Here is a 120,512-nt window from a genome sequence, read left to right as displayed (position 1 = left end):
CTTGACAAGGTTATTTGTTTTTGATCTCATATTTTATACTAGATTTATTAAGATATTCTCTATGTAAAGTTATATCATGTACTGACATATGTAATTGTATTAACTTCTTTTTCAATATGCATGTTTCTTATTTTCTGTCATTGTCTAATTGCCTTAGCTTAAATATGCAATGGAATATTGTCCTGAAATGATAAATAGATCTCTTCATCTTGTTTTTTATCTTAGGTAGTATTTCACTGATACACATAATAATAGTTTTAGACTTTTCATAGTTGTCTTTTATCAGTTTCATGACATTTAACATCATTCTGGTTTTATTGAATATTTTTATCATGAAGGTTGTTGAATATTGTGAAATTATTTTTCTGCATTTGTTGGAATAATCATGTAATTTTGTTTCCTATTTTAATAATATAGTATTTCGTATTAGTTGAATACATATAATTTATATATAATAATTCTCATGTAAAAGCAACATTGCCTTTCTGGGATAAGTTTTTCTTGTTTATGATTTGTAATCTCTTCGTGTTCCTGAATTTGGCTTCTTTGTCTTCTATTTATTTTTGTGTCTATATTCATATGAGACATCATTCTATAGTTTTATTTCCTTGTGATGTCTTTGTGTGGTTTTAGTATTAGGGACTTAAAAATATGTTGGTAAGTTTGTCTCCTTTCCTCCTTATTGGAGGATTATAAATTATAAATTTTATTAATTATGCTTTAATTGTTTTGCGATAATTTGTAAATCAAGCAATATGAGCCTTGGCTTTACTGTGTGGTTGTTTTGACTACTATTTCAATCTCTTTTTTTATTATAAGTCTATTTCTATTTTCAGTTTCTGTCGATTGCATATCATAGTTAGTGTCTTTTGAGAGATTTGCTCATTTTATTGAGTTATATGATTTGTTGGTATGCATTTGCTCATAGCAATGTACTGTAATATTTTGTATTTCTGTATAGTGTGTAGTAATGTGTAGTCTTTCATATCTGATTTTAATAATGGGAGTCTTCTCTTTTATGAGAGGTAAGTCTACATAAATACTCTTTGTTTTATTTAATTTTGTTAATCTTTTGAATGTACCAAATTTTGGTTTTATTTCCTTTGTTGTTTTTATTCTTTCATTTGCTTATTTTAGCAATAATCACTATTTCTTTTCTTCTGCTTTGGGGGGTTTGTTCATTTTTTCTAGTTCCTTAAAGTATAAAATTGCATATTAATTAAAAATTTTTGTCTTATTAATGTAGGCATTTTAAGGTCATAAATTGTCCTCTAAATATTGCTTTTTAATAAATTTTGGTGTATTTGTTTTTAATATTCTTAAACTTTGTTCTGTTTTCTTTTGATTTTATCTTTGTTATTTTGAATTATATTTTAATGTGTAATCATTTGTGAATTTCTCAATTTTTTAAAACTGCTGACATTGAAGGTTATTCCTTTGTATTTTCAGAAAATAACACACACTATTTCAATCCTCTTAAACTTATTGAGGCTTTTCCGGTCAAGTGATGATTTGTTTTGGAAATATTAATATGCACTTGATAATATTAAATATGTAGCTGCTTTTTGGAGTGTGTTATAGATGTGTGTTAGAGCTAGAAGATTTATAGTGTTCTTCTAGTATTCTATTTCCTTGTTGATCTTTTTTTAAATTTTTGTGTATTTTTAAGAGTGAAATAGAGGGGGTGGGCCAAGATGGCTGATTAGAAGCAGCAGTGTTCCATGGCTCTCATGGAGAAGAATGAAAACAGTGAATAAATTCTGCAACTTCAACTGAGGAATTAAGATTCTCAAACTGGGACTGACTTAGCAGTTGGCACAACTCAGAGAGTGACAAAAAGCAGAGTGGGGTGACAGCCCACCCCAGAGTGGCACAAGCCAGGGGAGTCCCAACCCCCAGCCAAAGGAGGTATCTTTACTGGTGATACCTCCAGGTGTGTGAGAGACCGAGGCTGTTGCTGTCAGTTGCTAGGGGATTGGGTGAAGGGAGATGAATGGAGAAATGAAGACAAAGACAAAAAGATCTGTTTTAAAAGAAGGTGTCAGGGGCTCCTTGCTCCTAGTGAACAAAGGCTTTGAGCTTCTACAACCCTTCATATTTATTAGGTAAAAAGAGCAGGGAGGGAGAGGTAATGGTTGGTCAGCTGCTTGATTTATCACAGGTACACATAATTTCTTTCTTTGTACAACAGGCTTCAGATATTCCTACAGATAATCACAAGGAACACTGTGCTTGGGGTGTGATTGCCCTCAGCACTCCTTCTGGGGGCAGACATAGTCATCAGTTTTCCAACATCCTGCTTTCATAAGAACAGTTTTCTGTTTGCTCGTATAGCCTCCAGTGGTATGCTGAGTTGGTCACGACCCTCATTCTTTTGGCCTGTAACATCTCCCTCTTTTTGCTTTTTCATTAATTGAATAAAGGTAATTGCAGGTTTTGCAGCTCTCAATTGCCATTTGGTGGTCCACCTGATTTTGAAGACTATGAACAAAAAAACAGAAACATAATAACATTAATCCAATAGTAACAACAAAGACATTGAGTTGCTGTTTGCAGTAGGTCCAAGGGTTAAGGCTCTCTAAACCTTGTTGGAATTCTGCCCAAGCTTTTAAACAGGGCTGAAACACTTGGGTTTGCTTATCGAAGTTAAGGATTTTACTTTGTAAATCATAAATATCAAAAGTAACATTGGATGTGAAAGCTCACTGTAAATGGGCCTTTACAAGGCTCCAGGAATATTCACTTTGGTTATATTCCAAATTGGTCACACAAATATGAGTATGATTAAAATGACAATGCAATTGCTGATGCAACTGCAAACTTTGTATTTGTTCTCCTAGCCGAAGAACAGTAGCCTTTAACATTGCCACCTCTGTTTATATTTCAGCGTTAATTTTATTTTGAAGCATCCATGCCTGGCCAGCTGTGCGTGTCCAATTTTCTACATATTGAGCTGTTTGAATAGAGCGATGCATTGCTACTGAGGACATCACAACAGAGGTTATCAATGTAACTAAGGAGACTATAGCAACAATTATCATGCCTAAGGCTCTATGAGCACGATGAGTAAGCTGAGTAAAAAAGAGTTTTATAAGATGTAAAATGGGAGTGCCACCCAAGGTTCAGACAGATTTACAGGAATCCATAATCTGAGAATGCAACCTAGAATTATTAGGGTGGATATATCATGTGTCTGTATTGTGCTGTGATTAAGGCAATGATAAATTTGACAGGAATCACAAGTCGACTGGGCATCGTCCACCTGGAGTTGGTCCTTTTTTGCTACTAAGAAAACATAAGGATTAAAGCACAAATTATAAATTGAGTGGTAATATTTTCTACCATGATAATATTAAAACTGCATTTAGCACTGTTATTATTATTGAATAATGTCCCAACTCAAATGCTGCCATTAATAAATGGGAGTGCTGTTTTGCATATCGAATTCTGGATTGGACCTCTCTTTCCTTGAGAATGCCATTGAGGCAAAGGTGGGCTAAGGCCTGCGCCATGCCAAGTAATTTGCGCAGCAGATTGGGATTGAATCCCAATGTGATGTGGCAAAGAGATGTTAAAGTTTTGCCACCAGTGGCAGTGAAGTTCATGCCATGAGGTCTGATGCTCATCTCTCGCAACCAAGTGACCATGGGGACCCCAGTCAATAATGTCTCCCATCAGCATGGACTGTTGTCTAGCTAGGGAGCCAAGACACTGGGTCCAAGGAGGGGAGTTAGAATTATCAAAGGGAACCCATTCTGTATAATTAATACAATTTGGGCGATGAGACCAGGAGTGATTAGTAACTGCACCAGAAATATTAATAGAGCTGAGGCCCAATAGGCACAAATATTTTCTTTTTTTTATTATTATACTTTACGTTCTAGGGTACATTTGCACAATGTGCAGGTTTGTTACATATGTATACATGTGCCATGTTGGTGAGCTGCACCCATTAACTCGTCATTTACATTAGGTATATCTCCTAATGCTTTCCCTCCCCCCTCCCCCCACCCCATGACAGGCCCCAGTGTGTGATGTTCCCCTTCCTGTGTCCAAGTGTTCTCATTGTTCAATTCCCACCTATGAGTGAGAACATGAGGTGTCTGGTTTTTTGTCCTTGCGACAGTTTGCTGAGAATGATGGTTTCCAGCCTCATCCATGTCCTTATAAAAGACATGAACTCATCCTTTTTTATGGCTGCATAGTATTCCATGGTGTATATGTGCCACATTTTCTTAATCCAGTCTATCATTGATGGACATTTGGGGTGGTTCCAAGTCTTTGCTATTGTTAATAGTTCCGCAATAAATATACATGTGCATGTGAGGAAAGACAATTTTGGAACCAAAGTTTGATTTTGGAAAGCCTTTTTAGTATATTTAAAGCATTTGATATTGTAAAACAGAATTCCAAATTACTATAAGTCATTTATTTTGCCAAAACGATGACTCAGAAACGTTAAAGAAGCAAAAACGTTTTATAACTCTTTTGAATTTAGTTAATATATTCACATAGATAACCTATTCTGCAAGATTAATTTTCAGAATTTTTCTACCACTTGTTTGAAACTTCAGCTTTTTCCTCATTTGAAAAGCCAGGTGTCAGGAAAGACAATTTTTCTTATTATACTTTAAATTCTAGGGTACATGTGCACAACGTGCAGGTTTGTTACATTTGTATACATGGCTGCATGGCACATATATTTTCTATGGTAACTCAATCATGCCTGGGATTAAATTGCAAGGAAACTGCAGTTGAGTGATGTATCCTGGGTGATGCATAAAGGAAGTCCCTCCAATGGAGCAGTATAATTGATACCATTGTCCTGAGAGTCTAATTGCTCTGTGTCAGGTGGAGTTAAGGGTCCTGGTGCCCATACTCCTTGATCATGATATATATCAGGAGGATTGCCAGTCCAGAGTACAGGTCGTACTACTGGGAGGTTAAGAATATATGCCCAATATGTTTTTGCCTCTGCACAGGGAAAACATACTGCACAGGATATTACAGCTGACATGGCCATAAACTTGGAGTTAGGGGTTTTTGCCTCACCCTGATGCTCTAGCAGTTTCTCAGCTTTTTGTGTGGTTTTCTTGATCTGTCGCCATGTCTTTGCATTCAGATTCAACTGGCTCATGGCTCATATTGGAGGAGCTGGGCCCATGGTTGGGATCCATGGATCCCTCCAGTCTCCCATTCCATGGTCACATACATGGTGGGGGAACCCACAGAGTTTGTCTATGTCCTGTAAAAACATAAGCATACCCTCATCCCCACGTTAGTAAATCTACTGGGCCTTTCCATTGCCCTTCTTCTGGGGACTTCTATAATACCTTTAGGTAAACTTTCTTTTTTCCCTGTAACATTTGCCACTGTCGTTCTGCCAGAGTCTTATTATCTGTAATAGGTGTTAAAAAATTTAAAGTAAATAAGGCTAAATGTAATTTTGTTTGAGGTGGTAGCTGGTCTCCCACTCCCCCTTTTTGTTTTTTTCAACATACACTGTATGTTACATTAATTACATTAATAAATGTAATGTATGTTTGATGTGCCAGCTCTATAATGCCTTGTCCTCAGGGATTGTAAGGAATTCCTGTCTTATGAGTAATTGCCCATAACTATAAAAATTTTTGAAAAGCATGACTAACATAAGCAAGTCCATTGTCAGATTTTATTGGTTTAGGGACACCCATATGGGCGAATGACAATAAACAATGCCACTGTACATGGCCAGCTGTTTCTGTTTGACACGTAGCATGTAACATATGAGAGTAAGTGTCTAGTCACATGAACACAGCTAAGCTTGCCAAAGGCTGCTATATGTGTAATACCCATTTGCCAGATTTCATTTGGAGCTAAGCCTCGCGGGTTACATCCTTTTATGGGTATATCACCAGGGACATACTGGCAAGTGGGACAGGCTTGCACAATAGCTCGAGCCTGGCTACGAGGCAGATGAAACATACAAGTAAGGGTGAGGTGTTTTGATGCAATAATGTATGAAAGGCTTGAGCTTGCTGAAACACAGAGTCAATCAATTTATCTGCTTTGTCATTGCCTACAGATAGTGGTCCAGGAAGTTGTGTGTGAGAGTGAATATGAGAAATATGTAAAGGAGCAGCATGAGAACAAATAACTTGCTGAAGTCTTAGAAACAAGTTAAACAGCTCTGGTTCTATGGTGCTTTTAATAGTGGCAGTCTCAATGTGACTGGCTACATTTACAACATAGGCTGAATCACAGACAATGTTAATAGGAGTTGAAGCAGTGAGCTGTAAAACCTCAATAACTGCCATTAATTCTGAGTGTTGAGCTGAAACTCCAGAGGTTTTTATTGTTTGAGTATGCTTAGGTCCATAAATAGTTGCTCAGCCTTTGGAAGAGCCATCAGTGAAATAAGTCTGGCCACCTGGAATAGGCTTGTGATGAGTAATCACAGGGAGGATAAAAGGGTGAACTTTACAAAATTGCAAAACTTACCTGATGGATAGTGGTTGTCTATTATTACTAGAAAATCCACAAGAGCAATTTGCCAAGCAGTCAACATTTCCCATGCTGCAGCCTGTTGTTAGAAATCCAAGGGAACAATAATTTTGTCTGGGTCATATCCTGTAAACATTTTTGATCTGTGCCTATCCATAGTTATAAGTTGAGTAATTAAAGAAAGATAAACTTGTAAAGATTTTACTGTTTGATTGGATAGAAAAAGCCATTCTATTACTGTTACAAACTTGTCTATAAATGGGCCCAAAAGTCCTATTGGAGAGTAGGGGGTTGGAAGAATAAACAGAAGCAAAGGCTTTTGTGGCTGTAGCCAGGAGGCATGTCTTCACTGAAGCATTTGTTCTACAAGCTGTAATTCACCTTCTGCCTCCTTAGTAAGTTGCCAAGGAGAGTCTAATGAAGAATCTCCTTGGAGGGTCTGATAAAGGTGTTTGAGTCGATAAGTAGCAATACCTATCATCAGGTGCAGCCAATTAATATCCCCTAACAATTGTTGGAAATCTTTCAGTGTTTGTAATCTGTCCCTACAGAGAGTTACTTTCTGAAGTCGAACACTTCTTTCAGTAACAATAGTGCTTAAGTACCGATGTGGGGAGGTTGTTTGCACCTTTTCTGGAGCTATTTTGAGATTCCATTTAATCAAAGCCCGTTTTGTTTCTCTGAATAACTGATGTAAAATTTGATCTGTAGGAGTGGCCAAAAGAATATCCTCCATATAATGAACGATGTAAGCAGTAGGAAACATATTCCGAGGCTCCTTTAATGCCTGTCCTACAAAATGCTGACATAGCACAGGACTGTTAAGCATGCCTTGTGGTAAAACTTTCCATTAATAATGAGAACCAGGTTGTCTTTGATGGATAGAAAGCACAGAGAAGGCAAATCGAGGCTTATCCTTCTCGTGGAAGGGTATAGTAAAGAAATAATCTTTAAGATCTATTACTAAGAGAGGCCAGTCCCTTAAAATGGCTGGCGCGGATGCCAGACCTTGCTGTAATGCACCCATTGGTTTAATTTGTGCATTAATGACTCTTTTGGAATTGCAAATACTGGTGAATTCCAGGGACTAACTGACTCTTCAATATGTCCTGCATCCAATTGCTCTTTTACTAGCTGATAGAGTTGAGTTAGTTTCTCCTGTGATAGGGGCCATTGATTCATAGAGGCATGGGTGGGACAACAGATTCTTTTAAATTTTTAGACTCAGAACATGACTCCTGCTGTCCAGCAGAATAAGGAGTTAATGGCAGACAGACAGTAAGAAACAAACTCCAAGTGGAGAAATCAGAAGGGTCAACTTTAAGACCTTTTTGATGAGCCCATTTTAATCCTTCTCCTATTCTGTTCCAAATTTCCACATTGAGAGTGCCCATCTGTGGAAACCATGGGTTATGTACAGTGACCTTCTTCAGCATCTTAGTTAATGTTTGAGAACTAACCTGAGCACCAGATTGTTTAAGTAAAACTTCAAGCAACTGCACATAATGTTGCTCCTGAATAGATAGATTCTGCCCCATGTTACCCTGATTCAGAAAACTTCCCATTCCCAGTACCTCTTTAGGGCACTGACTTATATTAGCTGCCAGAAGACTTGTCCCAAGGTTTCTTGCTCATCTGGTCAGTTTCACTTTCTCTGCTCCAGCAGACCTTCTTTGCTCATGTCCCTGTCCTGGGCACCACTTGTCACTGCCGGTTGCTACAGGATTGAACGAAGGGGGATGAATAGAGAAATGAAGACAGAGACAGAAAGATCTGTTTTAAACGAAGGTGACAGGGGGCTCCTTGTTTCTAGTGAACAAGGGATCTAAGCTTCTACAGCCCTTCGTATTTATAAGGGAGAAATAGGAGGGATGGAGAGGTAATGGTTGGTTAGCTGCTTGATTTATCACAGGTACACTTAATTGCTTTCTTTGTACAACAGGCTTCAGATACTTCTATAGGTAATCACAAAGAACACTGTGCTTGGGGTGTGACTGCCCTCAGCACTCTTTCTGGGGGCAGACACAGTCATCAGTTTTCCAAATCCTGCTTTCATGAGAACAGTTTTCTGTTTGCTCCAGTGGTATACTGAGTTGGTCAGGACCCTCATTCTTTCAGCCTGTAACAGAGGGTATTAGAGTCTGGATTGAACCGTAGCAAACAGCAGTAGCCCTATAGAAGAAGGGCTTGACTGTTAAAAGAAAAACAAACAAATAGAAAGCTACAGCAACAACATGAACAAAAAAAAAACACCCATAAAAACCCGTTCAAAGGTCAGCAACCTCAACAAAGTTGAGAAAGAATCAATGCAAAAACATTGAAAATTTAAAAAGCCAGAGTGCCTCTTCTTGAAATGATTGAAACAGCTCTCCAGCAAGGGCACCTAACTTAGCCAAGTCTGAGATGGCTGAATTTACAAAAGTCAGCTTCAGAAGGTTGGTAATAACAAACCACACTGAGCTAAAGGAGCATGTTCTAAAACAAGACAAAGAAGCTAAGAATCATAATAAAACAATACAGGGCCGGACACAGTGGCTAACACCTGCAATCCAAGCACTTTGGGAGGCTGAGGCAGCCAGATCCTGAGGTCAGGAGATTGAGATGATCCTGGCCAACATGGTGAAAGGCTGTCTCTACTAAAACACAAAAAATTAACCAGGTGTGGTGGTGCACACCTGTAGTCTCAGCTACTCAGAAGGCTGAAGCAGGGGAATCACTTGAACCCATGAGGTGGACATTGCAGTGAGCTGAGATCATGCCACTACACTCCAGCCTGGTGACAGAGCAAGACTCCATCTCAAGAAAAATTTACAGGAGCTCATACCCAGAATTGCTCATTTAAAGAGGAACATAAATGACCCAATGAAGCTGAGAAACACAACATGAGAACTTCACGACACAATAACAAGTATTGATAGCCAAATAAACCAAGCAGAAGAATGAATCTCAGAGTGTGCAGACTATTTTTCTGAAATAAGACAGGCAGACAAAAATAGAGGAGAAAAGAATGAAAAGGAATCAACAAAACCTCCGAGAACTATGGCTCTATATAAAAATACCTATGATTGATTGGGGTACCCGAAAGAGATAGGGATAGTGGAACCAAGTTTGAAAGCATACTTTGAGATATAATCCAGGAGAATGCCCCCAACTTAGCAATACAGGGAAACATTTGAATTCAGAAAATCCAGAGAACCCCAGCAAGATGCTCCATGAGAAAATCAACCTCAAGACACATAATCATCAGATTCTCCAAAGTCACAATGAAAGAAAAGTGTTAAGAGCAGCCAGAGAGAAAGGCCAGGTCACCTACAAAGGAAAGCCCATCAGACTAACAACCTGTCATTGGAAACCCTACAAACCACAAGATATTTGGGACTAATATTCAACATTGTTAAAGAAAAGAATTTGTAACCCAGAATTTCATAACCAGACACACTAAGCTGTATAAGTGAAAGGGAAATCATATTCCTTTCAGACAAGCAAATGCTGAGGAAATTCATCACCACCAAGCTTGCCTTTCAAGAACTCCTGAGGGAACTACTAACTATTGAAAGGAAATACCGTTACCAGTGACTACAAAAAACACACCAAGGTACACAGACTAGTGACACTATAAAACAACCATGTAAACAAGTCTGCAAAATAGCCATCATGATGACAGGATGAAATTGACACAATATTAACCATAAATGTAAATGGACTTAACGCCTCAATTAAAAACACAGAATGGCAAGCTGGATAAAGAGTCAAGCTCCGTCAGTATGTTGTCTTCAAGAGACCTATTTCACATGAAAAGACACACATAGGCTCAAAATAAAGGGATGGAGGAAAATTTACCAAGCAGAGGAAAACAGAAAAAAAGCAGTAGTTACAATTTTTGTTCCTGACAAAACAGATTTTAAACCAACAAATATTTTTTAAAAAGGCATTACATGATGATGAGTTTTCAATTCAACAAAAAAGCTAATTATTCTAAATATATGTGTACCCAATACAGAAGCATCCAGATTCATAAAGCCAGTTCTTAGAGACCTTCAAAATGACTTAGACTCCCACACAATAATAGTGGAAGATTTTAACACTCCACTGACAATATTAGACAGATCATTGAGACAGAAAATTAACAAAGATTTTCAGGACCTGAACTCAGCTCTGAATCAAGTAGACCTAATAGATATCTAGAGAACTCTCCAATTGAAAACAACAGAATATACATTCTTCTCATGGCTCCATGGCACTTACTCTAAAATTGATCACATTATTGGAAATAAAACACTCCTCATCAAATGCAAAAGAACTGAAATCATAACAAACAGTCTCCCAGACCACAATGCAAATAAATTATAACTCAACATTAAGAAACTCAATCAAAATCACAAGACTATATGGAACTTGTACAACATGCTCCTGAATGACTCCTGGGTAAATACTAAAATTAGGGCAGAAATTAGGAAGTTCTTTGAAACTAATGAGAACAACGAGACAACATACCAGAATCTCTCAGATGCAGCTTAAGCAGTGGTAAGAGGAAAAGTTAGAGCACTAAATGCCCCATATCAAAAAGCTACAAATATCTCTAGTCAATGACCTAACATCACAAGTAAAAGAACTAGAGGACCAAGAGGAAAACTTCCCAAAGCTAGCAGAAGACAAGAAATAACCAAGATCAGAGCAGAACTGAATGAGATAGAGACACACAAAATCCTTCAAAAAACTCAAGGGATTCAGGAGCTGTATTTTTTTTTTTTTTTGAATAAAAGTTAAAAAATAGACCACATCTACACTAATAAAGAAGAAAACTAAAAAGAATTAAATAGACATAGTCAGAAATGATAAGGGGGATATCACCACTGACCCCACAAACATACAAACAACCATCAGAGAATACTTTAAAAATCTTTAGCACATAAACTAGAAAATCTAGAAGAAATGGATACATTCCTGGATGCACACACCCTCCCAAGTCTGAACCAGGAAAACATTAAATCCCTGAATAAACCAATAATGAGTTCAAAAATTGAGGCAGTAATAAATAGCCTACCACCACCACCAACAACAAAAATCCCAGGATCAGATAGACTTACAGCTGAATTCTAACAGAGATACTATTTCTTCTGAAACTATTCCAAATAATCATAAAGGAGGGACTCCAACATCAACAACAACAACAACGACAAAACTTGAGGCCAATATCCCTGATGAATATCAAAGCAAAAATCCTCTAAAATACTGACAAACCAAATCCAGCAACACATCAATAAGTTTATCTACCACAATCAAGATGACTTCATCCTCAGAATACAAGTTTGGTTCAATGTACAAAAATCAATAAATGTTATTCATCACATAAACAGATCTAAAGACAAAAAACACATGATTATCTCAATAGATGCAGAAAAGGCCTTTCATAAAATTCAGCATTTCTTCACATTAAAAACTCTAAATTAACTAGGCATTAAAGGAACATACCTCAAAATAATAAGAGCCATTTATGATAAATGCACAACCAATATCATACTGAATGGGCAAAAGCCGGAAGCATTTCCCTTGAAAAACAGCCCAAGACCACAATGTCATCTCTCACCACTCCTATTCGACATTTTACTGAAAGTTTTGGTCAGGTCAATCAGTTGTGAGAAATAAATAAAAGTTATTCAATCAGAAGAGTGGAAATAAAATTATCTTTGTTTGCAGATAACATGATTCTATATCTAGAAAACCCATTGTTTCAGTCCAAAAGCTTCTTAAACTGATAAGCAACTTCATTAATCTCAGAATATAAAATCAATGTTCAAAAATTGGTAGCTTTCCTGTACACCAACAACAGGCAAGCAAAGAGCCAAATAGTAAATGAACTTCCATTCACAATAGCTACCATGAAAATAAAATATCTAAGAATTCTACTAGCAAGGGAAGTGAAGGACTTCTTCAAGAACTACAAACCACTGCTCAAGGAAATCAGAGAGGACACCAACAAATGGAAAAACATTCCTTGATCATGGGTAGGAAGAATCAATAACATAAAAATGGTCATACTGCCCAAAGTAATTTATAGATTCAATGCTGTTCTCATTGAACTACCATTGACATTCTTTACAGAATTAGAAAAAAAAACTATTTTAAAATGTATAAGGAACTAAAAAGTCAGTAGAGCCAAGACAATCCTAAGCAAATAGAATAAAGCTGGAGGTATCATGCTACCTGACTTCAAACTATACTACAAAGCTATAGTAACCAAAACAGCATAATACTTGTACAAAAACAGACATGTAGCCCAATGGAGTAGAACAGAGACCTCAGAAATTACACCACACATCTACAACCATCTGATCTTTGACAAACCTTGTAAAAACAATCAGAAAAGGGTTTACTATTTAATACATGGTTCTGGGAGAACTGGCTAGTTGTATGCAGAAAATTAAAACTGCACCCCTTCCTAATACTTTATATGAAAACTAACTCAAGGTGGATTAAAGAATTAAATGTAACAACAAAAACTTTAAAAACCCTAAAAGAAAATCTAGGTAATACCATTCAAGGCTTAGGAACAGGCAAAGATTTTATGATGAAAACACCAAAAGCAATTACAACAAAAGAAAAATGGACAAATTGGATCTAATTAAAGGTCTCCTGCACAGCAAAATAAACTATCATCAGAGTGAACAGACAACATATAGAAGGAGAGAATATTTTTCCCAGTTATGCATCTGACAAAGTACAATTTCAGTTACTTTGCTTTATTTGAAAATATTTTCCCTAAATCAAAATCTTATCCCTTCCTGAATATTTGCAGCATTCCTTATGTTTCTCACTTTTAGAAAGTATTTATCTTCTAAGTGCCTACTCCTGAACTTGTTTCGCAGATTGCCTTGTAATTCAGGCAAGTTTTATTTTGAAAAAAATCTCACCAGAAATTTCCATCAAATTAGAATTAAGAAGGAAAAGATGCATGTGACAAAATAGACAAACATGTTTTTATTCTATTAATGGTCTGTTAACCTGCAATGAGGTAAATCTTTCTTAAAAGGATATTCAAACCTAGTTTCTGAGAAAATATTGCCTGCAGAGTGTCAATATTGTTCAATGTTTTTATTGTCCTTGAGTGCATGCATTATGTGTCACCCAGATTCCCCTTTTGGGAATATAGAAATTACTTTCCAGCTGATGAAGTGATGTACAACTGACATACCTCACCTATAAGCTCTCTCTCTCAGTACAACCCTGCTGAAAGCTATCTAGCATATAGTGACCTTTCCAAGACAGCCCATATCCAATGCCTGGTCACATGTAGGACTCTAAAGGCCCATTCTCCCCTTTTCAATTTGGACCAACTCTGAAGGCCTAACAGCTTCAGAGCTCCCAGTGGGTGAGACAAAACCTATGCTGAGACTGTGTGTCTTAGCATGCTCAGGGTGCTATATAGAAAAATACCATACATTGGCTAGCCTACAGACAACAAACATTTATTTGTCACAGTTCTTGAGGCTGAAAGATTCACCATCAAGATGCTGGTATTGGGCATTCCTCCAAGATGGCAACTGATCACCATGTCTTAATGGGGAAAAGAGATGAATGAGTTATTGTGAGCATATTTTTCAAAAGAATTAATTCCATTAATGAGGACTCTGCCTTCATGACCTAAACACCTCCTAAATGGTTCTATCTGCTAATACAGTAATTTTGGTTATTAGAATTTTAACTTATGAATTTTGGGGGCACCCAGACATTCAGACCATTGCACTGAATTATGTCCTAATTTGTTCCACTGTCCAATCCTGCTTCCTACTTTTTCACAGATGTTATTTCCAGGAAAACTCCCTAATTATCTCCCTTAAAAAATATTCAGCTTAGAATCTACTTCTTCAAGGCACTGAGCATTTGATAATATGTACCAAGAGAGGTCAGAAAAAAAGAACAGACAAGAAAATGAGATTGTAGAGTTGGATTATTCACTACCAAGTGTAATGAGAACCCTATCACTATTGGTACAGAGAATACAAATAGCCCCTGGAATGTGGCAATTTAAATTTTTCATACATTCAGTAATGGCAAATTATGATGGCAATCTTTTGAGGGGGAAACATTAGTTATTAGGGTATATCACGTATTTATCAGTATGGGAACAGTAGAAATTATGACCACAATAGAGGCAAATGTTTTTTTCCACAGAGTTAAGGCTTGGGAGAAAATAATAGAAGAGTGAGGACTAATAACCATCAAATTAAGGCAAACGGTGAAAGCCAGAAATGTCTCCTTGGAAGTGTTACCGGAAAAAGGGGTCTTGATACAGACATGAAGTAAAGGTTCTTGGATTCCACACAGGAAGGAATTCAAGGTGAGTCACAGACTACAGTGAGAAAAGATAGTTTATTAAAAGCTATGACATTACACAGTAGGGCATCCTCAGAAGGCAAGGAGTTGAATGCAACACCTTTGTTTTAAGTTTTTCTTATATAGAAGTCTTGTATCTGTAAAGATTAATTAAGCTGTGTCTAGTCGTGGGTGGTCAGACAACAGGACAAAATTTATTATTCTATTTATTCCAAGAAAACTATCCTTGACACTTTCCTGTGTGAAAATATCAAAACATGACTGTTATTATCTTGAAAGCATATATCGTTATGAGTATTGGGACATCTGGACTCTTCATTGTAGGTGTGTGTGTTTATAGGGAGCTGAACTTAAAATCACATTACTCTGACTCTCCTACACTCCTGATTCCCTAACTGCAGCATATACAGAGACTCTCACTTCATGCAGAAGCACCTGGTCCCCATCACCAAATGAATCTGAATCTTAAGTCCAGGACTGAATTTTAAAAATAAGACCAGTTCAGTTCTAGCTGAATTCCCAGCCTAGTCTGATCACTAACCAGGTTTAGGGTCTCAGTTTTGATAGAGTGAAATTATAAGACATTTGAGAAATAATTCATTGTAGTTAAAATCTTCAGTATCTACACTCCCCTGAACTCTGAATCTGCAAAAGTAGTCCATTCCTTTCTGTTAAGGGATAACATTTTTTCATTGTTTGAAGATGATATAGTGTCCTCTCCCTTGCAGGACAGTTTATGTCCCACCTATGATTTGCGCTTGGTATGATTTCAATTATTTTAAGTCATTCAGGCTTGCTTCATGACAAAGTTTGTTGTTGATCTTACAATATGTTCCATGTAAAAATGAGTGGAATGTATATTACGTGGTTGTAGGGTGGAGTGTTCTGAAGAGCTTTAGGTCCAATTGGTCAAGCATCAAGTTTAAGTCCAGAGTTTCTTTGTTAGGTTTTTGCCTCAATAATCTGTCTAATGCTGTCAATGTGGTGTCAACTCCTGCCACTATTACTGTATGATTGGGTAAGTCTTTTCATAGGCCAAGAAGTACTTGTTTTATAAATCTGTCTGCACCAATGTTGGATGAGAACATATTTTGGACAATAAAAACTGCTTGTTGGATTGTATCTTTTATTATTAGGTAAGGCCATTCATTGTCCTTTTAAATTTTTATTCACTTAAAGCCTGTTTTATATAAGAATAGTAACTCCTTCTCTTTTTCATTTTCTGTTTGCAGGATAGTTTTTACTGTACCCTTTCATTTCGAACCTATGGTATAATTACAGGTAAGATGGGTCTATTGAATACAACATACTCTTATGTCTGGCATATCAGACACTCTATGTCTTTTAAGTGGTACGTTTAGCCTGTGTACATTCAGTGAGAGTCTGTATATGCTGCAAGGTTAGTATTAATATTTGTGATTTTGACCCTTTCCTGGTGTGTTTAGCTGGTTATTATACAGACATGACTGCATAGTTTCTTTATAGTGCCTGTGGACTATGTGTTTAAGTGTGTGTGCTTTTGTGGTAGAAGGGGTAATTCTTTTGAATCTATATGTAGCATGCCCTTAAAAACTTCTTACACTGCCGGTCTACTAGAAATATATTCTGTCGGCATTTGCTTGCCAGAGAAGAATTTTTTTTTCTCTTTCCGTTAGTAAGTTTAGTTCAGGAGGATATAAAATTGTTGGTTGGAATTTCTTTTCTTTAAGGACACCGAAAACAGGCCCCAAGTCTCTCCTGGATTATAAACTTCCTTGAGAGGTCTGCTGCTAGCTTGATGGGATTAACTCTGTAGGTGACCTGCTCCTTCTTGAAGATTGGTTCTTCAAATCAACCAGTCATACAAAAATAATGAAAAAAAAATTAAGAAAAATAAACAAAACCTCTGAGAAAATACAATTATCTAAAAAGACCAAATCTCTGACTCATTGTCTTTCCTGAGAGAGAAGTAGAGAGAATTAGCAACTTGGAGAATATATTTGAGGATATAGTCAGGTCTATTGGGGCTCACTTGGGGAGAAGTCTGGTAGGAAAATAGGCCACACCTTCACTGAAACAACCCTGTGGAGGAACCTACACAAGCCCGTGCATTTGTGTGCCCCAGCTCTCCAAGACTGCAGAGAGTGTAGTCTCCTTCCTTGTTCAAGTGATGAGCATAGTCACCAGCAGTGCACTCCTAAGCTGCAGGCTACAGCCCTGGGGCACTGGGACCCTGTTTGTAGCTCACTGCTGTGGTCACTTGGGGTTGGATTTTGGGTGCAGTGTAAAATCTGAAGGGCTTCCAAAGTGCCAGAATGCATTCAGATGGAGCAAAGCACTCAAACTGGCAAACAGAGGCTGTACTGTGTACAAGCTTCTATGGGGCAGCCAGAGAGGGGCCATGGGGTTGAGGGTTCTGGTGGGCCGGTATTCCTGCAGAACATATGTGTCACAGTTCCATTTGAAAGTAGGTCCTCCTGTCTCCCCATTGGTTAGCTAAGGCCAGAACCTATTAGAAATAGATGTGCATGGTATGTGGGCACTTATGGTTGGGCTCCACCAGAGGTGACCTATGCACAAAGGTCCCTGGCTTTTTGTCTGCAGCTTCATCTCTGTGTAATCTCTGGGAGACCCCTCTGCCAGTCCACATGTCCCTGAAGGTATGGAGCCCCATCTAGCCAGGATTCCAGATGTCTACAGTGAGAGGGAGCTATCTACTAGTCCTTTCACTCAGGTCTTCCCTAGAAACTGTTCAGGGCAGAGAATCAGCTGTATTAAGCCACCCCATTCAGTGTTCTCAGCCTTCTTCCGCTTCAGCCTCAGTGACTATTCCTTTTCTCCATCCACATTCACCATTTTCTCTCCAAAGATCTGTTCAAATTATGATGGTATGATAAAAAACCTGGTGTTCCCTTGGTGGCATTTGCACATCCTGACTGCATCTAGTTGACCATCTTGAACACATCCCTGTGTATATATTCTTTTGAGAATTCTCTCTTGATGTCCCTTGCCCATTTTTTAATGGAGTTGCTTGTGTATGGTTTGTTAATTTGTTTAAGTTCCTTACAGATTTTTGATATTAGAGCTTTATCAGATGAATAGCTTGCAATTATATTCTCCCATTCTGTAAGTCATCTGTTTATTCTGTTGATAGTTACTTTTGTTGCACAGAAGCTCTTTAGTTCAATTATGTTCTATTCTCTTGATTTATTCTAGGATTTTATAGTTTTAGGATACTGTACTAGCCTGTTCTCATGCTGTTAATAAAGACATACCTGAGACTGGATAATTTATAAAGGAAAGAGGTTTAATAGATTCACAGTTACACATGGCTGGGGTGGCCTCAAAATCATGACGAAAGGCAAATGAGAAGTAAAGTCATGTATTACATGGAAGCAGGCAAGGGAGCCTGTGTGGGGAAACTCTCCTTTATAAAACTATAAGATCTCAAGAGACTTATTCACTGTCATGAGAATAGCATGGGAAAGATGTGCTACCATGATTCAATTACCACTCACCAAGTTCTTCCCACAACATGTGGGAATTATGGGAGCTACAATTCAAGATGAAATTTGGGTGAGGACACAGCCAAGTCATATCATTCTTCCCTTGGCCCCTTCCAAATATCAGGTCCTCACATTTCAAAACAAATCATGCACTCCCATCAGTTCCCCAAAGTCTTAGTTGATTTCAGCATTAACTCAAAAGTCCACAGTCCAAAGTCTCATCTGACATAAGGCAAGTATTTTCTGCCTATGAGTTTAAAAATCAAAAGCAAGTTAGTTACTTTCTAGATACAATGAGGATACAGGCATTGGGTAAATAACACTCCTAAATGGCAGAAACTGGCCGAAACATAGGGGCTACTGGTCCCATGCAAGTCCAAAATCCAGGTAAGGCAGTAACATCCAAGGGGCAGTCACCTCCAAAATGATATTCTCTGACTCCATGTCTCACATACAGGTCACACTGATGTAAGAGGTGGGCTCCCATGGCCTTGGGCAGATCAACCCCTGTGGCTTTGCAGGGTACAGCCCTCCTCTTGGGTGCTTTCATGGGCTGGCATTAAGTGTCTGTGGCTTTTCCAGTTGGGTGGTCCAAACTGTTCGTGGATGTATCATTCTGGGGTCTGGAGGATGGTGGCCATCTTCTCCCAGCTCCACTAGGCAGTGCTCTGGTGGGACTCTGTTTGTATGTGTGTTGGGGTGGGGGGCCGCAGGGGGTTGCTCACACCACACATTTTCCTTTCATACTGCCCTAGCAGAGTTTCTCTGTGATGGTCTCGTCCCTACTGCAAACTTCTACCTGAACATCCAGGCATTTCCATACATCTTCCGAAATCTAGACAGAGGTTCCCAAGCCTCAATTATTGACTTCTGTGTACCCACAGGCTCAATCCCACATCAAAGCTGATAATCTGCCAAGGCTTGGGGGTTGCCCCACTGAAACCATGGCTTGAGGTCTACCTTGGCCCCTTTTAGCCACAGCTGGGACGCAGGGGACCGAGTTCTGAGACTGCACAAAGCAGCAAGGTGCTGGGCCTGGCCTACAAAACTATTTTTTCCTTCTAGGCCTCCTAGCCTGTAATGGGAAAGGCTGCAGCCAGTAACACCTCTGACATGCCATAGAGACATTTTCTCCATTGTCTTGGTTATTGACAATTGGTTTCTAATTACTTATGAAAGTTTCTGCAGCTTGAATTTCTCCTCAGAAAATGGGGTTTTCCTTTTATATCATATCATCAAGGTATGAATTTTCCAAACTTTTATGCTCTGCCTCCCTTTTCAACATAAGTTCCAATTCCAAACCTTATCTTTGTGAATATGTAAAATGGAATGCTTTTGACTGTACCCAAGTCACCTCTTGAATACTTTGCTGCTTAGAAATTTCTTCCACCAGATGCTCTAAATCAGCTCTCTCATGTTAAAAGTTTCACAAATCTCTAGGGCAGGAGGAAAATGCCACCAGTCTTTGCTAAAACATAACACAGTCACCTTTGCCCCAGTTACCAACAAGTTAGTTATCTCCATCTGAGACCACCTCTGCCTGGACTTTATTGTCCATATCACTATCAGCATTTTGGTCAAAGCACTCAACAAGTCCCTAGAAAGTTTCAAACTTTCACACATCTTTCTGTTTTTTCTTCTGAGTCCTCTAAACTGTTCCAACCTCTGCCTGTTACCTAGTTCCAAAGTTGCTTCCACATTTTCTGATATCTTTACAGCAGTACCCCACTACCTAGTACCAATTTACTGTGTTAGTCTATTCTTGTGCTGTTAATAAAGACATACCCAAGGCTAGTTAATTTATAAAGGAAAGAGGTTTAATGGGCTCACAGTTTCACATAACCAGGGAGGCCTCATAATTATGGCAGAAAGTGAATGAGGAGCAAAGTCACATCTTACATGGTGGCAGGTAAGAGAGGTTCTGTAGGGAAACTCCCCTTTATAGAACAATTAGATCTCATGAGACTTATTTACTATCACCAGAACAACATGTAAAAGACCCACCCCTATGATTAAATTACCTCCCACTGGATCCCTCCCACAACACATGTAAATTATAGGTGCTACAATTCAAGATGAGATTTGGGTGGGGACACAGCCCAAGCATATTAGTTAAACATTTACATCTTTAACCCATCTTCAGTTGGTTTTTGCATATGGTAAAAAGAAGATATCTAGATTCAGTCTTCTGCATATGGCCAGCCAGTTATTTCAGCACCTTTTGTTGAATAGTGAATTGTTTCTCCATTGCTTGTTCTTATTGACTTTGTTTAAATCAGATGACTGTAGGTGTATGGCTTTATGTCTGAGTTCTTTAACTGGTTCCATTGGTCTATGTGTCTATTTTTGTACCAGAACCATGCTGTTTCAGTTACTGTAGCCTTGTATTATAGTTTGACGTTGGGTATTGTAAGCCTCTGGTTTGGTTGTTTGTTCTTAGAACTGTTTTAACTTTTGGGCTACTTTTGTTTTCACAGGAATTTTAGAAAATTTTTTTTCTAATTTAATTGAAAATGTTCATGGTAGTTTGATAGAAATAGCACTGAATCAGTAAATTACTTTGGGCAGTATGGTCTTTTTAACAATATTAATTTTTCTACAATTGAGCATGAAACATATTTCTTTTTGTTGGTTTTGTTTCTAATTTTATCAACAGCATTTTGTAATGTTTGGGTAGAGATTTCTCACTTCCCTGGTTAGCTGTATTTCTAGGTATTTTATCTGTGGCTGTTGTAAATGGTAGTGCATTCTTGATTTGGCTGTCAGATTGGATGTTGTTGGTATAAAAAAAGTTACTGATATTTGTACATACATTTTTGTCTCCCAAAACTTTGCTGAAGTTGTTTTTCAGAAGTGGGAGCTTTTGGACAGGGGCTTTAGGGTTTTCACCGTATAAAATTATAACTCTGTGAAGAGAGATAGTTTGTCTTTTCTCTTTCTATTTGGATGCCTTTTTTTTTCTCTTTTACTCTGGCTAGGACTTCCAATACTATACTGAATAGCAGTAGTTAGAGTGGCCATCACTGCCTTGTTCCAGTTCTCAAGAGGAATCCTTTGAGCTTTTGCTTATTCAGTATGATGTTTACTGTGGGTTTTCACAGATGGCTCTCACTATTTTTGAGTATTTTTATTTAACTCATAATTTGTTCAGGGATTTTTAGAATGAAATTGAGATCAAACAATCATTAAAAAACATCAACAAAACTGAAAGTTTGTTATTTGAAAGAATAAATAAGATGGATAAATCACTAGATAGACTAAAAAAGAATAAAAGAGGGATGATCCAAATAAACACAACCAGAAATGACAAAGAGAAGATCATCATTGACTCCAGGAAAAACAAACTACCTGCAAAGACTATTATGAATATCTCTGTGCACACAAACTTAAAAACCTAGAAGAAGCAGATATATTTCTGGACACTTACATCCTCTCAAAGTTGTACCAGGTAGAAACAGAAATCCTGAACTGACCCAAAATGAGTTTCAAAATTGAATCAGTAATATAAAGTCCAGCAAACATAAAAGGCCTGAATCAGAGAGATTCACAGCCAAATTCTTTTATACATATAAAAAGAAATTCTAGCCATCCTACTGAAACTATTTCAAAAAATTGGAGAGGAGGGCCTCCTACTTAACTCATTCTATGAGGCCAAGATTGCTCTGATACCAAAACCTGGCAGAGACACAGGAAGATAAGAAAATATCATGCCAATATCCGTCATGAACATGGACACAAAAATCCTCAACAAAGTACTAACTAATAGAATTCAGCAGCACATCAAAACCTAACCACCACAATCAAGTAGGCATTAATCCTAGGATGCAAGATTGGTTAAACATATGCAAATAAATAAATGTGATTCTCCACATACATAGGACTAAAGAGAAATACACCACGATCATTTCAATAGATGCAGCAAAGGTTTTCAAAAAATTCAACATCACTTTCCTTTTTTATTTTGAAGCACTCTCAAAGGAAACAATTTAATACTTCTGCTCAAACTTCAGGAGATAGTGGTAACAGACTACTACTAAGATATCTCCATAATCTTGGGAAAAACTGTGGCTACTACAAAATGAAGCTTGTGTTCTGGAACTGCCTTGACAGTGAATGAAAGAGGGAATCAGAAGGCTTATGACAGTGGATATATTAACATAGACATCCTATACAGTGTTGGAAATCTATCAAATGTTTGCTGAAGTTATAATGAATGTTCAATACGTCTACCCTCCGAGGGCTAGGTCCTTTTGGACTTACCAGACCAATCTCACTGATATGATTTATGATCAGATATTCAAATAATAAGAGACCTTCAGAAGGCAGATGGTCAAAATAAACAAGAGCACTAAGACTGGGGTGTTATCCAGAAAGACCTAATTTATGACAGCTGTGTATATAGTAACAGAGAAGATAGCACTAGGGGCAAAATAGATAGGTGAGCAAGGGAATTTCTAATCTATAATACCAGAAGAGTTCAAGAATGGATACTAAAAAGTTGAGGGCAGCTGTCCTCACTAGAAATCACAGTAAATTGTCAAGGGTCTGGACCTAAGTGTGTTTTCAGACCTGAAATTTATCAACTGAAGAAGACACCAGGGGCTCCAGGGGGAAAAAAAACAGTAAACTGTAAAACCAAGTAAACTTACATGCTACTGATTTCATAATTTTTTTTTCCTGAAATGGACAGTGGCATCCCTAGGATAACTGATGATTTCCTCAGTCTCCAAAACGCATAATTTTTTAGAACCACTTTGTCTTTAGAAAACCGTGAAATTGTATCATTGGTGTCTGGATACAAGTCATTTTAGTGGAAAAGGCCAAGTAGATTCCCTTTGCATTAGTTTCCTGGCTTCTTAAAACAGAAGTTATTCTCTGTTATTCTTATATCTCTAAGCCAGAAGGTCAAAATCTGTGTTCTCAGGGTTCATTTGTTCTGGAGGCTCTAGGAGGGAAACAACCAATGCCTGTCTCTTGGCCTTTATTGGTTACTGACAATTCTTGGAGTCCCATGGCTTGTGGCTTCTCTCCAACTTCTGTTTCCTCAGCATCATCTTTTCTTTTCTTTCTTACTAGTTTTATCCCGCCTTTATTCTTTTCAAAAGAAACTGTGTCTTGCTATATTGACTTGGCTGATCTTGAACTCCTGGCCTCAAGGGATCCTCCTGCCTTTCTCCTTATAAGAATATCTGTCATTGGATTTAAAGCACATCGTAAATCCAGAATAAACTTGTCTTGATTTTCTTACTTTACTTACATCTGCAAAGATCTTTTCTCCATTAAAGTCACTTTAATAGATTCTGGAGGTTACTCACTGCACACATTTTTGGCGAAGACATCTATTCAATTCACTACATGCATGCAACTTCTTCATTCCTCCATTACCACAGATGTCAGGTGACCAAGAAAATGGAAAATAATATTGCATTACATGCCTGGGGATTGTGAAAATTAAAGACCTTAAAGGTTTCAAGGATGCAGGATGATGGGCTCCATTACATCTTTGATTAAAAGTCTGACCATTGCAAAATCCAACAGATCCTAGAGTCTGGTAGTGGACTCCTGCAATTTCCACCAAGTAGTTGCTCCACTGGCATCCCCTGTTCCAGATGGAGTACCTTTGCTAGACCAGACGAAAATTCATATTATTAAAATGTCTGTACTTCTGACAGTGATTAATAGATTTACTGCAATCTCTATTAAATTCCTATGGTATTTCTTATAGAATTGAAAAAACTTAAAATTTATATGAAAACACAAAAGACTGTTAATATGCAAACATGATTTTTAAAAAAATGCACAGAATGATCTTATATATTGCTTTTAAGAAAGCAACTATAAGACTTTATAGAAAAAATTCTTTTATAGGTTAGAACTGAATCTATTCAGTTTTATTCAAGATTAAATCTGTCCACTTCTTCTTCACCTCAGAATGTTAAAGTTTTTATAGGATTACTCAAAAGTACCTTAATTATGCCCTGTTCTGCATGCACAATCCAGGAGACAGTAAATTCAGAGAATTATAGTCCAACTTGTTTGGACTGACTTTTGTTCCAATTTTGGGGATTGGCTTTTGGTCGTTCATTTCTTCTACGGTCAAAATGTAAGTGGACTCATTTTGATCCATGTCGTCTCTCTCGAAAGAAATATGCTGTTTCCAAATTTTAAACTGAACTTAGCTTGGAAAAGAAGGCCTAGTAGCAGAGATAGGAGTTGTCATTATATCTCTAGCTATCATTATATAATGGAAGCCAGACTTTGTCAACTCACTCTTTTACCAGAATTTTAAACTCCCTAATAGAAGATTGAAGTGATAACATGATTTCCTTTAATGCTGCCCACAGACTTCCCACTTTATTTAGAAAATTCATTATTATAGAGCCTGGGTGATGGATAAAGTAAGGCATTCACTTGTTTTTCTTATGTGATAGACAGAAGCTGGGTTTCGGTCCATAATATCAAAATGTCATCTGTTATTTATATTGACATAACTTTCTGAAAACAGTGCAAGTCAAGATTTGCAGTGTTTAATGAAACCTGAATTTTGAAATTTTACCTCCTTTTGTGGGAAATAATTTTAAGAATCAGATATAGAGTTTAAAATTTAAAGTTCTGTCGGATCTAGGAAAGATTATTTTGCTATATTTGTGTTTCTCTCTGTGAAATTTTTGATCATCAATTCCAATAAAAACCACAATAGCATTTTCTCCAGAGATTTCAATGAATTATTTGATTTCCTGTAAAGAAATAATTTGTACATCAATAAAAGAAGTGCATCATATAAATTTCAAAAATAGATGCATATAATTTTAATAGCTTTACTGAAGGAAGAAAAATTGATATACAAAAAGCCTGCAAGTATTTTTACTTATATATTTATATTATTTATATACATATAAATTGATGAGTTTTGACATATACATGCACCTATGATGCTATCATTACAACAATGAAGGTAAAAAACATATCCATCACCTACAAAAGCTCTCTTTGTCACTCTTTGTTTTTGATAGTAATAATGCTTAACATCAGATTGACCCTCTTAACACATTATTAAGTGTACAATACCGTGTTGTTAACTATAGGCGTTATATTGTAGAGCAAATTTCTATGCTTATTCATAAACATAAGTGAAACTTTATACCCACTGAACAACAGCTCCCCATTTCTCTCTCTCCCAAACCCCTGGAAATCACTATTTTATTTCTGCTTCAATTAGTTTGCCTATTTTACTTAACTAATATAAGTGGAATCATAAAATATTTGTCCTTTTTTATTATTATACTTTAAGTTCTAGGGTACATGTGCACAACGTGCAGGTTTGTTACATATGTATACATGTGCCATGTTGGTGTGCTGCACTCATTAACTCATCTTTTACATTAGGTATATCTCCTAATGCTATCCCTCCCCCTTCCCCCCACCCCACGACAGGCCCCGGTGTGTGATGTTCCCCTTCCTGTGTCCATGTGTTCCCATTGTTCAATTCCCACCTATGAGTGAGAACATGCATTGTTTGTTTTTTTGCCCTTGTGATAGTTTGCTGAGAATGATGGTTTCCAGCTTCATCCATGTCCCTACAAAGGACATGAATTCATCCTTTTTTATTGCTGCATAGTATTCCGTGGTGTATATGTGCCACATTTTCTTAATCCAGTCTATCATTGTTGGACATTTGGGTTGGTTCCAAGCCTTTGCTATTGTGAATACTGCTGCAATAAACATAAGTGTGCATGTGTCTTTATAGTAGCATGATTTATAATCCTTTGGGCATATACCCAGTAATGTGATGGCTGGGTCAAATGGTATTTCTAGTTCTAGATCCTTGAGGAATCACCACACTGTCTTCCACAATGGTTGAACTAGTTTACGGTCCTACAAAGAGTGTGAAACTGTTCCTATTTCTCCACATTCTCTCCCGCACCTGTTGTTTCCTGACTTTATAATGATCACCATTCTAAATGGTGTGAGATGGTATCTCATTGTGGTTTTGATTTGCATTTCTCTGATGGCCAGTGATGGTGAGCACTTTTTCATGTGTCTGTTGGCTGCATAGGTGTCTTCTTTTGAGAAGAGTCTGTTCATATACTTTGCCCACTTTTTGATGGGTTTGTTTCTTTTTTTCTTGTAAATTTGTTTGAGTTCACTGTAGATTCTGGATATTAGCCCTTTGTCAGATGAGTAGATTGTAAAAATCTTCTGCCATTCTGTAGGTTTCCTGTTCACTCTGATGGTAATTTCTTTTGCTGTGCAGAAGATCTTCAGTTTAATTAGATCCCATTTGTCAATTTTGGCTTTTGTTGCCATTGCTTTTAGTCTTTTAGACATGAAATCTTTGCCCATGCCTATGTCCTGAATGGTATTGCCTAGGTTTTCTTCTATGGTTTTTACAGTTTTAGGTCTAACATGTAAGTCTTTAACCCATCTTGAATTAATTTTTGTGTAACATGTAAGGAAGGGATCCAGTCTCAGCTTTCTACATATGGCTAGCCAGTTTTCCCAGCACCGTTTATTAAATAGGGAATCCTTTCTCCATTTCTTGTTTTTGTCAGGTTTGTCCAAGATCAGATGGTTGTAGATGTGTGGTATTATTTCTGAGGGCTCTGTTCTGTTCCATTGGTCTATATCTCTGTTTTGGTATCAGTACCATGCTGTTTTGGTTACTGTAGCCTTGTAGTATAGTTTGAAGTCAGGTAGCATGACGCCTCCAGCTTTGTTCTATTGGCTTAGGATTGAATTGGCTATGAGGGCTCTTTTTGGTTCCACATGAACTTTAAAGTAGTTTTTTCCAATTCTGTGAAGAAAGTCATTGGTAGCTTGATGGGGATGGCATTTAATCTATAAATTACCTTGGGCAGTGAAGGCATTTTCACAATATTGATTCTTCCTATCCATGAGCATGGAATATTCTTCCACTTGTTTGTGTCCTCTTTTATTTCGTTGAGCATTGGTTTGTAGTTCTCCTTGAAGAGGTCCTTCACAACCCTTGTAAGTTGGATTCCTAGGTATTTTATTCTCTTTGAAGCAATTGTGAATGGGAGTTCACTCATGATTTGACTCTCTGTTTGTCTGTTATTTGTGTATAAGAATGCCTTTGATTTTTGTACATTGATTTTGTATTCTGAGACTTTGCTGATGTTGCTTATCACCTTAAGGAGATTTTGGACTGAAATGTTGGGGTTTTCTAAATATACAATCATGTCATCTGCAAACAGGGACAAATTGACTTCCTCTTTTCCTAATTGAATACCCTTTATTTCTTTCTCCTGCCTCATTGCCCTGGCCAGAACTTCCAACACTATGTTGAATAGGAGTGGTGAGAGAGGGCATCCCTGTCTTGTGCCAGTTTTCAAAGGGAATGCTTCCAGTTTTTGCCCATTCAGTATGATATTGGCTGTGGGTTTGTCATGAATAGCTCTTATTATTTTGAAATACGTCCCATCAATACCTAATTTATTGAGAGTTTTTAGCATGAAGGGTTGTTGAATTTTGTCAAAGGCCTTTTCTGCATCTATTGAGATAAACATGTGGTTTTTGTCTTTGTTTCTATTCATATGCTGGATTACGTTTATTGATTTGTGTATGTTGAACCAGCCTTGCATGCCAGGGATGAAGCCCACTTGATCACGGTGGATAAGCTTTTTGATGTGCTGCTGTATTCAGTTTGTCAGTATTTTATTGAGGATTTTTCCATCAATGTTCATCAGGGATATTGGTCTAAAATTCTTTTTTGTTGTTGTGTCTCTGCCCGGCTTTGGTATCAGGATGATGCTGGCCTCATAAAATGAGTTAGGGAGGATTCCCTCTTTTTCCATTGATTGGAATAGTTTCAGAAGGAATGGTACCAGCTCCTTCTTGTACCTCTGGTAGAATTCAGCTGTGAATCCATCTGGTCCTAGACCTTTTTTGGTTGGTAGGCTATTAATTATTGCCTCAGTTTCAGAGCCTGTTATTTGTCCATTCAGGGATTCAGTTTCTCCCTGGTTCAGTCTTGAGAGTGTGTATGTGTCCAGGAATTTATCCATTTCTTCCAGATTTTCTAGTTTATTTGCATAGAGGTGTTTATAGTATTCTCTGATGGTAGTTTGCATTTCTGTGGGAACAGTGGTGATATCCCCTTTATCATTTTTTATTGCATCCATTTGATTCTTATCTCTTTTCTTCTTTATTAGTCTTGCTAGCGGTCTCCCAATTTTGTTGATCTTTTCAAAAAACCAGCTCCTGGATTCGTTGATTTTTTGAAGGCTTTCTTGTGTCTCTATCTCCTTCGGTTCTGCTCTGATATTAGTTATTTCTTGCCCTCTGCTAGCTTTTGAATGTGTTTGCTCTTCCTTCCCTAGTTCTTTTAATTGTGATATTTGGGTGTCAATTTTAGATCTTTCCTGCTTTCTCTTGTAGGCATTTAGTGCTATAAATTTCCCTCTACACACTGCTTTGAATGTGTCCCAGAGATTCTGTTATGTTGTTTCATAGTTCTCATTGGTTTCAACAAACATCTTTATTTCTGCCTTCATTTCTTATTTACGCAGTAGTCATTCAGGAGCAGGTTGTTCAGTTTCCATGTAGTTGAGTGGTTTTGAGTGAGTTTCTTAATTCTGAGTTCTAGTTTGATTGCATTGTGGTCTGAGATATAGCTTGTTATAATTTCTGTTCTTTTACATTTGCTGAGGAGTGCTTTACTTCCAACTATGTGGTCAATTTTGGAATAACTGCGATGTGGTGCTGAGAAGAATGTATATTCTGTTGATATGGGGTGGAGAGTTCTGTAGATGTCTATTAGGTCCGCTTGGTGCAGAGCTAAGTTCAATTCCTGGATATCCTTGTTAACTTTCTGTCTTGTTGATCTGTCTAATGTTGACAGTGGGGTGTTAAAGTCTCCCATTCTTATTGTGTGGGAGTCTAAGTCTCTTTTTAGGTTACTCAGGACTTGCTTTATGAATCTGGGTGCTCCTGTATTGGGTGCATATATATTTAGGATAGTTAGATCTTCTTGTTGAATTGATCCCTTTACCATTATGTAACAGCCTTCTTTGTCTCCTTTGATCTTTGTTGGTTTAAAGTCTGTTTTATCAGAGACTAGGATTCCAACCCCTGCCTTTTTTTGTTTTCCATTTGCTTAGTAGATCTTTCTCCATTCCTTTATTTTGAGCCCATGTGTGTTTCTGCACATGATATGGGTCTCCTAAATACAGCACACTGATGGGTCTTGACTCTTTATCCAACTAGCAATTTGGATAAAATATCTTCTAATTGGAGCATTTAGCACATTGACATTTAAGGTTAATATTGTTATGTGTGAATTTGATCCTGTGGTTATGATGTTAGCTGGTTATTTTGCTCGTTAGTTGATGCAGTTCCTTTCTGGCATCGATGGTCTTTAAAATTTGTCATGTTTTTGCACTGGCTGGTACCAGTTGTTCCTTTCCATGTTTAGTGCTTCTTTCAGGAGCTCTTGTAAGACAGGACTGGTGGCCACAAAATCTCTCAGCATTTGCTTGTCTACAAAGTGTTTTACTTCTCCTTGACTTATGAAGCTTAGTTTGGCTGGATATGACATTCTGGGTTGAAAATTCTTTTCTTTAAGAATGTTGAATATTGGCCCCCACTCTCTTCCGGCTTGTGGAGTTTCTGCTGAGAGATCCACTGTTAATCTGATGGGCTTCCCTTTGTGGGTAACCCGACCTTTCTCTCTGGCTGCCCATAATATTTTTTCCTTCATTTCAACTTTGGTGAATCTGACAATTATGTGTATTTGAGTTACTCTTCTTGAGGAGTATCTTTGTGGCATTCTCTGTATTTCGTGAATTTGAATGTTGGCCTGCCTTGCTAGGTTGGGGAAGTTCTCCTGGATAATATCCTGCAGAGTGGTTTCCAACTTGGTTCCATTCTCCCTATCACTTTCACGTACACCAGTCAGACATAGATTTGGTCTTTTCACATAGTCCCATATTTCTTGGAGGCTTTGTTCATTTCATTTTACTCTTTTTTCTCTAAACTTCTCTTCTCGCTTCATTTCAGTCATTTGATCTTCAATCACTGATACCCTGTCTTCCAGTTGATCGAATCAGCTACTGAAGCTTATGCATGTGTCACATAGTTCTCCTGCCATGGTTTTCAGCTCCATCAGGTCCTTTAAGGACTTCTCTACACTGGTTATTCTAGTTAGCCATTTGTCTAATCTTTTTTCAAGGGTTTTAGCTTCTTTGTGATGGATTCAAACTTTCTCCTTTAGCTTGGAGAAGATTGATCATCTGAAGCCTTCTTCTCTCAACTCTTCAAAGTCATTCTCCATCCAGCTTTGTTCCATTGCTGATGAGGAGCTGTGTTCCTTTGGAGGGGGAGAGGCACTGTGATTTTTATAATTTTTAACTTTTCTGCTCTGTTTTTTCCCCATCTTTGTGGTTTTATCTACCTTTGGTCTTTGTTTATGGTGACGTACAGATGGGGTTTTGGTGTGAATGTCTTTTCTGTTTGTTAGTTTTCCTTCTAACATTCAGGACCCTCAGCTTCAGGTCTGTTGGAGTTTGCTGGAGGTCCACTCCAGACGCTGTTTGCCTGGGTATCAGCATCAGAGGCTGCAGAACAGCTAATATTGCTGAACAGCAAATGTTGCTGCCTGATCGTTCCTGTGGAAGCTTTGTCTCAGAGGGGTACCTGGCCGTGTGAGGTGTCAGTCTGCCCCTACTGGGGGGGTGCCTCCCAGTTAGGCTACTCAGGGGTCAGGGACCCACTTGAGGAGGCAGTCTGTCTGTTCTCAGATCTCAAACTCTTTGATGGGGAAACCACTACTCTCTTCAAAGCTGTCAGTCAGGGACAGTTAAGTCTGCAGAGGCTTCTGCTTCCTTTTGTTCAGCTATGCCCTGCCCCCCAGAGGTGGAGTCTACAGAGGCAGGCAGCCCTCCTGAGCTGTGGTAGGCTCCACCTTGTTCCACCTTCCTGGCCACTTTGTTTACCTACTCAAGCCTCAGCAATGGTGGGCACCCCTCCCACAGCCTCACAGCTGCCTTGCAGTTCGATCTCAGAATGCTGTGCTAGCAATGAGTGAGGCTCCGTGGGCATGTGACCCTCCGAACCAGGCATGGAATATAATCTCCTGGTGTTCCATTTGCTAAGACTGTTGGAAAAGTGCAGTGTTAGTGTGGGAGTGACCTGATTTTCCAGGTGCCATCTGTTACAGCTTCCCTTGGCTAGGAAAGGGAATTCCCTGATCCCTTGTGCTTCCCGGGTGAGGAGATTCCTGGCCTTGCTTTGGCTCACACTCCATGGGTTGGTTGCACTCACTGTCCTGCACCCACTGTCTGACAAGCCCCAGTGAGATGAACCCAGTACCTCAGTTGGAAATGCAGAAATCACCCATCTTCTGTGTCGCTCATGCTGGGAGCCGTAGACTGGAGCTGTTCCTATTGGGCCATCTTGGAACTGCCCCCCATATTTGTCCTTCTTGAACTTGCTTAATTCACTTAGCATAATACCCTCTAGGTTCATCCACATTGTCACAAATGGTACCTTTTGTCAAACCTTGGCAACTGAATTGACATTTCTACTGCTTCCATATACAGAGAAATTATACTAACTGAACTTGTGAAAATAATTTATTGATATTAAATTAAAATGCTCATGAATAGTTTTTAAATTCTTGTAAGATCAGATATGGAGAAAAATCTCAAATTTGTCTTTATTTTAATGAATGAAAAATATTTATGATCTTGAAATAGTTAGCAATGGGAAACTAATTAGGAAAATTGAGATTTTTAGATTGTTCTACTGTTTTGATTATTATTGACATAACATAATATATCTTATATTTCTATATTTACTTTAAAATACATGTTTATATATACATATATATAGACAGAGCCATCGTGAGTAAATTAGTGTGTATGTGTAGTGGGGGTGTTTGTGTTTTCTTTAATGGATACTCTAGCAGCAGTTATCTAGTGTATGTCATGTACTAATTAATATTGCATCCCAGAAACAACTCCTAAAACTACTTTAAATTTGTATCTTTTCTCTCTCTTCTTTCTAATAAAGAAATGTATGTATGGAACAATACTGTCTGAATTTGTTTCATTTTAGTATACCACATGATAGTGTGGTGAAGGAGTGTGAGGACAGGCAGACAGAGATGGGAGAAATGGAGAGACAGAGAGAGAAAGAAAGAAAGAAAGAGACAGAGAACTTATTATAGTGAAGCCTTATTTATCTTTGTATCATGAGGGGCTAGCTCAGGACCTGGCATGAATGGAGCTTATAAAGTGTATATTAAAATAAATAGGCCACTTATGACATGAGTTAAGTCATTCATATTCCAAATTTAGTGTAAGAGGTTCGTTCTAGCATAAATATATATCTTAGGCTTTACAATAAAGTAAAATATTGTTACTTTTATACATATGATATAGGTTTAATTTTGAGAGCATGCACAATATTTATTTTAAAATGCTCCTTAAATAAATTTAAAAATATATTTCTACATGAATATAATGTAACATTACCAATTTTATTGAGTCTCTGTTTTTTTCTTATAAAAAGAACTTACAATGATAATACATAAGTAAAACTGTAATAATTATACCTACTAGACACATAAAAGCTTTGAATTGAAGAAAAATTTTACAATAATCTGTGTCAGGTTATGATTTAAATTTAGAATTACTGTATTCTAAATTCTCAAACAGATATCATCAATATTTTTTAGTTATGGTACTGAATTCAATAGAACTTTAAATGTACATCATGTATGTGAGCTGACATAGAGGAATCATGATTAAGTAAATCAAAATAGTATTAATGTTCAATGACATGTGGTAGAGAGAAATATTTAATTTTTAAGTTAGAATTTAGGCATTCAAAAGGACATAACTCTGAACTATGCACACCAGATAAGCATAAAATTTATTTTGCAAAAGATTTTGCAGTTTAGTCCTTTGCATCAGTTTATATTGTGGGAAAGTAAGGGAGCAAGAATAGCTGAAATGATATAACACATAAAAATATCAGATAATTTTTACCATAAACAGATATAAGCTGAATTTGAAAACAAAATTGATAAGAAATTAAAGGGGAATATATTTCCCACTTGTTCCTTTTGTATATAATCCAAAGCCTAAAATTATGATTCTTTATAGAAATATCTTCCTGCTTTTCTGTCATTTGTCAAAAGAAGAATAAAATCAATATTTATTTTTAGGGCTACATTACTGCATCATGAACCTAAACTTAATTCTGACTCTAGAAACCAAGTCAAACCATCAAGAAATGTAAACCATGAGCAAATGAGAATAAATGCAATAAAATCACATCCAATATAAAAGGCACGGAGATACTACAAAGAGTAAGAAACATCAGAAAGGGTTTAGGTGAAAATATAATAAATATTCCTTTTCTAAAATGTTGTTGTAGTAATAGTTTATTACTTAATCTACAAAAAATATTGTCAGTATTTCCATACTTACCGAAATGAGTATGATACCTCAGGCTCACTCCTTCAGTATCTTTTTAAATCTATTACCGTACTACAGTATCATTTCAACAATGTTAAATATTTAATCACAATTTAAATATTAAATATTAATGATTAGGATAATAATCCTTTACTATGACCTATACTATTCATACCGTTCTGGAAATATAACATATAATACCAGCAGATCGCAAGTTAGATAGACCAAAACCCTCTCAAAACCAAGAACAAACAAAAAAAAAATACAAAGCAAAACATTTAGCCTCTGCATTTAAGGCATGTTTTTCATCAATCCTCATGTGCTGCCGGGAATATACAAAGAAGAGGTAAGACATCTGGGATTCCCATGGGAAACCAGAAACGAATATATAAATGAAATGTTGAGAAGCCCAGCCATCAATTCTCCATAGTAAGCTAAAGGGTCAGCAAAACAAATAAACTTGGCTGCCTACAGCCTGCTGAGTAACTCCTCATTTTTATTTGCCTGCCACACCATGAAAGACTCTGCAGTTCTAAAGAAGCTTTGTAGAGAAAAGCAAAGATATCTTCTGTGAGGGTTTCTTAGTTTACTGAAAGTAGGAGAACCTTCACATTAAAAGGAATCTTAGCATGATCAAGCAGAAGGCTTGGTGGAGGTGCTAACATGGTTATCTCATATCCATCAAGTTGGAGTTTTTCTAGAATAACTTTTAAATTGAGTGACTAAAATTCATGGGCCAGACAAGTACTTTCCCAAACTTTCCAGAGTCAAAGAAACACAGATTCAGCAGGAAAAAAAAAAACAAAACCAAACACACACACACACACAGAAGACATTCACAGTTTTCATGACCAACTCTTCCTTTAATTTACCCTTGGTTTAAAATAAGTACAGCAAGCTCATAAGCCAAATTCATCCTAAATGTGTTTCATGCTTTAATTTCTCAGTCAATTGATGGTGAATGAGTCTGGACTTTGGACAGCCTACTTATTCCAATAGTCAAAGTGGAGCCAAGCACCTGCAATCAGCTGCCAACGACCTCACCTGGTTCCAGCACTACTCTATAGACATGATTGGGTTCCTACGTGCCTGGGTGGCAACTGCTATATTCTTGGTCTCATGATGTTGTTTATTTTCCTCTCAAAAATTTAATAAAACTAGAAAGATAGAAAAGAGGGAACAGATCTTTCCAAACTTAGGGAAGACCTGATGGGGTAATCCTGTTAATTCCAGCCACAAAGAATTTAGTGAAAACATGTTCCCTTCCTATTTTCATACTATCTATTCTGATATTTTATCTTAGCTAAGTAGCCTAGAATTCCACGATCATGAAGTTGTGAGTATATCTTATTGTTGCATTGTATTTTCCTAGGTGTCCTTACTCTCTTCTGTCACTTTTTAACACAAGGACATTAATACATCTACATTTTCCTATTTCTGATATCATGGTTTCCATGATGTCATCACTTCTATAACTTTAAGTGATAGGGTGACCTTCAGTATGCTGATTCCTGGTGTTTGCACAAACACATGGATGTAAAGAAGTCAAAAATGTAAAATTCACGAAATTCAGTAAACCACACAAATCAGTTAAGCATTCTATGACTTAGCTTGTTATGAGAAACATAATGATTTTTATTTTTCAATTTAAATAAGCCCTTCTACATACCCAGCATTACTGATCTCAGACAATGAATTGCTAAAAATGACAATAGATCATTACACTCAGAATAGTTTGCTATATTTCCACATACCTCATCTAGATGTCATGGCCTACATTTCTGCCATCACTCAACCAACATTTTTTGTGTGCTCTTGATGATAAATAGACAGTCCTCAAATAATAAAAGAAATGAATAATTTCTTACATAGAGAAAATGTCAATAAGATATTCAAGGTAACCAGATTATTTTGAGATAAGTAACCATTAGAAATATGTGGTTTTAATTGCTGATTTTATAAAATTTTAGTTAATAGTACACTTAATAAAGAAGATTTAAATGTCTATTCTTTAAAAATGATGAATACTCATAATTCTTATATCCATAATCAAAAATCTAATTAATGTAGAAAAATAAAGAGATGCTTGCTCTGAAAGTAAGATCAGTATACTGTTTTTCAGTCTCAATCTTCGAGAACTGCATATTCATCAAGTAATGGCTTACATGGTAAAAATTTAAGGTATTAGAATACCTGCTTCACAAATAATAGTATGTATTAAATATTTAGAGATGTAAAGCTGTATACTAAACTAAATATAGTTTAATTAATAATCTTTACACAAATTAAGCAAATATGTTACACTTTTTATTTTGTTTACTGTTGTATAACCTTAGTGACATGCCTATTTATATTTTAATTTAAGGACTTGATTTAGTAAATAAATAAATTCCCTCAACTGGCTTTTTGAAAATTTTGAAATTGTTACACATGTTGATAAGGTATATATATAAATTAATTCCAGTTTTAAAATGACTATATAAAAAGAAATATAAGTATTGTTCTTCTGTATGTACATAATTAAATGTAAATAAAAATATTTACTATGTTTTTAACACTTCTTAAGTTTTTACACTGATATGTTTTTTGACTTTTACAATATTATTATAATCTAGAAAAAGCTGATTATATCTCTTTTAAGTCTCATCTTTTCTCTGTAATTAAATACAGTAATTGATTAACATGCTCTGACAGGTGAGAAGCCATTTCTGGAGTTGAGCCTGCTGACACTCTGGGACTTTTTAGGTTGGACACTCATTGTACATGGGACTCCCTTCCTTTCAAGAGCTGTTGCTCATAAGACTCCTTCATCAGTCTGGCATTGCCTTTTAATATCAGTTGCAGTCAGAATCCAACTGGCCTTGTAGTTGTAATATGTTCTATCTTAACCACCACTTTCTTACCAGGAGTCTGCCCAGGTTTGTTCTCTCATTCCCGTAGGAAGCTCCCAGCATAGATATTCTAAATTTCAGATCATTAAGTTATTAACAAATCTTTGGACCATGTTCACTTTAGGTTGAGCATAGTGTGAGGAGATGTAAATTAAATTATAATACTATATTTGTGTGTTATAAATATTAAAGTGTATAAATTAAATAACACATTCTAAGTATCCAACAAGGGTCAAATAAATGATACAAAGTCACCATATCAATGCTATTTGATCTCATCTTATTTCAGAAATTTTCTTGTAATATCCTCTTTGGTTTTTTATATTATATCAATTGTTGCAAACAAAGAAAAATCTCAAAGGAATTTTTAATAATTACCTAGAGCCTCACTTCTAGACCTAACAACTAAGAGCAAATTGCCATATTTTCATCATATAGTCTTTAAAATTTGCACATGGTGTGGTGGCAAAACGGATGTTTTAAAGATGGCAGAGTAGGAATGCCCTGTCCCTGTTCCCCATGCAGAAAGAGACTTAACCACATCATATAGACCAAATTGCCATGGTGATAATCTCAGAAACCAGTGAAAAGGTTGCAGCACCTCAGAAAAGAGCAAAGCCAAAAAGAATTTTATTTTAATATCTAAGAAATGTTGTACCATATACTCTCAATAGATCCTTCTCTAGCCAGTACAGCATTACACAATCAGGAAAAAAATCTTTAGTCATCACTTTTCCCACAGGAGTGGAAGAAAAGAGAAATGTGGTCTAATGTTCTGGCTCCTTAGGGGACTTCCCAAGGGTCTGATTCCTGTCACCGAACTTAAATCATTTATAGAAATCCCAGCATTTGAATGCCTGGGAATAAAGGCAGTGTGGCTGTTTAGGGCAGTACAAGAAGAGCTGCATTATTACTAAAGAATGACAAGAGGTGAAGCAAAATATTACAAAATCCTGAAAACAAACAAACAAAAAACCCGATTTAACTTGGTAATTACATTCAAAAGCTCAGAGAGGATACAGCTCTTGGAATGGTTTTCAAAGCTCCCAGCATCTCTAGCTGGGGTGATTGATGAAGGTTTTCCACTACACTAAGCCAGTACATAAAGACTGGGAGATGTGGATGTTTCTTTAAATCTCAGAATTTAAACAAAGAAATGCAAAACATGCAGTCACTGAGAAGCATGACCTATTTAAAGGAACAAAATAAAGCTTTCATTCCACCCTCAATAAACAAAGATCTATCCATTACCTGTCAAAAAATTCAAAATATCTTAAATATCTATCAAAAATTTGAAAAATAATTAAAGATGCTCGATTACCCAAAAAAACACAGATAAGTTTTTAAAAATCAGGAAAATAATGCATATATAAAATAAGAGTATCAACAAAGACATAAAAAGTATAGAAAAGAACCAAATAGAAATTCTGGAGGTAAATAATACAATAACTAAATTGAAAAATTTACTAGAGAAATTCAATAGATGACTTGATCAGCTAGAAAAAATAATTCATGAATTTGAAAATATTGGCAACTTGAAACTTTTCAGGGAGAGGAGAAAAAGAATGTGATAATAAAGTGAAGAAAGCCTGAGACTTATGGGACATTGTTAACCTGACCAGTTATGCATTATGAGAGCCCTTATGGGAGAAGAGGAAAAGATTGAGACAAAAAGTCTATTTAAAGAAATAATGGCAGGCAGAATATTTCCCAAATTTGAGGAAGAACATGGACATAGAATTGTTTTAAAACACAACTACTGTACACTGAGATCAATTTAAAAACTTTACACCAATAAATATTATAATCAAACTTTGAAAAGTCACAGACAAAGAAAGAACCTTGGAAGCAGAAAAAGAAAAATAAATCATGACATAAATGGGAACTCACATATTATCAACAAGATACCAGCAGATATCCTTTCAAACCAAAACTAAACAACATAATATATTCAAAGTGTTGAAAGAAAAACAAGAAAACAGCCCAACCACGTAAGAGATTCACTTGGCAAACCTGTCACTCAGAAATTATGGAAAATAGAATACTTTCTCAGGTTAAAAAAAAGGTTGAAGATGTAATTATTACCACACCTGTCCTACAAGAAAAGCAAAAAGGAGTCATTCAAGTTGAAATGAGGGAGGCTAGGAAGCAAAATGAATGAATGTTAAAATATAAATCTATCTGGTAGAGATAAATATGTCATTAATTATAAAGTCCCGTAAATTCTTAATGTTGATGCACAAGTTACTTTTAATTCTGATATGCAATTTAAAAGAGAAAAGCATAAAAGTAACATTACATTTGTATTAATTGGGACACAACATAAAATATATAACTAGTGATATTTCTAACATATAGTAGGAATGGGAGATGTAAAGGAATAGAGTTTTCATATATAATTAAAGTTTTTCTTCAGTTTAAAATGGACTGTTATAACTATAATATGTTTTATGCCATCCTCATGGTAACCACAAAATATACCTATAGAACAAGAGTGTCCAATATTTTACCTTCTCTGGACCACACTGAGAAAAGAATTGCCTTGGGCCACACACAAAATACACTAACACTAGCCATAGCTGATGAGCTGGGAAAAAATCGCAAGAGAAATCACAATGTTTGAAGAAAGTTTACAAGTTTGTGCTGGGCCACATTGAAGGCCGTCCTGGGCGGCAAGCAGCTCTCAGGCTGCAGGTTGGACAAGCTTGCTTTAAAAGATACACAAAAAGTAGTGTAAAAAAGGAAACTGAACTTACGAATGTAGCAAAAACAGTACTATGACGATAGTTTATATTAATAAATGCCTATGTTAAAAAAGAATTATCTAAAAGAATCTAACTTTACACATCAAAAGAAATGACCAAAATTATCAGAAAGAAAAAAGTAATAAAGATTACAGCAGACATAAATACAACAGGAAATAGAGAAATATCAGCAAAACTGAGTTATTGCTTTCTTTTTTTGAAAAGATCAACAAAATTGAGAAATTGTTTTCTCGACTAAAGAAAAAAGTGAATAGTTGTATAATTAAAATCAGTCTGAGCTTCGTGGCTTAATCCTGTACCAGTTTGGAATGCCAAGGCAGGCAGATTGCTTGAGCCCAGGAGTGGGAGACCAGTCTGGGCAACATGGTGAAACCCTGTCTCTACTAAAACTACAAAAATTAGCCAGGTGTGGTGGCATGCACCTGTAGTCCCAGCTACTCAGGAGGCTGACATGAGAGAATCGCTTGAACTCGGGAAGTGAGGGTTTCAGTGAGCCAAGATGTTGCTGCTGCTGTGCTCCAGCCTGGGGACAGAGCAGAGACCCAGTATAAAAGAAAAAAAAAAATAACAACTCAGAAATGAAAGAGAAGACATTACAATTGATGCCATAGAAATAAATAGGTTGCAAGAGAGAAAATATTGGTAAATCACTTATCTGCTAAGTGTTTTATATTCAAAATATATGACAATTCTCTATAGTTTAATAGCAAAAACCCAATTAAAATAATTCAAAGTCGAATACACATTTATTCAGAAAATATAGACATATGGCCAAAAAGCATATGAAAAGATGCTTAACATCACTAAATATTAGAGAAATGTAAATCAAAACTACAATGAGCTATGACATCATAACCATTAGCCACCTCAAAACATTTTTGAATACATATATTCACACACACGCAGACACACACACACACACACACAGCCCAGAGAACAAAAAGTATTCAAGAGAATATATATAAATAGGAGCTGTTGTGCATTGTTGGTAGGAATGAAAAATGATGACGCCCCTATAGTTAAGGGTATGGAGGTTCCTCGAAAAAATTAAAATCAAATTACCATATGACCCAACAATGTTACTTGTAGGCATTTATCCAAAATAATTAAAAGCAGGATCTCAAAGACATATTTGCACATCCATGTATTTTGCAGCATTATTCATAATAATCAAAAGAGGGAAGCAACACAATATCCATGAATGGATGAATGGACAAAGAAAAGATGGTATATACAGGAAATGAAAGATAATTTAGCTTCTAAAAAAAGAAAATTCTATCATATGTAACAACATTGATGAAGCTTGAGGATGTTATAATAAGTTGAATAAGCCAGTCAAAAAAAGATAAATACACATATAAATAAATTCACATACATGTGTTATCAAAACTAGTAAAACCCATAGAAAGAAAAAGTGGAATAGCGGATACCAGGGGCTGGAGTAAGGGAAAATGGGGTGTTGTTCAATATGTTTTCCAAGATGAAAATTTTCTAGAAACCTGTGACACAAAAATGTAAATATACTTAACGTTGCTGAATTGCAAACTTAGAAATTGTTAAGATGGGAAATTGTATGGTAACTTTTTTAACACAATCAATCACTCAGCAGTTACAGACAAAATTGAAAGTTTTAAATATTAAATAAGTTTCACTAAACTTCAAAAAAAGCTCCCTTGAAATTAGTGTTTTTACCAACCAGACTCTTTTTATTTATTAATTTTCTAACTCAGTATGTTTTGCTTTCTAATTGCTCATCTACTTTGAACTTGGTTTGTGTTGAAAATCAATCAATTAATCAACATAATATTAAAGACCTAGCTCTAATTTACATTTTCACCAACATTGTTAAAGCATTCCTATTTCTCTATAGCCTCACCAGCATTTATTGTTTCTTGACATTTTAATAATCATCATTCTGACTGGCGTGGGATGGTGTCTCATTTTGGCTTTGATTTGCATTTCTCTAATGATAAGTGATGTTGAGCTTTTTTCCATGTTTGTTGGCTGCATAAATGTCATCTTTTGAGAAGTGGCCGTTTATATCCTTTGACCACTTCTTGATGGTTTTGTTTTTTCTTGTAAATTTATTTAAGTTCCTTGTATATTAAATAAATCTAATTGTAGATAATAGACCTTTGTCAGATGGGTAGATTGCAAAATTTTTCTCCCATTCTGTAGGTTGCCTGTTCACTCTGATGGTAGTTTCTTTTGCTGTGCAGAAGCTCGTTAGTTTAATTGGATCCCATTTGTCAACTTTGGCTTTCATTGCAATTGTTTCTTGTGTTTTCATGATGAAGTCTTTGCCCATACCTATGTCCTGAATGGTATTGCCTAAATTTTCTTCTATGACTTTTATGGTTTTGGGTTTTACATTTAAGTCTTTAATCTACCTTGGGTTAATTTTTGTATAAGGTGTGAGGAAGGTGTCCAGTTTCAGTTTTCTTCATATGGTTAGCCAGTTTTCTCATCACCATTTACTAAATAGGGAATTCTTTCCCCATTGCTTGTTTTTGTCAGGTTTGTCTAAGATTAGATGGTTGTAGATATGTGGTGTTATTTCTGAGGTGTCTGTTTTGTTCCATCAGTCTATATACCTGCTTTGGTACAAGTACCATGCTGTTTGGTTGCTGTTGCCTTGTATTACAGTTCAAAGTCAGGTAGTACGATGTCTCCAATTTTGTTTTTTTGCTTAGGATTGTCTTGGCTACACAGGGTGTTCTTTGATTACATATGAAATTCAAAGTAGCTTTTTTCTAATTCTGCAAAGAATGTCAATGGTAGTTTGATGGGAATAGCATTGAATCTATAAAATACTTTGGGCAGTATAGCCATTTTCACAATATTGATTCATCCTGTCTATGAGGATGAAAGGTTTTTTCCATTTGTTTTCATCCTGTCTTATTTCCTTGCACAGTGGGTTGTTGTTCTCATTGAAGCAGCTATTCACATCCCTTGTTAGCTATATCCCTAGGTACTTTATTCTCTTTGTAGCAATTGTTAATGGGAGTTGATTCATGATTTGGCTCTCTGCTTGTCTATTGTTAGTGTAAAGCTATCCTTGTGATTTTTGCACATTGATTTTGTATCCCAAGACTTTGCTGAAGTTCCTTATCAGTTAAAGGAGTTTGGGGGCTGAGATGATGGGGTTTTCTAAATGAAAAATTATGTCATCTACAAACAGGGACAATTTGACTTCCTCTCTTCCTATTTGAATACCTTTATTTATTTCTCTTGCCTTACTGCCCTCGTCAGAACTTCCAATACTATGTTGAATAGGAGTGGAGAGAGAGGGCATCCTTGTCTTGTACCTTTTTTCACAGGGAATGCTTTCAGCTTTTGCCCATTCAATGTGATATTGGCTATGCATTTGTTACAAATAGCTCTTATTATTTTGAGTTATGTCCCATCAATGCCTAGCTTACTGAGAGTTTTTAACATGAAGGGATGTTAAATTTTACCAGAGGCCTTTTTTTGTGCATCTATTGAGATTCATTGTGGAAGACAGTAAGGCAGTTTCTCAAGGATCTAGAAACAGAAATACCATTTGACCCCACAGTCTTATTACTGGGTATATACCTAAAGGAATATAAATCGTTCTGCTATAAAGACACATGCAGACATATGATTATTGTGGCACTATTTACAGTAGCAAAATCATGGAACTAACCTAAATGCCCATCAATGACAGATGAGATAAAGAAAATGTGGTACATAGACACCACCAAATACTGCATAGCCAAAAATGGAATGAGATCAATTCCTTTTCAGAGACATGAATAAAGCTGGAAACCATCATCCTCAGCAAACTAACACAGAAAACCAAACACTGCATGTTCTCACTCATAAGGGGGAGTTGAACAATGAGGACACATGGACACAGGGAGGGAAACAACACACACCAGGGCCTGTTGGGAGGTGGGGTGTGAGGGGAGGAAACTTAGAGGATGGATCAATAGATGCAGCAAATCACCATGGCACGCGTATACCTATGTAACAAACCTGCACGTTCTGCACATGTATCCTGGAACTTGTGCAGTAAAAAGTAAAGAAAAAAAAGAAGAAAGAAAAAGAAGGAAAGAAAGAAAGAAAGAAAGAAAGACAAAGAAAGAGACCTAGCTCTATATTAACAAGTGCTCAAAATATATTTTATATTATTGAGCAAGATAATGTATTAATAAATTTGAAGTCAATGGTTGTTACTAGCTCAAATTTATGAAAAACAAAAGAGAATCTGGATACAGCTATTCAATGTGCAAAGGAATAATTAGAAAATAAACAGTATGTTCCAGGAACAATATAAGGCTTTTTTTTCCTCAAATGACCAAATTTGATAAGCATATAGTTATGTATGTATCATCTTTCAAATAGTGCATAATCCTCCTTTCATACTTTAACACATACCTGATGCTCTCAAAATTCATTTCATATATAACATCAACATTCAAACTTCAAGTGTATTTCTATATACCACTCTACTAGTTGTCTAGGGCTGCCATAATAAAGTACCACAGGCTAGATGGCTTAAACAAGAAACATATTTTCTCAAAATTCAGGAAGCTAGAAGTGTGTAATCAAGTGTAATCAAGGTACGATTAACAGTGTTGGTTCCTTCTAAATCCTCAATGATTGGTTTGTAGATGGTTGCCTTCCTTCAGTGGTTTTACGTGGACTTTCTTCTCTGTGTTTGTCCTTATGTTCATATAAGACATCCTCTATATGCCCTCATTTTATATTATTGTTTTCCTTAATGGCCCTGTCTCCAAATGTAGACCTATTCTGAGGAACTGGGTGTTAGAACACAAACAAATGAATTTGGAGTAATGAGCCATGATTCAGCTCATAAGCACTATTTAATATTTCAAAATAATATATACATTTTGCCAAAAAATACCAATAGCAGAGTATGCATTCTCAACATATATGCTTTCTATTTTCCCAACATTAAGAAAACAAAGTGAAATACGATGTCCAAATGAACATTCTAATAAATCTAAAGAAGATAATGAAAAACATCTTATTAGAAAAATTAAGATCTTATGACAAACTTTCTTACACTCAACTAGAAATCCTTTCCACTGTATTTAATTGTAAGTGCATAAATTCCTATTCTATAAAATTATTTTAGAAAGCTTTTATGTAATTTGTGCTATGTTGCTTAATTTGATGATCTTTTCCATGAAGTCAGCTATATTCCACTTTGACTATTGAGATAAGTAGGCTGTCCAAAGTTCAGACTCAGTCACCATCAATTGATTGAGAAATTGAAGCATGAAACACACTTAGGATTAATTTGGCTTATGAGCTTGCTGAATTTATCTTAAGCCCAGCGTAAATTAAAGGAAGAGTTGGTCATGAAAACTGGAAAACTGTGAATAGCTTCTGTTTTTTTATGTTTTGTTTTATTTTGTTTTTCTGCTGAATCTGTATTTCTTTGACTCTGGAAAGTCTGGAAAAGTACTTATCCGGCCCATAAATTTTAGTCACTCAATTTAAAAGTTATTCTAGAAAAACTCCAGCTTGATGGACATGAGATAACCATGTTAATACTTCCACCAAGCCTTCTGCTTGATTATACCAAGATTCTATTTAATGTGAAGGTTCTCCTACTTTCAGTAACTAAGAAACCCTCACAGAAGATATCTATACTTTTCTCCTAACAGCTTCTTTAGAACTGCAGTCTTTCATGGTGTGGCAGGCAAATAAAACCGTCAGAAATAGAATATAAAAATAAAACTACATATCTGAAAGTGTGTATGACAGTGCTGTAATAAATAAAACTCCTCCTGCTGAGGAGTTACTCAGCAGGCTGTAGGCAGCCAAGTTTTTTTTGTTTTGCTAACCCTTTAGGTTACAATGGAGAGTTGATGGCTGGGCTTCTCAGCGTTTCATTTATATATTCGTTTCTGGTTTCTCATGGGAATACCGATGTCTCACCTCTTCTTTGTATATTCCTGGAAGCACATCAGTATTAATGAAAAACATGCCTTAAATACAGAGGCTGAATGTTTTGGTTTGTATTTTTTGTTTGTTTGTTTGTTTTTGGTTTTGAGAGGGTATTGGTCTATGTACTTTGTGATCTGCTAGTATTATATGTTATATTTCCAGAATGGTATGAATAGTATAGGTCATAGTAAAGGTTTATTATCCTAATTTTTAATACTTAATATTTAAATTGTGATTAAATCTTTAACACTGTTGAAATGATACTGTAGTATAGTAATAGTTTTAAAAAGATACTGATTTAGTGAGCCTGAGGTTTCATACTCATTTTGGTAAGTATGGAAATGCTGACAATTTTTTTTTGTAGCCTATGTAGTAAACTATTGCTACCATAACATTTTAGAAAAGGAATATTTATTATATTTTCACCTAAGCCCTTTCTGATGTATCTTACTCTTTGTAGTATCTCTGTGCCTTTTATATCAGATGTGATTTTATTGCATTTAATCTCATTTGCACACGGTTTACATTTCTTAATGGTTTAACTTGGTTTCTAGAGTCAGCATTAAGTTTAGGTTCATGATGCAGTAATGTAGTCCTAAAAATAAACATTGATTTTAGTCTTCTTTTGACAAATGACAGAAAAGCGGAGAGATAGTTCTATAAAGAACCATAATTTTAGGCTTTGGACTTACATACAAAAGGAAGAAATGGGAAATATATTCCCCTTTAATTTCTTATCAATGGTGTTTTCAAATTCAGCTTATATCTGTTTATAATAAAAATTATCTGATATTTTTATGTGTTATATCATTTCAGCTGTTCTTGATCCCTTACTTTCCCACAATATAAACTTATGCAAAGGACTAAACTGCAAAAACATTTGCAAAATAAATTTTATGCTTATCTGGTGTGCATAGTTCAGAGTTATGTCCTTTTGTTATTCCTGTGATTCTTGTTTTGAATGCCTAAATTCTAACTCAAAAATTAAATATTTCTCTCTACCACATGTCATTGAGCATTAATACTATTTTGATTTATTTAATCATGATTCCTCTGTGTCAGCTCACAGAAATGATGCACATTTAAAATTCTAATGAAATCAGTACCATCACTAAGAAATATTGCTGATATATGTTTGAGAATTTAGAATACCATAATTCTATATTTAAATCATAACCTAACCAAGGGTATTATAATATTATTCTTCAATTCCAAGATTTTATGTGTCTAGTAGGCATAATTATTACAGTTTTACTTATGTATTATCATTGTAAGTTCCTTTTACAAGAAAAAAATGGAGACTCAATAATAAAATCAGTGACATTACATTTAGGTAGAAGTATATTTTTAAGTTTATTTAAGGAGCATTTTTAATAAATATTGTGGGTGCTCTCAAATTTAAACCTATATCATAGGTATAAAAGTAACAATATTTTACTATATTGTAAAGCCTAACATATATATTTAGACTAGAATGAACCTGTTACATTAAATTTAGAATATGAATGACCTAAACCGTGTCATAAGTGCCCTATCTATTTTAATATACACTTTATGAGCTCCATTCATGCCAGGTCGTGAGCTAGCCCCTCATGATACAAAGATAAAAAAGGCTTCACTATAATAAGTTCTCTCTCTCTCTTTCTTTCTTTCTCTCTCTGTGTCTCTGTTTCTCCCATCTCTGCCTGCCTGTCCTCACACCCCTTCACCATACTATCATGTGGTATCCTAAAATGAAACAATTCAGACAGTATTGTTCAAAACATACATGCATTTATTAAAAGAAGACACAGAAAATATAAAAATTTAAAGTTTTGGGAGTTGTTTCTGGGATGTAATATTAATTAGGAAATGACAAACACTGGATAACTGCTGCTAGAACATCTATTAAAGAAAACATATACCCACATAGACATATACACTAACTTACCCACAATGTCTCTCTCTCTCTCTATATATATATGTATGTATTTTAAAGTAAGTATAGAAATATAACTAAGATTTATTACCATTATTTTAATAATAATCAAAACACATTAGAACAATCTGAAAATCTCAATTTTCCTAGTTAGTTTCACATTGCTAATTATTTCAAGATCCTAAATATTTTTTATTCATTAAAATAACGATAAATTTGTGATTTTTCTCCATATCTGGTTTTACAAAAATTCAAAAACTATTCATGAGCATTTTAATTTGATATCGATATAATTATTTTCATAAGTTCAGTTAGAATCATTTCTGTGTACACGGAAGCAATGGACATGTTAATTCAGTTGCCAAGGTTTGACAAAAAATACCATTTGCGACAACATGGATGAACCTAGAGGTTATTATGCTAAGTGAATTAAGCAAGTTCAAGAAGAACAAATATTTTATGATTCCACTTATATTAGTTAAATAAAATAGGCAAATTAATTGAAGCAGATAATAAAATACTGTTTTCCAGGGGTTTGGGAGAGAGAGAAATGGGGAGCTGTTGTTCAGTGGGTATAAAGTTTCACTTATACTTATGAATAAGCATAGAGAGTTCCTCTGCAATATAATGCCTAGTTAACAACATGGTATTGTACACTTAATAATGTGTTAAGAGGGTCAATCTCATGTTAAGCATTATTACCATCAAAAACAAAGAGTGACAAAGAAAGTTTTGTAGGTGATGGATATGTTAATTACCTTCACTGTTATAATGATAGCATCATGGGTGCTTGTACATGTCCAAACTCATCAATTTATATATATATAAATAATATAAATATATATGTATAAAATACTTACAGGTGTTTTTTGTATATCAATTGTACTTCAGTAAAGCTATTAAAATTATATGCATCTATTTTTGAAATTTACATAATGCGTTACTTTTATTGATGTACAAATTATTTCTTTACAGGAAATCAAATAATTCATTGAAATGTTGGGAAAATGGTATTGTTTTTATTTAAATTGATGATCACAAATTTCACAGAGAAAAACACAAATATATCAAAATAATCTTTCCTGGATCTGACAGAAATTTATTTAAATTTTAAACTCTATATCTGATTCTTAAAATTACTTCCCACAAAAGGAGATAAAATTTCAAAATTCAGGTTTCCTTTAATACTGCAAATCTTGACTCGTACTGTTTTCAAACCATTTTATCAATATAAACAACAGATGACATTTTAAAATTATGGACAGAAACCCAGCTTCTGTCTATAAAATAAAAAAAAAAGTGAATGCCTTACTTTATCCATCAACCAAGTTCTATGATAATGGATTTTCTAAATAAAGTGAGAAATAGCTAGATATATAATGATAATTCCTATCTCTGTTACAAGGCCTTCTTTTTCCAAGCTAAGGGCATTTCCTCCATTGCTCCCCAGATAAACTTTCCCCTTCCTTGGGGCCTCTCAAGTACAATCTGTGGTGCATGGGGACAGCTCTTAGAGCCACTGAGTTGCTATTTGAACTATTCAATAGTTGGTATTGGAAGGAAGAAAATATAGTCAGTTGGGACACAGGATACTGGCACCGCCGTAAGAGAGGGGCTTACTCCTTTGATGGGAAGTGGGGACAGAAGGCTAGAGTACAGCAGCTGTTCTCTCAGCCCTGGCCTAGAGGACATCCACCACCCCCTTTAAGCTTACTAAGCCACCTGTTGCTAATTCAGAGATTTCTCCTTGAAGGACAGTTTTATGGCCAGGCCCACATAAATTGAGCCTTAGCATGCAAGCATCAGTGGTGCCCCAGACCCAGGCCTTGCCACCCTGGAACAGGTAGGATGCATTGGCAGAAGAATGACAATAAATCCAACAGTCTTTGTGCCCCATTTAGTGGTCAATGGGCGCACAGCAGGGGCAAGGGAAGTTTCCATCCCACGTGTAAGCATGGTTAAATCCGGTAGATGGAGGGCTCAGGAAAAGCGGCCATGAGCTTTGAGCACAATTGGGCCTGACCCTTGGGGGACGGCCTAAGGGAAGATGAGTCCCAGGACTAACCAGGATTGCGGGCATCCCGGTGTTTAAAATTCCAGATGGGCACCACACCTTCCAAACCGGACACTCCCTTAAAATGTATCCTGAATAACTGGGACAAATTCGACCCTGAAACCTTAAAAAAGAAGTGGCTGATTGTCTTCTGTGCCACTGCCTGTCCACAGTATTCCTTACAAAATGGAGAAACTTGGCCCCCTGAGGGAAATATTAATTATAACACCCTTCTGCAATTAGATATTTTCTGTAAACAGGAAGGTAAATGGAGTGAAGTCCCTTAGGTACAGAGTTTCTTTGCCCTTCGTGACAATACTGCCCTGTGCCAAGCCTGCAAGCTTTTCCGAAATGACAGAGGCCCACAATTGCCTCCATACTCAGGGCCTCTTCGCTCAGCCCCACACTTCTCCACACTGACTCTCCTCCATCCGGCCCCACTGAGGTGTTAAAGGCACACCAGCAAGAGAAGATAAATTCCATGAGTCAGGCACTGAAACTATGTCCCTTACAAGCAGTAGGAGGAAAATTTGGGCCCATTCACGTGCATGTCCCCTTCTCACTCTCAGACTTAAAACAAATAAAGGCAGATACAGGGAAATTCTCAGATGTCCTGATAACTATATAGATGTCCTGCAAGGATTGATGCAGTCCTTTGATCTAACATGGACAGATACCATGTTGCTTCTTGATCAGACCTTAAGTCCTACTGAAAAAGAAGCAGCTTTAGCAGTAGCCCGGCAATTTGGGGATCTGTGGTACCTTAGCCATGTAAATGATTGAATGACCCTGGAGGAGAGGGAAAAATTCTCCACAGGGCAACAGGCAGTCCCCAGTGTATACCCTCATTGGGATACTGACTCAGATCATTGAGATTGGAGCTGCAGGCATTTGCAAACTTGCATTTCAGAAGTCTTGAGGAAGACTAGGACAAAGGCTATGAACTACTCAATGCTATCCACAATTACACAGGGAAAGGAGGAAAACACCTCGGCTTTTCTAGAAAGGCTAAGGAAGGCCCTAGGAAAGCACACCTCCTTAAGTCCAGATTCCGTAGAAGCCCAACTTATTTTAAAGGATAAATTTATCACCCAATCAGCTGCTGACATTAGGAGAAAACTGCAAAAGTCTACTTTAGGCCCAGAACAAATTTAGAGACATTATTAAACCTGGCAACCTCGGTGTTCTATAACAGGTACCGAGGGGAACAGGCTGAAAGTGAAAAGTGAGGTAAGAGAAAGGCTGCAGCCTTAGTCATGGACTTCAGACAGGCAGACTTTGGTGGCTCAGAGGGAACCAAGAGAGGAGCAGACCAATTGCCTAGCAGGGCTTGTTATCAGTGTGGTTTGCAAGGACACTTTAAGAAAGATTGTCCAACAAAAAACAAACTGCCCACTCGCCCCTGTCCAATATGCCAAGGAAATCACTGAAAGGTGCACTGCCCCAAAGGATGAAGGTCCTCTGGACCAGAAGAACCCAACCAGATTATTCAGCAATAGGACTGAGGGTGCCTGGGGCAAGCGCCAGCTCATGCCATCACCCTCACAGAGCCCTGGGTAAGTTTGACCATTGAGGGCCAGGAAGTGGACTTCCTCCTGGGCACTGGTGTGGCCTTCTCAATTTTAATCCCCTGCCCCAGATGACTGTTCTCAAAGTCCGTTACTATCTGAGGAATCTTAGGACAGCCTGTAACCAGGTATTTCTCTTGCCTCCTCAGCTGCAATTGGGAGACTTTGCTCTTTTCACATGCCTTTTCTATTATGTCTGAAAGTCCCACACCTTTATTAGGGAGAGACATATTAGCCAAAGCTGGGGCCATTATCTACATGAATATGGGGAACAAATTACCCATTTGTTGTCCCCTACTTGAAGAAGAAATCAACTTTGAGCTGTGGGCCTTAGAAGGACAATTTGGAAGGGCAAAGAATATCCATCCAGTCCAAATCAAGCTAAAAGACACCACCACTTTTCCTTATCAAAGGAAATATCACTTAAGGCCTGAAGTTCTCAAAGGATTACAGGATATTGTTAGAAATTTAAAAGCTCAAGGTTTAGTAAAAAAATGTAGCAGTCTTTGAAACACCCCAATCCTAGGAATACAAAAACGAAATAGTGGAGACTAGGGCAAGATCTCAGGTTTCACCTATCTACCTTCAGGAAATTTTTTTCATCTGTGGTAACACAGCCTATCGATGCCAAAATGGCACTCCAAAAGAACTATGCTATGTCTCATTTCTAGCACCTCCCATGTCCATATATACTGAACAAGAGTTACAAAGTCTCCTTATGCCCCAATCTCGCCACACCCGAGCCCTTATTGTCCCTTTTACAGTAGGAGCAGGAATACTAGGCAGGCTTGGGACTGGAATTGGAGGCATAACTTCCTCCACCCAATTCTATTATAAATTATCACGAGAATTAAATGATGACATGGAATGAGTTGCCGACTCCCTAGTGACCCTACAAAGCCAGCTTAATTGTCTAGCTGTGGTAGTCCTTCAAAATCAGAGAGCCCTAGAGTTATTAACAACTGAAAGAGGAGGAACCTGCCTCTTCTTAGGAGAAGAATGTTGCTATTTCGTTAACCAGTCAGAAATCATTACTGAAAAGGTTAAAGAAATAAGAGAACAAATAGAAAGCAGACAAAAAGGAGCTTGAACACTCAGGGCCCTGGAATATGTTTAACAAATGTATACCTTGGCTCCTCCCCTTTCTAAGCCCTGTGACAGCCATCCTACTATTACTCGATTTCGGGCCTTGCATTTTTAACCTCCTTGTCAAATTTGTTTCCTCCAGGATCAAGGCCATCAAGCTACAAATGGACTTACAAATGGAACCTCAAATGAGCTCAACTCACGGCTTCTACTGAGGACCCCTGGATCCACCCGCTGGTCCCTCACTAGCCTAAAAGTTCCCCTCTGGAGGACACCACAACTGCAGGGCCCCTTCTTCACCCCTAACCAGCAGGAAGTAGCCAGAACGACTGCTGCCCAGTTCCCAACAGCAATTGGTGTGTCCTGTCTAGAGGGGGGACTGAGGAGATTCCAGCTGGGCTTCCTGGGTCAAGTAGGGGCTCAGAAAGCTGTGAAACTCACTCATTTCCTGTATCAGGACTTACTCTCATACTGGATGAATAATATTGAAGATATATGCTTAAAATATTCCTAACATCAGAATTTGTGCATGTGTTTTCTTCCCCCAAGAAAGCCATAAACAGCAAAACTTTTTCTGTAAGCTTCCCTGTGTCCTCACTCCCACTCTCCCTTCCCCCTCCCCTGAAACAAAAAGGAATGGTAAAAGCCAGTTTCTTTTTGTGACCAGCAGACCTTATCTATGCTCCCAGATCCAATTCCTTGTAAACACAATTTGTAAAATCCTGTGAGAGTCTGTCTCCTTTGCCATGTGGCTGCAAGGTTATAAAGTAGATAAAACTTAAGTTAGAATTCCGGTTTTCCTTAAGACCTAAAACATGTTAATTACCTTTGTTTCTCACTCTGGTAACATCTTCCCGCCACATGTATTTCCCGCCTTAAAGAGTTTAAAAGGTGATAAAAAAATCGATCACTGGCTATCCCCTAGGGACAACTTCCACACTGTGGAAGCTTTGTACTGTCACTCTGCTCAATAAAGCCTAGGGCTTTTTTTTTTTCTCTTAGTCGGATCCGTGTCTCTCTCTCACAGGGGGCTGCCGCCACACCAAATTTTTGGCATGGCTAAGGCAAGAACTTTCGGTGTTACACAAATATCAGTACCATTTGTTTATACCAACAACATCCAAGGTGAGAGCTAAATCAAGAATGTACTACTATTTACAACAGCCACAAATAAAATACCCAGAAATACAGCTAACCAGGGAGGTGAGAAATCTCTACCCCAAACATTACAAAATGCTGTTGAAAAAATTAGAAACAACAGCAACAAAAAGAAATATATTTCATGCTCAATTATAGAAAGAATTAATATTGTTAAAGTGATCATACTGCCCACAGTAATTTACTGATTCAGTGCTATTTCTATCAAACTACCATGAACATTTTCAATGCAATTAGAAAAAAAACCCTAAAATTCCTATGAAACCAAAAATAGCCCAAAAGTCAAAACAGGTCTAAGAACAAAAACAAAGAGAGGCATCAAAATACACAACTTCACACTATAATACAAGGCTACAATAACTGAAACAGCATGGTAATGGTACAAAAACAGACACATAGACCCATGGAACCAGTTAAAGAACCGGAAATAAAGCTTTACACCTACAGTCATCTGATTTAAGCAAAGTCAATAAGAACAAACATTGGGGAAACAACTCACTATTCAATAAATGGTGCTAAATAACTGGCTAGCCATATGCAGAAGATTGAAACTAGATATCTTCTTTTTACCATATGCAAAAACCAACTGAAGATGGGTTAAAGATGTAACTGTTTAACTAATATGGTTTGGCTGTGTCCTCACCCAAATCTCATCTTGAATTGTAGCTCCCATAATTTCCACATGTTGTGGGAAGGATCCAGCAGGAGGTAATTTAATCATAGGGGTGGGTCTTTCCCATGTTGTTTTTGTGACAGTAAATAAGTCTCATGAGATATAATTGTTCTATAAAGGAGAGTTTCCCTACACAAGCTATTTTACCTGCTGCTGTGTAAGATGTGACTTTGCTCCTCATTCACCTTCTGCCATAATTGTGAGGTCTCCCTTGTTATGTGAAACTGTGAGCCCATTAAGCCTCTTTCCTTTATAAATTAACTAGCCTTGGGTATGTCTTTATTAACAGCATAAGAATAGACTAATACAGTAAATTGGTACTAGGTAGTGGCGTACTGCTGTAAAGATATCAGAAAATGTGGAAGCAACTTTGGAACTAGGTAACAGGCAGAGGTTGGAACAGTTTAGAGGACTCAGAAGAAAACAGAAAGATGTGTGAAAGTTTGAAACCTTCTAGAGACTTGTTGAATGCTTTGAACAAAATGCTGATAGTGATATCGACAATAAAGTCGAGGCAGAGGTGGTCTCAGATGGAGATAAGGAACTTGTTGGTAACTGGAGAAAAGGTGACTCTGCTCTGTTTTAGTGAAGACTGGTGGCATTTTCCTCCTGCCCTAGAGATTTGTGAAACTTTTAACATGAGAGAGCTGATTTAGAGCATCTGGTGGAAGAAATTTCTAAGCAGCAAAGCATTCAAGAGGTGGCTTGGGTACAGTCAAAAGCATTCCATTTTATGTATTTACAAAGATGTGGTTTGGAATTGGAACTTATGTTGAAAAGGGAAGCAGAGCATAAAAGTTTGGAAAATTCATAGCCTGACGATATGGTATAAAGGAAAAAAAAAAACATTTTCTGAGGAGAAATTCAAGCTGGTGGCAGAAACTTGCATAAGTAATTAGAAACCAACTGCCAAGAAAATGGGGAAAATGTCTCCAGGGCATGTCAGAGGTCTTCCTGGCTGAAGCCCTTTCCATTACAGGCTGGGAGGCCTAGAAGGAAAAAATGGTTTTGTGGGCTAGGCCCAGCATCTTTCTGCTTTGTGCAGTCTCAGAACTCGGTCACCTTTGTCTCAGCTGTGGCTGAAAGGAGCCAAGGTAGAGCTCAAGCCATGGCTTCAGTGGGGCAACCCCCAAGCCTTGGAAGATTGTCAGCTTTGATGTGGTGTTGAGCCTGTGGGTACGCAGAAGTCAATAATTGAGGCTTGGGAACCTCTGCCTAGATTTCAGAAGATGTAAAGAAATGGCTGGATGTTCAGGCAGAAGTTTGCTGCAGGGGTGAGACCCTCATGGAGAAACACTGCTAGCACAGTGTGAAAGGAAAATGTGTGTTGTGAGTGCCCCCAACACACCCACACACAGACTCCACCAGAGCACTACCTAGTGGAGTTGGGAGAAGTGGGCCACCATCCTCCAGACTGCAGTATGATACATCCAGAAACAGTTTAGACCATCCAACTGGAAAAGCCACAGATACTCAATGCCAGCCCATGAAAGCAGCCAATGGGAGGGCTGTACCCTGCAAAGCCACAGGGATTGAGCTGCCCAAGACCATGGGAGCCCACCTCTTACATCAGTGTGACCTGTATTTGAGACAATGGAGTCAAAGAAGATCCTTTTGGCAATGACTGACCCCTGGATTTTATTGCCTTACCTGGATTTCAGACTTGCGTGGGGCCTGTAGGCCCTTTTTTTGGCCAATTTCTGCCATTTAGAAGGAGTGTATTTAACCAATGCCTGTTTCTTCATTGTATCTAGAAAGTAACTAACTTGCTTTTGATTTTTAGGCTCATAGCTAAAAAGACTTGCCTTACTTCAGATGAGACTTTGGACTATGGACTTTTGACTTAATGCTGAAATTAGTTAAGTCTTTGGGGAACTGATGAGAGTGCATGATTGGTTTTAAAATGTGGGGATCTGATATTTGGAAGGTGCCAAGGGAAGAATGATATGATTTGGCTGTGTCCTCCCCCAAATTTCATCTTGAATTGTAGCTCTCATAATTCCCACATATTGTGGGAGGAACTTGGTGAGAGGTAATTGAATCATGGTAGTGCATCTTTCCCATGCTATTCCCGTAATAGTGAATAAGTCTCTTGAGATCTTATGGTTTTATAAAGGAGAGTTTCCCTACACAAGCTCTCTTGCCTGCCTCCATGTAATACATGACTTTACTTCTCACTTGCCTTTTGTCATGATTGTGAGGCTTCCCAAACCATGTGTAACTGTGAATCTATTAAACCTCTTTCCTTTATAAATTGCCCAGTCTCAGGTATGTCTTTTGTAAGAGCATGAGAAGAGGCTAGTACAGTATCCTAAAACTATAAAATCCTAGAATAAAATCAAGAGAATAGAACATAACTGAACTAAAAGCCCCTGTGCAACAAAAGTAACTATCAACAGAATAAACAGATGACTTACAGAATGGGAGAATATAATTGTAAACTATGCACCTGAAAAAGGTCTAAAATCAAAAATCTATAAGGAACTTAAACAAATTAACAAAACATACACAAATAACTCCATTAAAAAATGAGCCAGGGACATCAAGAAAGAATTCTCAAAAGAATATATACACAGGAATGTGTTCAAGATGGTCAGCTAGATGCAGTCAGGAAGTGCCACTGCCACCAGGGGAACACCAGGATTTTAATCATACCAACAGAATTTGAACAGATCTTTGGAGAGAAAATGCTGAATATGGATGGAGAAAAGAAGTAGTCACTGAGGCCGAAGAGGAAGAAGGCTGAGGACGCTCAATGGGGTGCCTGAATACTACAGCTGGTTCTCTGCCCTGAACAGTTTCTAGGGAAGTGTGAGTGAAAGCACTAGTAGATAGCTCCCTCTCACTGTAGACATCTGGAATCCTGGCTAGATGGGGCTCCATACCTTCAAGGACATGTGGACTGGCAGACGGGTCTCCCAGAGATTGCCCAGAGATGGAGCTGCAGACAAAAAGCCAGGGACGTTTGTGCATAGGTCATTTCTGGTGGAGCCCAACCATAAGTGCCCACATACCACGCAAATCTACCTCTAATAGGCTCTGGCCTTAGCTAACCAATGGGGAGAGAGGAGAACCTACTTTCAAATGGAACTGTGACACACATGTTCTGCAGGAATACTGGCCCACCAGACCCCTCAACCCAAGGGCCCCTATCTGGCTGCTCCATAGGAGTTTGTACACAGTATAGCCTCTGTTTTCCAGTTTGAGTGCTTTGCTCCATCTGAATGCATTCTGGCACCCTGGAAGCCCTTCACATTTTACCCCACCCAAAATCCAACCCCAAGGGACCAGACGATGGAGCCACAAACAGGATCTTAGTTCCCCAGGGCTGCAACCTGCAGCTTTGGAGTGCCCAGCTGGTGGCTATGCTCAGCACTTGAACAAGGAAGGAGACTACACTCTCTGCAGTCTTGGAGAGCTGGGGCACACAAATGCATGGTCTTGTGTAGGTTCCTCCACAGGGTTGTTTCAGTGGGGGTGTGGCCTATTTTCCTACCAGACTTCTCCCTAAAGGAGCCCCAATAGACCTTTCTATATGCTCTAATATATTATCCAAATTTTTTCCTTTTCTCTACTTCTCTCTCAGGAAGGCCAATGAGTCAGAGATTTGGTCTTTTTAGATAATTGTATTTTCTCAGATGTTTTATTCATTTTTCTTAATTTATTTATTTATTTTTCTGTGACTGGTTGATTTGAAGAACCAGTCTTCCAGACGAAGCAGGTCACCTACAGAGTGAATCCCATCAAGCTAGCAGCAGACATCTCAGAAGGAAGTTTATAAGCCAGAAGAGACTTAGGGCCTGTTTTCAGTGTCCTTAAAGAAAAGAAATTGCAACCAACAATTTTGTATCCTGCTGAACTAAACTTACTAAGGGAAAGAGAAAAAAGAAGGCTTCTCTGGCAAGCAAATGCTAACAGAAGATATTTCTAGTGGATCAGCCACATAAGAAGTCCTTAAGGGCGTGCTACACATAGATTCAAAAGAATTACCCCTTCTACTACAAAAGCACACTTAAACACATAGTCCACAGGCACTATAAAGCAACCATGCAATCATGTCTGTATAACAACCAGCTAACCATACCATGACAAGATCAAAATCACAAATATCAATACTAACCTTGCAGCATATACAGGGACTCTCTTTGAATGTATACCGGCTAAATGTACCACTCAAAAGACATAGAGTATCTGATATGCCAGACACAAGAGTATGTTGTATACAATAGACCCATCTTACATGTAATTATATAATAGGCTTGAAATGAAAGGGTGCAGTAATATCTATCCTGCAAACAAGAAATGAAAAAGAGAAGGAGTTACTATTATTATGTAAGACAGGCTTTAAGTGAATAAAAATTTAAAAAGAAAATAAATGATATGACCTAATAATAGAATATACAGTCCAACAAGCAGTTTTTATTATCCTAAATATATACTCATCCAACATTGGTGCAAACATCTTTATAAAACAAGTATTTCTTGGCCTATGAAAAGATTTAGACAGTCATACAATAATAGTGGCAGGAGTTGACACCACACTGACAGCATTAGACAGATTATTGAGGCAAAAATCTAACAAAGAAACTCTGGACTTAAGCTTGACGCTTGACCAATTGGACCTAACACTCTGCAGAACACTCCACCCTACGGCCATGAAATTTACATTCCACTCATTTTTATATGAAACATAGTCTAAGATCAACAACAACCTTTGTTATGAAGCAAGACTGAATACATTTACAATAATTGAAATCATACCAAACGCAAATCACAGGGGAGGTATAAAATGTCCTGCAAGGAAAAGGACACTATGTCATCTTCAAACAATGGAAAAATGCTATCCCTTAACAGAAAGGAGTGGACCTCTTTTGCAGATTCGGAGTTCAGGGGAGTCTAGAAACTGAAGATTTTAACTGCAATGAATTATTTCTCAAATGTCTTATAATTTCACTCTATCGAAACTGAGACCCTGAATCTGGTTAGTGATCAGACTAGACTGGGAATTCAGCTAGAACTGAGCTGGTCTTATTTTTAAAATTCAGTCCTGGACTTAAGATTCAGATTCATTTGGTGGTGGGGACCAGGTGCTTCTGCATGAAGTGAGAGTCTCTGTATATGCTGCAGTTAGGGAAGCAGGAGCTGAGGAGAGACAGAGTAATGTGATTTTAAGTTCAGCTCCCTATAAACACACACACCTGCAATGAAGAGTCCAGATGTCCCAATACCCAAAACGATACATGATTTCAAGATAATAACAGTTATGTTTTGATGTATTCACACAAGAAAGTGTCAAGGAGAGTTTTCTTGGCATAAATAGAATAATCAGTTTTGTCCTGTTGTCTGACCACCCACAACTAGACACAGCTTAATTAACCTTTACAGAGATGAGACTCCTACATAAGAAAAACTTAAAACAAAGGTGTTGCATTCAACTCCTTGCCTTCTGAGGATGCCCTACTCTGTAATGTCATAGCTTTCAATGAACTGTCTTCTCACTGCACTCTGTGACTGACCTTGAATTCCTTACTGTGTGGAATCCAAGAACCTTCTCTTGGTGTCTGAATCTAGACCCCTTTTTCTGGTAACACTTCCAAGGAGACTTTTCTGGCTTTCACCGTTTGCCTTAATTTGATGGTTATTGGTCCTCACTCTTCCATTATTTTCTCCCAAGCATTAACTCTGCAGAAAAAAAATTTGCCTCTATTGTGGTCATAATTTCTACTTTTCCCATATTGATAAATTTGTGATATATCCTAATAAGTAAAGCTTTCCCTTTCAAAATACTACCAGCATAATTTACCATTACTGAAAGTATGAAAAATTTAAATTATCACATTCCAGGGGCTATTTGTGTTCTCTGTACCAATAGTGATAGGATTCTCATTACAACTGGTAGTGTATGATCCAACTCTAAAATCTCATTTTGTTGTCTGTTCTTTTTTTCTGACCTCTCTTGGTGCATATTATCAAATGCTGGGTGCTTCCAAGAAGTAGACTCGAAGCTGAATATTTTCTGAGGGAGATAATTAGTGAGATTTCTTGAAAATAACATCTGTGAAAAAGTAGGAAGCAAGATTGGACAGTGGAACAAAATAGTACATAATTCAGTGCAATAGTTTGAATGTTTGAGTGCCCCCAAAATTAATATGTTAAAATTCTTATAACCAAAATGATTGTATTAGCAGACAGAACCTTTTAGGAGGTGTTTAGGTCATGAAGGCAGAGTCCTCATTAATAGAATTAATTCTTTTGAAAAATATGCTCACAATAACTCATTCATCTATTTTCCCCATTAAGACATGGTGACGGGTTGCCATCTTGGAGGAATGCCCAATACCAGCATCTTGATGGTGAATCTTTCAGCCTCAAGAACTGTGACAAATAAATGTTTGTTGTCTGTAAGCTAGCCAATGTATGGTATTTTTCTATACAGCACCCTGAGCATGCTAAGACATGCAGTCTCAGCATAGGTTTCATCTCACCCACTGGGAACTCTGAAGCTAAGTTAGCCCTTCAGAGTTGGTCCAAGTTGAAATGAGGAAAATGGGCCTTTGGAGTCCTACACGTGACCAGGAATTGGATATTGGCTGTCTTGGAAAAGTCACTACATGCTAGATAGCTTTCAGCAGAGATGTACTGAGAGAGAGAGCTTATAGATGAGGTATGTCAGTTGTTCATCACTTCATCAGCTGGAAAGTAATTTCTATATTCCCAAAAGGGAAATCTGGGTGACACATAATGCCTGCACTCAAGGACATTAAAAATATTGAACAATATTGCCACTCTGCAGGCAATATTTGCTCAGAAACTGTGTTCAAATATCTTTTTAAGAAATATTTACCTCATTTCAGATTAACAGATTATTAATAGAATAAAAACAAATTTCTCTATTTTGTGACATGCATCTTTTCCTTCCTAATTCTACTTTGATGTAAATTTCTGGTGAGACTTTTTAAAAGTACAACTTGCCTGAATTACAAGGCAATCTGTGAAACAAGTTAAGTAGTAGGCATTTAGAAGATAAATACTTTCTAAGACTGAGGAACGTAAGCAATGTTGCAAATATTCAGAAAAGGAAATTATTGTGATTTAGACAAAATATTTTCAAATGAAACAAAGTAACCGTAATTGTACTTAAAACATATCTGTTTGGATAAAAATAAAATGAATTTCTACAGTCAGAAAAACAATGTCAAGGAACATGAAATGAAGCTAATATAATAAGTGTGAAACTACATAGAGAAAATGAAGATGTTCTATTTGAGAATGTTTAGATAAATAAGAATAGATCACACCGCTGCCTCACTGTGGACAGAATGATGCTTTCTTATACTAGAAACTCTTTATATACAATTAAATTATCTCTTGTTCTGGAGACAGCCACATTTACAATAAGTAAATAACAATAAATTTATTATTCACACATACAAACACAAAATCATTCATCCTTTTCTTTATTCTCTTGCTTTCCAAAAACTCTATTGTCAACACTTAAATCATTGTGACATTGATTGACATTGATATGTACCAAGTTAGAGAAAGTTAGAAAGAAAGATAGCATTTTAACAAGTTGTCTAAGAAATGGGCTTTTTTGTTTCTTATGCTGACAGTTGTAGTCTAGCTCTGAGTCCTGTGAGAATGTGCTGGTGTGGACAGTGAAATACCGTCTTTATATCAATTTAATAATGATGCTTGATGAACTTGCTCAGAAACACCATGAGGTAACTGGGCTTGTCACCTTCAGCTTCCATCCTCATTGATTCCAACAATTTGCTGTTAAATTTGAGGTTTATCCCACATCTTTTACTGAGAATGAACTTGATTTCATTTTTATGAAATTGATCAAGATATGGACATACAAGTTTCCAAAGAGTACATTTTGGCATATGATTCAAAGATGCAAAAAACACATATTATGAATGTTCTGATACTGTTCAAAAGCTCTGTGAGTATGCTGTTTTGAACAAGAAACTTATAAGGAACAACAAGATTCCAGAATTTATGTCATTCTTGCAGATGTCATTTCTCATTAGTGAGCTGCTATCTGAACAGCTTAATCTGGTAAACATTTGTTATACATTTGGTCTACTATCATCCATTTACAACTGGCAGTATGTACCAAGAACTCTGTGGAGGACTTTCATTACCTCCTTCTGATGTAGCTGTTGTCATGTCAGAACTTAGTACCAAAATACATTTACAGAAAGATGAAAAATCTTTTGCATTTTCTTCATTTTAACTTTGCATTTGATAATTTTAACAAAAAGAAGTGTGATCAGTTTTACAGTGAAGTATTAGGTAAGTTAGTGGTTAATTTATTCCCTTTTCCCTCCAATATGTGGAAGGAAACTTTCCTTTCTTTGTGTCTGTTAGAGTGTGTTTATGAATTAAAATAAAAAATAACCTTTTTTGTTATTTGAAAGATGATGTTTGGCAAGTTGGTGGAGACACTGAAACTCTCATACATTGTTGGTGAGAATAGAAAATTATTCACCCACTGTGAAAAAGTCTAGCAATTCCTCAAAAGTTTACACATATATTTACCACATAATTCAATAATTGCCTTTCTAGGCATATACCCAAGAAAAATAAAAACATGTCTACAGAAAGCATGTACATCAATGTTAATCAACGCTATTCATAATGGCCAAAAGTGGAAGAAAAACAATGTCCGTACACTGATAAATGAATTAAAAAATTGTGTTTATAAGTAGCATCTGATACTATTTGGCAATAAAAATGTGAACGCTATTCATAATGGCCAAAAGTGGAAGAAAATCAATGTCCATCCACTGAAAAGTGAATAAATAATTTCTGCTTATAAGTAGCATCTGATACTATTTGGCAATAAAAATGAAGTCCTTATGTACACTATTCTATGGATGGTCCTTTAAAAACATTAAACTAAATAAAAGTAGCCAGCCACAAAAGACCACATATTATATAGTTTCATTTATTTTTAAAAAGATCCTGAATAGGCATATTTGTAGAGGCAGAAATTATATTACTGGTTGCCCAGTGCAGTGTGGGTGCAGAAATTCAGGTGGGGAGATGACAGTTAATATACAGGATTTTTTTTTTTTAGTTAAAATTGATTGTTATGTTGGATGCACAAGTCTGTGAATTTACTAGGAAATATTTAATTTTAAATAATAATTCATGAATCATATGGTATGTGAATTATACTTCAACAAAGTTTTACAAGATATTCCTTGAACCACGATATTCAAAAATTCTATTTGCATTGTATAATTACTTCATCTCTCATTCTGTGTCAAGGGGCCTGCAGGACTCTCTCACTTGCCACTGTTCTTGACACTATTATAAAATACATTATATAAAACAGGATACTTGCAAGGTCATTAAACTTAGGTGGATGACACCAAATATAAACATAAAAGAAACATCAAACATCCTTGAGTAAATATGAAGTAATCGAACTTTGTCTCCTTGCCATCCATGTACTCAGGATGCTCATATAATGTATTTACTTTGAATTGCAGGAGTTATGTTTTAACTTGATTGATTTATCTCCGTATATAAGTATGAGAAAGAAACAGTGACTGGAAAAGAATTATCACATTGCACCAGGATGGCTCTGAAATGGACTACAGTTCTGCTGATACAACTCAGTTTTTACTTTAGCTCTGGGAGTTGTGGAAAGGTGCTGGTATGGGCCGCAGAATACAGCCTTTGGATGAATATGAAGACAATCCTGAAAGAGCTTGTTCAGAGAGGTCATGAGGTGACTGTACTGGCATCTTCAGCTTCCATTCTTTTTGATCCCAACGACTCATCCACTCTTAAACTTGAAGTTTATCCTACATCTTTAACTAAAACTGAATTTGAGAATATCATCATGCAATTGGTTAAGAGATTGTCAGAAATTCAAAAAGATACATTTTGGTTACCTTTTTCACAAGAACAAGAAATCCTGTGGGCAATTAATGACATAATTAGAAACTTCTGTAAAGATGTAGTTTCAAATAAGAAACTTATGAAAAAAGTACAAGAGTCAAGATTTGACATCATTTTTGCAGATGCTTATTTACCCTGTGGTGAGCTGCTGGCTGAGCTATTTAACATACCCTTTGTGTACAGTCACAGCTTCACTCCTGGCTACTCATTTGAAAGGCATAGTGGAGGATTTATTTTCCCTCCTTCCTACGTACCTGTTGTTATGTCAAAATTAAGTGATCAAATGACTTTCATGGAGAGGGTAAAAAATATGCTCTATGTGCTTTATTTTGACTTTTGGTTCCAAATATTTAATATGAAGAAGTGGGATCACTTTTACAGTGAAGTTTTAGGTAAGAATTTTTTCAGTTAGTAACATGAAGCTCTAACTTATTTGTGTCTTTGAAGCAGAACTTGCATAAAGCCATAAAGTCAGGGAAGTGGAGTTTTTGGTAAATGAATTTATGAAATGAAAATACAAGATGATCTACCAATCTCACAAATATTATAGAAAAGCTTAAATTATAGGGTCAGTGAAAACGCTGTGACCATCACTCATACAGAACACCCCAGGAAATCATAAACCTATATATTAGTACACCTAAGACTTTAAGCAATTACATATCTGTTTTACTATAGAATGTTTCAGATCTTAAAAACAGCAAGATCCGTCAAGTAACATCTAACCGAATGCATAGATTTAGAATGAGTAATTACACATTTTTCTACAACTATCTATATAACTGCAGAAATTTTTCCTTCTAAATCTCAGTTGTCTTATTTAGAAATTAAAAGATGTTCCCATGTTACCAGGAGGTTGTCTTCACAGTAGAGAGAGATAATGTCTATATCTCAGATGCAAAAATCAATAAGGATAATTTGAAGTTTCAAATGTTTCTATACTCCTTCACTAAATAATTGGAAATCTTTTATTTAAAGTCCAATCATCTTGTTGAAGTGTGAAGGTTGTTATATCTATATAGTTTATTTGAAACTATGTCTCTTTATTTAAAAATATGAGACTGATTAAGGTCGAGTACAGATCTCTATTTCAATAATTTCTCAAAAATTTCTAGCTATAATTTACAAATATTTTTACTTAATATTATTAAGATCTTAGCTTGGATCCAAATGAGTAGTTGGTACAATGATTTCAGCCATACTCACAAAATAGTCCACAGTTAACTTGAAGAACCAAAGATAAAAGGATTAGCTTAATGAGTTGTGTAAACTAGACTGTTTGTTAGAAAATTGTTTCTATGGTTACTGTAGAATTAATTGATTATGGAGCTCAAAGATTTGTTTAAATATCTAGAGGCTACTATTGAAGCTTTAAAGAGAAAATAAATTGATGTTTAATTCTCTATGACTTATTTTAATAATTGTGAGTATACTGACATGACATTAGAGATGTAGCTTAACCTCATAATTCTCCCACTACTTTGCCTTTCTTATAAATAAACAAGGGCAAAATATAGAATACATAAAAAATAAATTATTTTTTTATATGAATATATGTACATATTTCTCAAAGCGCACAAACTTTACCAACAATTTTGCCTACATTATTCTAACCCCTTTCAGAAAATTACATAAAGTAATTATCTTATGTCATCCACTTCTTCTTTTCTTTATTCCTATCAGGAAGACCCACTACCTTATCTGAGACAATGAGGAAAGCTGACATATGGCTTATGCGAAACTCCTGGAATTTTAAATTTCCTCATCCATTCTTACCAAATGTTGATTTTGTTGGAGGACTCCACTGCAAACCTGCCAAACCTCTACCTAAGGTAAACATACTTTCGTTGGTTTTATTTTGTTGGCTTCAAATTTCAGTAGAAATGACTCTATAGTCTTCATTCAGAGTGTTTGACTAACACTGAAAAAAGATGGGAAGTAGGTGGGGTAAAGCAGATACCAATTAGAAACTCATGTACATGTTAATACTATCACACATATGTGAGTTTTATGCATGTTACAAATAGAGAGGAATACTAAAGAAACTTTGAAAATAGGATTGGTTAAATTAAAGTCTTGATTATGCAACACCTAAGAAGGTATTGGTCATTCATTCAAAGAATATTTACAAAGAGATTAGCACAAAACACAGGTAAGTGCAGAATTTTCAGAGAAAAAAAATAGACACAGTTTCTGTCCCTACATACCTTATATTCTACTTTGAAATATAGAATATAAGTAAGTAATGAATATTATATAAAAACTATTATCTCAAGAAAAAACCCAATGCTAAGAAAGCATCAGTGGAGATAATAGAAAGTATCCTGGAGTCACTGATGAGTACGATGAGAGCTGAACAATATGCAGGAATAGGGAAAAGAATGACGGGGAGAGGCAGACAAAAAGGGAAAGCAGATAAAGTGGTCAGGACAGTTCTCAAGTCCTCAGGTTTAGTTTGCAGGGAATGATTAAGAATCAGATGATGCTAAAAGGTAAATTAGAGCCAGGTACGTATTAGGAGTTGAAATATTTATTAAGAACATTGAAAACATCCTAAAAAGAGTTCAGAAATAAGGATATATGAAATGATTCTTTTTATAAGAAAAGCCTCCAAGATATTCAATGGATTAAATTGCAGAAGGGCCAGACTGTAAAGACCCAAACATTCAGGAAATTTTTCATGGATTCAGGTAGCAGATGATGAAAAAGTGGACTACACTGTTGATAGAAATAATTATGCCTACATTTACAAAAATAGTGCCAACTTCATATTGTGTTGTGTGGAAAAAATATTAACACAGACAAAACACTTAAAATGTCTCTGGCATATAGTCAGTGACTCAGAAATGTTATTAATTTTGCAATTATGGTTATTTTATTACTAATACTACTAGCTACTTAACATGTGCAAGTCACTTGAGATATCATTCCTCATTTAAGAGAACCAGATTATTCAGCACATCAAGGTTATATTATCTTGGAAAGTCATAGATGACAGATACCCTTGGACTTGATTAAAAGTAGACATATCATTTGTGACAGCAAGATAAGCTAGTTGAAATTCTAAAATTCTTCCATAAGTAATAAGGATCTTCACCAGTATTCCAGCTTAAAACACTTCCTCAACAATATAAATGTGTGCCTCAAATATGTGCAGACAAACACAGGGTTCACATGATTTTAATAAAGCATTTAAATCATTCTGCATTGAGATCCCAGAATTTTACATTTTAGAGCATAAACATATCCTATTAGAGGAGATGATTTCTGCCTTATGACAAGCAACTCAATAAAGCTTCCTGGGGGAACTCATCTTGACATCATAGGTGACTGACAGAGAAGCACAGAGATAATGAACAATGCATGTATAATAAAGACCAAATAATTTCTGCCACTTGTTTCTGAATAGTGCCCTTAGTTTCAATACGAAAAAAAATTCCGTCAGCATAAAAGATTATATTCTTTTTGAAGGAATACAAGAACTTCATATATTTTAATTAACATCACATTTTAAGGCATATGTAAAAAGTAAGGCTTCTTCAATGCATTATTATGCAATCTCTTAAAAGATCATTTTTGCTTGCATAAAACTGAGAATTTGTTCCATTGTTAAAACTCAGTATCTATGTTTAATGCAAGTTGTATAGGCTTTATATAGTCAGTTTCTCAAGAGACAAAAGTTGCGGTAAGACAAATGAAAAATATATGCCACTCTACCCTACTCTTGAAAGATTTCCCCACTCACACTAAGGGAAACTGATAGTGCCAGTAGAAGGAGGAAGAGAGTAGGATATGTAGAAGGACAAGAAAAAAAGGTTGACTGGTAGTACATTAGTGGTAATAACTAATACTAGCTCTTGTTATTAACTTGCAGAAAGCATTGAATGAAAGTCAATGGTTGTGAAACCAGTTCTTTAATTGTTTATTATGTAAAATATTTGCTAAGCCAGGTTGCTTTCTTTTCAATTATATATTAGATTCTCAGATAATTTCTATATATTTGAAGAGAATAAGACACTTGACAAAATGTATCAGGTGTTTTAAAAATACATATTGTTATTAGTTTTATAATATAGTCATGTGAAATCATAAAAAAATTAATCAAGGTGTACCTATTAAACATTATGGAAAATATTCACAAAATTAACATTGGAAGTAATCCAACATGTTACATTAAATAATGATTAGAAACATATGCCTACAATAGCACTAAAATAATTTTATCAATGAAATGTTCAATTATGCTGTCAGCCATAATACACATACAGTGAATAAGAAAATTATAAATATAACAAGATGGCAAATTTTGCAGGAGGAAATGTATATAAAATGAGATTAAAATTTTCTAAATAAGTGTCACATATGTACATTGACCTATATAAGTAGGGCAAAATCCATAATAAAAAATACATATTTTCTATAAATAATATCTCTAGATAGAAATTTTAGAAAAAATTATTTTTAAAAAACTTTTCATACTGTTATAAAATTTTTTACATTAATTTTGTAGTATTTTTATAATATTATCACAAAAGGAGAAACAACCAGTCAATATCAGTGATGAATCTCTACACAGAGGTTAGATTCCTTCAACACTGCATAGAAAAACAAGGCTCTGGCATCAAGCTAGTGAGGTGAAACACTGAACACGAGTTACATTAAATGTGGCTACAGGTAACTGCAATCACACACAATACCTAGATGCCCCAAGTATTATGTGGAATAGTAGTACAGGGACTCTCAGGTTAACTTAAGATTACAAATCACATTTTAAAAAACGTTCTGCCATATGTGGTGCACAGTTTACACTTAGACACATTTTTTCTATGTTTTATTAAAAACCACTGGGGAAAGTTTTACCCCAATGATTAAATCTGAAAGTATTTAAATTTATATATTGGCATACATTGGGGAACTCAAGTCAGAATAATTCTCAATCAATTGCAGCCAAGCACATCTTCACCAGGCGTGTAATGTGGTGTGCGTGAGCTACTCAAAAGAGAGACAAGATCCCCCTGAAGAAAGGCCTGGTGGCCTCTCCTATTCTGGTGCAAGTGCTGCCTCTGAGACACAACAAAGTGATGATGAGAGTTCCTCACATGCAGTTATAAACAGCACATCAATTTAACAGTGTGATTTCAGGGCAATAGGTGCTCCACCTAAACAAAAACCCGAAAGGTACAATTATTCAACTACCAACTATAAACTGTACAATTCTGTATTATAAATGAGACTCTAAGGACTGATTAATAAATATTCCAAATCACAATACTAGACTCCAGAATGTCAGTGATTCTTAACCACCAGCTTTTATTTTTTATTTTATTTTTTGAAAAACTACTGGAAAACTCTGACAAATTTTAAGTGAAGCATAAAGCATTGTAGAGTAACGTAAATGTAGATATAAAATCATCCCAACTGTGAGTAGCTTTTCCTCAGTACTCATAGTTAGGGAAGTAAAACACTAATGACTTCAAACTAAAAGAATTCTACAGAAAACCTGCCTGAAATAAACACAAGTGATTTAGTAGAACAAAAATATAGGATTAAACCCTAGTGGTGCCACTTTTCCAAGGACTTATAGTAGCAATTATAGTATTATAAGTGAAGAGTCTGGGTATATTTTTTAACATTATCTCCCTGACTACAATGTAATAGCTCCTTTTCTTTTCTCAATTACACACATACAGACACATACCTACATACACACACATATTTACACAAATATCCTTAACAGAGGCCAAATATCTCATACATCTTCTTGCAAAGAAACTGAGTGATTGAGTTAAAAAATATTATTTACTCCAATAATTCCTCAAAATACTTGATTTTCTCTCTTTAATATTTTGTACCAATTCTTTCGGTAGTGCCTGCTGTGGTGATACTCTTTTGTGATGAAACAATTTTTTTTTTCACAGGAAATGGAGGAGTTTGTACAGAGCTCTGGAGAAAATGGTGTTGTGGTGTTTTCTCTGGGGTCAATGGTCAGTAACATGACAGCAGAAAGGGCCAACGTAATTGCAACAGCCCTTGCCAAGATCCCACAAAAGGTAAGATAAAGTGCCTTACTGGTGTGGAAAACTACTGAAAGAGGCTGTTAAAGTTTGTGATCTACATAGAAAGAATATTAAAGACTAGACTGAACTATTTATAGCTGACTACAACCTTAAATATGCTTGTGTAGCATCCACTGACAGAAGTAATAGTTGTGCCTCAGACTAAGGGGTTGCATGTGGCCCTGGGGGAGTTACTACCTTTGGTATGCATGAGTGATTCCTATTAGCATCAGTGGGAATTCAGTACTCCATATGTATCCACAAAAGGGAACTTGAGACCCACAGTTACTTTTAATTTCTGATATTAACAGTCATACCTACTGCTGAATTTAACTCAGTATATTTCAGTTAAGTGAAAATGGTGCTTAATGTAGTCTTTAGAATGACTTTCAGGTGTTTTCAACTAAAAATATATATCCAGAACTGTTTTCTTGTAGAAATACAAGTAAGATTTATGATAATTTTCTTCAAAAGAGTTTTCCTAATCTCAGCAGTATCCAATGGGTGAAGAACACTTGACTAACTCTTGGGCCACCTCTATTACTTGTACTCTGGAAGCCCTTAGTGAATGTTTACAATTAAGGAATGTAGTATTTCTGTTTGTACTTTAAGTCAAATGCTTATATGAAATATGTGGCAACAAATAGAGAAGACTGGCTCTGTTGGTCATTATGCAGCATATACTGTATTTAAGGTTCAGTGGTAGTATAGCATGATTGAATGTCATTAATATAGGAATAATAACTGGCACATGTGGAGAGTAGGGGAGTAAAAAGAATGAATTCCAGTCCTGTGATTAAAAGTGTAAACTATAGGCTGGGCATGGTGGTTCGCACCTGTAATCCCAGCACTTTGGAAGGCCGAGGCGGTCGGATCACGAGATCAGGAGATCGAGATCACCCTGAACGATATGGTGAAACCCTGTCTCTACTAAAGATACAAAAAGTTAGGCAGGAGTGGTGGTGTGTGCCTGTAACCCCAGCTATTCAGGAGACTGAGGCAGGAGAATCCCTTGAACCAAGGAGGCGGAGGCTGCAATGAGGCAAGATCACAACATTGCACTCCAGCCTGGGCTACAGGGCCAGACTCTGTCTCAAAAAAAGTAAACTAGTAAACTATAGACTCTACTGTAGTATATTTCAGGACCTAGAAGTTTTACTTTTATAAACATGGTGCCTGGAAGATGTCACTAATGTATTTTACTTCAGCATAGGGAACAAACTTTTTAAGTATATTAATAAATATTCCTGTATGGTAAGTTTTTAACAATTTTTTAAAATAAACTTTATGAATATGACAAATAAAAAAGAAAGTTCAGGCCTAAAAATTAGAGCTTTTGGGAAAGCACTAATTATCTCAGATATTAGTTCAAAATCAAAAATATACATGGATGATGCTATAGTAATAGGCTGTTTTTCATTGATAATAAATTTGACATTAATAATATGACCAGGAATAAATTTATTTAAGAAATGTAGATGAAGTATCGATATTATCATGTTATTGGGATCAGGTAAGAGTTATCACAAAATTCTGCCCCTGTCATTTGACCCTTTTGTTTAAGAATTCCTGAGGGCACTGTACACACTACAGATGTTATCAGAAAAAGTTACGTTTTAATGGGTGACTTCAGTAGCACAATAACAATAGCAGGTATTTCAAAAAGTCTGACATGCATCATGCAGTTTAGGTTTGCCATATTATCCAGCCTCAGATACTTCCTCTACATTTTGGAATAGGCCTATCTGAATGATGTTCAGGCTACTATTCAGAGAAAGAGTGGCCTAGGCCGACAGACAACTAGTCCAAGTACCCACACAACCAGGTAGATTTAGAGAAAGAGAAAAAGCAGCTTGCCCTGCTGGACTGGGCCCCGCCAATATCTGAAGCAGGAAGATGAAAAGGAAAGGGTGCAGATGGATCCTGACCTGAAGGTGGATCCTGTCCAGTATAAAATGTGGCCCCACAAGGACTCAGCACTAAATACCAGATTAACAACCCCTCCCACTGGAGGCAGCAGAAGGAAATATAGGAAGGAGACAAACAGAAGGAAGCCAGGCAGGGGAACAGGTTCAGATGCCCTCTCCATAGAACATAGTAGGAATATATTTTCTTCTATATAGAATAAACCAGTGACCTTTGTGCATTTGTCAATTACATTTTAATTTCTTATCTGATAAAGCTTTCTTGTAATGACCTCTAAATTTTGCTGAAACCTGAGTTACTTTAACACTGATGTAGCAAATAAAATTAAACATTGTAAATTATTGTTCAGTTTATGAGGATTGCTTTGGAGTTTCAAAATTAGTAACAACATAAAAATGTCTTGGCTATAGCAGAATATATTAATCACTGTTGTCAAAGCTTTGTAGCACCTTGTCTAAGTGTTAATAATCTGTTGACCAAATTCAGGAAAATACAATTTTGAGGTTATTCAAAAGCTTTATTTTTATTCATGATACCAACATGTTCCTTACTTCTATGCCAAAAAAAATCCAAAATTAGCAATACTGGTTGGTAATACTCTGAATGTGTGTCAAAAATTGTCACTTGAAATTTTTCTTGGAAGTAGTGCTTGATAATTTGTAATTCCAATGAAGTTATACATAAAACCCTTGCAGCATTTATTTATTTCTTGTAAGTAGCTTATTTTATAGACTTGCTATTTTGTCGATCAAAGGACAACAGGCTGTAATATAATAACTTACAGACAAGTAGATATATTGAAACTATTCATATTACTCAAAAAGAAATGAATACATTACAATTAAATTTGAAGATGAAAACTAACATAAAATACATAAAACAAAATAAACATATAGGTCATTACTAAATTGTTACTTTTTTGTATACCAGAATTACAATGACTCCCTATAATTTTTTATACTTTTTTTAGAATATTTTTATTTTTTTAATTAAATTAACTTTTATTTTTAACTTTTATTTTAAGTTCAGGAGTACATGTGCAGGTTTTTTACATAGGTAAACTTGTGTCATGGGGGTTTGTTGTACTGATTGTTTCATCACCCAGGTATTAAGACTAATATTCATTTATTATTTTTCCTGATCCTCTCTTTCCTCCCATCCTCCACCTTCCAACACATCTCAGTGTATGTTGTTGCCGTCTATGTGTACATGTGTTCTCATCTTTTAGCTTCCACTCATAAGTGAGGACTTGTTACACTTGGATTTCAATTCCTATGTTAGTTTGCTAAGGCTAATGGCCACCAGCTCAATCCTTATCCCTGCAAAATACATATTTTTGTTCTTTTTATGGCTGCATAATATTCTGTAGTGTATATATACCATATTTTCTTTATTCAGTCCATAATTGATGGTCATTTAGGTTGATTTCACGTCCTTGCTATTGTGAATAGTAATGCAACTAACATATACTTTCATGGATCTTTATGAAAGAACAAGTTATAGTCCTTTGGTTATATACCTAGTAATGGGATTGCTGGGTATTTTTGCCTCTAGGTTTTTGAGGAATCACCACACTGTCTTCCACAATTATTGAACTAACTTACATTCCAACCAACAGAGTATAAGCATTCCTTTTCTATACAACCTCGCCAACATCATGATATTTTTTGAGTTTTTAATAATGGCCATTCTGACTGGTGTGCGATGTTATCTCATTGTGGTTTTGATTTGAATTTCTCTAATGATGTGTGATGTTAAACTTTTTTTCTTCGATGGTTAGCCGCAGGTAGTTCTTCTTTTAAAAAGCATAAAAATTTTCTAAATACTTGAACTTTTCATTGATAATCTTATTTTTCTAAGGTATTACTTTGGAAAATAATGGTTTCTTATATACTTAAATCATTATAAAAGTTCAGAAAATAAAATGTGGTCATTCTTTTTACATCAGTCTTTGAGTAGATTTATTTACTAACATCCCTTGATTTCATTTCTACTCTTTTTACAGTTCTAACATTCTACAATTTTTGAGTTCCACTCATGGAATAAGATATTCTCTTTACTGTGACAGGTTCTTTGGAGATTTGATGGGAATAAGCCAGATGCCTTAGGTCTCAATACTCGACTGTACAAGTGGATACCCCAGAATGACCTTCTAGGTAACACTCTGGTGAACAAATACTGGATATATTAGTAACTGCACATTAGAGTGTTAATAGTTCATCTTGAAGCATGCTTATTGAATATTTCTTATAGGAAAACAAAAAAGAACTTCTTTATATTTATTTTCCAGTCCTAGGGGAAAAGAATATGCTATAATTGTTGGCATTTTATGATATACACTCACATTCTTTGTGGTCAGAATCAGAGGTAATCTTTATTTCAGGTGCTATTATACCTCACAGAATTTTTCAATATCTTCCTGGGCTGTCCCTCTGTCTCCCATTTCTACAACTTTACACCTGTTTTCTCCTCTCCTGCAGGGTTATTTCAAATGCCACTAAATATAATAGCTCTTCTATCACCAGTGACTGTATTTTCTGGAGGACTAAATTCCTAATCTTAAAGTAATGACACATTTCATGATGAAGTGTGACCTGTCTTTCCTCAATCCTAGCACCACCACCAAGCCACTGCCTGCTGCCTTCCACACCCCACATATCACACTCTGTGACTGTACTTAAAATAACACTTCATTTCATGCCCATCTCTTTGCTGTCCTCTTTTGTGCACATTTTTAAAATCTAGAATGCTCTTTTTCATTAGTCCACCTGGAAATCTTGTATTAAGTTTTGCAGTCTGAAGTCACACCACCATATAGCCTTCAGTTACATCTCCAACACAAGTACCTTTTTTTCCTCTGAAGTCTGAAAAGTAATAGCAAATTAGTTCAATGTGTTATCTATAAAACACTGTCACTTTCAGAGCCCTTCATTGTGCATCTCATTTTATTCCTATGAATAATTTTGCTAAAATTCATCCAATCCTAGGTCATCCAAAAACCAGAGCTTTTATAACTCATGGTGGAGCCAATGGCATCTATGAGGCAATCTACCATGGGATCCCTATGGTGGGCATTCCATTGTTTTTTGATCAACCTGATAATATTGCTCACATGAAGGCCAAGGGAGCAGCTGTTAGATTGGACTTCAACACAATGTCGAGTACAGACCTGCTGAATGCACTGAAGACAGTAATTAATGATCCTTCGTGAGTAGAACAATATTTTTCACTAGATGGTATTAATAGATAGCTTTTCTTGTCAATAGTGAGCATGAGTTTCATCCTTTTTATAAGAGAGTGATTTTGAAAGAATTTAAATGATTTAACCAATCCGAAATCTGCTTTTACTTTTTATCTGTTATTTAAAAATTGTATTTGAACCCCATACATCTAATGAGTAACCAGTTAGTGAAACAGTTTTCTAAACAAAAATAATTTTAAAATGATATAGATAATATAAAAAAATACATTTCTTAGAAATTTGACATAATGAATCCATGGTAGAAAGGAAGAATAATCTTGAAATAATACAATAAAATGTTTTAATTAAATATCTAAAATCTCAGAATATAACTATTTTCTTGCTGAAAAATTAATTTTTATTATTATCTTTATTGTAACAGACTTGAAAATGAGATTTAATTTTGATAGCATAAAACCCACCTATTTATGGCAAAAATTCCAAATATTTTTACTATGTTTACAGAGTCATGAAGTCATCACCAGTGTATAAGTTTGGAACATTTTTATCAAAGCAAAAGAAACTGCAATGACACCAAAATCACCTCCCATGACTGCTTAGTCATAGTCTAACACCAATTTGTTTTCTTTCTCTATAGATTATTCTCTCTAGATGTTTCATATAAATGGAATCATACAGTCTAGGGTACTGTGTAAATGACATTTCACCTAGCCTAATTTTTTTTATGGTTTTTAGTTTAATTCATGTTGTTGTGTGTTTTAATATTTAATTTCCTTTTACACTTGTATAATATTTTGTAATATGGATACGTCATAATTTAGTTGTTCATTTATCAGTTCATTGGCCTTTGTGTAAGGAGGGTATCATCTAAAGAAATACTCTAAAAATACTTTATCACAAAGACAATAGAAGGAGAAGAATGATCAAAACACCTTTAAAGAAGATGGGAAATAATTGAATAGAAACACAAACCAACTTGGACAAATAGAAAAGAAATATAAAACAAAGTGGTAGATTTAAATGTGATTATACAAATACTTTCACTCAATCTAAACAGACTTTTTTGAAAAAACAAGAAAATAATGAGTAAGGACATAAAACATTTGAAGAACACAATTAACAAATGGAATCTTATAATGTAAAATGATATACACACGTACATATACAATGCACATATATGTAACGTATATATCAACTGGAAGACACATTTTCCTAGAGCATGTTGAATAGTTAATAGTCATTTGAAGTGGCATGTGGTGGGAAATAAATCAAGACTTAGGAAATATAAAAAGATTCAATATCATAAAGACTATATGATCCAGCCATAGTGGAAGTAAGGGAGGTTAAAGATATCACTAAAATATCTTTAAATTTTGGAAATTAACAAAATACACTTCAAATATTTAAAGTCAAGAAGTAAATCATAATTATGCATGCACTGTTATCTCAGCAATTCTACTCTCAATTATATACCCAACAGATATGTATAAATATATAAATCTAATGGTATATAGAAGAGTGGTCATGACAGAATTATCAACAGTTCCAAAAAGTGTTAGCAACCGAAATATCTATTCAACATAAAATGAAGACATAGTTTGTGCTTTATCAATCAACAAAATACTACACAGCAATGGAATTACCCAAGAACGGTTACACTAAAAAAATAGACACTAAGGAGTACATATTATATAATTCAATTACATAAACAAGCAAAACTAGTGTTGCTATTCAAAGTCAGGTTATTCTTTAGTTGGTGGACAAAAGTGGTGACTAAATGGTTCAGAAAAAGACAGCTATTCTAGGCAGATTGTGATCTCCTGTACCATGAACTGAACAATAGGTAAATTGGTATCTTTGCCTCAAGATAATGTTCAAGACAATCTTCCATTTTTGAACTATTCACTTAGTGTATGTATATTTATCTTTTGTATTTTGTATTTAAATGTATATTTTATGAGATATATAAATCATTTTAAAAATTCTAGGAATCAAATAGAAAATAAGCACAGAAAACAGAGAAAATCCTAGAGGTTCCATCAGATTGTGGCCAGTAAAAGCCTCTCTTAGAGGTAACACTTAGAGGGAAGCCACAAAAAGGGAGAGAAGCATGCCTTGGGTATAGCAAGAAAGAATATTCCAAGAGCGGGAGAGAAGGGATAAAATGTGTAAAGTGCTAAGATGAGAACACCTTTGGAAGCTTAAAGAAAAATAGAAGCCCAATCTAGAAGACAGTCTGCAGGTAAAAGTGTTAGAAAAAGACCTTGCCAGTGTCTAACAATGTAGGGTTCTGTAGACCAAATAACAGAGTTGGATTTTATTCTGAAAATAATGAGAAGCCAGGCAAAAATCTTAATCAGGAAAGTGCCACAATCTCACTTTAATTGCAAAACATCATTCTGGCTACAGGGTGGGAAACAGTAGGAGACAAAAGAGTAATCTAGAAGCAAAGTGACTAGCTATGAGGCATGTCACTCACCATGATAAAATTCCTTTTTAGGAACTTAGAGATGTTAATTCTCAGATTGCATTTTTCACATCTTTCTTACAGCACTTAAAATGGCTCATGATATTGAGCACATTCTAATATGCCTGTTTTAGAACTAATAGTGTAATGTGGAATGTGTTCATAATACAAAGGATAAATGCTTAAGGAATGAATATCTTATTTTCCATGATGTGATTATTTCACTTTGTATCAAAACATCTCATATACCCCATAAATATATGCACTTAATATGGACCCACAAAAACTTAAAATTAAAAAATTAAAAACAAATTAAAAATGCCTCATACTTTCTCTGCTTGAAAAAAATAACTTTCTCACCTGACTTTCCTTTTCTACTTTAAAAATATGTGTCAATGAGAAAAGTCCAATTTAAAAGCCAAGCTTTGTATGATGACTCAAATTAAAATACATAAATGCTATATCAATTCTTTAACATTTAATTTGAATTATTTGACACTTTAAAAGCCTTTCATAGACTTGATATGTACAGGCAAATTAACTTACTTTCAGTGTTGGTATCTTTATTTTTATCCTTCAGATATAAAGAGAATATTATGAAATTATCAAGAATTCATCATGATCAACCAGTGAAGCCCCTGGATCGAGCAGTCTTCTGGATTGAATTTGTCATGCGCCACAAAGGAGCCAAACATCTTCGAGTTGCAGCCCACGACCTCACCTGGTTCCAGTACCACTCTTTGGATGTGATTGGGTTCCTGCTGGCCTGTGTGGCAACTGTGCTATTTATCATCACAAAGTGTTGTCTGTTTTGTTTCTGGAAGTTTGCTAGAAAAGGAAAGAAGGGAAAAAGGGATTAGTTATATCTGAGATTTGAAGCTGGAAAACCTGATAGATAGGGATACTTCAGTTGATTCCAGCAATAAATATTGTGATGCAAGATTTCTTTCTTCCTGTGACAAAAAAAAATCCTTTTGAAGTCTACCTTGTCAAGTAAAAATTTGTTTTTCAGAGATTTACCACCCAGTTAATGGTTAGAAATATTTTGTGGCAATGAAGAAAACACTAGGGGAAATAAAAAATAATATAAACCATATGAGCTTGTATTGAAATTTGTTGCACTTATATTGAAATGTGATCATGGCTCACTTCAGCCTCAACTTACTAAGCTCAAGAGGTTCTCTCACCTCAGCCCCCCGAGTAGCTGGGACCATAGGTGCATGTCACCATGTCCAACTAATTTTTTATTTTTTGTAGTGATGAGATCTCATTGTGTTCTCCATGCTGATTTCAAACTCCTGGGCTCAAACAATCCTCCCATTTCAGCATCCCAAAGGGATGAGATTACAGGTATGTACCACCATAACTTTACAAAATGAGATTTTTATATAAGAATGATTCAAATGTTCAGGGATGAAAGAGTCACTAACATAAAAGAAGAATGGGATGAGGTGAGAAGGATGAATACAAAAATAATTAGATATTCTTGAAATCAGAAATGTGCTCCCTAATTATATGAAATGTTGTTTGATTACATAAAATAAAGTGGAAATGAATGATTGACTGAACAGCCCACAAGAAGAATCACTTAATGCTCTGAAAATTACCAGTAAACTGATTAAAATCTAAAATTGCTTTCTGTTAAAGCTTTACTGATTAGTTTTTCTTCCAAAGCTCTCTTGTTTCTAGTTGTTTTCTTGGTCTTAACTACCCATTATATGCTTTGTTAAAGTGTTTATGCCCTGATTCAATGTGATTATCTCAATTTTTATTTCATTCTGTCCTAACTCTTGCAACCTGCATGTCCTCTTTATTATTGATCAATCCAACTGCAAAGTTCACCTTACCTGACTAAGGATTATTCATTAAGTTTTACTTGTTTATCTGACCTTTATTATTTTGTCTCTTTGCTAGTCACTCTGAGCCATGGTCATGATGACTTAGGATTCTGGATCTCTTATGAATAACAAATTTATCCTTAATAAAGTCTCTATACTAAAGAAGAATCTAATGAAAAATATCACTTGATAAAATGAGTGCAGTACGTGAACAAATTTCTGACTGGATCATAAACCCAAAAAGTGATTAATCAGTTTATTATTTAGGGACTAACAATGAAATCAATTATATATCATCATATAATTTGAATTGGTAAAAATTAATATTTATCATAGGTAAAGCACAAAATAACTGGCGACTCCAGTGTTGGTTTGTTGGGAGTATGAATAGAGTGGTGATAGGTGAAGGGCACCCACAGGCCCAGCACAACAAGAATCCCTCTAACCAGGTCCGAGCTAGCAACTACTGAAATCAAAAATCCAACCTACTAGTATCTCAATTTTTAATATATATTTGGACATTAGACAAGTGACCACCAGTGGAACTGTGGACTCAGTAGCCCAAATCTAAACTCACCTTTGTCTGAACCTCTATATGCCCCCACTTTCAAAAAAGAAAGTCATGCCTCCTACTTATCCAAACTTTACCAAGATTCAATGTCTTAGGGTACAACTTTAAAATAATAACAAATGAGAAATTTGAAATTTTATGCCTCACCAGTTTTCAATTTATCGTCCCTCATATCCTAATACAGCTTTATGATACTGAATCAGGATCCTGTAAGCATTCCTCCTTTGCCAGCTAGTTGAAGGTTAAGCTTCATCAATAGAGGACACTCGAGTGATGGTGAGGTGCTTGATGCAGGAAGGTGCATCCCTTCCAAGACTCACACTTTAGTTATTCAGTAATGTTTATCATTAGTATTGGAGTTTAAGAATATGAATGTTAAAGAATATATTTAAGAATACTAAAGAATATACTTTAAGAAGGTAAGAGGAAAACTTCTAATAGCACATTTGTTTTACCTTTTATTAAATATTGCATTCTGCATGGAAATTAATTCAGAAAACTCCTACATAAACCATTTATATGAGTCTTTTGTAATCACTGAAAGAAATAGACTGTTGACAGTCATCTTTTAAAAGGGTGTATACCATTCAACTCTTAGGTATACCATTTATTATTTTGTTTCCTGCAAACTCAAAGCATCTAGGAGTGAGATTACAAAAATAACAAAAAAAAAGCAGTGTTGGCTAATTTGTCAGCATATGGAAGTTAAATTTCTTACAGACACACAACTTCTGTGTAAATGTAAATCACTTGCCCATTCTAGCTCTATTATCAAATTTATAGTTTCCCAGAGACAAACATTGCTTTGGCTTTTGTCTGGTTTTGGATAGTTGGTTGTCTTTTCTCTTCATGCTTCCTTATCTCCTTTATTTCATTTATTTTTAATTAAAAAACAAAGAGACAGGAGTTACCTATATTTCACTGTTGAAGGTTAAATTTTGTTTGTATTTGTACCTTAGTTCCACACTTTTTTCTTTCTGGAAACGTATATGATAAACATATGCTTGAAAACAAAGGATTACATGGATATTCTGAACTCCCAAAAAGAGAATCTCATGACTAAGCCAATTTCACATTTCTAATTAGCATACTTGCTTTCATTGAGTGTTTTGAAATTTAACTAAACATAAAATTAAAAAAAAAAAACCTCTAGGCTAATGTATATATAGCACTAACTAAAGAGAGGAAAACTAGAATTACAGTAATAACAAAATTAATTGAATATCATAAAGAATTACATGCAGGTTGTTAGACTATAATATTAAAATCATAATTACCTTTTAACTATAGGAAAACTCTAGTTTATTACAAAGACTACATAAATCTATGCTTCTACTTTTATGTTCAAATACACTGAATAGAGTTCCTATACAATCAAATACGTGGAGAATACTATTGAGCATGAATCTTCTCTTTCTTATATCATTCCCCAATTTTTATGTTCATTTGAGCTAGTGTATTTAAAAAGTTTCCTTTGGAGTCATCAGAATATGTCTCAAGATTTCAAATCCTGCAATGTGGAATAGGGACTTAATGCACTATTTTTATTTTATTATTAACAAATGACAAGCAAGGGATATGTTACTAAAGTAATAGAAAAGATCACTAGGCAAATAATCAGTTGTGTCCACATACACAACCATAATGCTTTCCAAATTGTTATGTAAATCTAATGCCTGTTATGCGAATTGAAAAATGAGATTCAAATTCCAAATGGAAAGCCATACTTTCTCCATTGTGTGAATAGCTTCTTATAAGGATTGGAGGTTCTACTGACTTTTTGTGGTATCTGAGCCAGGCCTGAAGTGATAAGATCAACCTTTTCTTCTGTAAGGTTTTGCACAACTGACTCCAGAGAAAACATAACAACACCATCCTCATCAGAGCTCTGGACAAATTCTTCCATTTCCTACAGAGGAAAAACTTTCTTCATTATAAAGATGCAATGCCACATAGAATAATATAGTTTACATATACTTCTAAACTAAAATTTTGAAGTTGACATATATATAGTTATATCATCCCTATTTTCTGAGGTGCATTTTAGAATAGAAATGTTCAAGTTTGTGTTAGAAACATATGGCTTCAGTACATAATAATTATTTACTAGAAAAAGCACACAACCAAATAATTATAAAGAACATTTAAGTGAGAAATGTGCAGCTCATTTAATATTTAGTAGACATCAAATTCTAAAAACATAATGGTTTGCAAACTCATAAAACTATTTCAACAATATCAAGTGTCAATTTGTTGGCATTTTGTGATGTCAACAAAATAATAAAATTTTTAAAACCCCACATCAATTCCCCCACAAAAGTACAACTAGTAGCTATCCAAATACACAAATGTCACTCTGAATTCACCAGATCTCAAGAGAGAAGGAGAAAACCCCAAGACTCACGGACATGAAAAACTTATGATTGGTAAGATGAATAATTATTTTGGACTGTACCACCCCCCTTCCACACACCAAAATGATACCACTGTGAGAGAATTTCCTTTTACCTGCGGTTACTGAAATGGGAAGAGGGAATTTCAAGTGGACATATATTCTATGCATAATGATATGCATATCTGGTCAAGAAAAGCAAAACTACATAACACACACACACACACACACACACACACACACACACACACACACATATTCTATGTTCCAAAGAAGCTGAGATTACAGGAGTGGGCCACCACACCCAGCTACTTTTGTATTTTTAGTAGAGATGGAGTTTCGCCATGTTGGCCAGGCTGGTGTTGAACTCATAACCTCAAGTGATCCTCCCGCCTTGGCCTCCCAAAGTGCTGAAATTACAGGCATGAGCCACGATGCCTGGCCCCTATCTAACCCTATTCTTGAAAGGTTTTCCCATTCTCATTAAGGAAAATGATAGTGCCATTAGGAAGGCAAAGAGAGTAGATGGAGAAGGAGAACAAGAAAAAGAATGACTAGTAGTACACTCATGATAATTACTGATAATAGCTGTTATTAGCTTGCAGAAAGAAGATTTGAATCCAAGTCAATAGTTGTGAAACCTGTTCTCTAATTCTTTATTACATAAATCAATTGTTACTTTACCCCTAATTGCTTGCTTTTCAATTGAATATGAGTTTCTTTTAAAATTTCTGTATATTTTAAAAGAATATTTGGCAAAAAGTACCAAGTGTTTTAAAAATGCATTGGAGTCATAATATGTTATATAAAAGCATGCAGAGAAAACAATAAATCAAGATGTATATATTCAATATTTATGGAAGATATTCATAATATAAACATTGGAAGTAATCCAAACATCTTAAATTAAGGAATACTTATACTCTGTGTATGTCATACCATCACAATCATTTTATCAAACAAATATTGTTATTTAATTACACTGGCACCCATAATACAAGTTTAGCTGGAAACTGAGGATCTAAATGATAAATATAGCAAAATGTCAACTTATTTAAAGATGAAAAGGTACATACAATAATATTAAAATTTTCTTAATAAATGTCACATATGTACATTATATTATATAAATAAAATAAAAACCATAATGAAAATATACCATTTTTACATTGGTAACGCCTCTGGGACAGAAATTATAGGAGCATTTTATTTTCTTTTTAAAACTTTTCATATGTTTATAAAATTTCTTGCATTGATCTTTTTTTTTTGAAATGGGGTCTTGCTCTGTCACCCATGTGGGAGTGCAGTGCACGATCTTGGCTCACTGCAACTTCCACCTCCCACGTTCAACAAATTCTCCTGTCTTAGCCTCCCAAGTATCTGGGATTACAGGAACTCACCACCACACGTGGCTATTTTTTTTTTTTTTTGTATTGTTAGTAGAGATGGGTTTTCACCATATTGGCTAGGCTGGTCTTGAAATCCTGACCTCAGGTGATCCACCCACCTCGGCCTCCCAAAGTGCAGGGATTATAGGTGTTAGCCACCGTGCCCGGCTCTTGCATTGATCTTGTATCACTTTTGTAAAGTTTTCACAGAATGGGAAAAAAATAGCCCACATCAGTGATGAATCTGTAAACAGAGGATATATTATTTTAACACTGGGTAGATGAAGGCTCTGGACATCAGGCCAGTGAGACAAAACACTGAACACAAGTTACATTAAATGTGGCTACAAGTTACTGCAATCACATGCAATACCTGAATATACCATGTATTACCTGGAATAGTACTACAGTGACTCTCATGTTGACGCTGAGGTCTTAAGATTAAAAATCATATTTTAAAAAATACTCAGCAATTTGTGGTCTGCACAGTCAATATTTTCTTTCTTCATTTGTAAGGAACACTTAAGAAAAAGTTTTACCCCAATCATTACATTTGAAAATATTTAAATTTAAAAATTGTCATAGACTGGGAACCACAAGTCAGAATAATTGTCAATCAATTCCAGGCAAGCACATCTTTACCAAGAGTTGTATATAATGTGAGAAAGCTACTCAAGACTGTTACCGGAACTCCTCTGGAGAAAGGCCTGGAAGCCTCTCCCACTAAGGTGCAAGCACTCCCTGTGAGACATAGTAAAGTGATGATGAGAATTCCTCACACCCAGTTACAAATAGCACATCAATTTAACAGTGTGATTTCAGGGCAAAAGGTGTCCTACCTAAACCTTGACCTGAGAAATATGATCATTCAGCTATGTAACTATTTACTGTATAATTCTGTATTACAAATGGGAGTCTCTGGCCCATTTCACAGAAATTCCAACTACAATACCAAACACCTGAATGTCAGTGATTCTTAATCACCAGCTTTTAATAATGATTTTTTTTGGTAAAAAGACTGGAAATTTCTGACAAACTTTAAGTGAATCATATATATGATATATATACACACACACACACATACATATATATATATGATATATATATCATATATATATGACCAGATGGATAAAGAGAAAAGTGAAAACTCAGGAAATGAGAAACTTTTGACTCTCAGGTGGCTACATGGTCTCCCATCTTCAGAAGCTGCAGCTGGGCTGCATTCAGTTACTAAAGGTAAAAGTTACCAGTGGAATTTAGAGATGGATGATAGACATACTCCCAGGGAGTTAGTTCAGTGAATGCATAACAAAATGGAAACTAATAAGAAAACTACAAAATGTTAATTCCCTTGGTTATTGCTATCTGTAATCTCTAAAATGAAAGTAAAAGAGTGCGGAGTTTTGCCTTAAGGCTTGACCAAATTTACATGTGGACTCTCAGCTCAGGCCACTAGCTTCAAAGCTAGACACACACACAGGCACACACACACACACACACACACACACACACATACATACATCTTAAGCCAGGGCAACAAAGGTACCTTTGAGACCTGTAGTTACCAAGAAGATAGCCAATGCAGTTAAATAGAAAAGGAAGTTAACTATTAAACCCAGAGGGTATAATGTAAAGAAATTGCTCCTTTGTAGAATAATATAATCAGTTTCCTGAGAAACCTTTACTATAATGGACTGGAAAAATAACTACTTTAAGGACAATATTTTTTATTTTAAATTCTACAGAATGAAAAAGCATGGGTTTATGCAGGTCCCACAGCTCACGATTAAGCAATCACTGAGGAGTATATGTGACCCAGCTTCACAAGCAGCCTAGTGGACTGAATAATTGCCACCATAACGTTTGATTACCTGAGAAATGGACTGCCCAACTCACCCTGTAAAATTCCAGGTGGAGTTCCCCAGATGAAGCACCTGATATGCTTCATATGCAAGCCATATGGAACTGGCTTTATGATGACCAGAATATTATTCAATTAAATATACCTATTACCCTGGTCATAGTAAATGGTATGGTTAAGGGGGCCCTTTCTACCTGGGCATCCCAGGTGACATTACTCCTGCAGAATCAAAGAGCTGTTTGAGAAGCCTTCCCAAATTTGCTGTCCCCCATGGATCTTACCGATGTTATTAAAACATTAGGGTAATTAAAAAATTGGGCAAGGTAAAAGGGAGTCAAAGGACTCATCTATCATGGTGGAAATCTTTAGATGATTATTAAGAAATAAAATAAATAAAATAAAAATTGATAGGGTAAAAACAAAGGCTTTTACAATGCTATAAAAGTGGGGTGAACAAAACGGAGCTCCTGCTGGTCTTCAAACATTATAGGGACCTACACCAGTTTTTTTGTATTTGCCTTAGATTGGATTTTTTTAAAGCAAAGTTTGTAATCTAATGGGAAAGCTGACATTGCCTGCGCAATGTTGAGGCAAGTTTAGATAAAAAATTGATAAAAGGACTTGAGTCTCTTGGATCAACCCTCTTCTGGGAGGGTGAATTTTTTACCAGAAAGGTAAATTGGTTTGAAGAGAAAGAAGAAAAGCTCCTGGGATCAGAGCATAAAATTGTAAATGTTGAGAGGATTATGAAATTTGAGATGTTTAAACAGGTTATATGTAAGGTGGTTGTGATTCCTTTACCTAAATGTTTTATGAAAATGGGTATTCTATCTGAATGGGGGAGATTTTCCCGATGTAGTTGTATAAAGTTGAAGGCATGTAAACCTGCTCTTTGAAAAATGCTATTTGGACAGCTAAGTGAGTACTAGCTAAAGTGCTGGTTGAGACAAATCCTTCACTTCATAGCCCTTTGTGGAAAGTTTATTTGGGCTTATGGCAAAAGCCTGTGAGCACTTTCAAATGACAATTACTGGGACTTGAGACTAGAGAATTTCCATTTGCGAAGTATTTACAGCTTTGCTATGGGATGTTAACTGAAACTACTTCTATGCTAGCAGAAATAATGGTGACTGAAAGAGTTCCATGATAAAATAAAAATGGTTTATACAGAATCTTGCTACCTGGGATGCAAGAAAGACGTATTTATGAACAGGGAGCCTCTTTTTCTCCTTAGGATGGACTCTGACTATGAGAGGAGCTGTTATATTCTACAGTGCTTAATAAAAAGCTCTCATATTACAAGAGCTGCTTATCTTGTGAATGGCAGTTCAAAGGTGAATAGATGCCTTCTTGTTTGGAAAGCTGCTGCTCCAGTTAAAGAGGAGTCAAAGAAATATTTTTCTTTTGAGTTTTTTATAGTTTAGAGCAATTGGGTAAAATTTGCTTTTGTAAGCAAATTTACCTCTCTGAGTTCTCCAAAATTTGCAAACTGTTCATGAGTCTTTTGATTGTGTGATAATATTGTTATTGGTATAAGTTTAGTAAAAAATATATATTTTTAAAATAGGACAATTGGAGACACCAGTCATTTTACCAAGGCTTTGACTAGAATAACGTTTTTACGTAAAGTTCCAGTAAAGCTAACTTGAAAAGAGCCTATGTGGCCAAACAATTCTTGCTGAACTTTATGTGAATAATAAGGCCAAGTATAATAATCCTGAAACTTATTTTGCACACTAATTGATCTTACTATAACTTTTTTTTAGTATGAAAAGCAACTAGAGAGAGAGACATTGTTTCAAAAGAAAAGTCACTTTCGTTTTTGAGTGCAGGTTGAATCATGACTCATTTCTTGGCTGCAATAATCTCCTAAAGAATACCAGGTTATCATTTTTCTTCATGTTTTTATTTGGCACCCTAATGGAATAGTTTTTTTTTTTCTCCTCTGCCACCCACATTCTCTTTTGTCAAATTATTAATGTTATTAATGTCTCCCCCTAGTTTTAGTTCTGAGAAAATCAGAATCATGCTATTCCAAAGACTAGAGATGATTTGACAAAGCCTGTTAACCTCCTTCATTTGAAATCCTATTGGGATTGATTTGTTTTTTACTGCAAGTGGCCTTCTGTAAAACAATACAAGTACCTTCCCTCTTTGTCCAGGGACTACCACAGAAATGGTGGGACCATGAGATTGTAAGGGCCAGTTTTGAGGGATAGAATTAATTCAGACCCTCCAAATCAAGAAGGGGAGATAAACAGCTGGTAAAACTAGGAACTTTGCTTTCTGAGCTATTATATGACACATTTTTATTTATCCCAACCATAAAGAATTTTCTGCTTCCTGTAGAACTAAAATAAAATTATTACAGAGGCAATATTATGATACCTCATGACAAAATGTCCTGGATATAATACTCACAATTATGAGATTTTATTTAGATAGATACATATTTGAAACAATTTTTTTAAGTCACATTAAATTAAATTACTAGAAGACTTCAAAAAGTCTTGCAGCACAGCAAAAGCCTCTAAATTGCAAAAAAGCATTTTTAACAATGTTCATGGATTGTATAGCTAATTGGTATAGGTCTATAACTAAAACAAAGACTACATTAGCTATACCTATAACAATTTAAGATAAGTTAGTTTTTTAACCTCAACTTTGGCTTTTTGTTTCTTGGGTTTTATATTACTTTAAACATTTTAAGAGTTAATTATAATGCTTGTCCATATTCATTCCTGTCTGGTCTAGAACATTTAAGTTGACGGTAAATATGTTGGCTCTAAGTCTCTTAGCCATAGGTGTCTCAACCACAGACAGTAAGAACCCAGGGCACATGCCATCCCAGCAATGCTATGGAACAAAATAAGAGTTTGCTGGCCATTGACCTTGCCTCTGGCAAACCCTGGCAAGAAGGGGAAAAATGTTAATGAAAAATAATATTCTAAGGCCCACAATCATCCGAATGAACCCTTCCGCTCACAAAGGGCATTCCAAAGTTAACCTGAAAAGCTAGTTCAGGCCATTTTGGAAATGGGAGAAATGAGACATGCTCCATTAGAGCCTCCTCCATTTTGGAATTCAGGAAAAGCTGACAGCATTACATCACCACAGAACAAAATACTGATAGAATACACTGTTTAAGTTTGAAAAGAAACATTTTTTTCTATTGATTCTAATGCTTTAGACAATAAGATAATTCTTTTAACCAACTGCCAATCAGAAAATCTTTGAATCTAAATATGACTTTCAGAATCTCACTTGCAGTTGCCCCACCTTTTCAGACCAAACCCACGTATCATTTACATGTATTGATTGATGTCGAACGTGTCTCTAAATTGCATAAAACCAGGTTGCAGCCTGAGCACATTGAGCACATGTTCTAAACACCTGAAGGCTGTGTTATGGGCCATTAGTCACTCATATTTGGCTCAGAATAAATCTCTTTGAATATTTTACAGAGTTTGACTCATTTCCTCACAATAATTTGACACTTGAACATGTGGGAGCTCCCAGAAAACCCAGGACCCCCAAAATGTTTCCTGAACTTGAAACTAAAGTACCAGAAGGGGCCCACTGAAGGCCTTTCAAACTTTAAGCTCCTCTGATGGAACTGGTCAGTCCTCTTGAGCCCTGGATCTCCCTTTGGTTGACAGACATCAATTTTTCCTCAACTTATTTTTTTCCTAGGAAGTTGTTGTTTAGGATTCTAATTCTAGTTCTGGGGTGCATTCTGAAGAGTCTCCTCCATTGCCTTTTATCCAAAAGATAAACTCAATTGGCTTGTCTGCACATTTACATGAAGATAGAACTGTCATTTTTATAGATAAACGAGGGACTGAGCTCCTCAGCTTTGAAGAGAAAGAACATTTTGCTCCTCCCAGAAAATGGGCCGTGGATGACCAGGGGCTAAGTGGGAACATCTAGATGTTTGACTCCCATCCCCGTTATGTGCAGTGCCCCTACAGAAGATGCGCCAACATAATTAGTTTCTTCTGTGTTTAAATGTTTTTAACTGCTGAGATATTTAAAAGCTTGTAGAAGCAATCTCTAAGAAGCAGACACATCATATTATTGCAATTTTTGTAGTTCAATTTACTATGGAATTTTTATGACTCTCCATCAAGTATACCTTCATGTTCATATATTTTCCTAAGTATATATGTACATATCACTTTATGTAGAAAGTCTTCCTCAAATTAAACTAGTGAAAATATTACTTGTTCACTCATGGATAGACATAGATTTATGTATCTGGATATATGGTCTAAAAATTTCAAAGAAGATCTATTTTCAGAACATACCTTATTAGGAAAGTATATTCTGATATATTCTGATACATTTTCAGAAGATACTTCATTAAGAAAACATAAACAGACTAGAATTTAGCTTTTGTAGTACATGTTGAGCATCATTGCCTCAGACTCATATTTATCTATAAGTTTTCCCTCTTTAATAAGAAGACATTACTATAATAAAGTGCATGAATGCATTACTTTTTTCCTTTCTTACGCTTTATTTTTTTCTTTCTAGTGGCATGACTATATGTTCAAAGTTTAATAAAGTAAAATATTCAGTGTATATTTCTTTTCTAGATATTAAAATGATTTGTTTTATAACCAATTGTTGATAAAAATATTTTTTATAGACAAGAGAACTATAAAAATCTTTTTCATGTGTTAGAAATGATCATTATGCCTCTCTTCCATCCGATTGTTCAGGCACATCTCTTGTCAGACAGAAGAACTGCTCTTAAGTTGATTTCTTTCTTCTCTGTGATTTGCTTTGCAAACCTTTTTCTGAATCCAGAGGCTGTAATGACCAATATTTAAAGGCAGGATTTGGAGATCTTTTACCATTTATTATGCTTTCTTCAACATAGGTTTTAAAAATTATTGCACAGGATATTTGGCTCTTTATTCCATCTACAATTTATTTTTTCATATTATGGTGGGAGAATAAGTAAAATGATTATATATATTTCTGATTTGTGTATCCTCAGTATTCCCGGTATTAAAGAAGTCGGAAATGTCTGGCTTAACAAAATAAGGCCAAGAAATAGTGAGATCTTGTTGCAGGAGAGAAATCATGTAACATTATAATCTAGAGAGACTGGGCTAAACCTGCGGGACCATGTCTATAATGCCTAACTAAAGGGAACTAGCCTCCTCCTTTATTTTGTGTATTATTATCCAGTTACAAAGGGTCATTACTAAAGTGAAAATAGTAACTCAAGCATATTTAAGGCCTCATGTGGAAAACATCTTTAGTCTTTCTAACCAAGGATTTTACCAGGTTGCATAGTTTTGTATAGGAAGTCAGTTACGACCATCTATAATTTTAAAGCAAAGAACATTTCCATTAAGAACTATTTTGTATTTCATGAAGGATTTGAATTTTAAACTCCCAGGTAGCACAAAAGACTTGCATAAACACCATGTTGAGAGACTTGGCCAAGTTTAGCTTAACTTATACATGCACTAGGTCATGAATTTGTCTTTAAAGGTCACCCTAACTTCCATGGTAGGTCTTGGCTCAAAAGAATATGATCCTGCCAAACTGCAAAACATACACTGTCTAACCCATGTTGCCTAATAATTTTCAATTATTTCCCTCTTAATTTTATGTAATTTTTCATTTCCACGTAACCCACTAGTTCCTTGTTTTCCTCATTTTTATTCATATCAGTTTTCTCTTTAAAAGCCTCAGTTACCTTTGTCTTAGTTAGAGTTCAGTTCAATTTATACAGTAGTCTCTATCTCCTACTTCAGTAGTCAGAATAAAATCTGTCTTGCCATTTTTAAGAAGGATCTTGCTCTGTTTTTCTTTGACAGGGACACATATAATACATATCATTGTTATTTGTTTGTATAGAAGAGTATTCTTTACCTACGTAACAAACCTGCACATCTTGCACATGTATCTCCGAACTTACAATAAATGTTGGAAATGAAAAATAAAATAAAATAAAAATAAAAAAGAGGTTTCTAAAAATGCACAGTAGAAATGCACTATTTCTGACCTTCACAAATAAACGGCCTGAGTTTCCAGTGAATCTCATTTTTTTAGCTTAGAAATATACATGAGTAAGCATTAAAATGGAATTATTTTAGGTTTTCTGAAATTAAAATTGTATATTACTTAATATTTAACAAAGAATAAAATATTTGAATAAATCAGGAAGGCCCAAGTCTTGTGAAATATAGAGGAGAATTTTGCCACACCTTGATGACTAGTTGTGGCATTAAATGTCATGACCTTCCCTATCATGCCTGCCTGCCTTAGATATCAAACAGTGCTACCTTCTTTTTTTTCTTTCTTGTCTTAACAAACTTTTGATAATCAAACAAAGAACATATTATGAAAAAAGAGTAAAAATTGCCTCGCAGACCAGCACAACCAGAGAGCAGTGCTGGAACCAGATGAGGTTTTTCGCAGGTGGCGGCAAGTACTTGGCTCCTCTGTGGCGCATGACAAACTTGATCCAGAAGACTTTTTGGTCCATGGGCTTCATAAGCTGATCATAATGAATGATTCATAACCATATAACATTCTCTTTACAGTTAAGGAAAATCAAATAGACATAAACTTATAGAATATAAAATAGAAATATGTGAAATTTTTGTGTAAATGTTAACAATTAGTGCCACATAAAAGTAGATGAAAAATAAAATATTTTATTTCCTGGTGGTTATAGAGATTTTGGTTTATGGGTTAGAATTTGTTGGATGCATAAGATTTCAAAATGTGAAAAGAGAATTTAAGAGAGAACAAGTATTTCTATCCTAGAAATTAAAATTAGTTAAGTCTAAAGGATAAAAAGAAATCATTTGAGGGTACAGAGGTTGAATTAGTCATTAATGAAATTGTAACGAACCTGGTGTGCATGTTTCAAAATAGTGTCAAAGTCTAGGGATAGGAGACAAATCTGTGACAAGGTTCAGGTACATGTCAGGGCAAAGCTGATAAGAAGTTGACATTGATCAGGAATTGGTGTTGACATTACATCAGTGAATTAGTGATTAAAAATGTAAAAGTAAATGGCCTTAGTTTGAATCATGACCTGATATCTACTGATCCTTTTTTTTTTAATGTATCTGTTCCTAGTTTTTTTTTATTGTTAAATTGAATGAATAAGAATGGTACCTTTCTTATTTGATTATTGTGAGTAGTAATGTAATGATTTTTAGGATACCTGGTAGAATTATTCTCATCATAAAGAGAATAAGTAGATGTTCACTATTATTACTGTTTTACTTGCATTGTGATTTTAAAATCTAAGTGGTGCTTAATATTTTACTTTGAGGCATTGTAGTTCCATTTATTTAGAGTGTTGAAATAATTATTGACTAATAAGGAATAAGGATGAATATAAGTATGAGGCTTACCAAGTCAAAAATCAAAAATTGCTAAAGCATGGCACTGTAGCAATATCAATGGCGGTAACTTCTCTCTTTGATATTTAAAAAACCGAGTAAGAAGACTATGTTTTCTTAGAGGAGGGCATTAATCCTGATACATATTTTTAATACAATTGGGAAAAACTATAACCAAGAAGTTACATAATACAAATTACCAATATAATGCATGTCATTTCATATACAATGTGCATTAACTAATTAAAAATTATTTTTCAACACAGCATTATATTTATTAAAATTTATTCATATTACCAATATAATAGCAATAGCATAACTGAAATTAATATATGTATTGAGATAATTTAAAAATCCTCTATTTCTGGTTTCAGACATTTTGGCTATTAAACGGGAATATTCCAATTTATCTCTTTCAAGCCAATTATTTCTCAATTTTATAAATCTTCCAAATAAGCAAAAGCAACCACAACCATAAGAGCAAAGAATATGGCTACATTTATAAAGTATTTTCTTTTTTCAATAATTTTTAAAGGCAAGTTTGAAAGCTTTAGTTGCTTGCAAGTTATCAGTGATGGGATCAAAATGTAAGCATAAAAATTTGGAAAGCATTAAATATAATGGGAATTAGAGATAGATTGTCATGCTGATTTACTGAAAATAAATTATTTTACAAGAGTTTTAAAAACATGGAAAAAGGGTAAGTAAAGTGAGATGATGGACATGTTTATTTACTTCATTATGGTAGTCTTTTAACTAAGTATTTGTATCCCAAAATATCACTTCACATACCTTCAATAGACAAAACAAAATTTATTTAAAGACTAATATTTGATGAGATCTCATCCTAAAAGACCCTCATAACTGTGCTGAAAATTAGTCAGTGCTGTAATAATGTTCATGCTTCTTTCCTTCAACTTTGTTCTCAGTCTTCCTTATCATCTTCCTGTTACCATCTTCAGCAATTCCTCTTATTTCACTTTTTGGCTGTTTTAAAACGTATGTACTATCCTAAAATCTCTGACAAATGTTTCCACTAAAACCACCAAAAAAACAGATTGTGATACTCACAGTGGTTTATTGACAATTGTCTTTAAGCATTACCAAAAAAAATGTACTCAGCATTGTGTTCCTGTTTAAAGTCACTGCTGCTTCCTTGGCCTTCATGTGAGTAGTTATCAACACATGCTATGTAGTTAAAAAAATACATTCATGAAGAGTCATTAATGACTGCTTTTCATGCATTGATCAAATCTATAGTTGACATTGTTTTTGAGTCTACTCTAACAGCTTATGCCTTAGCCTTCCTGTGAGCAAACTTATCAGGTTAATCTACAAACAAAGAAAGCCCACCATAGGGATCCCATGGTAGATCCTCTCATAGGTGCCATTGGCTCCACCATGAAGTATAAAAGCTTTGGTTTTTAGATGACCTAGGATTACATAAATTTTTGAATCATTATTCGTGGTGAGTCTTAGAATTAAAATGAGCAATGCTCAATATGAGGCAATGAAATGGGCAGTGTTCTCTAGATAACAAATTACTGCAACAGTAAAACTGCATTAAAATTACTTTCCGATCTCAAGAAAGAAGCACCAAGTTCTCTGGGGCAATAAGTGAAGGCTACACATTGAAGAAGTGGTATGTGACTTGAGACTTGAAGAATGAGTACAAGATTGTCAAGTGGACAAATAGAAAGAGCACACTGTGGATAAAGAAAACTGCATATCCCCTACTCTAGCCCCCTAAAAAGCAGGATGCATGCTAAACATCTACTTGCTATCTGAGTTGTAAAAGTAACTCCCATTTGCATGAAAAATATTAGTATAGATGATTATAAGAATGCTATACAGGATATAAAACTAAAAACTGCTTTACAAATATTCAAATATCAAAGTTGTGTTGTACATATTAGAAAGCTAGTTATTACTATATTTTATGGTGGAAGAAGCATCTGAACCTCTCTTCCTGCCTGGCTTCCTTCTGCCCGGTATGCGTTGCTCTTTTAGTTTAGCAGTCCATAGATGGCTTGTGTTAGTCAGCTCAATTAGACACCTGCCTTATCACAGGAAAAAAGGGCTTTCTATATCAGGGGTTCTTGCCTTGGTTTATCAGAAGAATGGGATTGTCGTGGGCTTGAAGAATGAGTGCAAGGTTTTATTGAGTAGAAGTAGTTCTCAACAGATGGGGGAGCCAGCAGGCAGACGGATTTCCCCTAGAGTAGGGCTGCTGAGCAGCCTGACTCTTCTTCAATTGCCCCAGCCAAACTCCGCATTGTTCTGCTGGTTGATGGCCTGCCTGCGTGCTCCCCTGGATGTCCTTTTGATGTCCAGCCACTTGTTTCTTCTTCTGCTAATCCACTCGTTTTGACGTCCAGCCACTTGTGTGCTTGCCTGCTAGAGTCTCAGGAGTTTTATAGGCACATCATGGGGGCGTGGCAAGGCAGAGTGGTCTTGGGAAATGCAACATTTGGGTGTGAAAGCAGGAGTGCCTGTCCTCACCTAGGTCCCTGGGCACAAGCCGGGGGTGGAGCCCTTGCCAGGGACCCACCCTTCTCCTCCCTGCGGTTCCCTGACCCTCTTCCATATCATTTCTTTCTCCTCCTCCTCCTCATCCTCCTTCTTCTTCTGAGAAAGAGAGAGCGAGCGAGCGAGAGAGAGAGGGTCACATTGTGATTCTGAAGTTGGAATGCAGTGAAGCAGTGGTGCAACCATAGCTCACTTCAACCTTAAACTACTGGGCTCAATCAATTCTCCCGCCTCAGCCTCCTGACTAACTAACCCTACAGGCATTCCACCTCAATGTCCTGCTTTTTTTTTTTTTTTTTTTTTTTTTTTAAAGAAATGGGCTCTCTCTAAGTCATCTAGTTTTGTCTCAAACTCTTGGGCTCAGGGGATTCTCCCACTTAGGCCTCACAAAGTGCTGGTATTATAGGCATGAGCCACTGTGCCTGGCCTTGACTCCTGCTTATATCCCCCTTCTTTCTCAGATGGGAGGTAGCATCAATATAGGTGTTAGAAGCAAAGTCGTTTTGGGGGAAATGTTTTATACTGTACAGGATCTACTTTAGACCCTCCTTTCTGTTACTTCTTTCTTTCAGACATTGGCGAAGTCCAGTCACCAAAGCAGTTTGGTTTTTCTATTTTGCTAAATATACTTGGCTGAGTGGGTACTTAGACACAAGAAAGGTGAGCCTTGGGTTTCCATTTTCTGAATAGCCCTCTGAACAACATACTGAATAGGCCTATTTCAAAATTAGGGTAAGTAAAAAGGCCCAGATTACATGGAAAGCCTAAACTCCATGATATGTTTCAGATTTTTTTCAATACCTACTTCTTGTTATTGTGCTAGTGAAGTTACCCATTAAAACATAACTTCTTTCTGATAACATTTGTAGTGTGTATCCTTCAGTCATCCTGTAAACAAAAGTACTAAATGACAGGGCACAATTTGTTGATATCTGTTACCTGCCTCCAATATCATGATAATATCAAAATGCCACACTACACTTCCTCATTACTGTTCTTTTTTGTTCTTATAAGTTCAAGTTATCATTTGGTGTCATTCATTTTTTTTCCAAATTATAGTTTATAACTATTCATATTAAGCAGAATTTCCATATCATCCACAATGTTATTACAGTAACTGAAACACAAAGAAATAAGAGATGGGTGGGGATGCTCGTGGTGTGTGACCTGATATACTCTAAAGTTTCTCTCTTTTTGTTTGCATCTCCCACAGGCAAGTATCAGTTCTCTCTCTCTCTCTCTTTTTTTTGAGATGAAGTATCACTCTTGTTGCCCAGGCTGGAGTGCAGTGGCGCGATCTTGGCTCACTGCAACCTCTGCCTCCCTGGTTCAGGCAATTCTCTTGCCTCAGCCTCACAAGTTCCTGGGATTACAGGCATCCACCACCACACCTGGGTAATTTTTTGTATTTTTAGTAGAGACAGGGTTTCACCATGTTGGCAAGGCTGGTCTCAAACTCCTGACTTCAGGTGATCCACCTGCCTTGGCCTTTGGTTCAGGTTTTGAAGGAGAGTAGACTATCCAAGATTCATTTATTGTTAGATGTATTTTCCAAAGTGTGAAAAACAGGAGTAAATTCAATAATGAATATCTGCTATCCAAAACTATTTAATACAATCAAGAATATCTTTCTTATTATCCCAAACATCCCAGTTGCCTCCTTTTAAAAATTTCTTTCAAGTATTAAAACACAATTAATTCTACCTTATTAATTATCTCAAAAGCAAAAATAAATATGTACCATTCAGCATACAAAGTTACACAGTAAAAATGAAAGTGCGTACATACATATATATGTATATATATATCTTTGCTAATTGACCCACTCATTAAATTTACATTTGATCATACTTACTCTTAACATGTACATATAAATGTAGGTCACTGTAAATTAAAAAAAACTAGTTCCACACAATACATGCTTTTTTCATGATATTTAAACCTCATTCAATTCTCATATATTGTAAACTTAGATAAACCCACAGTTTATTGTACAGTTAACATACAAGACAAACATCATAATTTTCACTAAAAATCTGGGCCAACTCATTGTTTATTTGCCCCTTGAAATCAAAAATAAATTAGAATTGAAGCAGTGTATTGCTGTAACTTACTTGGAAGGTAAGTAGGTTCTCTCATATTTATAGAACTTAGATTGAAGACATTACTGGTAAACTCCAATACGAGTGCTTTTAAAGAGAATTTAATCTTAAACCTTGAGACAGCATAGGACAAACCCTATAAAATTCAGTTTTATTTTTCAAAATAAAAGATCCTTTTGAAAGTTAATATCTTCACTTATCAATATTACTGCATTATAAAGCTAGTTTATATAATCCTGCATAGCATTGGTCAAAATGACAAGGCACAATAAAAAAATTAAAACATTATATGAACAAGAGAAGTCATTGAAAATAATTTAAGGCCTTGAAGTGATTTAATCAGTCTAACTTAAACCTGAAAAATAAACCATTAATTATCCACCTGAAATTCAAGAAATATGCTTTTTAAGCTTCTGTTCTGTGGACCAAATAACAGAAACAACTCTTTCTTATGGTTTATGTGTTAGAATCCTTCTGGACTTGAATGACTAAAAATCAATTCCATTTTTCAATTGTTCATGGAAGATTTAGGACTGTTTTAGCCGTGTGTGTGGAATGCCAAACTGTGGACACTGTGCAGATGCTAGTGCTCAGAAGGCTTCTGCTGCTAAGTAAGGGTGAGACTGAATCGTGGACTTTCGCCTTGATGTTTCCATTATGTTGTTTGCTTCGTTGACATTCCAGTTTTTCTTATCTTTACAGCCAAGTTGTCGAAGTACACTGCACCTATTAATAATGTCTATGGTTTGTGCTTTCAACTGTTCTGCAACATGCAAATCTGCAAGGACAAGGGGATCAGCAATATTTTCTACTGAGAGATTCTACTGAGGAACAAAGCTTCCTCACACATGACCTTTAGCTGTTCCCAGTGCATGTTTGTCTGCAGCTGCCAACAAGTTGTCCGTCATTTTGTCAAGGTTTAGTTCTTTCCCTGTGTTAATGAGTCTCATCACTTCTTTAAAAACATCAGGGTCTACATCATTTATTTCCACTCAATTCTTTATGCTTTCTTCCATTTCATGTTGAAACACGGCATTAAAAACGAGATTGAGGTACAAGCAGATTTATGAGCTTTAAATTCTTGTCCTCTCAATAAATTAGGTATTGATGGGACGTATCTCAAAATAATAAGAGCTATTTATGACAAACCCACAGCCAATATCATACTGAATGGGCAAAAACTGGAAGCATTCCCTTTGAAAACTGGCACAAGACAGGGATGCCCTCTCTCACCACTCCTATTCAACATAGTGTTGGAAGTTCTGGCCGGGGCAATTAGGCAGGAGAAGGAAATAAAGTGTATTCAATTAGGAAAAGAGGAAGCCAAATTGTTCCTGTTTGCAGATGACATGATTGTATATCTAGAAAACCCCATTGTCCCAGCCCAAAATCTCCTTAAGCTGATAAGCAACTTCAGCAAAGTCTCAGGATACAAAATCAATGTACAAAAATCACAAGCATTCTTATACACCAATAACAAACAAACAGAGAGCCAAATCATGAGTGAACTCCCATTCACAATTGCCTCAAAGAGAATAAAATACCTAGAGATTAATAACCAGAATATATAAGGAGTTCAAACAAATCTATAGAAAAACATCTAATAATCCAAGTTACAAACAAGCAAAAAATCTGAATAGACACTTCTCAAAAGAAGAGGTACAAATGAAAAACAGGCATATAAAAAGGTGCTCAACATCACTGAACATATGAGAAATGCAAATCAAAACTACAATGAGATATTATCTTACCATAGTTAAATGGCTTTTAGCTATGTCAGACAATAACAAATGCTGAAAGAATGTTCAGAAAAAGGAATCCTTGTACACTGTTTTTGGTAATGTAAATTAGTACAATCACTATAAAGAACTGTTTGAAGTTTCCTCAAAAGACTAAAAATTGAGCTACCATATGATCTAGAAATCTCACTGCTGAATATATACTTAAAAAAGGAAATCAATATATTGAAAGGAAATCTGCACTCCCAGGTTTGTTGCAGCACTGTTAAAATAGCTAAGAATTGGAAGCAACCTTATCAGTAGATTAACGGATTAAGAAAATGTGGTACAAACACATAACACTGTAATACTAAGCCATAAAAAGAAATGAGATTCCATCATTTCTGACAACATGGATAGAAGTGAAAATCATTATGTTAAGTGAAGCAATCCAGGCACCAAAAGACAAAGATTTTATGTTACCCCTTATTTATAGGATCTAAAAATCAAAACAATTAAACTTGTGGAGATAGAGAATAGAAAGGTGGTTACCAGAGGCTGGGAAAGATAATGGGGGTGTGGGGTTTAGGTGGGGATGGTTAAAAGGTTAAAGAATAAGTAAATAAGACCTATTATTTGATAGCACACCAGAGTGACTATAGTCAATGATTTTATTTATTTATTTATTTATTTATTTATTTATTTATTCATTCATTTATTCACCTTGAGATAAAACCCCCATCTCCCTGGGACAGAGAGCACCTGGGGGAAGGGGTGGCTGTGGGCCCAACTTCAACATTTAAATGTCCCTGCCTGATGGCTCTGAAGAGACCAGTGGACCTCCCAGCACAGTGTTCGAGCTCTGCTAAGGGTCAGACTGCCTCCTGAAGTGGGTCGCTGATTCCTGTGTATCCTTACTGAGAGATACTTCCCAATAGGGGCTGAAAGATGCCTCATCCACGAGAGCTCTGACTGACATCTGGCAGGTGGCCCTCTGAGATGAAGCTTTCAAAGGAAAGAACAGGCAGAAAACTTTGCCATTCTGCAGCCTCCTCTGGTGATATCCAGGCAAACAGGGTCAGGAGTGGACCTCCAGCAAACTCCAGCAGACCTGCAGCAGAGGGGCCCGACTGTTAGAAATAAAACTAACAAACAGGAAGGAATAGCATGTCCACTCAAAGACCCCATCTGAAGGTCACCAACATCAAAGACAAAAGGTAGATAAATCCACAAAGATGGGGAGAAGCCAGTGTAAAAAGGCTGAAAATTCCAAAAACCAGAATGCCTCTTCTCCTACAAAGGATCACAACTCCTTGCCAGCAAGGGAACAAAACTGGATAGAGAATGAGTTTGATAGGCTTCAGAAGGTGGGTGATGACAAACTCCTCCAAGCTAAAGGAGCATGTTGTAATCCAATGCAAGGAAGCTAAGAACCTTGAAAAGAGGTTAGATGAATTTCTAACTAGAATAACCAGTGTTTGACTTCTTCCTGGTTTAAGCTTGGGAAAGTGTACGTGTCCAGGAATTTATCAATTTGTTCTACATTTTCTAGTTTATTCGCGTACTGGTGTTTACAGTATTCTCTGATGGCAGTTTGTATTTCTGTGGGATCAGTGGTGATATCTCCCATATCATTTTTTATTGCATCTATTTGATTCTGCCAATTCATAGCATATACAGCGTTCTGGAGAACTTTGGCCCAGCCATGAAAAGTACTGTTACCTAGCTGACACTCTAACTATAACTTCTGAAGGCCATTTCACTATAGTACAAAGGTAGTTGCTTCAGGAGAATGAGGAACATGGTAAAACCAGTAAATTTCATGAGCATGAGCTCATTGTTGCGCTTCTTTGGCAGTAAAGCCAGTTCCTTAGTCAGAAACAATACTGTGTGGAAGACCATGATAGAGAATTAGGCATCCAGTAAATTTATGGATGGTAGTTTTGACAGATGTTTATGTTCAGAGAGGATAAATCCATATTCAAAATAAGTATGTATTCCAGTAAGAAAAAAATGCAGCTCCTTCTATGATAAAGGTGGTCTAAGGTAATCAATCTGTCACTGGGAAGCTGGTTGATTATCTTGGAGAATGATGCCATATCAGGGGCTTAGCATGGCTCTCTGTTCCTGCATATTGGGCACACAGTGGTGGCTTCAGCCAGTTTGAACTTAGTGAGTGAAAGATCATGTTGCTTAACCCATGCATAACTTCCATCAATGCCATCATAGCCACTTTGCTCATGAGCCCATTGGGTGATAACAGGGGTAGCTGAAGAAAGAGTCTGACCCCAGATCTACAGGAAGGGTCATCCCATCCACTTTATTATTAAAATTTTCTTCTAGTGATGTCATTCTTTGAAGAGCATTCACATGACTCACAAATGTCTTCATATATTTTGCCCCCTCAAAGAGGTTTATCCAGATAGTTTTTCCTTAATTTTCTTCATCATCAATCTTATAATCCCTCACAAATCCTTAACCTTCCAGCCTAATCATTGGCTACATCCCAATGTACTATATTAAATGCAGAATCTCTACTTAATGAGACCACATATATTAATTTGGTGTCATCAAACTTCGTGTCTCTTCTATTGTTATTCCCACACCCTTATTATCCATTTTAACATATGTTTACCAGATTTCTGATTATATAAATTAGAGCACTCAGGTGTTTCTTTCAGAGTGCAGTGCACCTCCTCATGGGTGATATCTTGAATCTCCCTTTAGGGACCTGCTGAGACTTAAGTCTAGTTATAGGTTTAGAAACCAAAAGAGGTCGTTAGGATAGGTCCTGAGGAAAATCAGCCTTGCTTCACCTGCCAACTGCTTCAGGAGAGGCCATTACTGTTATTTCTGGCAATGCAGTTACGTTGACATAGGTGGAAAAACCGATGACACTGTGGGAATGGGTGAGGAATGACACTGTCATTGACATGGGAGGTCACTTACCTAGGCAAAAAACAAACAAACAAACAAAAAAATTACTCAAACATTAGGCTAAATGTCCCTAGCTTCATCAGGGTCCTCCCATAGATCCCCATTTCAACTTACAGGGTCCCATTCTTTCTCAATCAATGCCCTCATTTTAACAGCAGACTCCCAGTGAGGTTGAAAATCCATCTTTACTATACGTCAGCTAATTAAATGACAAGGGTTTCTCTTTGATTTTCAGCCATTTCATCCCTATGGCTAAAGGAGAGATGCTTCTCCTTTAGGGAACATGTAGAAATGCTTAGGCTATATCCATTTTCAGCTAAGAATTTGAATCTCTGAGCTCATCCTTTTCTTTCAACATTGTCCAGCAATGTTAGCAACAAACCAACATCATTATATTAATTGGTTTTCCACAAATTTCTGAAAGTATCATGTATAGTGTCACAAAATACCCTGCCTCTTATAAGTGGTAAATTAGGTGTATAAAATGCATTTTTTAGCATATCTCTATAAACAGCTTAGGCCAAAAACTATCTATGTTCTCTGTATTATCGGAAGTAGAGTTCTTAGGACTTTTAGGTCTAATCAGATTATACAGCCAATTCCAGAAACCCCAACAACAATTAAGGAAATTCATCCTTAAAATTCTGTTCCTCTAGAATGACTCCTGGTACCAAAATCTGTATTAGTCAGGGTTCTCCAGAAGGATAGAAACAATAAAATATAAATGAAAATAATTTTTAGGAAAATTGTCTCAGAAGATCAATAAAGTGAAGTCTTAAAACAAGCTATCTGCCAGCTGGAGAACCACAGACATTAAAAGCCTGGCTTAGTCAAAGTATAGATCCAGGAAACCAGACAGTGAAGTCCCCGGTTTGAGACCAAAGTCCTGATTGCCTGCAGCGGGCCACTGGTTTAAGTTGCAGGATCCAGAAGATGAAGATCCTAGAGTCTTATATGCAAAGGAAAAAATGAGAAAAAAGATGTTCCACTGTGGAATAAAGAGAGAGGAGCAAAGGCATGAGCAGAGTGTTGCCCTTCTTCCACCTGCTTTGTCGTGGTGGGACCCCAGCCAATTGAATGGTGCCTGCCCACATTGAGGGTGGGTTTTCCTTTCTCAGTCCACTAATTCTCATGTCAATCTCCTCTGCAAATATCTTCACAGACACACTCAGAAACAAGGCTTCATCAGCCATCCAGGCATCCCTCAATCCAGTCAAGTTGACACCATCACATTTAGTATATTGTGAAAATTAGTAGTAATCATTCAAATTTTTTTTTAAATGTTTAAGTGAAAGTTTTAAGTCATTGTAAACCATGGTTTAAGCGACGGTAAACGAAGCACAATCATCAGTTTTATTTAATGTGAAACTGAATATTGTGTTAAAGGAAAGTAGGCTATTCACAGATTGGCTGGGTAGCCATAAATATGGAGAAACTGGTTAGAGAAATATCTATGTCCCAAGATGTAATTATTACTACTATTTTGAAAACTAACATGATCATAAAACTAACAAAAACTGACATTCAAGAAGAATATAATGCTGAGGATGGAAGAAAGTACTTAAGAACGAAAGGTAAATGATGATATTTGTTTTACCGACTGAGCTTTAAAAGAAGATTTTAAATATTTAAAAGAATATTCTAAAAAGGAGTGCTTAGAAAGTACAATAAATACAGTTTATAATGATTTTTTTTTCTTTTACTTTTTCTAGGATGGAGTTTTGCTCTGTCACCCAGGCTGGAGTGCAGTGGCACAATCTTGGCTCACAGCAACCTCCACCTCCTGGGTTTAAGGGATTGTCCTGTCTCCGCCTCCAGAGTAGCTGGGATTACAGGAGTGTGTCACAGAGCCCAGCAAATTTGTATATTTTTAATAGAGATAAGGTTTCACCATGTTGGCCAAGCTGGTCTTGAACTCCTGACTTTGAGATCCACCCAACTCGACCTCCCAAAGTGCTGGGATTACAGGCATGAGAAATCGCACCCATCCTGAATTTTTTTTCTATGCCACCAGTGCCCCAGCTTATACTGAGTGAAGCAAAACTGGAGAGGTGTGTGGCATTGAAGAAAGAGAAGTGTTGTCAGAGTTAGAAAGTCATATTTACAAAGAATATCTAAAAATTAAGAAATTTACTCAATATGTGAATTAAACTAATATATGTTTCATAGTGTACTTTAAAAGAATCACGCTGATTATGGGAATATATTTTGATACATATGTTGGCATCAGGTGCAGAAGGTGTTCAGGAAAGTGTGTAGAGGAACTGGTTGAGACAGCTTTAGACAGTAAGATACTCACCATATGCAAAAGAATTGCTACAAGACATGAGTAAAAGCTTCCTAATCAGTTTAGGGGAATTTATGAGGTCAGAGACCATACCTTAAATTAGTCAGATTGGTGTATGTCCCAACGCACTAAGCAAGGGAAGAAGAAGAATGTGGATATGGACATTAATGGGTATTCACTCATTCTCCCAGATGACTGTATATTAAATATATTAGACAGTGAAGACTGGAAATGAGGAAAAGTGTAGCCTGGATTTAAAGGTTAGTAAAATTATTTCCAGATGTGGTGGAATTATTTTCTAAGCTATAAAGAACACCATTCTAATGCTGATCCATTAAACATTAACACATGGATCAACTTCTTAAAATTTCTGCTTGAAATGTTAACTTCATAAAATATAGTAAATTGTCACATATCACTGTTCCTGTTATCTTTACTGGGGGCTGGAAAAAATGGGAAGAACTGGGCCTCCAGACTTTTCTTGGATGCCTCATTGTCAAATGTTAATAAAGAGCACAGCAGGACTTTGTGTTTTCTATTTTTGATGGTGCCCAAATGGTCTGTACTTTCAGATGTATTGCACATTTACATTCTCAATAAAGTATATTAATGATAAAAGACTTGTAACATGGAGAATAGTCATCCAATTCAATAAAACTAAATTCTAAAAAAAATTCCTATTTAATAAATGGTGTTGGGAAAACTAGCTAGCCATATGCGGAAAACTGAAACTGGACCCCTTCCTTACACCTTATACAAAAATCAACTCCAGATGGATCAAAGATTTAAACATAAGACCTAAGACCATAAAAATCCTAGAAGAAAACCTGGGCGATAGCATTCAGGACATACACGTGGGCAAAGACTTCATATCTAAAACACCAAAAGCAATTGCAACAAAAGCCAAAACTGACAAATGGGATCTAATTAAACTAAAGAGCTTCTGCACAGCAAAAGAAACTATCATCAGAGTGAACAGGCAACCTACAAATTGGGCGAAAATTTTTGCAATCTATCCATCTGACAAAGGGCTAATATCCAGAATCTACAAAGAAATTAAACACATTTACAAGAAAAAAAAACATCATAAAGTGGGCAAAGGATATGAACATACACTTCTCAAAAGAAGAAATTTATGCAGCCAACAGACATATGAAAAAAATGCTCATCATCACTGGTCATTAGAGAAAGGCAAATCAAAACCACAATGAGATACCTTCTCATACCGGTTAGAACGGCAATCATTAAAAAGTCAGGAAACAACACATGCTGGAGAGGGTGTGGAGAAATAGGAATGCTTTTATACTGTTGGTGGGAGCGTAAATTAGTTCAACCATTGTGGAAGACAGTGTGGCGATTCCTCAAGGATCTAGAACTAGAAATACCATTTAACCCAGGAATCCCACTACTGGGTATATACCCAAAGGATTATAAATCATTCTACTATGAAGACACATGCACACATATGTTTACTGCAGCAGTATTCGCAATAGCAAAGGCTTGGAACCAACTAAAATGTCCATCAGTGATAGACTGGATAAAGAAAATGTGGCACATATACTCCATGGAATACTATGCAGCCAGAAAAAAGGATGAGCTCCGCGGGGCTCTGTGGCTCACTCCTGTAATCCCAGCACTTTGGAAGGCCGAGGTGGGCAGATCACAAGGTCAGGAGATCGAGACCATCCTGGCTAACATGGTGAAACCCTGTCTCTACTAAAAATATAAAAAATTAGCCGGGTGTGGTGGTGGGCGCCTATAGTCCCAGCTACTCGGGAGGCTGAGGCAGGAGAATGGTGTGAACCCGGGAGGCGGAGCTTGCAGTGAGCCAAGATTGTGCCACTGCACTCCTGCCTGGAAGACAGAGCAAGACTCCATCTCAAAAAAAAAAAAAAAAAAAAAGATGAGTTCATGTCCTTTGCAGGGCCATGGATGAAGCTGGAAACCATCATTCTCCGTAAACTATCACAAGAACAGAAAACAAAAAACCGCATGTTTTTACTCATAAATGGGAGTTGAAAAATGAGAATACATGGACACAGGGACGGGAACATCATACCCTGGGGCTATCGGCGGGTGAGGGAATAGGAGAGGGTTAGCATTTGGAGATATACCTAACGTAGATAACGGGCTGATGGGTGCAGGAAACCACTATGGCACGTGTATGCTATGTAACAAAACTGCACGTTCTGCACACATACCCCAGAACTTAAAGTATAATAAAAAAAGAAAAGAATAACACTGCAAAATTTCTCTCTTCAGACCTGCTGCATCCTGTGATAATAATTTTAATTTCATAACTTAATAATTTCTCAAGATTCGTTATTCTCTAATATTCAGCTTTTAACAGTGGAATGCTTTTCAGGCAGTATAAATACTTTTAATAAAAAGATGAAAATATTTTTGAAGCCAAAAAAAGGAATTTCTAATTTTTAAATAAAAGAATCAAAAACATTTTTTGAGATATACAATAAATTGTTACTTTTCTTTTTTATCACCTTCTATAGTAATATAGTGCTTTAAAGATATTTTAATAGAAATTTCAAACATCTTGTTGAAATGTTCAAGGCATCATTTGTGGTAGTGGTTCTTTCCTAGAGTACTTTGTGATTATATATTTTTCCCTAGAAAAATAATCTTTCCTAGAAATAATCTTTTAAATAGTATTTGGACAGGTGTTCAGAAAAAGTAGAATACCTACTTGACTTTATTGAAATATTAAAAGAGTAACACTTTTTTGACAAGTAAAAACATGATATATGTTGAAAGAACACATGTTGATAATAAGAATAATTTGAGATGGGGAGTGCTGTAGATAAGAAAAAAAAACTATGGAGAGGGACATTTATTTACTCCTCAAAATTACTTGTGGAGATTAGATTTTCCTGAGAAAAAGAAGTTTCTACTTTGCTGGGTAAATGATTTTTTAAAATGTATTCAGTTATTTTCATTACATATTGACAAATTTTAATTGTGTATACTTATGGAGTATAAAGTGGTGTTATGAGTTTATATGCTTATATTTGGTATATAAAGAAAAAGAAAGTCTTTGAGATAAAATGCATGGGCCTAGATATTAATCTGCAGCATGAGTAGAAGAAAACTAAATAGTTCCAAATAATGAAAGTTGTGTTTATGACCTATGAGCATATGAATGACTCAAGGCTAGTGCCCAATATTGATATGGTTATATGATTAATATGCTAAATTTACATAATTGTACTCACTCTAATACACTCATGAGAGTTGATCATTAATTTTCAAGATTTTTTCCGTAGCTGGTTGCTATACCATTAATTTTATTAGACATGATGGAGTGATTTCCATCACCAAATTTGGCAAAGTCCTATAAAATATATTTTTCTTTTTTATTTTGTTTATTGCAGAAGTAGTTGCTAAATATTTATACCACAACACTAGCTAATAAAATGTAGAAAACAGAGTCCATATGTAGAGTAAAAGCACAGTAGATTCTAGGATTTATCAAATAGAGTAACTCAAGGAGAAAGTCTTTTATTAGTTTTCTGTTGCTGCATTACAAACTACCTCATTTCTTAATATCTTAAAAAAAAACTGTTTAACTCATGGTTTCATGGTTCTTCTCACAATTTTGATCTAGGCTAGTATAGCTGATCTCAGCAGGTCCTGCCCACGTTCAGGTGCATATGAAACTATAGGAACCTGGCTGATCCTAAAAGCCATTAGTTGCATGCTTTGCATTTGCCTGAGCCGTGTCTTTGTAGGTATATGTCATGTGGGTGTCTCTCATCATCACAATGCACAACTGTAGTACAAGTGCTAATAGGAAAGTCTCATACGCTAAAGTAAACAACATTAAGCATACTATATTTATGTAATAAATGTATGATTGTGCACCATATGTCCTACTGGAAACAATTTTTAAAATTCTCAAACTACTGCCTTTCAATTTAAGACTCTACTGGGCTACATAATTTAAAGAAATTTAGAAATTTCTCTCATAAAAAAATATACATTTTGTGAAAAATATCCATACATGTTAAATAAATATGAAGAGTGTTTTAATAGGCCCCAGATTTTTAGGACAGTCCAGATTACACCTTCTCTGCTTGAGTCACTTTAATGATGCCTCAAAAATTGGATAATTTTAACATTCCACATGAAACTTTGTAATAAATTATATATATCGCACATATTTTACATACATATAACTTTATATAAAAACTTTAAAAATAGTAAATATACAGATAATTTCTGATATTAGAGATTACCAAAGTGTTAGTTTCTGCCTTCTTTATACTTTCTTTATACTTCGTGTTTCATACATATCAGTTATGCCCTTTTCTCATATATCTTTATATTTCTAAAATTTACATTTTTATTTTGTTTTCATTCTTACTCTAATAAACTCTCACCAAATCTGTACTCTTTGTCTACCATCGACTTACTTTCACTTTTGTACACTCAACTTTACTAGTTACTCCTGGTGTATGCAATTCATGTAAAGTATGTAAAATCAAAACAACATTTTACATTTGTCATACTTTATGTAGAAATTATGTCATATGTTCTCAGTCTTTGCATAAAGGATGTGTGGTGATATATTCAAACTCTGATAATACATGTTATAGCAATATATTATTATTATAATCCAATTAGCATTATGAAGTAACATGAGGGCCTATAATATGCCTTTTAAAGATTCCTAATTATGGCACTATGACAAATTCTAACTCTAGTCAAATGAAAATAATTTCATTATACAGCAAATTTTGTGAATAAAAGTTTAGTTGATAATAACATAGATCCCATCTTATTTTGAGAGCTCAATAGCAGGTACCTATAATCTCTAAAAATGCTTGGTGTAAGAATAAAAAAGAATACTGTACAGAAACTAAAGAAAGAAAAGCTTTTTCTTCTGGCTAACAACATAAACTTTAACATTTGTCTGTATATAACAATCAACCTCAAGTATAACTACTTACAAAGTTGAAAAAATTTGACTTGGACTAAGAAATATGAGGTAAATTCAATAAATGATAAAAAATAAAAAGCAAAAATCTTATAAGATCAGACATAATTCAGGCCAAAGTATTAATCAAGAAAATGAAAAATTTTATATTTTTAAACATACACTTAACAAAAAATAAAAATAATTATACATATGCACCAATACCTACATTTTTAGAGCACTCTTAGGCTTCTCACATTTTTAAAAATAAAGCTTCTCATATTTTCAAAAATAAAACAGGTTTCTTTGGGAACAGATTTGGAGCTATGTGTTTATGGCTTGACTCTCCTGGTGCAGTTAAGTCTTGACCTTGGCTATACAGCTGGGGGCAGAGACAGTGACACACTTCTTTCTGAGCAACATTCATGCCTTAAGAGTAAGGCTCTGACCTTTATTCTTACTTTTCCTCTTCCATCATGGTAACTTCATCCTATGAATGAGCTGGGGCAGTGATTATTTGGTACTTAATATTCTCTGTGCCATTCTTGAGTTAAACCTCTGAGTTATGACTGTGGTTAGATGAAAGATGGGAGACCCTTCTTAGCCACACTTGTCTGGAGGAATTTAGCTCTTGCAGCATATGCCTTAGTGTGTGTAGATAAGAAATTCAGAGAGACATCTCCTCTCAACAGCATCCTCTGGCCCTCAACTGGAAGCTTTGGGGAGTGGGAAGCCTGTGGTGGTGTCAGCATCTCCCTGGAGCAAAGGTAGTTTCTGTCACAGTGAATTACGAGGGTGGGCAAGTGAGCATGTTGTGGTTTAAATGCCAAAGACTCTCACTGTTTTCACCACAAATTAGTGTATTTTCTTCAGTACATGTTACTTTGTTTGTTGTATGCCTTCAGGGTTATTTCCAGAGGCATCGAATGGTTGTTTTAGAAAAGAATTTTCACTAGTTATCACTGTTTCCCTTGAAATTTGCTCCATGGAACTTCTAATTCTACCATTTTTGAAGGGGCTGGTAAAAATTTTTTTTGTAAAGTATCTCCACCTTCTGCATATATTTAGGAAAAATTAAGCCAACAATCAAGGAGAAAAAAACATTTTTTCTTTTAACTTTTATTATAAGTTCAGGGATACATGTGCAGTTATGTTACATAGGTAAACTTGTGTCATGGGGGTTTGTTGTACATATTATTTCATCATCAGGTATTAAACCTAAAACCCATGACTTATATTTATTTATCCTTATTCTCTCTCTCCTCCCACCCTCTACCCTCCATTAGGTCTGTTGTTTCTCTCTATGTGTTGATGTATTCTCATTATTTAGCTCCCAATTATAAGTGAGAACAAGTGGTATTTCATTTTCTGCTCCTGTATTAGTTTGCTAAGAATCATGGCATCTAGTTCTATCCATGTTTCCACAAAGGACATGACCTCATTTGTTTTCATGGCTGCATAGTATTCCACAGTATATATGTACCACATTTTCTTTGTCCAGTCTATCAGTTATGGGCATTTAGATTGATTCTGTGTCATTGCTATTGTGAATAGTGCTTCAATGAACATACATATGCAGCTGTCTTTGTGATAGAATGATATCTATTCTGTTGGGTATATACCCAGGGATGCAATTGGTGGATTTAATTGTAGTTCTCCTTTTAGGCCTTCAAGGAATCACCACACTCAGTTTTCCATAGTGGTTGAGCTAATGTACACTCCTATCAACAATGTACAGGCACTCATTTTTCTCTGCAACCTCACCAGTACCTGGTGTGAGATTGTATTCTGACTGGTGTAAGATGGAATATCACTGTGGTTTTGACTTGCATTTCTCTAATGATCAGTGACATTGAGCTTTTTTTTCATACTTCATATGCTTGTTGGTTAGGCTCTACCATTCTAGAGATAGAAATGGGCTAAGTTTTCGTAATGAAGACAGCAAAATCAATTATAACAAAAGCAAAAATTGACAAATGGGATTCAATCAAACTAAAGAGATTCTGTACAACAAAGGAAATTATCAACAGAGTAAACAGACAACCATAGAATGGGAGAAAATGTTTGCTAACTATGCATCTGACAAAGGTCTAATATCCAGCATCTATAAGAAATTTAAACACATTTACAAGAAGAAACAACTTCATTAAAACATGGGCAAAGGACATAAAAAGTAAATTTTTACATACTAGAATATTGCAATTTAAGAACAAATGGGACATATGAAAATTAAGAAAAAAAAATTTAGTTGAAAATGATATTGCTGTATACCTTTTTAAAAAATCTCCTAATATACTACAGGATGATTTTAACAGACAGTTCGAGGTTACCAGGCTATGGGTTGCTTGAATGGCAAGTGACTGTCTAATGTGTATACACATCCTTTTATGTTGGTGACAGTTTTGGAGCTAGATTGCAATGATAGTTACACAATACTGTGAATGCCACTAAATTGTTCACTTTTAAATAGTTAAAATGTACATATTATTTTATGTGATTCTTACCTCAAATATTAAAAAAAATGTGGCTGGCCAGAGTTTGCCCAGAGGCACTGATTTGTTATCCTTTGATTAATTAAATTACAATAAATGTAATTCCTACATATTTAAAAATAGCAAATGCTGTTATTTTTATCATTTACATTTGAAACATTTACATTTTAAAAAATATGTGAAGTAATTTAGGTAAGGACTCATATCATTGTGGAAATTTTTCTGTCTATTTAATAATTATTATAATTAATGCAAATTTATTTTGCTACATACAGCAACTGTAGAGCTTTACCAAGTTAATGCATCATCCTTTCATCAGCCACAGGAGGTGAATAATGGCATTACTCCATCTCCGTTTCACTGATGGAGAAGTTGAGGTGTACAGGTGAGGCAACTTGCCAAACCCCACCTAATTCTCTAGTGGTTTTGCAGGGACTTGAATCCAGGCTAACTGGATCCAGAGTGCAGGAGCTCTTAACCACCATGCTACACTGACTCCCCTTTCTGAGTTCCAGTTATTTTCAAAATGTTACATTTGTAGTTTCCATTTTCTTGTCTCTATATTAAATGTATATTGTTATGAATGTATAATTAAATTTTTAGAAATATCCTTGTAGCTATTTATCACTTCCTAACAAACTACCCTCAATCGTGGGGACTTTGAAAAACAATTAACATTTTATTACAATTCCCATAGCATGAGTGTTGGGTAGGTTCAGCAAGGTGGTTCATACACAGTATTTCTCAGGTCATTACTTTAATAGGGTGGCTGGGGATGTAATCATCTGAAGGTCATTCATTCACATACTTGGTGATGGATGTCAAAAGACTCAAATTCCTGTGGGACTGAATAATCATGACTTCTTAGTCTCTTCTTTGCATCATTCCCCGAATTGTCATTTATCATCAGGACTTTGGGTGTGACACTGGGCTCCAAAGTATATAGAGGGAGAAAAAGGGAAAGAGAGAGGAGAGAGAGAGAGAGAGAAAGAGGTATAAGTAAAAGACATAGACAGACAGACAAACAGAGACAGAGAGACAGACAGACTGCCTTTTCTAACACAGTCTTCAAAACTATGCTGTCACTTCCAGTATACTTTCTTTGCTGAGAAAGCCACGAGTCTTGCCAAAATTCAAGGGGAGGGACCACGGTTTGATAAGAATGTCAAAGTGTTTGCAGTGATGTCTCAAAATTCCACAAATATAACCTATTGAGTTAGTCAACAGAAGCCTCTAAGCAACTATGAAATTCATTACATATGGACATTAAAAACACAATAAAATCCTAAAAATGTGTGAATTTATATTTTTTACAACTACTGAAACATTAAGCATTTTAAAATATTTACTCATAGATTTTTATATATGAAATAGGTGTCCTAAAAACTAACCTCAAATAAATTAAAAAATGTAGTATAATGAGGTGATCATAAGTGACTCAACTTTTCCCACTTCTGCTCCAGACACATACACATGCATAAGAAAAAATGATGTTGAACAACATATACAGCCTAGTATAAAATGAAAGAAGGATGTCCACCAATTGTTAAAATTGGAGGGAATTCTCTGAATACATGCTTATGAGAACTATGAGAAAGTGACTTTTGGGAGGAAACCAAATGAGACATAGTCCCTAAGTAAGGAACAAAAATTTACAGAGAGCAGTGACTTTTGTTAAAAAAAAAATAATAAAATATGTGTGGAACTGTAGATGTCCCTAGCCTGTAGGAGAGGAAATTTTAAATATTGTGAAGGGATGCTCTCAAAATACACAATAAATATGAGCGATAGTGCAGAAATCAACACCTGTTGAATATTTCCCCAAGAAAACCACATGAGGAAATAACCAGTTTTACACAGTTGGAAGATTTTTACCTAAGGATTGTAGGTAGAGGAAACAATCAGAATGAGACTTTGATTTTTGATTTATATATTTATTCCTTTAAGATAAAAGCTCTCTTGTTTCTAGTGGATTTCTTGGTCTTATCTACAAGTTGTATGCTTTGTTAAAGCATTTATGACCTGATTCAATGTGTTTGTCTCAATTTTTATTTCATTCTGTCCTGCCTCTTTCAACCTGTATGTCCTCATTATGATTGACTAATCCAACAGCAAAGTTTACCTTATCTGACTAAAGATTATTCATTAATTTTTTCTTGTTTATCTGACCTTTAATTATCTTTTTTTTTTTTTGGCAATCACTCTGAGCCACTGTTATGATGAATCAATGTTCTAGTTCTTTTATGAAGAGCAAATTTATCCTTAATAAAGTCTCTATACCAAAGAAGAAGCTATAGAAAAACATCCTTGAAAAAATCAGTGCAGTATGTGAACAAAATTCTCACTGGATCATAAACCCAAAAAGTGATTCATCAGACTAATATTTGGGAACTTACAGTGAAATCAATGATACATCTCAATATGCTTGGAATTAAAGAAAGCTAATTTCCATCATAGGTAAAGCACCAAATAACTGGCTACTCCAGTGTTGATTTGTTGGGAGTATGAATAGAGTGGCAATAGGTGAAGGATACACATGGGCCCAGCACAACAAGACTCCCTCTAACCAAGTCTGAGGTTGCTACTTCCGAAATAACAAATCCAACCTGCTAGTATCTCAATGCTTACTATACATTTGGACATTGGGGAAGTGACCACCAGTGGGGTGGTAAACCCAGTGGGACAACTCTAAGCTCATCTTTCTCAGAACCTCTACATGCCCCCACTTTCAAAAATGTTATTTTCAAAAGAAAGCCATGCCTCCTACTCATCCGAATTTTACCAAGATTCAGTGTCCAAAGGAACAACAACTTTTAGAATGATAACAAATGAGAAATTTGAAATTTTATGCTTTACTATTTTTCAGTTTATTGTTCCTTGGGTGCAAATATAGCTTTATGATACTGAATCAGGATCCTGTAAACATTCTTCTTTTGCCAGCTAGTTGAATGCTAAGCTTCATCAATAGAGAACACTGGAGTGGTTGTGAGGTGGTAGATGCCAGAAGACACATCCCCTCCAAGATGCTACTCTTTACTGTTATTTAGTAATTTTTACAATTATTATTGGGTTTTAAGAATTTGTATGTTAAAGAATATATTTAAGAATATTAAAGACTATACTTAAAGAATATAAGAAGGAAACTTCTAATTAGCACATTTGTTTTATCTTATAAAAAACATTACATTTTGCACAGATATTAATTCAGAAAACTCCTATATAAAACACTTGTCCTTGACATCGATAGACTCAGCTTCATATGTTATCTTCATGACTAAATTCACAATTATTTCATTTTTGTCTTCAACTTCTGTGGTGCTTGCATATTTCAGTCTTTAAGGAGCATATTCAAAATTTTATAGAAAAAGATGAAGGATGAAGAATGTTATTTCAATTCAATGATTCCATGTGACTACTTAGAGTTTCTTTGTTTAATTTTTTTTAACTGCTGAGATATTTAAAATCTTGTAGAATCAATCTCAAAGAAACAGACACATTCACAATATTGACATTTTTGGAATTTAATATACTATGTGATTTTAGGAGTCTCTATCAAGTAAATCTTCATATTCACATACTTTCCTAACTATGTGTGTACATAGTACTTTATATGAAAAGACTTCTCAAAATTAAAACAAATGAAAGTATTCTTTGATAACTCATGAATAGACATAGATTTTTGTATCTGGCTCTATGGTCTAAGAATTGCAAAGAAGATCTATTTTGGCAAGGTCCTTGGTACACTTTCAGAAGTTGTTTCATTAAGAAAATATAAATAGACTAAAATTTAACTTGTGTAGTACAGGTTGAGCTTCATTATTTCTGCATACTAATATTTATCTATAAGGTTTTCCCTCTTTTATAAAGAAGACATTACTATAAAAAGCACTAATACATTACACTTTTTTTCTTGTACTTTGGTATTTTTTTCTTTCTAGTGGCATGACTATATGTTCAAAGTTTAAGTAAAATATTTAGTGTATATTTCTTTTCTAGACATTATAATAATTCATCTTATTAGCAATTATTGCTACAATATTTTCTCATAGAGAAGAGTACTATAAAAATCTATTTCATGTGTGAGAAATAATCATTATGTCTCTCTTTCATTCAACTGTTTTAGACACATCTCTTGTCAGATGGAAGAACTGCTCTTAAGTTGGTTCCCTTCTCTCTTATTTGCTTTTCAAACCTTGTTCTGAGTCTAAAGGCTGTAATGAACAATAATTTAACGCAGGTATTGGAGAGCTTTTGCCATTTATCATGTTTTCTCCAGCATGGACTTTAAAAATTGTTGCACAGAATATTTGACTCTTTATTCCACCTACAATTTATTTTTCAATATGTTATGAGGAGAGAATAACTAAAATAATTATATACATTTCTGGTTTGTATATCCTCAGTACTCCAGGTATTAAAGTAGGTGGAAATATCACACTTGACAAGGTAAGGGCAAGAAATGTGAGATCTTATTGCAAGAGAGAAATCCATGTAACATAATCTAGAGGGACTGGACTACATATCTATAATTCCGAACTAAAGGGAACTAGTCTCTTCTTTTATTTTGTGTATTACTATCCAATTACAAATGGTCATTACTAAAGCAAAATAGTAACTCAAGTGTATTCAAGGCCTCATGTGGAAAACATCTTTAGTCGTTCTAACCAAAGATTTTACTAGGTTGCATAGTTTTACCTAGGAAGCCAGTTATAAACATCTAGAGTTTTGAAACAAAGAAATTTTTATGAGAAAACATTTTGTATTTCATGAACGATATTATTTGGAAACTTCCATGTAACAGGAAGAATCTGCCTAAACACCATGCTAAGAGACTTAGCCAAGTTTAGTCCAGCTTATATGTGCACTATGTCATGGATTTGTCCTGGAGGGTGACCCTAGCCTTCATGCTGAGGCTTTGCTCAATAAAATGTGACCCTGTCAAATTCCAAAATTACCCTAACTCATCTTGTCTAATAATCAATCATTTTACACTTAATTTTTATGTAATTTTCTACTTCCATATAGCCCACTACTCTCTTTTTGGTTTCCTTATTTTGATTTCCTCATATTCCCTTTTTATTCATAAACAGATTTTCTTTAAAAGTCTCAGTTACCTTTGTCTTAGTTGGAGTTAAGCTCAGTTCATACTGTAGTCTCTATCCCCTTCTTCAGTTGTCAAAATAAAATTTGTCTTGCAATTTTTAACAAGGATCTTGCTCTGTTTTTCTTTTTCTTTTTCTTTTTCTTTTTTCTGACAGGGACACATATATTCCATATGAATGTATTTGTTTATATAGAAGAGGGTTCTTTACCTATGTAACAAACATGCACATCCTGCACATGTACTTCTGAACTTGAAATAAAAGTTGAAATAAAACAATAAAAATATGATATGTATTTATTTTATATAATATATAAATATATAAATGTAGTATATTCTATAAATATATATATATATATGAAGAAGTTTCTTAAAATGCACAGTAAAACAAGTCTTTCTGGCCTTCTCAAGTAAACAGACTGAATTTCCAGTGAATCTCATTTTATTTTCAGCTTAAAAATATACACAGATAAGCATTAAAATTGAATTATTACAGGTTTTCTGAAAATAAAATTTTACATTACTTATGTTTAACAAAGATTAAAAATTTCAAACAAATCAGGAAGGCACAGGTCTTGTAAAATGTAGTAAAGAATTTAGTCCATACCTTGATGTATAGTGGTGGCATTAAATGGCACAATTTTTGGTATCATGCCTGCCTGCCTTAGTTCTCAAACAGATCTACTCTCTTTTCCTTCTTTCTCATCTTAACAAACTTTTGATAATCAAGCATCATAGTATGACAAAGAGAGTAACAAGTGCCGTGCAGGCCAGCACATCCAGAGAGCAGTACTGGAACCAGGTGAGGTTGTGGGCAGGTGGCAGCAGGTACTTGGCTCCATTGTGGTGCATGACAAATTCAATCCAGAAGAGTTTTTGGTCCAAGGGCTTCAGAGACTGATCATAATAAATGATTGATAACTACATAACATTCTCTTTACAGCTAAAGGAAAATCAAATACACACCAGTTTGATTAATGAACCAGAAAAGATAAATATGTGAACTTTTTGTGTAGATGTTAAAAATGAGTGCCACATAAAAGTGGATGAAAAATAAAATATTTTATTTCATGGTGGTTATAGCAATATAATGAATAATACAAAGAAGATTACTGGGACTAAGATTTCTGGCCACATTTACTCATCTGATGATGATTCTTCAAGCTTCAGCCATGCATAGACTAGTCAGCTCCCAGTGTGACTAGAGCAGAGCTTGCTGTTTCCTCAACCTTCTTCCGTGCGTAGACGGGTCAGCTTCCGGAGTGACCAGAATAGGGCTGTTGTCATCTCCACTGGCAATGTGGTCTCATTGCATGATCAGCCAGGTCAGATGGTCTGGGTCCTGCTGGCTGGTCCACTGGTCCTGGGCTGCCGGTTTCAGCCGACTGTGGTGGATCCAAGGTATGATACCTGCAACAGCAGTGGGAGTGGACAAGACCACAGTATGGGGCCCATCCCATATGGGTCCCAGAGTAGGTGGATTCTATTTCCTAACCTAAAAAGAGTCTTCAGGTTTGAAAGGGTGTACTGGGTCTGTCAGACTTATAGGCATTCTTTCCTGTGTTCAGCCATTCACTTTTTGCATGGCCATACCTAAAGCCTGCATTTGTCTTCTTAAAGTTAGTTTTTGTAGCTCACGGAGATTACCTTTAATCTGCCTTATGATTAGGGGTGGCCAGCCAAACAAAATCTCACAGGGCAAGTACCCAGTTTGTTTGTTTTTTTTGTGGGGGTGCACCTGACTCGGGGGAAGACCATGGGTAAGACCTGATCCCACCTCAGATGAGATTCCTGACCAAATTTCTTCAGCAGCTGCTTGAGTGTCCGGTTCATGTGCTCCATCTTTTCTGAGCTCTGTGGCTGGTAGGCCGTGTGCAACTTCCATTTTATCTTTAATAGTCAAGTTAAGTCCTGAACTATTTCAGCCACAAATGCCAGTCCATTATCTGACCCCAGATTTAGGAGTAGTCCAAATCTGGGAATAATGCCTCCCTTGGTCACCTCTTGTGCTTTTTATGTCTAGGTGGGGAAGACCTTGACCCATCCTGAAAAGATGCAGACAAGCACCAACATGTACTGATAGCCCCCTGCTCAGGGCAGTTTGGTGAAGTCCAAAAGCAGGTTATCACAGGGCATGGCCACTGTTTTCTGAATTCCTGGGGGCCAAGTGGGCCCTTGTCGAGGGTTGCTCTGAGCACAAGTTAAACACTGTTTACAAATGGCTTGAGTAATAGCAGTGAGCCGTGGCACATAGAAATGATGCCCTAATAATGTCTCTAGTGCCATTTTTCCCACGTGAGTTCCTTGGTGGAACTGTTTTACAAATCTGGGGGCCAATATTTCAAGTATGGCTAGCTTCCCATTGGAGAATTTCCATCATCCTCCTTCAACGTAATTCCCATTTTCCTGGGTAAACCAAGCCCTTTCATTTGAGTGTAGCTTGGGGTCTCTGGAAGGGGAATCTCTGGGAGGAGAGTCATAGCTAAGGCTTCTTGTTTAGAAGGTGGAGTCGCCATTGCAGCTTGCTTTGCCTCTTTGTCTGTCTTTCTGCTTCCTTTAGCCTCTAATGTTCCTGCCTTTTGCCTACAGTGCATTACTGCTACCTGTTTGGGGGCTTATACAGTGTCTCAGAGCCATAGAATTTCTTCCTTGTACTTTATTTCTTTACCTCCAGCAGTTAAGAGTTCTTTTTCTTTGTAAATAGCCCCATGAACATGCAAAGTGGCAAAAGCATAATTGGAGTCTGTTTAAAGATTTGCCTTCTGGACTTTTGCTAACTGGAGAGCTCTTGTCAGAGCTATCAGCTCTGCTTCTGAGGGGAAGATCCTGTAGGCAAAGACTTCGCCTCCACTACTGAGTCCAAAGTCACCACTGCATACCCAGCTTGGCGGACACCCTCTAGTATGAAGCTACTCCCATCAGTAAAATATCCAATGTCGGGGTCCCCGAGGGGCTGATCTGTCAAATCTCTCTGGCTTAAGAACACTTCACCTACCACATCCACACAGCATTGAAGGGGGCTTCCTGGCATTGACTCAATGGTAAGCAAGGTAGCTGGGTTTAGGGTATTCACAGTCTAAAATTATGCAGAGATTTTCACATAGGAGCCCTTGGTATCGATTTATTCTAGGATTTGATAACCAGTGGTGCCCCCTTTGGTTCATCAAAGTTACAACTGAGTGTGGTACCTGGATCGTCATTTGCTGTCCTAAAGTCAATTTATTAGCTTTCTGTCCCAGCAGAGCAGTGGCAGCTAATGCCTTAAAACTAGGAGGCCATCCAAGTGCCACAGAATCTAATTGCCTGGATAAGTACGTCGCTGGGCAGTGCCATGATCCTATGGATTGAGTTAGAACTCCTATGGCCATTCCCTTTTGCTCATGGACATATAAAAAGAAAGGCTTCGTTAGATCTGTCAGTCCTAAAGCTGGGACCAGAGTCAAGGCTTCTTTGATTTCCTTACAGGCCTTCTCCTGGTTGGCCTCCCAGAGGATGGTCTCCTTTTCCCCCACTTTGTGGTTTCATATAATAGCTTAGCCATGAGTGAGAAATTTGGGATCCAGATGTGGCAGAGCCCTGCTACCCCTAGGAACTCTCTTATTTGTCACCAGGTGG

The 120,512-nt window shown here is 35.8% G+C and overlaps 1 protein-coding gene, 1 long non-coding RNA gene and 1 pseudogene across 5 annotated transcripts; 1 reads left to right on the top strand and 2 right to left on the bottom strand.

Annotated features, from left to right (window-relative positions):
• Window positions 1-2,022: 2,022 nt before the first annotated feature.
• LOC107974305 (uncharacterized) lies at window positions 2,023-64,980 on the bottom strand. The gene is made up of 4 exons (XR_001716946.2): window positions 64,928-64,980; window positions 8,058-8,200; window positions 6,481-6,562; window positions 2,023-2,481 (listed from the first exon to the last, which is right to left on the bottom strand). It is a non-coding gene; the product is annotated as an uncharacterized LOC107974305 (long non-coding RNA).
• Window positions 61,249-78,468, top strand: LOC461287 (UDP-glucuronosyltransferase 2B10). 4 transcript variants are annotated; one of them, XM_001163060.6, is made up of 6 exons: window positions 61,249-64,113; window positions 65,405-65,553; window positions 69,640-69,771; window positions 73,772-73,859; window positions 74,691-74,910; window positions 77,953-78,468. In XM_001163060.6, the coding sequence occupies exons 1-6, from the start codon at window positions 63,396-63,398 to the stop codon at window positions 78,230-78,232; spliced, it is 1,587 nt and encodes a 528-aa protein (XP_001163060.3). In that variant the 5' UTR covers window positions 61,249-63,395; the 3' UTR covers window positions 78,233-78,468. The 4 variants fall into 4 exon arrangements, with proteins under 4 accessions (XP_001163060.3, XP_003950395.3, XP_054539025.1 ...); XM_054683050.2 differs by having other exon boundaries at window positions 63,370-63,548; XM_054683051.2 differs by lacking the exon at window positions 61,249-64,113 and adding an exon at window positions 65,019-65,144.
• A 19,491-nt stretch (window positions 78,469-97,959) lies between these two features.
• LOC100608844 (speckle-type POZ protein-like) lies at window positions 97,960-98,463 on the bottom strand (annotated as a pseudogene).
• Window positions 98,464-120,512: the final 22,049 nt, after the last annotated feature.

Source organism: Pan troglodytes, chromosome 3 (assembly GCF_028858775.2).
Source record: "Pan troglodytes isolate AG18354 chromosome 3, NHGRI_mPanTro3-v2.0_pri, whole genome shotgun sequence".
Classification (NCBI taxonomy): Eukaryota; Metazoa; Chordata; class Mammalia; order Primates; family Hominidae; genus Pan; species Pan troglodytes.
This window is presented reverse-complemented; position numbering and strand designations above follow the sequence as displayed.

Excerpts from the sequence above, each read along its gene's own strand:
- LOC461287 (XM_001163060.6), top strand. The coding sequence starts at position 63,396 with ATGGCTCTGAAATGGACTACAGTTCTGCTGATACAACTCAGTTTTTAC. Across the intron at positions 65,554-69,639 it reads CTGCCAAACCTCTACCTAAG|GAAATGGAGGAGTTTGTACA; the intron begins GTAAACATACTT and ends TTTTTTTCACAG. Across the intron at positions 69,772-73,771 it reads TTGCCAAGATCCCACAAAAG|GTTCTTTGGAGATTTGATGG; the intron begins GTAAGATAAAGT and ends TTACTGTGACAG.